At 41.0% G+C, this 144,179-nt stretch overlaps 2 protein-coding genes and 1 pseudogene across 7 annotated transcripts; 2 read left to right on the top strand and 1 right to left on the bottom strand.

Moving 5' to 3' along the window:
• Positions 1-27,898: 27,898 nt before the first annotated feature.
• On the bottom strand, positions 27,899-91,652 carry OSTF1 (osteoclast stimulating factor 1). Its single transcript, XM_049895214.1, has 10 exons — positions 91,408-91,652; positions 59,109-59,155; positions 49,616-49,666; positions 45,790-45,853; positions 43,734-43,787; positions 41,969-42,076; positions 40,991-41,040; positions 37,868-37,946; positions 34,496-34,594; positions 27,899-28,413 (listed from the first exon to the last, which is right to left on the bottom strand). The coding sequence occupies exons 1-10, from the start codon at positions 91,439-91,441 to the stop codon at positions 28,355-28,357; spliced, it is 645 nt and encodes a 214-aa protein (XP_049751171.1). The 5' UTR covers positions 91,442-91,652; the 3' UTR covers positions 27,899-28,354.
• Positions 91,653-92,046: 394 nt separating this feature from the next.
• NMRK1 (nicotinamide riboside kinase 1) lies at positions 92,047-136,595 on the top strand. 6 transcript variants are annotated; one of them, XR_007518580.1, is made up of 10 exons: positions 92,047-92,134; positions 104,825-104,887; positions 119,309-119,399; positions 119,687-119,735; positions 123,785-123,932; positions 124,013-124,084; positions 124,706-124,812; positions 131,356-131,439; positions 132,543-132,646; positions 135,969-136,595. XR_007518580.1 is itself a non-coding variant. In XM_049895216.1 (9 exons), exons 2-9 carry the CDS (start codon positions 104,859-104,861, stop codon positions 136,001-136,003), a joined length of 615 nt encoding a protein of 204 aa, XP_049751173.1. In that variant the 5' UTR covers positions 92,047-92,134; positions 104,825-104,858; the 3' UTR covers positions 136,004-136,590. The 6 variants fall into 6 exon arrangements, 4 of the variants coding, with proteins under 4 accessions (XP_049751173.1, XP_049751172.1, XP_049751174.1 ...); XR_007518581.1 differs by lacking the exon at positions 135,969-136,595 and adding an exon at positions 134,507-135,962; XM_049895216.1 differs by lacking the exon at positions 132,543-132,646 and having other exon boundaries at positions 135,969-136,590.
• Positions 121,214-123,533, top strand: LOC126082598 (40S ribosomal protein S4, X isoform-like; annotated as a pseudogene).
• Positions 136,596-144,179: the final 7,584 nt, after the last annotated feature.

Genomic DNA, 144,179 nt, shown 5'->3' with positions numbered 1-144,179 from the left:
CCTGGCCACATGGAATGCATAGAAATCAAATCTGTGGGAAAAGATAATGAAACAGCTCAATATGATCAGTCAAAACAAGATCAGGGGCCAATTTGAGAATAGACCATCAATTATTCACATGCAAGTTTGAGTTAAAACTGAAGAAAATTAGAACAAGTCCTTGAGAGCCAAAGTACAACCTTAAGTATATCCTATCTGAATTTAGAGACCATCTCAAGAATAGATTTGACACGTTGAACACTAATGACCAAACACCAGATGAGTTATGGAATGACATCAAGGACGTCATACATGAAGAAAGCAAGAGGTCATTAAAAAGACATGAAAGAAAGAAAGACCAAAATGGATGTCAGAAGAGACTCTGAAACTTGCTTTTGAACATCAAGTAGCTAAAGGGAAAGGAAGAAATGATGAAGTAAAAAATCTGAACAGAAGATTCCAAAGGGCAGCTCAAGAAAACAAAGTAAAGTATTATAACGGCATGTGCAAAGACCTGGAGTTAGAAAACCAAAAGGGAAGAACACGCTCAGCATTTCTCAAGTTGAAAGAACTGAAGAGAAAATTCAAGCCTCAAGTTGCAATAGTGAAAGATTCTATGGGCAAAATACTGAACAACACAGAAAGCCTCAAAAGAAAGTGGAGGGAATACATAGTTACTGTACCAAAGAGAATTAGTCAATGTTCAGTCATTTCATGAGGTAGCATATAATCAAGAACCGATGGCACTGAAGGAAGAAGCCCAAGCTGCACTGAAGACATTGGTGAAAAACAAGGCTCCAGGAATTGACAGAATACTCACTGAGATATTTCAATAAACAGATGCAGCATTGGAAGTACTCACTCATCTATGTCAAGAAATTTGGAAGATAGCTACCTGGCCAATGGACTGGAAGAGATCCACGTTTGTGTCCATTCCAAAGAAAGGTGATCCAACAGAATGCAGAAATTATTGAACAATATCATTAATATCACACGCAAGTAAAACTTTGGTGAAGAGCATTCAAAAGCAGTTGCAGCAGTACATCGACAGGGAACTGCCAGAAATGCAAGCTGGATTTAGAAGAGGACGCAGAATGAGGGATGTCCTCGCTGATGTCAGATGGATCTTGGCTGAGAGCAGAGAATACCAGAAAGATGTTTACCTGTGTTTTATTAACTATGCAAACATTGCAAAGAACAGGAATTCCAGAACACTTAATTGTGTTCACGAGAAAACTGTACATAGATCAAGAGGCAGTTGTTTGAACGGAACGAGGAGATACTACATGGTTTAAAATCAGAAAAGGTGTGTGTCAGTGTTATATCCTTTCACAATTCTTATTCAATCTCAATGCTGAGCAAATAATCCAAGAAGCTGAACTACATGAAGAACGGGGTATCAGGACTGAAGGAAGACTCATTAACAACCTGTGATATACAGATGACACAGCCTAGCTTGGTGAAAGTAAAGACGACTTAAAGCACTTACTAATGAAGATCAAAGACTACAGACTTCAGTATGGATTACACCTCAACAAAAGAAAACAAAAATAAATGCAACTGGACCAATAAGCAGCATCATGATAAACAGTTGTCAAAGATTTCATTTCACTTAGATCCACAATTAATTTCCATGGAAGCTGCCGGCAAAAAAACAAACGACCCATTGCACTAGGCAAATCTGCTGCAAAAGGGGTCTTTGAAGTGTTAAAAAGCAAATATACTACTTTAAAGACTAAGGTGCACCTGACCCAAGCCATGGTATTTTCAATCGCCTCATATGCATGCAAAAGCTGGGCAATGAATAAGAAAGACCAAAGAAGAATTGATGTCTTTGAATTATGACATTGGCAAAGAATATACCATGGACTGCCAAAAGAACACGTATCTGCCTCGGAAGAAATACAGCCAGAATGCTCCTTAGAAGTGAAGATGGCAAGACTTTGTCTCAGATACATTGGACATGTTATCAGGAGGGATCAGTCCCTGGAGAAGAACATCATCCTTGGTAAAGTAGAAGGTCAGTGAAAAAGAGAAAGACCCTCAGGTAGGTGGGTTGACACAGCGGCTACAACAATGGGCTCAAGCATAAAGGTTATGAGCACATTGCAGGACTGGGCAGTGTTTCATTCTGTTGTACATAGGGTCGCTATGATTCAGAACCGACTCAACGGCACCTAACAACAACATATGTGTCACAATGGAGAAAAAAATCTGAGATGATCTATTTCATGAGATTAGCTCAGGGAACTCATCTAGCCAATTCAGCTGATATATTGTTCACAATCCTCCAAGTTTAACCCAGGTTTGGCCCACACTTACTTGAATGACCACAGTCAAGAATCAAGGAAAAAAAGATCATTGCTACAGTACCCTTGGAGTCCGTAAGTGCTGCAAAAGATCAGTGTGCTTGGCTACTAACCAAAAAGTTGGAGGGTCAAGTCCACCCAGAGGCACTTCGGAAAAAAGGCCTGGTGAGCTATTTCTGAAAACTCAGACATTGAAGACCCTATGGAGCACAGTTCTACTCTGACACACACAGGGTCACCATGAGTCAGAATCCACTCTATGGCAACTGGTTTGTTTGTTTTTTTTTACAGTACTTTGAAACCTAAGCCAGCATACCTACCTGAAATAGCCCCAACATCCATGTTCCTCAAGGTATTACACCTGATTTTTAATTTTCTGTCAGGTAAGCTTAACCAAAACAAACAAAAAAACAAAACAAACCAATTGCCGTCAAGTCGATTTGGTCTCATAGCGACTCTATAGAACAGAGTAGAACTGCCCCATAGGTTCCCAAGGAGCGCCTGGTGGATTCAAACTACTGACCTTTATGGTGATCAGTTGTAGCTCTTAACCACCACGCTACCAGGGTTTCCCAGGTAATCTTACTCCTTTTTTTTTTTTTTTTTTTCTGCTACTAAAGTCTACCCAAGGAGCTGTGGTGGCTGCACAGTTGTTAAGCACTCTGCAGCTAACCAAGAGTTCAGGGGTTCAAACCCACCAGTGGTAGCGTCTGCTTCCATAAAGATTACAGCCTTGGTAACTCTGTGGGGAAGTTCTACTCTGTCCTATAGGGTCACTGAGTCAGAATCAACTCAGTGGCAATGGGTTTGGGTTTATGTTTTGTTTTATTTTGGTTTTAAAGTCTACCGGTCAAAGATCACCAAGACACATCTGTGATCAAAAACTGTTAAATTCATTAGTCTCCTGTAGCAAGGGGGAACACACACCGTGAGAATTGTAGCACATCTCAAACTAGGGCAGTTAGGGAAGGAAACTTGCAGGTTTGGGGGGACTAGAGCTTGTCATAGGGTAGTTTTAGGGCAGAAGATAATGAGCAAGGTCTGCGTAGGAATTGACCACAATTTGTAAACTAGGTGAGTTGCTGAACAATCAGAGGTCTTATCTAAAAGACGCAAGTCTATGTAGAGTTAATAGTACTTCAAATTCGTGGTCTTACCTTGAACATAGGGATTTGAAAGAGTTGGTGTTAAAAGGGTCAGAGCTTCAGTAGTTTGTCTTGCTTGTCGTGGCTTGGTACAGTTTATCTGTTTCAAGTTGTAGTACAGTTTGCAAGTTGTGGTTTCTGCTTCATTTCTCATTACTCAGAACCTCTTTTTGCATACCTCAATGATCTCAGAATGGAGACAGGTAAGTGAATGCTCTATCAGTGACAACAATTTGAGATGACAATAAAAACTGACTTCAAATTCTAGTAATTACTAGAAGTCAGTACTTTCTGGGTGATTTCAAAATTTCTTATCTGTTTACAAACCACCATGATCCTAAGACTAAAAGGAGGCATAGTGGCATCTGAAAAAAACACTCAACACAAATTTACTTTTTCATGTTGACTAATAAATCCAATCACTGGGATTACATTAACAATTTAGCTCAAGGGATAAAAGCAAGGCTCTGGAGTCAGACAGATTTGATTCAATTCCCATCTCTCTGGCTTGTTACTTGTAGGACCTTGGGCAAATTATTTAACACCTCTGAATCAATTTCTTCACGAGTAAAATGGCATAAATTATAGTACCTGCCTCACAGGGTTATTGTGAGAATTAAATAACTGAACGCATGTAGTCTGCTTATCTATTGCAAAATTTAGTGGCTTAAAACCACAATTTTCTTTCGCTTGTGACTTTGTGGATCAGGAATTTGGTCAGAGTTCATCTCTGTTTCACAAAGCATTGGCTGAGGTGATCATACCCTCAGTAGGTCCTGAAAGAGCCTAGTTTACACAAAGCTTGCTAAGAACAAAAGAGCAACCTCCTGTTAAGTTTCCAGAACAGTAACCACCAGGAGACAGCTGTCAAAATATTAACCCTTGCACCAGAGCCTTGAGCCCAAAGATCAGAAAAGGACTCATTAACATAGTAAAAATCCCTCCCCTAGGCAGAATTAACAGGGTGATGAGACATGCTGACATCATACTGAGGTTAGGACCGTATCCCACTCGAGTATTATGTTAGAAAATGCGGAAACCTGTAGTTGTATGATTTGTTAAGCACTTCCCCCTTCCTCAGAGTATAAAATATCTGACCTGTGTAACTCAAGGCAGGCAGAACCTGAGGACTGCATTTCTCTCTGCCTCAGCTTGTGCACAAGCTCAGAATAAATCCTCTCTTTATTCCTCACCCTGATGTTGTCTTTATTGGTGAAAGGCGACTGGTCTGAACCCAGAACTTGAACTGGGTAACAGTGATTCCACTGGAGCTGAAGGGTCCATTTTCAAGATGGCTCACTCTCATGATTGGCAAGTTGGTGCTGGCTGTCAGTGGAGAGATCAACCAGAGCCAACAGAGGCATCGATTCCTCTCCACATGGACCTCTCCTCAGGGCTACTTAGGCTCCCTGACAGTCCAGCAACTAGATTCTAACAGTACTCATTCCAAGGCACCTGAGTGGAAGCTGGAAGGCTTCTTTTAACATAGACTTACATTCCAAAGTGTCATCTCCATATATTCTATTGGTGAAGCATGTCACGTAAGCCAACCCAAGTTCAAGGGGAGGAGAATAAACTCTACATTTCACTGGGCAGAATGATACAGAACTGTGGCCATCATTAATCTACTACACATGTAAAGTATTTGCCATGCTCTGTGAGCTATTACTATCTTTAAGAGTTATTACTGGACAAAACATAGGACACAAGATAGCTTTAGTTTCCTAAAACCAGCATAGAAACATAAAGTAAATACATGTTTTGATTTCCAAATAGAACTTTTGTCATTCTTGTTAACTCTCAATTTTGCCTCAAGAATGTTCTCCCAGGCTTCGTTAATAGTCATAGCCATCGTAGGTACTAATGACAGCTTTTCAGAGATGCATGCATTCAGCGTTGCTGTTCATTTTGTTTAAAAAATTTTTAAATATTCATTTGCCTCCAGATTGCTCAAGAAGCACATTATTAATCATTCCCTGCACCAACTGTTTTCTGCAACTCTTTCCTGCAAATTGCCAGGCAGATTTTCCCAAATATTAAGTTAAACTCTTTCCTCCCTCTCCAGCCCCTACCCAGCATTCCCAGCTTCCATGGAATAAAGGTAGAGGACCAGTGAGCTAAGTGCCTGAAAGAGGAGGGTGGTGAATGTCCAGGCTTGAGAGAGTAGAATCAGCCTTTCTTTAGAATAGGGTTTTTTTTGTTTTTGTTTTTGTTTTCCTAGCTCTGTTTTTGAAATGGGAGGAGAAAAGAATTGGGGTGACAATAAAAACTGTCTTCAAATATTCGTCATTACTGTTGTTGTTAGAGTAGCCCTGGTGGGACAGTGGTTAAGAGCTCAGGCTGCTAACTAAAAGGTCGGCGGTTCAAATCCACCAGCTGCTCCTTGGAAACCCTATGGGGCAGTTCAACTCTGCCCTATAGGGTCGCTATGAGTCAGAATCAACTTGACAGCAACAGGTTTGGGGTTTTGTTGTTGTTGTTAGTTGCCATTGAGTCAGCTCCAACTCATGATGACACCATGTACAACAGAACAAACTGTTGCCTGGTTTTGCACCATCTTCACAATCGTTGGTGTGCTCAAGTCCACCATTATGGCTGGCCACTGTGTATTTTGAGTGCCTTTCAACCTAGGGCTCTCATCTTCCAATGTATATCAGACAATATATTCTGTTGCGATCCATAGGGTTTTCATTGGCTAATTTCCAGAATTAGATTGTCAGATCTTTCTTCCTAGTCTGTCTTAGTCTGGAAGCTCCGCTGAAACCTGTCCACCATGGGTGACCCTGCTGGTATTTGAAATACCAGTGGCACAGCTTGCAGCATTGTAGCAACACACAAGCTACCACAGTACAACAAACTGACAGGTCGGTTGAGGACAAATATCCGAAGCAATGTCATATAGGAGAAACAGACTTAACCCAATATGAGAAAAACTTGAATCAGTGCATGGAAGTCATAGGAAAATGGACCTTTATTCAATAAAAATGAACATTTTCTTTCTCTTAGAGCTGTTCAAAAATAGAACAGGCTGCATCAAGAAGCAGGACCTTTTATCCCCTGCAGGGGATGTAGCAGGCTCTGGATATAACCATTGGCAGAAGATGTTTCAGAGAGGATTCAATACCCTTGTTCAGGGATAGGTTGTTCATATGCTGTCTAAAGGTGCCACACAAAGGCAAATGAAGCCATGTAGGAACTGGACAGAGCAGGATATGACTCCAATTAGGTCGGGGTCATAGGAAAGTTGATGCACAAGGTACAGTATTTTAAAGCAGAAGAAAAGTAGATGATTCCAGTGGGAACCCTTGAGCCTGGTCGTATTTACTACCGACAAAACTCTGCCTTGGGCATGCCAGGACTAGATAAGCGCCTGTATTGGCATGTTGACAGGAGTGCTTGTGAGATTAGGTTGTGAAAGCACTTAGTCATTAAGCAAACCCATTGCCATTGAGTCAATTCCAACTCATGGAGACCCTGTAGTCAGGAGAGGCAGTCAAAAGACAGAAGATCACCATCTCCACATAGATCATTCTTACAGGGAAGGTGTTGTCCCCTTTACAGAAAGGATAATTAGAACCTTAATTATGAGGTCACCAATGATCCATATATAATCATTCAAAATTATTACACAATGACACAACCATCTAAAACTAACTGGCCTTAATGGTGCTTTTGTGCAAAAGAAAGATCATTTCTAGTCTCTTCTATCCTATTGAATAGCTTTACAAATACTCATTTACTCACCAGTGTAAGCATGTGACATCTGCATTCAATTCAGATAATTTTATTAACTTACAGGGGTCAACATTTTACATTCAATATTTAAAACAGCACAATGTGTGTTTGGGAGGTTGGGGAGAAGCAGCAGCACTATGTTTTTTGTTTGTTTTATAGCAGTTTTGCTTTATTTTGTCTTTTATTTTTAGGTTGTTTTATAATAACCTAAATATAAAGACAAGTCAACTAAAAAAAAAAATTACCTCCAAGCATATAAGAATTCTCAAAACCTTTGTTGAGAAAAAAACTTAACAGCAGGTGGTGCTCTAGCTGACTACTCCGAAAACATGAAATGTAATTTAGTTTCCTTGCCACTATCCTGAAGAAATTCAAATATAGGTTATACATGCAGTGAATGTTTTCCAAAACACAACCATCTGCATTTGAAACATTGAATAAGGGATTAGGAGATCCTCAGTACAAAGAGTCGGGGTGAACAGGAAGTGTGGGAGATAGATTACAGAAGCCTCAAAATCAAAGCTAAAATAAGCCGATTGAGATTTCAGAATCTCCATTCGAATCACAAAAGGAGTTGGAGAACAAGTAGATGGTCCTTCTTCAGCACTTCCATGAATGTCTAAATTTCCTTCTCTAAGGATCAAAGGGCCCAGGTAGGAATGAGACAGAGGAGAGTGGTTGCCTCTAAATCCTTTCCCAGAACCTAGAAAAAGTCAAGCTTTTCTCAGGCTTCCAATATCTAAGGCCCCGACCAAAAGTTGTTGTTGTTAACTGCCATCCAGTTGATTCCAACTCACAGCGATGCCATGTGTTACAGAGTAGCACTGCTTCATAGGGTTTTCAAGGCTGTGTGTGATCTTTTGGAAGCAGATTTGCCAGGCCTGTCTTACGAGGCGCCTCTGGGTAGGTTCCAACTGCTACCGTTTGGATCATCCAGGGACCCCACCAAAAGTACCTCCTCCCAAAAGAAGCATTAACTAACCTGTTGCTTTGTTTAAAAGTTTGTTGTTTGTCTTTCTTCCTCCAGATTGTAAAATTTTTTTAGGGAAGAGATCTTGTCTCTCAAATTTACCCTTGTAACTCACTGCCCAAAATATAAAGGTGGTCAATAAATATTTGTTGAGTAAGGGAACAAATGATTTCATGCTAGAGTATTCAGCACGCACAGGATACAATTCTGTTCACATCAAACATAAACTGGGTCAAATTTCATACAATGCTTTGCACTAAATGCCAAAGGGAAAACATCTGAAAAGATTGACCACAGCTCCTACGCTCCATGAATTTACAGTCTAATGGAAGAGTCAAACATGTACGCTAACAAAAGAATGTGAGCAGACGTATATTCTGGTGATATCTGCCTTTTAGTGGAGGACTATTTTTTTTCTTTTTTATTTAGGAGTTCCCGGGTAGTGCAAACAGTTGGAGCTGAGCTACTAACTGAAAAGTTAGCAGTTCGAACTCATCTAATTGAATCGTGGAAGAAAGGCCTGACTGTAAAGATCACGGCCAAGAAAACTCTATAGAGTAGTTCTACTCTGTAACACATGGCATTTCCATGAGTTGGAATTAACTTGATGGCAACTTTTTTTTTTTTTTTTTTAAATATTTCTTCGTTTGTTATTTATTTAACATTTCCTGAGGACCCTCTGTGGTCCAGACTCTGTGTTAATGCTCTTGTCAACAAACATTAAAACAAGCTCCCTGACCTCAAGGAACTCACAACCCAGTAGAAGAGGCAAACAGGCCAACTGACAACCATGATAAATCCAGGATAATGTAAACTCGGGATGCTGGGCAGCACACAAAAGAAGTACCTGATCCAGACTGGGTGAGGTAAAACTAAAAAGGGTCAAAATGTTCCAGAAGGAACGGCAGGATTTGCAAAGGCCTGTAGGTAAGAAAAAACATGAGCATCAGTGGAGGAGCTGTTAGTGGTTGAGCAACGCCAGAGAAAAGTTGGGAGTGGCAGTTATGGAGGAGTGATGAGGGATGAAGTTAAAGAGATAAGCCAAGACCAAACTAAACTCTTTAGAGAAGTCTGTGTCTTATTCTATTACTGGTTGTTCTTGGGTTGATTCCAACTCACAGTGATCCCATGTGTTACAAAGTAGAACTGCCCCATAGTGTTCTCTCAGCTGTAATTTTTACAAAAGAAGATTGCCAGATCTTTCTCCCATGGAGGAGCTGGGTGGATTTGAACCTCCAAACTTCAGGTTAGCAGCAGACTGCAAACCACTCTCACCACCCAGGGACCTTTCTTATCCTATAGAGAAGCCATTACAGGATCTTAAGAAATCATGGATGGCTCTATGAAGAAGGAGGAATTCAGGCACTTCTATGAGTTTGAAAGAAAAATCTTTGGGAGACAGAAAAACCTATCAGCATAGCCCTGAAATCACAAAATGTTTGATAAATGCTATGTTGGAGAGGATCTGGGGATACAGGCATTCTTATACATTGCTAATGTAGAACAATTACCCTATGAGGGTAACCTCACCATATTTATGGAAATCTGTGTACATACTCAGCAATTCCTATAGGAATTTATACTAGAGATATGTGTGAAATAGCATAATACAATGCTATTTATCACTGCATTGTTTATAATTGTAAAAGATTAAAATAACCTAAATGTCCATTAGTTGTAGTCTGGTCAAATAAATTAGGATAAAACCATAGACTGCAATATTATTTGATTAAAAAAAAAAAGGAATAAAGTTCTTCATGTATAGATATAGAATACTCAAGATAAATTTTTAAATAATAATAACATAAAACAAAACAAAAAGCAAATATATTATTTGTTTTAAAAAAAAGAAGATACCTTAATTTAAAGGAAAAAAAACCTACCATTAAAATACTATTTTAAGCAATAACAAAAAAATAAACAATGAAAAAAGGCAAGGGTTGATCGTGTTACTATTTGTATAAACACAAAAGGAAGAGAGATCCCAAATTTAAAAAGAAAAAAGTTATAAAGGACACTAGAGATACAATCAGGGAAATAGCATTATAAAAATGTTACATTTTCTGGGTGTCTTAATTGTATTGTAATTATGTGGAAGACTATCTTACTTTTCTAGAAACTCATTATTTGTTTTATAATTCATTCTACAATTTTGGTAGTGATTATTGTAAAGTCCACTGACCTATAGTTTCTAAAATTCAACTAAACATTCCCTGCTTTTGAAAATGAGAATGTTTGCTAATTTCAAAACAGGCCTTTCAGAGAGATAATAGGGCCCTTTGTGCAACTGACTCCCAGTGAAGTTTTGCCCAAGACCCAGTTCTAAGTTTCTACCTGAAAGTCCCTGGGTGGTGAAAATGGTAACCAAGATCTGCTTCCATAAAGATTAAAAAAAAAAAAAAAACCATAAAGGTTACTGTCAAGAAGACCCTATGGAGTAGTCTACTTTGTAACATGTGGGGTCTCCTAAATCACAAATCATCAACAAAAACAAAATCAACAATAAATTTCTAGCTGGCTATCTGTCTGACACATTGATTAGAATTCCATGCCTTTCCCATCTTCTCTGTAATTTAGGAACACACGTAAGAAATAATTTTAAAAGCGGATTCCAGATTTTTTTAAAAAAGTATATAGAGAGGAATCTGTGAGTTCAAGGTTAGATATTTGAATATCGAATTATTTCTTCGTTAAACAGTTGCCATTGAGTAGACTCTGACTCATAGCGACCCCATATATATCAGGGTAGAAATGCGCTCCACAGCATTTTCAAATGGCTGATTTTTGGGCTGTAGACCCCATTCTTTAATTAGTATCAAGTTTGGAGCCCTGGTGGCACAGTGGCTAAGGGCTCGACTGCTAACCAAAAGGTTGGCAGCTTGCATCTACCAGCTGCTTCTTGGAAACTCGACGGGGCAGCTCTACTCTGTCCTACAGGGTTGCTATGAGTCAGAATCAACTAGGTGACAACAGGTTTGTTTTTGTTGTTTTTATAATCCTTATTTTGGAACACTGGCTCATTATGCCTAAACCCCTTCCTCCCACACTAAAGTCAAACATAAAAAAATTAAAATTTTTTTCTCAATGATTAACCGTGGGTCAAACTGGAGCATAAAAGGGGATATAGGACACGATATTTTAATCTTCAGCTAGAAGTGTGTATGACTGGAAGAAAACATCTGTCCATAATTTACCCAATGCCACACACACATACACACACACACACAATCCAGAGTTGGGAAGATTTTGGAATCATCTTGTCCTAGTCCCACATTTTAAAGATAGGGATGTTGAAGCTCAGACAAAGAAGGAATCTAACATTTATTGAATGAATAGTATGTGACAAGCACTTTCCATACATGATCTTTTGAAATCTTCACAAATGTCCTACTTGACAGCTGAGTACCCTCAATTTAGATGGGGAAACTGAGGCACAGAGATGTTAAGTGATTTGCCTGAAGTAATACAGCCAGTTTTTAACTAATCCAAAGCTAGAACTTAACCCTCCCTAAAAACAAAATGAATGCTTCCCTGTGGCACACTTTGTACAACATTCTGCCCTCTGTTAATGAAAGGGGTAGTCAGAATGTCTTGTGCTATTTTGCATTTTCTCAGAATGTCTATAGTGGCAACCTAAGAAATCTATATTTAAAGTGCTTTGAGTTTCCAAATAATGGGGAATTTCTTTGTCAATGACATAAATTCATGTTTTGGACCTTTTGTAAGCATTTCATAAACAGTCAATTTTATATAAATCACAGAATTTTTATGCAGGTTCATGCATTTCCTTGATTTGTGGTGTCAAGCCTCTGGGAAGCAATTATTTGATTTCAGAAACAAAATAATATTGATCATATTTCACTCACATCCACAACCACCCAGAAGTAATCCTCTTTTTTTTGAAATCTGAAAGAACATTGTTTGTATGTCTATTTTGGGTCTACTCACTGTATATATAAAATACATTTTCTAATCTGCTCTTAAGAAAATTATGGATAACATTGCAAAGAATGGGAATTTTAGAACACTTAATCGTGCTCATGCAGAACCTGTACACAGACCAGAAGGCAGTTGTTGCAACAGAACAAGGGGATACTGCATGGTTTAAAGTCAGAAATGGTGTGTACTGGGGTTGTATACTTTCACCATACTTATTAGATCTGAATCTGGACTATATGAAGAAGAACATGGCATCAGGATCAGAGGAAGACTCATTAACAACCTGCGATATGCGGATGACACAACCTTGCTTGCCGAAAGGAAAAAGGACTTGAAGCACTTACTGATGAAGATCAAAGACTACAGCCTTCAGTACAGATTATACCTCAACATAAAGAAAACAAAAATCCTCACAACTGGACCAATAAGCAACATCATAGTAAACAGAGAAAATATTGGAATTGTCAAGGATTTCATTTTACTTGGATTCATAAGCAATGCCCACAGAAGCAGCAGTCGAGAAATTAAATGATGTATTACATTGGGTAAATCTGTTGCAAGAGACTTCTTTAATGTGTTAAAAAGCAAAGATGTCACTTTAAGGACTAAGGCGCACCTGACCCAAGCCATGGTATTTTCAGTCATCTCATATGCATGTGAAAGCTGGGCAATGAATAAGGAAAACCGATGAAGAACTGATGCATTTGAACGATGGCGTTATAAAGAATATTAAATATACCATAGACTGCCAGAAGAACCAACAAGTCAGTCTTGGAAGAAGGACAGCCAGAATGCCCTCTAGAAGAGGGGATGACGAGATCTCATCTCATATACTTTGGACATGTTATCAGGAGGGACCAGTCATGGAGAAGGCCATCATGCTTGGTAAAGTGGAGGGTCATCGAAAGAGAGGACGACCCTTAAAAAGATGGACTGACACAGTGGCTGCAATGATGCGCTCAAACATAGCCATGATTGTGAGGATGGCAGAGGATGGTGCAGTGTTTTGTTCTGTTGTACACAGGGACACTATGAGTCGAAACCGACTCAACAGCAACTGAAAACAACATATATAATATATATTATAATCTGTATGTATGCACACAAATCCCCAACCTGTATTTTCGCACAAATAACGTATGTGTTCTACATTTGTTTGCCTTTGCGAAGTATTTTTGTAAATGCACTATGTGAAAAAACATTGGCATAGTGCGCTTATGAAAACACCTCGAGTGGGGAGGGTGCAGTTGGCAATCAAACATAGAACACGTATGTTATTTATGTAAAAATACTATGCACATATGCACCACCACCCATCTGTCAATTTGTCTCTCTGTGGTGGCTTATATTTTGCTGTGATGCTGGAAGCTATGCCAGTGGTATTTCGAATACTTGCAATGTCACCCATGATGGGCATGTTTCACAAGAGCTTAAGCAGAGTGGTAGTAGTAAGTAGTAAGTAGAGAGACAGGCATGGTGATCTACTTCTGAAAATCAGCTGAAAAAACCTTATAGATCAACTGAACTTGTGTTGAATACGTCACCAGAAGGGATCAATTTCTAGAGGAGGACGTCATGTTTGGTGAAGTAGAGGGCCTACAAAAGTGAGGAAGACTCTCAGTGAGATGGATTAGCACAATAGCCACAATGATGGACACGAACATGCCCACGGCTGTGTGGATGGCACAGGACCAGGTACATTTTGTTCTGCTGTACCTAAGGTCACTGTGAGCCAGAGTCAATTCAACAGCATCTATCTATCATAACATATATATGTACATATAACATACATATATACGCACACACATACATATCTCCATTTTTCTATGTGCACAAGTTTTGCTTACTATAGTCTATAAAACCAAGTCCTTGAAATGATATTGATAGATTATTCATCTGTTCATCCAAAAACACTTGAGAAACCTGTACACAAATGCTTACAGCAGTTTTATTCACAATTGCCCCAAAATGGAAACAATCCAAATGTCTGTCAACAAACTGTGTTATGTCCACACAATGGAATATTACTCATCAATTAAAAAGAAGAAACTCTTGATACATGTAACAAACTTGGATAAATTTCAAAGGCATTGTGATGAATGAAAGAAGACAGTCTCAAAATTTTACTTTTCTGTTCATTTATATAACATTCTACCAAAATTATCTGGATAGTAAACAGATCAGTGATTGCCAGGGGATGGGGTCAAGGAAGAGGGAGATAAAGGAGTAGGACAAGGAGTTTTCTGGGGTGATAGTTATGATTATACAAATCTATACATGTGTTAAAATTCACAGAAGTGTACATACAAAGAAAAGTCATTTTTATTGTATAATTTTTTTTTAATATTTTTTAAAGAGCACTTACTGTATGCCAGGCACTGTGTTATCTTTAGACAAAAGTAATAAATGGGATCTATCCTCAAAAAACTCAATGAGATAAGACAGGAATATAAACAAAAAGTAGCTATGGCACCAATATTTGATATGATAACTGAAAAGTAAAAACAGTTATAGAAAATTAGAGAAGGAGATAATCTTTAGCTTAAGTTAATAGAAAATGCTTCAGAAAAGAGGGTGCATTTGATCTTGTTTTCAACAGCCAGAGAAGGCAGATAGATTATCATTTCATGTGGAAAATGATAATTCAGAAAGATCATCTTGTCAATATGGGACATTGGTGGGCCAGTAGTAGAATTCTCACCTTCCATGCAGGAGACCCAGGTTCAATTCCTGGCCAATACACCTCACACACAGCCACCACTCATTGTCAGTGAAGGCTTGTGTGTTGCTATGATGCCAAACAGGTTTCAGTGGAGCTTCCAGACTAAGGTGGACTAGGAAGAAAGGTCTAGCGATCTACTTCTGAAAATCAGCCAATGAAAACCCTATGACTGACAATCATCCAGTCCACAACCGATCATTGAGATGGTGCAGGACCAGGCAGCATTTCGTTCTATCGTGCATGGGGTCACCACGAGTGGGGATAGACTGATAGCAGTTAATGGAAACAAGGTCTTGCCAATGGTGTGCAGGAAGGAATGTAACAGAAAAGGCCAGGCTGGCAAGGTAGAAGGAGGAATTTAGGGACAGCCTGAACCCGGGTACTGGTAATTTAGCAAGGTATAGCCTTTTAAGGCAGCTGGACCAACTCCTGCAGGGTGCACCGGGCAACACGTAGAGAAACGGCCCGTACATATCTTCATTTTATTCCCACCAATTTATTACTCCTAGTGTCTTAGTGTCTTAGTCATCCGTTGTTGTTGTTGTTAGGTGCCCTTGAGTCAGTTTCGACTCATAGCAACCCTGTGTACCACAGAACGAAAAACTGCCTGGTCCTGTGCCATCCTTACAGTCGTTGTTACGCTTGAGCCCATTGTTGCAGCCACTGTGTCAATCCATCTTTTTGAGGGTCTTCCTCTTTTCTGCACTTAGTCATCTAGTGCTGCTGTAACACAAATGCCACAAGTGGATGGCTTTAACAAAGAGAAATTTATTTCTTCACAGTAAAGTAGGCTAAAAGTCCAAATTCAGGGCATCAGCTCCAGGGGAAGGCTTTCTCTCTCTGAGCCTTCTCATCAATCTTCCTTCCGACTAGGAGCTTCTCCGTGCAGGGACCCCGGGTCCAAAGGACTTGCTCTGCTCCTGGGACTGCTTTCTTGGTAGTTATGATATACGCCCTCTCTGTTCACTTCTCGTTCCTTTTTATCTCCTGAGAGAAAAAAGGTGATGCAGGCCACACCCCAGGGAAATTCCCTTTACATTGGATCAGGGATGTGACCTCAGAAAGGGTGTTACAATCCCACCCTAATCCTCTTTAACATAAAACTACAATCGCAAAATGGAGGACAATCACACAATATTGGGAATTGTGGCCTAACCAAGTTGACACATATTTTGGGGGGACACAATTCAATCCACGACACCTAGCAATTAAGTTTTTGCCTCATTGGCAAATGTGGGGCATATCTGCATCTTCCTTGCTACAATTTTGGCTCCTTCTAACTATAATTAGGAAACCCTGGTGGCATAGTGGTTAAGTGCTATGGCTGCTAACCAAAGGGTCTGCAGTTCAAATCCACCAGGCGCTCCTTGGAAACTCTGTGGGGCAGTTCTACTCTGTCCTATAGGGTTGCTATGAGTCGGAATCGACTCGATGGCACTGGGTTTGGTTTTTTGGTAACTATAATTATGCTGTCTCTTATCTGCAGCTTATCCTTAAATCTTCAAGAATACCCCTTCACAGCTTATTTTACTTTTCAGATGGTGCCCCAAGAACAGGGGCATAAACTCCCCTTTGGGATCTGGGCAATAGTAGTGGAGAGGGAAAGGACAGATTTGAGAGACATCATTATGGAGACAGGATTGATGTGACTGGACTGTAAACTGGATGTTAGGAAGGAAGGAACAGGAAGAAAAAGGACAGGTTTGGAGACGAAGTGCAAAGAGGATGAAACATGGCTTCTAATTATTCTTGTCCAATAATTTTATTTAAATATTATTTTGCTTTAATCAATATAAATAAAACTACTTTTTCTTTATTAAAAAAATATATACACAGAGCAATAAAACAATGTTTTAGATTAGATCAGGCCATTCCAACGTAAAAAGTCTTTTTATTTGCAGATGTTTTGATCTTGACATAAATTTTTGTATGGCAGTTGGGTTCCCAGGCTTTGTCCCAAGAAGGTCCATTTAATCTATAAAAAAAAAATATAAAGTAGCTAAAATATAGTCATCCTGAAAATGTTCCATTTGCAACTATTGATCAAGGCAAATTGAAGTCTGATTGAAATATCTAGGTAGCAATTAAACATGAGTGAGCCAGGTTTTCTCCTTTTGGAGACCTCTAGCTTTAGGCAGCAATTTCAAACACTCAGTCCTATTGATTGCTCCACACAGATATCCAGAGCCCAAAGGCCATAACTGATCCATTGATTTAGAAACAGAAGGTTAATTTGTTCCTCAAATGCAGGCTTTTGATGTAACATCTTCCTACAGTCCCCAAACAGCAGACTGGCAGACACTGTTAGTTGACCTTCCAATATCCATTCTCTCTTCTTCCTCACTAACAGGACCCTGATTATGTTCAGAGCAGCAATACGCTCAGTATAACAATTATATTTATCAAACTCCCTTGCAGCTAGAGAGAGTCATATGATACATTTTTGGCCATTGAAATATATATGGGAAGTTGCCCAGGAAGAGCTTCCAGGACAGCTGGCAGGAGCCTACTGCTTTCCCTTAATTCCTGCCTGGAATATTGGTAGGGGTTGAATTGCAATTTTTATAACTCAGTACGCAGTCAAAACCCAGTGCTGTCAAGTCGATTCCAACTCACAGCGATCCTTTACGACAGAGTAGAACTGCCCCACAGGGTTTCCAAGGAGCACCTGGTAGATTCGAACTGCCAACCTTTTGGTCAGCAGCCATAGCTTTTAGCCACTACGTCACCAGGGTTTCCTAGTATAGTAGACGTTCAATAAATGTCAAATGAATAATACATGAAAATTAATAACAACAGTAATAATTATAATAGCTAACATTTGTGCACTTGCTATGTGCCAGACACAAGAACCCCAGGAAGTAGGTTCTATTGCTACCTCCATTTTATGTAAGAAAAAAACTGAAATAAAGGGAAGTTAAGGCATTTTCTCAAGCACAGACCTAGGTACTTAGTACATATCTGTCTTAGGCTGGGTTCTCTAGAGAAGCAAAACCAGTAAAGCGTATAAATACATACAGAGAGAGATTTATATCAAGGACATGGCTCACGCAGTTGTAGAGTAGGTCTGTGGGTCAGGATTGAGGTTTCTCCTGATTCACACAGCCGCAGGGGCTGGCAAACCCAAGATTGGCAGGTCAGGCAGCAGGGCTCTTGCTCCCAGGTTTTGAAGATCAATTAATCCCAAGATCAGCAGACCAACCAGATGTAAGCTTTAGCTGAAGTCCCAAGGACCGGAGATCAGACAAACAGGAGTCAGCTGCAGGATCCAGAGGGAGCAAAAGTCCACTAGCCTTGCCAGAATATTGACTTATATTCTATGCAGGCCACACACTCAAGGAAACTCCCTTTCAGCTGATTGGCTACTCACCGCAGATCCCATCATGGAGGTGATCACATTGTATCAAAACTCATCACAGAAGTGATCACAACATCATATGACTGCCAAACTACATAACTGCCAAACCGCTGAGAATCATGGCCCAGCCAACCTTAACCATCACAATATCTATACTTCCTTAAAATAACCCTATACGGTGGATATGACATTTCTTCCCAGTTCATTGATGAAGCAACTGAACCTCTGAAGTTAAGTAACTTAAAGGAGGTCATACTGCAAGTAAATGGGAAAGTGACATTAAAACCCAGGTCTAACCAGAAATGTTGTGCAAATGCTTTCTACCCAGGTAAATCCCATGGTGAATTTCCTAGGAAATGGAGCCCCTGCTTCTACCATCTGAAGGGAGGCCTGGTCTCATTCAAACCAAGCTTTGAGAGAGCCCAACACCAAGTCTGACGCCAGGTTACACCTGCTCTGTAGTACTTAGGGAAGCTGATGCAAGCATCTCAATCCTTAACAGAGGTCCTAGGAAAAGGTTAACAGGCTCGGCTGCTAACCAAAGGTTAGAGGTTCAAGTCCACCGAGAAGCACCTCAATGAAAGGCCAGGTGATCTACTTATGAAAAGTCAACCAAAGAACATCTTATAAAGCCCAGTTTTACTCAGACACACGTGCGGTCACCATGAGTTGGAACTGACTTGATAACAACTTGGTGGTAGAAGGCCCTTACCACCAAGACTGTCCAAAAGAGAATTTTACACGATGAGAAACATAATGTAGATATGGATAAAGTAATGTCCTGAGGTTGTAGATGCAGCCTCTACACCTTCCCTAAGGAGCCTAGCATGCCACAGTCAGCAAGGTGGAAAAATCACAATGTCAGCACTATTTCCCGGTAGGTAGTGGGGAAGCCCATCTTCCACATGTTACGATTCAGGCAGGGGTTCCTGTTGGCATTTCTTCAGGAGCCAAGACCCATCAGGGAATGGGTATATAATTATTCACTCCCCATACATTCATCCACTTATTCAAGAATTATTGAGGAGCTACTCTTTCCAAGACACTGTGTTATACACTAGGAATATAGTAGTAAATAAAAAGACAGTTTCTTCATCCCAATGGGGAAGATAGAAAAAAATAAGTAAAGAAATATATAATTACCATTTTCGACACATTCACTTAAAGAAATAATTAAGGTGCTCAAAAGGAGATAACAGGGAAGGCCTCTCTGAAGAGGTGACATTCAAACTGCCACGGGAAGAATGAGAAGTCAGCCCAGGCAAGAGTAAAGAGAAGGCCATTCCAGGTATTTCAGGGAGGGAGAAGAGTATCTACAAAGGACTGAGACAGGACAGTGACTAACATGCTCATGGAACTGAGGGAAGACCAACTTGGCAAAAGCATACTAACGAAGAAAACAGCAAGCGTGGGTTTGGTCAGGTTATGCTGGGCTTTTTGGTCTGTGGTAAGGAGTCTGAGTCTGAATTTTTTTCTAAGAGCCAAGGGAAACTATAAAGTATTTTAAGCTAATATCTTAAAAGGCCACTAATAGGCAATCTCTCAAATGACAATTAAAAAGTCCTTATTAGAGTGGGGATAAGGAAAGAATTTTCATAGATTTTATAAAATAGAGAACAAGGAAAAAAAATAGACATAAATACTGATGGCTTTTCTTACAATAGAGAGATTGTTAAAAGAGAAATTACAATGACCTACATAGAGAATAAAGTTTATTATATAGCTTGGGTTAAAAGGAAATTTTGATAGTACTGGATATATATACTATTACAGTTTTAACATTAAGCCACAATTGTATGCAACAGAAGAAATTTGCAAACTAATCTGAACACAATGAGATTTTCCCCATAGGTATGAATTTACATGAAACCATTATTAACATTGCAATAAAAAATAAGTGCAAACCACTAAAATAAGAAAGGCCCATCAATGAAGACTGAGGAAATGAAACAACCATGTATTCTGATTCATTTGAAGTCATTACAAAGTTTACTGGGCTCTTGGTTCAAAGGAAAACGTAATACCCACAAGTATTTACGAAACATTACCTATTTACCATGGATCATTCTTAAGATTCTTCAGTGGGTCTGAACAACAATGCTGCTACACATGTGCTAAGTAAAACCATTTAGTAATTTAGTTTTTATTCTTCAACTTAAAAAAGAAGCATGTTAAGCATAGAAATGTCAGTGAGTATATTTGTCAATTGATGAAACAGAAATCACAGTGAACATGGACATTTTGTGACTGGACATACTCCATGGAATTAGGTAAGCTATTGCTGTAGTAAGATACCATAAAAACTGGACACTATAGTTTCAACTCCTGTCTATCTCGGTTAGGCAGCAAGGAATAGCCACAAAAGAAGAAAAAATTTCATTTTGGTTAGCATTTTGACCTCTTTCCATATTAATCTTTAACCAAGAGATGAAAGTTTTAAAGAAATTAGTTAATTTGATCATTTCTCTTCCTATTCCTTTATGTATGACTAAAATATAGTTAAAAAAAAAAGGGGGGGTGTTCAGGAGAAAGCTGAATATAAAGGTCTTGGAAAATCTCCCAAAGGAAAAATTACTTACAGTGGCAAACAATCTCTCCCACAGCAACACAATCTAGAATGAAACACCCATGGCAACAATCTCAAATCCCTTGCACCTGATGGTTCGCTAGTGATCAGCTGTCATTAACTTACTGTTTCTAAAAGCAAGTAACTTCTGGGCCTTAGGCTCAATCTATTTAAAAAGGGGGCGGGGGGGGGGCAAGGCATTGGACTAAACAAATAACCTCTAAGGACTGTTCAAAGACAAAATACAAGAACAATTCCTGTATTAGTGGTTATAATTTCCTTGCTGAAATTTCCTTTTATTTTTTGCAGCTGCCAAGTGGATTCCTGGCAGGAGGCCTGGTGGCGCAGGGGTTAACCACTTGCCCGCTGAACAAAAGGTCAGCAGTTCAAACCCACCAGCAGCTTTCAGGAGAAAGATGTGGCAGTCTGAGCGGCCATCTAAGATGCATCAATTGGTCCGAATCCACCTGGAGCAAAGGAAAATGAAGAACACCAAAGACACAAGGAAAATATCAGCCCAAGAGACAGAAAGGGCCACATAAACCAGAGACTCCATCAGCCTGAGACCAGAAGAACTAGATGGTACCTAGCTACCAACAACAACTGCCCTGACAGGGAATACAAGAGAGTCCCTGACCAATTAGGAGAAAAGTGGTATGTAGAACTCAAATTCTAGTAAAAAGACCTTACTTAATGGTCTGACTGAGACTGGAGGGACCCCAGAAGATATGGCCTTCAAACTCTTTGTTAACCCAGAACTAAAACCATTCCCAAAGCAAATTCTTCAGAGAAAGAATAGACTGGACTGTAAGACATAAAATGATACTCGTGAAGAGTGTGCTTCTTTTTCAAATAGATACACGAGACTACATGGGGAGCTCCTGACCAGAGGCCAGATGAGGAGGCAGAAAGGCACAGGAGCTGGTTAAATGGACAGAGCAATTCCGGGATGGAAAGGAGTGTGCTGTCACGTTACAGGGAGAGCAACTAGGGTCACATAACAATGTGTGTATAAACTTTTGTACGAGAAACTAATTTGAACTGTGAGCTTTCACTTAAGGCACAATTAAAAAAAAAAAAAAGTTTAAAAAAAACGTGGCATGCTGCTTCGTGTAAAAGATTCCAGCCTTAGAAATTCTGTGGGGCAGTTCTACTCTGTTCTTTAGGGTCGCTATGGGTCAGAATCAACTCAACGGCAACATGTTTTTGGTAAGTGGATTTCAACTCACAGAGACCGTATATATGCCAGAGTAGAACTGTGCTGCATAGAGTTTTCAATGGCTGATTTTTTGGGAGCAAATCGGCAGATCTTTCTTCCAAGGAGCCTCTGGGTGAACTTGAACCTCCAGTCTTTCATTTAGCAGCCAAGCATATTAACCATTTGCACCACCCAGGGACTCCTGAAATTTCCTACCCACTGCCTCGAGTCGATTCCAACTCATAGTGATGCTATAGGACAGGGTAGAAATGCCCTATAGGGTTTCCAAGAAGTGGCTGGTAGATTAGAACTCCCAACCTTGTGGTTAACAGCAGTTGCTCTTAACCGCTATACCACCAGGGTTCCCAGTGAAAAGGTACACCAGGTTCAGCCACATTAGACATCAGACAGTGCCGTGACTCAGATTCGAACTAAGGTTGCTGAACAATTCCCACACTGCTGGCTGCAGATCTAGAGATACCATAAAATCCTCTCTGCCTAAATCACACACTTATTCTGAAGTTGAAGACTCTTTCGCCCTGAGACCCATCATCTGGACTCAGTTCTGAGACTCAACGCAGGAGTTCTTCATGGGTCCTGTTGTAGAGAAGGGCTACCTCACCTGTGATGAGGGCATCACGCACTAGAAGGCTGATACAGCAACCACACTGGGTTATGCTGTAATACAAGGTTCTCAAAACTCAGGTCCTTGATGGAAGTCCTCTAAAAACTGATGCAGCAATCACACCTTGTATTCACAAAGGAGGAGCCAACATCACCTGGTCCCCAAGTAGATTGCCAATGGCCTGATAAATATCAGAGTGTAAAGAAATGATGGGGTGAGGGTTGCAGGTTAGGCCTTCCCTGGTGTCACTTGACACATCCTCTCTACCTGGGAGCTTTTTGGGTGAGGGATTTCTTGGAAGCTATTTCTAGTCTCAGTCAAGAACTAGCTCTGGCTGATTATTCAAGTCAACTGTGTTCAAACAGGACCTACGTCCATATCTTAGACTTAGTCCTGATATAAGAAGGCATTTTTGGGGGGCCTTCGGAGTTTCCCTTCTAGAATGGGGAATGATGAAGTGTTCAATTTAGTTCTTATTCTCTCACCATCATAAATAAGAACTAAACAGTGAGACTGTATAACACTTAATTTCTAAGTGTCTTAGCTTCTCTATCTGATCAACACTGTAAGTGTAAATTCTTGGAACTTCAACCTTTTATGGGAAATACATGAGGCTAAAAAGCTTCTTAATTTGATTAAATGGATTATTCAATTTTAAAGACAGGTAAGAGAGAGATGGTAATACCAAATACTCTTTCAATTTAAAATCATCACATACCAAATATTGGACCCACTGTTTTTCACACTCCTCAAATCACTCCAAAGCAACTATGTAAAACTGCAACAAAGCCTTCTCACTTGACCTCTAACTATTTTAATAACAATAATAGTCAGGCCTGTCACTTGCAAAAAAGTAAAATTATATTGAAAAACGCTACCAAATGAAAACACACTTAAATGACTGGGGAGGAAACATCATTGTCCTCCACCCATTTTTAAAGTATTTTAAGGAATCTCCCTCTTTGCAATGACAGCTGTGCCTGTGAAAAACATTTGCTGACACATTCTTCATGCACATGCATATACACCCCCCACACACATACACATATATTTGCTTATAATGAAAACGTCCTCATTTAGACTCATGATTATGTTGTTAATTGCTGTCAAGTCAAACTGTTGTGATCCATAGGGTTTTCATCAGCTAATTTTCAGTAGATTGCCAAGCCTTTCTTAACGGTCCATCATAGTCTAGGAGCTCCTCTGAAACCAGTACAGCATCATAGCAACACACAAACCTACCAATGAACTACCAATATAGATTAGCTAGCTAGATATAGATAAGATAGATAGGATAGATAGACAGACATGATTATAACCAACATTTATTGAACAATTACTGTGTCAGGCACTGCTCAAAATGATTTCCATAACCCTCCTAACTCTACCATTAATTCTCCCATTTTACAGATAAGGAATCTGAGTGCTTAGGTAACCTGCCTAAGGTCACTAAGCAATAAGCAGCAGAGCCAGACTTGATCCAGGGAGTCTGAGTCCAAAGCCCACATTCTCAGCCATTTGTTGAGGCCATTTTATTTCATACCAGAACTAGGTATAACTTAGAAAGGTCATCATTCTCCTTTGCTGTTCAGCCTCTCTCCTCCTTGTCTCTACTTCCACTTTTCTTCCTGCTTCCTCTCAGGCTATTTAAGTCACACCTTTGGATTTCCTCACTTTTCATTTCCAGCCACCCAAAACCTCGCCTTATTCCAGCATCCAGGAGGACAACAACACAGGCTTAGGAGAGAGGCTGAGCCTGTTTGGAAACCCAAGCAGGAGGTCACTGACAGAAGACACAGCAGAACTGCCTGGGAACTGTGAGGTTATCTACACGTCCACGATGAGCTACCAGATTCAGGTAAGACAACCTTGATTCCCTGATCTTTCCCAAGGACACAATTACTTTCATAATTACATGGAAGTACAGGAGGAGCTCTCAGACTGTCTGAAGAAACTGCTGAACTTAGTAATGTAAACTCAGGGTAAGATAAACCAGTGCCCAGTTGCCACTGAGTCAATTCTAACTCACAGTGACTCCACGTGTGTTAGAGTAGAACTGGGCTCCACAGGGTTTTCAATGGCTAATTTTTCAAAAAATAGACCACCAGGCCTTTCTTCCAAGTCATCTCTGGGTGGACTTGAACTTCCAACCTTTTGGTTAGCAGCTGAATGCATTCATCATTTACACCGCCCAGGGACTCCCAGGGTAAGGTGAACAGGTGCTAATTCATTTTTGCCTTCTTAAATACTTACTCATGATCTAATTGCATAAAAAGCAGGAAATTTGGGGAACTTGGGGGTAAAACCTGCTTCATTAAATCATGTCTTATCAGGATTACTGGGAACCAAAAAGTTTTGCTAAATTTTTTGAAGGGGGGGAAATTTAAAAAGATCTTTTGTTAAAAGAACTCTTAGGCTTGTTTTACTTAATACATTTAATTGATTAGCAAATATGCCAAGTTTATTAGATGCCTACATTCAGGCCTTGACTTGGAAAAGAACTGGCCTGTCTGCACACTTTTCCGATAGAATGTGGAGCATCATCTGACCGGTGTATCAGTGCTCAGTAGGTACACGGGCCTGGGAGTTCACCAGACCTGCACTTCACCTTCAAGCTGTGTGACATTGAGCGAGCTACTTAACTTCTTCAAGCCTCAGCTTCTCTGGATAAAGACAGGGGCATAAATGTTCACTCCTCAGGGTTACTGTAAAGATCAAATGACATCATGTCTGCGAAAGTGACTAGCTCAGGAACGGGCAAAGTAGCATGCAATAAATGGTAGCTGTATTTAATTTTATGTCATTTCAAAGGTGGGGCAGATGTAAAGGCTTGTTATTAAGAAATAAGAAGATGGAAACCATAAATTTGTGGCCTGCAATTTTTCCTTCACTTTGAGAAAGCTGTTTACCAGAGGCATATTTTTGGTTAAACTAAGGATAGCAGAATCTTTTATAATCATTCTCCTATCGAAACATTAACTTTTAGTAATCAAGCAATTATTTGTGCATAACGCACTACCGCTCTGCAGATTACTGCTAGGTACACTATCTGCAATATCAAAATCAAGAGAACAAACCCAAAATCAAGGTCAATAGGGAAATGCTGCTGATCGTGTTTGGCTCCACAGCCTATCAGAAAGGAAATAATCCTTTAAGGTGAGCGAGAGTGTTCAAAATAAATCAGGTAAATCAGAAATTCTACACACTAAAGAAAACTTATCAAGAAATTACATTTCCCTCTGTCTAAAAGTACCTGCGATTGTATTTCCAGTATTACATCCAACTTGTTTTTTTTTAAGATTAAAAAAACAGGATTGCCACCGCTTTGCTCAACATTTCCTTTGAGGTAATAACACAGTTCATCTAGCGACAAACATAGCCGGCGGGGATTCACCAAACAGACCCAGAAACTGGCAGCTACAAAGCATGGCCGTCCAACAAGAGCTCAGTCCCAGAAAGGAAACAAAAACGGAGGACCACCGCAGAAACGTCTTTGCGTGAGGCTATCAGGCAAGTATCTCACTGCCCAAGTAGCTGGGATGCATTTTCTATCTAGAGGATGAGAAGGCTGGAGGAAGTCCGGCCACACTAACTGTAAGAAAGCTCAGCTTACAGAAAACCTCCAAAGTCATTTCCAGAACATTTCACGGCTCTCCCCTGCCCTTTGTAAAGTTGCCACCGCAGCAGAGTCACAAGAGTGGTGAGCTTCCAGAGCCGATTTTTGTTGCTGAGTTCAGCATTAACCTCTGAGGAAGCTCAGCTCCTTTGACACCCTGAAAGGCTGAATAAACAAGAAGCAAACATAAAATTTCCCACGGAGTTCCAACCACAACCAAATGAGTCTTCACCCTAACCCCCAAAAACTACAGTCAGCCAGCTTTCTAGAATCCAAACAAGTTCAATACTGTTAAATGCAATGACAGTGAGGCCCCTATTATTTTTTTTTTCTCAAAAATTTAAATAATATATCTGTATCAGGCACATATTTTGGATAATATTATCTATATTCGCATAAACTGTACTATCTCTATTCATGTTAAAAAATTAAGACGGTTTAGTTGCCCTCTACCCTAATGACCCCAGGCCCAAAGTTTATAAACCAAAAGTCACAGGGATCTCCAGAAGCTTTTTGTTAAGGCACAAGCCCATTTTAAAGAACGAATCCTTAAAGATTCCATTGGAAGAGTTAATATCTCAACAAGGATTTCATATCTTCCATTTTATGCTCAATAAGCCGTACAAATATTTAATTCAAATTTAATATTTGTTTTGAAAATAAAATGCCCCCTTTATTAGTTTTAGAATTTGTACTCATCCTTTGCTGTGTCACTACTTGTATAGATTGTTTCTACTAAAAAGTAGTTGGAGCATTAGAAAAACCTCGAACAGGGTTCTCAGGGTATCCTTTCTCAACGCATCCCCAGAGAGAAAAACCAGTCACAGGGCAAACCCTTGGAGTGGCAGTTATGCATTTTTCAAGCTAACCCACTTTCTTCCTCAAACATTTCCTTCTCTTTACCAATGTGCTTTTTGTAAATTACCATCAAAGTCTTCTTGCAAAATATACTAGTGGGCCTAGGACCTAGATGCTAGACAAATCCCAATGGCCGTGCTATTTTTAACATCATCACTGAAGAGACACAAAATGAAAACCTCAAATTAAGTGTCCCTTTGGTATTCAAGAAAGCTCTCTACAATGCTAGTTGATGTTTCGGAAAAATAATCCTAACCGTTATGAGCTTGATCCATGCTTGGAGAATTCAAATGCTATCAGAGTGAAAAACTGAACACAAAAAATGTTCATGGCTCCTGGCTACTCCATAAGGAGAACTCTGGCATCTTCTATGATAAGGAAATCAATATTTTTAACCTTGCAACCTTAAAGGGTTAGAAGTTTCTTCACACTAAAATATAACCTTTAGAGATAAACCTGAAAGTCTTGTAATAATTATTAAAGTTATATATTTTATCAGAAATGTATCTTTCCAATGACTACTGTCTTTACTGTAATCAAAGCGGAGCCCTGGTGGTGCAGTGGTTAAGAGCTCAGCTGCTAACCAAAAGGTCGGCAGTTCAAATCCACCAGTTGCTCCTTGGAAACCCTATGGGGCAGTTCTGCTCTGTCTCTACAGGGTCACTCTGAGTTGGAATTGACTCGACAGCAATGGTTTTTGTTTTTGGTGATCAAAGCAGATGTAGGAAGCTGAATAAAATTTGGACCTTGTGATTCTTGTGTGCTAATATATTTAAATATAATTTAAATTTAAAAATCAGTCCTTACCTAAATATAAACATAATGAGCTTTATTTATTCACCAGTAATGACTGATAACACAGAAACAGACAAACAGAATAAAGTTTCTTAAAAGGTTTATTTTTGTCAGAATAGCTGACGATTTCCTCTCGGTATTTTGGTTTATTATCATAATAAGCATTTCCCCCCTTGAAAAATCCATTAAAAATATCTCAATCCTTGAGGTAAGGAACTTAAACTAAAACAAAAAACAAAAACCTGATTTTTTAAAAGAAAAAAATTCTTAGAATTCCTTTAACTTGATAAATAGAAATAATCTCTTCTTGTCTACTCTGGTGGACATAAATGTACTTTATACAGCAAAGTATCCAGTTACTTATTGGCAAACCGAAGGTGAAAACTACTCATTTACACGGTCTACTGAAACAGTGCAATACTGCCACATTCATATATACTTTTTGTTTTTTTACTGTTACCAACACTCTTCTGGCAAAGACAAGATTTTGGAATGGCAAAAGCAACAGAAGTTTTAGGTCTCCAAGTTCTGGAAGGAAATTAATCTGAGTCTTCATCGTCGAGATAGTCCTCGGCATTGCTTAATGTCCGGACTGCATCTAAAAGGAAGAGGGCGAGAAAAAAAACAGAAAGAAAAATTATAGAAATTGCTAGAATTTTTCCCCCCTTTTTTTTTTACCCCCAAAGCTCTGGACAATTCAACAAATTAATTCTTCCCTCTGGCCCAGGGATTGTACTTTCCCTGAGATCTTTTTCTACTTTCACTTTTTCAGCCTGTTCAGTTTCTGTTGCCACGTCATTGACAAATACATTTGTTCACACATTCATTAGACGTGCAGGAAAGCAAAGAAGGTGGTGCTAGGGTACCATGATTCTATTTCCAAAAGAAAGCAGCCACATGCACCATGACCAATGTGTCACACACCAGAAGCCACGCCACTGTGACCACTGTGCTTAACAACCTCCTCTCCACCAGTGACAAGTGCACTTGTGGCTTCCACAGGTCCATGGCCTGCCGCCTTACCTGAAGGCAGGGTCACTGGGTAGAAAGATGACTAATGAGGGGAAAAGAAAGAGAATGAAAACAAAGTAGCTTCAGTTTCATTTTGGAAAACAGTGTTAAATATACTCAGAAGCAAAAGACTGAAATGAAAAGAAAAAAAATTTTAATGGAAATAACTGAACTCCATTAAATGTTAAAGTCAATTTTGAACAGGACTCAAAAGGAAGACAACTTCTCCTTAACTGTTTACTTATTCAACTGTCTAGTCAAATTCCCATAGTAACAAGTTACCCTAGGGATAATTTTAGGGGTGGAAAGTAGAATGCAAATGTAGACATGTGTTTAGAGCTCAATAAATATAAGTTATAGCACCCAGATCATGGTCTCTAAGTGCTATATACCCATGGCTCACTGGAGATCTGATTCCAAGTCTGAGGTGGGAAATGCAAACTATGGGTGTGGACCCTCTTGCCAGGCCATAAAAAGCAAGGATTCCATCAAAGATTACTAGGATCATGTTAAAAGTATTCAGGATCCAACCTCAAGAGGTCCCCACTAGCCAAACACCAGCTATCAATAAGGATACTAACCACAACGAATTAAAACACATCAAATGTTTCAGCGCACACCAAAAAAGAACTTATTGGTTCCATTTGGAGACTGATAGGGAACCAGCTCATTATTCTGAAAACTTTTAAAACAAAGGGAAAAAAAATATCCTGCTCCTGCTACACAAACTATTCCTCTGAGTAACCAAACAACTGTTGGGGGGAGGTTTTCTTTATACAATGTTCCAGCTAATAGCCAAGGAAGGAGTGATAGAATTAGAGTATTACAATTTTGCAATGATTTCATGAAATAATGATCTAGACAATGGTCACAGATGGATTCTAACATCCTAAGAGTGACAACCAGATATTAAGTGCCTCTGATGGAAGAACACAATATTCTATATGACGTATTCTTCCCTCCACCCCTAAGATAAATAACAGACAGACACACAGACAGATAGACAGACAGATAAAACCTGAATCTGCTCAAGCCTCCACATCTAACACCAACTGACAGAAAATACAGAAGAAAGAGAAACATAATGAACATCATGGAAACACAGTCAGCAGACTGTGGGAGATTACAGCTTGACTGACCCAGTTTCTTTGATAAATAAATTACAAGGTTAAAAAAGGGGGAGAGGGAGAGAGAACATTGAGTCAAACAAACAAAAAAAACCTTAAAAGACATTCTCAACCAGTCACAAATTAACCTTGTTTGGACTTGATTTAAGCAAACTATAGATAAGTAAAGGAGCCCTAGCGATGCAATGGTTGAGCACTCGGCTGCTAAATGAAAGGTCGGCGGTGTGAAACCACCAGTGGCTCCATGAGAAAAAAGACCTAGCAATCTGCTCCTGTAAAGATTACAGGCTAGAAAACCCCACGGGAGAGTTTTACTCTGTCATACAGGATCACTGTGAGTCAGAACTGACTCGATGGCACACAACAATATATAAGTAAGTGAAGAACAAACACACCTTAGAAAATCAGGAAATGTAGACAATGAGGTAGAAATTAATTTGTCTTGCACAAGAAAGAGATAGAGAAATAAACTAAGAAGTGAGCGTGAAGCAGAACAGAGGTAAGCTACAGCAATTCACACCAGTTTCCAAGCTACTAGACATCTCCAGGATGACTATACAGAAATCTTTTCCATTCTTCTCAAAAAAAGCTCTAGAGAACTAGGGGAAATATGCTTTGTTCTCCCCAGCACACAACCAGGAACTTCAGGACTGGCTGTGACTTGGTGAAAAGATGGCTTTTCAATCTAAAACCAAAAATACAAATAGCAAAGCCTTTTGTCCTTCTCTGCTATCACAATCCTGTGGTTTGCCCGTCGGAAATATCCTTTCTCCTTCATTGGCTACCTCTGCTATTTATTTTAATCTTGTTGCTCTTGTTAAAAAAGAAATATGACTTGCCATAGTGCAAACTTTGAGTGAAAATCAAGAGGCAGGAATGAGCTGGGCAGATAAATTCCTTCTCCTTCCTTCTTCCCCTGGACTGCTCTGAGGAAACTTCCCATGTGGCCAGGTGCTAAGTGACCAGCTGTATCTCTTCAAAGCTCATCTTGGGGCAGTGCCAGGAGGGTAACCCATCCCTCGCAGCGTCCCTCCATACCTCACTTCCACACTTCCTCAATCCTATTGCCCTGGGTATATACCTTCCAAATAAAGCATCCACACTTAAGCAAACAACAAACAAGCCATAAGTAAACAAATGGTGGAGGGATAAATGTAGTAACATGGATGAATCTCACAGACATTATGTTAAGTGAAGGAAGTTAAACACAGAAAAGTATATACTGTGTGATCCCATGTATATGAAGTCCAAGAACAGCAAAACTAAACTATGGGAATGAAAGTTGGAATAATGGCTATCCTTGTAGAGGATACAGAGGGAGGCTTGGGGGTGCGGGAAATGTTCTCTTATCTTGAGCTGGGTTGTGGTATGTAGGTGTAGACACAGTAAAAAATTCACCAACTAAACGCTTAAGATCTGTGCACTTTGCTTAGTGCAAATTATACCCTAACTTTTCAAAAAATTGAAAAGAAAATTTAAAGGCTCACCTTTCAAATATAGCCCTGCCTCCTCCCTCCCAGTATCTCAAACTTATCCTTCTTGGTAACTGCAACATGTGAATTACTTTCTCCCTAGAATGCAAGGTATTGTTTTTTAAGGTGGACAGCAAATATCAGAATCTCTCTCTTCCAACTTAGAGTTCATGCTGGCATTATATGCTATATGGTTATATTAGCTATACAGCCAAATGTACCATCCCTCAGTCAAACTATGATCAAATTATTGACTTAAAACTTTATTAACTGGGTAACTGGGTTAATGAATCAATAAAAAAAAAAAAAAAAAACACAGAAAAAGGTAACAAGGCACCTATGAAAACATATTTCTTGGCTTTCCTGGGTGCTACAATTATCTCATTTAATGAATCGGTTTACTGATCAGTACAAGTTTAGGTGAGTGGACTAAAGACATTTGGAGTGAACAGAGGAAAGAGTACCCACATCCCAGCTCTATTCTAGAAAGGTTGCAGAAAGGTGAGGGGAAAGGGAAAAGGATTTACTACCTGCCTCATCCTCCAAGTGCTCACCTGTAAGCTTCTGGGAGTATGCGCAGCTCTCCAGGGTCTGGGCAGGTTTGGTATTTTCCTTGGCTATTACAACCAAGCTCATAGTTCATATGAGACAATGACAACCTTCAGCTCATACAAAAGCGTATTTTTCGGCCAGGACATTCTAGAGGGAGCCATATAGCTACAGGAAATTAGTGGCAGAGAGAGGAAGTTAAGCCACACTCCTACTTCCTGACCTAACGAAAGCAGCAAAGAGCAGAAGGCAGACTTCAAGCAAAAGTGTCTCTCCCACATGGCTACGAATATGGCTCCTCAGTCAAAAGGTAGCTGGGGAGCAACAGCTTAGCTGATCAACACTTTCTCAGTTAGTAGAATCTATATGAGTAATTACTCTTAAGAAAGATTTGTTCTGCCTTTCAACATTCCTGGCTTAAATAACGAAGGAATCCCAAACTGATTATTGGTTTACACTATATCTGAACTGAAGTTGAAAAAAAAAGACCCATTTGGAATAAAGGACAAAAGGGATGATAGAGTTCTGAGGAGAGCTGTGATGGGAATTTGATGATAGGTTAGGGGGATGGTTCTGGGACGCTCCATCAGAGAGGAAGATTGTTTACTATTTTTCAATGACTAAAGCAGGAAGCCAGTGCACTGATCTTGTTGCCTCTCTAGGAGTGCAATATGGACAGCATAACATTACTTATTCTGCTAAAACAACAAGACACACCTGAGGGAGAAATCAGTTTTCGAAGGGTTCAAAAATTAATGAAGAATTCCATTAAAATGACAAAAACAGAAAAGTAATCAGGATCCCATTCCACAATTTTCAGAACTCTGAAGGTGGTAATACCCTGAAATTAAAATGGAAATAAATGTACTTGGTCCCTATAATGGAAATTCGTTTTATGAAAAGTTGTTTTGGTGATTCTCCACCAACATGGGTCAGTCTAAACTTCAGACTCTAAGGCAATTTTATAAGGCTTTGGAATGATGGGTAGTAACACAAAAGACCTACAAAAAATGAGCACTTCATTATACTTCTTTCTTTCTAGAAAAAAAAAATTTTTTTTTAAGGTATCAATTGTTGGTTTATATTTCAAAGTCATATTAAGAAAGTGACAAACACAAGATAATACAGTAGAGTATGGCTGACAAAGTGAGAAAAAGGGGACTGAGTGTCCCCTACCAGCAAACCATGGACCTTTCTTTTTTCTGTCTTCTTGGGCTTGTCATGGGCCAGGAAGCTAATGATAAATGGGAAGGAGAAAAAGGAGACGTGGATGGAAGGAACAAGAAAGGAGATTTCCAGGCACATTTTCCCAGCATTTCTTTCAGGAATTACCACGTTAGAATGAATGACTCTATTGGGAATACATTCAATATGCCATAGACTGAGGTTCTAACTTAGACCCAAAGATCAAATAAACTGCCAGTCTCTGCATAGTAATCATGAATGAAGTAAGTGTGTTTAACACCTTTTCTTTCAAAACAATTGTACCAACTTCCCATTTTTTTTTAATTTATTCCTCCCTATCAGTAGATATTTCTGTCTTTAAGAATGTACCAAAAGAACGAACAAATCTGTCTTGGAAGAAGTGCAACCAGAATGCTCGTTAGAAGCAAGGATGGCGAGACTGCATCTTACATACTTTGGACATGTTGTCAGGAGGGATCAGTCCCTGGAGAGGGACATCATGCTTGGCAGAGTACAGGGTCAGTGGAAAAGAGGAAGACCCTCAACAAGGTGGACTGACACAGAGGCTGCAACAATGAGCTCAAGCATAACAACAATTGTGAGGATGGCGCAGGACCGGACAGTGTTTCAATCTGTTGTGCACAGGGTGGCTGAGTTGGAAATGACTCGACGACACCTGGCAACAAGAATGTACACCTAGGTGGCATAATTCAGAAAAAAAAACCCTGCCATCGAGTCGATAAATTCAGAAAAGGGTAGTGATAATAGTTACACAATATGATGAACGTAATCAATTTCACTGACTTACACATGTAAAAATTGTTGAACTGGCAAATGTTTTGTTACATATATTTTTACCACACACACACACACACAAAAAGACAATGTACACCTAAACTTTATTTTTAAAAATCATCACAGTACTAGGATTAAAATGTTCAGCAAAGTTTAGAATAATTTTGATGACAGTTTATTGATTCCCTCATTTTAAATAAAAAAAATATAATCATGGTGCTGTTGAATGCTTAATTTAAAAATAATTAGAGACAACCCCTTATGAAACAAATCTGAAACACAAAAATGGAGACCATGGTTCTCTGACCAGGACTGTAATTAGAACTTGATTGCAAGGAAAAAACAAATATACAAAAATGAACTAAGATACATGCCTCTCTTCAAATTACTTCTCTTTTGGAGGTTCCAGTTTAGACCAAGAATATAAAATCAAACTTCAGAATAACCTGAACAGCTGCTCAGGAACTTTCCCCCCAGTACTACACCGATAAATCTTTGTCATAAAGGCACTTGATGAAAAAGGAGGACTAAACCCAAATACCTGTTCCTTGTTTCTTTTTAAGGAGAGACGCACAGGCAGCATTAGTAGCCATGTCCAGGGCCAGCTTCTTCTCGTTGTTTCTTAAGTCTGTTCTAGCACCTTTCCAAAGACAAGAAAAGTCAATGAGGTGTTTCTGAAGACGATATAGTTAGTCAGCCAATCTTCTGCCCACCAGAAATAACTACTTTTGGCAAAACAGAACAATTCTGGCCCAGTAGTAAACTTTCTCAAAACAGTAAAAAAGGGGTCTGTAATAGTATATCTGGAAACCCTGGTGGCGTAGTGGTTAAGTGCTACAGCTGCTAACCAAGAGTGCAGCAGTTTGAATCCGCCAGGTGCTCCTTGGAAACTCTATGGGGCAGTTCTACTCTGTTCTGTAGGGTCACTATGAGTCGGAATGGACTCGATGGCAGTGGGTTTGGTTTTTGGGAATAGTATATCTGCATCTTTAATCAGGGAGCCAGCTGCCACCCATGTGATAATTATGCTCAATTACAGCATACCTTTTCACTTAGAGTCCCTATAGGATTGCATGTGAAAGCTTCAGTGAGGAGTTTACCAGTCCTCTTGGTAAATCCCACATCACTGGTTGGACCCCAATGGTTACATGTGTCTCAGCATGAATGTTTCGAGATTAAATTTCATATGATCTTTGCTTCTGCTCAATAGAGTCTTTAGAAAAGAGCATGGGAATTGAGTTGGAAGGAAGGACTTTATAAGCATACTCACTCTAGTGCAAATTAGCAGAATCGCAACATAATAAAACCCAGAGGCAATTCATTGTTCATACACCCCATCTCCTAACCACATTTTTTCCTGTCTTTATTGTGTAAAAATTTACATAAGGAATTCATGAATGCATTCTCATTGTTAAAGGCTCAAAAATACAGAAGTAGGCTGAAGAAAACACACAAATCCCATTTCATTCTCAGCCCTCCCTTCCTCCACCCCCACCTCCAGAGGGAACATTCTCAACAAGAATGTGGTTTCTTGTCTCCCTGGTGTGCACCAATGCAGCCACAGACACACGAATGTACGTATACACGGAATCAGACTACATGCACTGTTCTGTAATTCAATTTGAAAAAAAAAAAATATATATATATATATATAAAACGGTACTCATTTCTCACTACACACCTTATAACTCAATTTTTTTTAACCCTTTACAAGTATCTCATTTTGTGGATGTTCTAAAGTGTATATAATCATCCCTTTCTATTAATGGGTAGAGTCCCTGGGTGGTGCACATGTTTAAGTGCTCAACTACTAGCTGAAAGGTTGGTAGGTTCGAACCTACCCAGAGACACCCCAGGAGACAGGCCTGGCAATCTGCTTCTGAAAGATCACAGCCTTGAAAGCCCCATGGAGCATAGTTTTACCACGTCAAACGAGACTCCATGGCAACTAACAACAACAACTATTAATGGGCATTTTAGCTGTTTCCAATTTTCATGATCACAAACAAAACTGCAATGAACAACCTTGAGCAACATATCTGTTCACTTGAATTTCTGAAGGACAGTTTCCTAGAAGAGATGCTGAATGTAAGAATATGTGTATTTTTAATTCTACTAGTTATTCTCAGATTGCCTTCAGAAAAGACTTCGCCAACTTACACTTTCTGCCACAGGGCATGAGAGTGCAGTTTTCTTTGTAAACATCCCTCTGCTTAAAAAACACAAAATAAATGTCCCAAAACTCAAAGGCACAAAAATATTCTGAGTGAAGAATAAAATAGGGTATGAAATAGTATACAAAAAAGGTATAGTACACAGCAAACGAAATGTACTATGGTAACCAGTGTATGGAAATCCTGGTAGTGTAGTGGTTAAGAGCCACATCTGCTAACCAAAAGGTCAGCAGTTCAAATCCACCAGGTGCTCCTTGGAAAGTTTATGGGGCAGTTCTATTCTACCTATAGGGTCACTCTGATTCGGACCTGGCTTGACAGCAATCGGTTATGGGTTTGACCAATATATGACTAGTTATAGTGAATACACTGTAGTAAATAGTATATGAAAAAGAGTATAAAAATATAGCATTCTTATGTCAAAATCTCTCTCTCCTGAACAGATTCCAGTCTATCCCCTGCTAAGGTTATATGTAAAATTTCATTCTCTCATTGTGTTATGGGTCCAAGACACCTGAGGGTTAACCGTTCTGTGACTACTCATATCTTACATTAAATTATACTTTACATGACTTCTGTCAGGACAGGAAATGTTCAGACACGGTGATGCTAGAGATGAAAAACAGTCATTTCCTCTGTCCCTCTAACCAGCGCTGCCCAAGAGAAATACAATGTGACCCACAAATGTGAACTCTATGCATAATTTTAAACTTTCTAGTAGTCACATTTGCAAAAAGTGAATTTTAATACATTTCATTTAACTCAGTACATCCAAAATGTTATCGCTTCAATATATAATCAATACAAAAATTATCATGGTATTTTACTTTTCTACTAAATTTTTACACATCTTAATCCAGCTGAGCCTCATTTGGGGGGCTCAGTACCACATGTGGCTAGTAGCTGCCGTATTAGTGCAGTTCTAGGCCTACCCTTTTTGGGGGGGCACAGTAGTGGTCCTCACGACCTGGCGCTTACATCACTGACATACTTAAAACCACAAACATTTTCTCTCCTTTGTCCCATGACATTGCTCAGAGGACCCCTGACAGTTCAGCCATATAAGGTATGGCTTGGGGCTTAGGCTTCCTTTGTTAATAGACTTCTGGATCAGGATGTGGTACGGGGTCAGGTGCTCTCTGTGATATGCCTAGCTCTGTGAGGGTTAATTAATACTTGTGGGACAATGGATGGCCAGCCCATAATTTCACTTTTCCCTCTGACTTGGTGTAAAAACAGAATTTAGGCACTCTCATTCATTCTCTGTACATTCAGTACCTGTTCAGCTCAAAGCAGGACATTGTAGCTATAGCATTCTTTCTTATCTACCAAGACTTTCCTGTGAGAACAGGGTCCTCAGCAACTTCACCCATACAGCTTTCTCAGAGAGGGTCTTCCACACACACACACACACACACACACACACACGCACAACTTCATTCAAAAGCCCTTTAATCCTGCAGAAATGTACAGAAAGTCCTTACTAATATTACATATGCAATTTTAAAGCTTACCAAGGTTTTGATTTATACCTAAAAATTTATTCAAATCAACTCCAAGCATCTCATCTCACACGTTATAACAACCATTGTACTGACAGAATGGAGGTTAAAATCCTAGTTTAAGATAAAAAAAAAAAAAGGAGCCTGTTATTCTTCCTGCTATTTCAAATGCTATAATTTGATACAGCCTATTTTTTAAGTTAAGCAGAAGCCAGATAAGCTCAGCACAAGTTTTACCTTTCGCCAGAAGCAACTGGACAATGTCTGCATAACCCTTCCAGGCAGCAGCATGCAAAGCTGTGTCCCCCAACTTGTTCTACGGTGATAAAAAGAGAAAGTAACATTTTTAAAATAGAGAGTGGATTAAAAAAAATACATTGATTTAGGTTTAATCTAGTTAGACCTAAAATGCAAACAAATTTATAAAACCGTATGAAATTCCGAGGAGCACGGGAAAAGAGGCTCAAGTAATAACAGTCATTTTTGGACAAAAGAGAGTGAGATAGAGGAGAAGAAACTGACTCCTGCAGAAGCCTGCAGAGGGAGACACCAGGGAGAAGCAAGCATATTTGCCCCCACAGAAACCTAGCAAGAATCAGGAACTGAAGGGTCCTGGAAACATTGAAGCAGGGATGAGGCATGAGTGTGAAAACAGGGGTACTGGTTAAAAGTGTTTATAAGAAGCAATTAGAAACTCAGGTCGCCTTTCTCTCCCTTTGCTGCCAGGTGAACCAGTAAAGATAGTGGCATCAAGGCAAAGAGCTAAAAAGTTCTCAGTCTCACTGAACAGTAAGACTCCCCTCTTAGTTCCCTCTCCTTGCCCTCCGGCCCCAATGTGTGCAGTCAAACATACACCCCGAGGCAGGAGACTGGATGATGCTTCTCTGGAAAAGCTGAACAACCCCACATGGGAGGAAGAGGGCATACATATAAAACTGACTGGTATTTGGGTGTTGCATAGCAAAACAAGCAGGACCTCACCACCTCACCCTCCAGGGAAGCCCACTAGCCACCAGGCTCCACCAAGCACATGGATCTTCCAATCACACTTAAAAATGAATGGATAGGTAAAGAACTAGGTATTTGAAGAATGCTTCCAATACACAAGGAGAGACCAAAATAAATGGATCTCTGTCCTCTGGTATAGATGCCCTGTATAATTTCCTCCCTTTGAGTGAGGGCGGGGGCAGTGAAAATAATAGGATATTGTTCCCATGATTAGGCTTCTAATCAGTTAACTTGAATTCATCAAAAGGGAGCTTATTCTGGGTGGGCCTGACCTAATCAGGTGAGTCCTGTAAAACAAGGTGAAGAGAGCTGTTTTCCTGCTGGCCTTGAGGGAGAAAGCAGACAGTCATGTTGTAAGCTGCCTGTGGAGAGGGGCTGCCTCTAGAGGCTGAGGGTCTCAGTCCTACAGGCACAAGAAACTGAATTTTGTCAACAACCTGAATGAACTTAGAAGAGGACTCAGGCTCCAAATAAGAACTCGGCCCCAGTCAGCCCCTTGATTTCAGCCTGTGAGATACTGAGCATATAATCTAGCTATACCATGCCTACAATTCTGACCTACAAAAACTTTGAGGTAGATGAGTACTGTTTGAAGTCACTAAGTTTGTGGCAATTTGCTATGCAGCAACAAAACTAATACAGAGCTCTTGGGAGTTAAAAAGACAGTCAAGATAAAACATAAAGATAAAGGTTAGAAAAACTAAGAAAACTGGAGATTCAACCCAAGAGGTCCAACATCCTACTAATAGGCATTCCAGAAACAAAGAAAATGGTCAAATACAAAGTATAAAAGAAATAATACAAGATAATTTTCCAGGCTGAAAGAACTGACCAGAGTCATCAGGAAAAGACACACAGTAAGGCACATAACCATGAGATTTTGTAACACCAAGGATAAAGTGAAGATTTTAAAGTGAGGAAAAGCAGATCACACATGAAAGAATGGGGATCAAAATGGCATCAAAACTCTTAAAAGCAACCCTGACAGTTGGAACACCACAGAGCCACGCCTTCAAAATGCTGAGGGGAATGATTTCCAACCTTCAATTCTGATCAGCCAAATAATCAATCCCAAACTCCCTTCTCTTGGGAATCTGCTTGAAGGATGTGCTCTCAAAAGAAGGGAGTAAACCAAAAGGAAGACACGGGATCCGGAAAACGAGGAGAACCAACACAAGAGGTAAAGGGCCACAGAAACCAACTTGCTGAGATTAGAAAGTGAGGGTGGGAGGCTCCAGGAAGGATGATTCTAGGCAGGTGGAAAGAAAGTAATTATACATTCAGGAAAAGTACGTTAAGAGACTATAAAAGTGTAGGGAAAGGGGGAAGTTTTTGCTTAGGGGGCACTGAGTTTATGTTAACGGTGGTGGAAAGATCTGGAAAAGGATATTGTGGATGGCTGCACAACTTGAAGAATGTAATCAATGTTACTGAATTATACATGTAGAAATTGTGGAGGTGGCGTACATTTTGTTATGTATATTTTAATGACATACACAAAAAAGCTAAAAAAAGTCAATAAGTACAGAAACAAAAAAAAGTTATTTAAGGAAGGAATATAATAGATGACTTGTCTTAGCAGTGAACAATAATTAAATGGTCATAATAATATAAATATTATATAGGAATTTAACCCAAAACTGTGATATGATCACATGTGAAGACCTGTGAAAAGGCTCGGTGCTGGGATGCTGAAGATGAGAGTTGGGAGTCAGTAGGGACAGCTGATGAGCTAAAACCTTCACCTATCATACAGGAAGCAAAGTTGATGTCTCAAGCCAACAAATGACTATGAATTACAAGACAGCTCCATAAGCATATTCGTTAGTAACATGGAGGTAATTAAGCACAAGAAGAAATAACTACATTTTTTACACAAATAATGCACACCTTCTAAGTCTGTTTGCCAATGGCTCCCTTGCCCCTCAAGGTATTTTCATAAGTGTGATATGCTAATTTTTTATTTTTCACAGCAACATGTAAAAAAACCGGCATGGCACTGCTTATGAAAATACCTCGCAGGGGAAGGGTGCAATTGGCCCAACAAACATAGAAGGCATGTATTATTTGCATAAAAATACAGTAAAAACTAAAAGTGGGATATGAGAAGGGGTGAGACAGACATTCTGTGCTTTGTACAATTTGAATTTTAGTGCAGTAGTAATTTTTAAAGTATGGGCTTGTAGTTATTTTGATAAAAAAATTTATAAAAAAATAATAAATGGGAAAAAGCCAGTTCCAAACACCAAGACAGAATTTCACATGCCTGTAAGCTTTACTAGGTGGGTAAGCTGCACTGTATTAAGAGAACAAGGCAGGTGTGCTAAATGCTGGCAGGGTTGGCAGTCTCACCTGTTGGTTCAGTTCAATATTTGGCTGAGTAAATAGCACTTCCACTATATCTGAAATTCAAAGGGAAAAGATAGTTTTTTTTAAAAAGAAAAAGCCTGACAAAATTAGGCATACTAGTTTTAAAAGCAAGGTCTCTTGAGAGGAAGCTTCAACTTTAGTCATTAAGAGAAGATTCTTATAAAACTTTTAAGATCTATGTAAACATAAAAACTTAAAAGATTTAAAAAGTGGAATTATTTATGGAAAAGTTCTTTTTTCCAAAGAGTTTTAGCTACTGCATTTCCACATGACATCTATTATATAAATTAGTACTCATATAACTAAGTTGTGTTACATTCACTAAAATAAAATAGGCTTCTTTTGGGAGGTAGTCATAAATTTCCTTTGGCTATGCTTTTCAATCTTTTGGGCTCTTGGTTTTTCATTGTTAATAAGTTTATTTTGTTGTTGTTGTTGGGATAGGTATAAAATAAAAGAGTGGCAGAGTTTTGGCCAAGCTGAAATACAGCTAGAAATTCAATTTATCATTATTACTGATTATAATAAAGTATCAACCAAATCACTCACTTAAGCAAATGGAAACAGTCTTCCTCCTGAATTTAATAGCTTTCCTTAACTTAAAACATAAATCATAAAATCGTGACTCCTAAAAAGCTAAGGCAGAAGAGCCAATCCTGACCCTTTCTCCTGCAAGGTTAGCTAGCTTTGTTTTCATATCGCTGCTGTTTTCCTGTAACTTTCCTAAGAGAGAAAAAGAAGTTTCCAGTCTTTCAAGTGGGGTAGGTCCATGCAGTGAGGCTGAATGGCCACATTTATACCCAAGTTTTGTAGAGCTTCCAGGAGCAGGGCTTTCGGCTGATGTTCTAAAGAATTTGAAAGGCTGACCAAAGTCTTTTTTCATTTTTGTAAATCTCCCACCTTACGTGAGGCACATTTTCAGCAGCATAGACATTTATGATAATAAACAAAATGTAATACCTGTGTGACCCCCGTGGCAAGCCCAGTACAAGGCAGTGCTTCCAGCTTTGTCCAAGCCATTAACACCAACTCGGTTGTCCAAACACTCTCTCAACCAGCTCAAGTTGCCTGTTTGTAAAAACACAAGAAAAAGGTTTTTATTATTTTCGTCTTGCTTTAAAATCAATTTCATCCTGCACAAATCTTCTTTTGCAATGGATTAATCAGCAAGTCTTCAATTAAGACATGCCCTCTAATGCATTCGTTATGGTACATTCTGACTTGCAGTTTATTAACGGAAACCATTAACATCAATTTTTAATGGTAGGTTAATGGGAAGACTTGCCTAAATGGGCCTACTTAAAGTATTTCTGCTCTGCAAAAAACAAAAAAGAAAAATTGTTTTGTTTTCTTTGTGAAATTCTGCAACTTAGTGAAAAACACTCAAACCTAAAAATAAACAAGCACTGGGTTTTCTGGGGTTTATTGATATTCACAGAGCCCCAGTAGTTCATATTCATATTTAAAATGTACTTCAGTTCTTACAAGAAAAGAACACTAAATAACCACTCAAAGCTGCTTCTCTTAAATATTAATTTAAAATCCTCAGGCTAATGCCCTAAGTATATAGTTTATAAGAAATTTAAAAAATATCGGTTTAGTAGTTCTACTTAGGCCATAATCTAAACCAGCAGTTTCCTTTTGCATGTTCAGATTTCAGAAAGATCTACAGCAGCATTTCTCAACAGCAGCACTATTGACATTTGGAGTCAGATAACTCTTTGTTGTTGGGGGCTGCACTGCAGGATGTTTAACAGCATCCCTGGCCTCTACCCAAAAGATTCCAGTAGCATCCCCCCCACCGAGTCTACAGAAGTTGTCAAATATTCCCAGGGCTTTTTCTTTTTGGGGGGTGGGTAAGGAGCAATCACCTCCAGCTGAGAACTAATGATCTAGAGGCTGAAGCCTAAGGTACAGGCCCATCATCATTTACTTATTCAACCACCCCAGGCTCCTCCCTGTTGTCTATGACAGCTGCCACCTTCTCCTCCTCACACGCACACTTACTTACACAACACCAGCACTCTCCTAAATGCTGTTCCTCCAGGAAGCCTGCACCCTCCTCCCCTCCAGTCAATCACCCGGGCTTCTAGAGCCTGTTTAACTTCAACACACTTCACTTGTTGGGCTTACCATACCATATTGTAATGATCTATAATACACCTCTCTCCCCTGCCAGGCTTTGAGCTCAGGGAGTCACAGTCCAGGCCTTTCCACTTGCCTCTCCCCATTACAGGTAGAACTCACTACTCAAAAGTGTTTGCTGACTGACATTCTAAAATTAAAGTTACACTTACCTCTCTATGGTAACACAAGTCAGAACAGAGATTGCTTCTGAGGGAGGCAGGAATTAATTGGGAAGGGGCACGAGAGAACTTCTGGGGGTGATATAAGTGTTCTAGGTCTTTGAGTGTTGGTTTCATGGCTGTATACAATTGTCAAAAACTCATCAAACTATGGTCATGTGCTGCATAACGTCCCTTTGGGCAACGTGTGACCACATGTAAGGCCATGGTTTTTAATATAATAGGCTTTATGGGTGTTGGATCGTAACTACAGGTTGTATGTAAGTCATACGCTCATAACCCAGGGACTGCCTATATATAACGTGTTCACACAACGTCCAAATCACATAACAGCCTATTTCGCAGAACATATTGTGACATTAAGCGATGCATGACCATGTATACTTAACATCTGTGCATTTAAAAAGAATCACACCCACCTCTTTTTGCAGCTTCATGCAATGGATTGTCAATGGATTCTGCCTGCTCAGCCACTAGATTGAGAAGAAAAAGTATACAGCCAAAGTGAAGAGTGCCAACCAAAAGCTTTCACTGAAGCTACTCACTGGCCAGGGAGTGCCAGGGCCTTCAACATTGTTGTGTTGTTTCCCAGACGTTGTTTGTTTTCAAAATTGCAGAAAACCAAACTGACATTTCCCACGTTAAAAGATGCCGAATTATGTGTTACATGAAAGAGACCAAGCAATAAGGCAATAACACAGCAATTAATTGGAAGGTAAACAAACAATAACAGGTCCATGATTGCCAGTTTACTTATGTGCTTAAAGGACAAGTAAATTTGGAAAAAACACAAAAGAAAGCATTTAGCATTCATTTTTACATTCTGTAAAACACTGTTTCTAAGATGTCTGAAAACAACTGTTTCCCCGTGTGTGGGGGCGGGGGGGGCGGTGGTGGTAGAGGGAGAGGACAGTTTGCTTCCTGTATTCAGAAAGGACAACCAGCATCCTCTAAGGAAGGTATATTCACTGTTGTCCAAGTGAATGAAGGCTGCTCTTCAAATGCTACTTCTGGCCCACCCCCTCCCCACCATTAAAGAGCCATAAGGTAACAATTTCTGGAACACAGGGGAGGGCAGTGGTGGTTTGGTGGGAGAATTTTTGCAGGAGATACCCTACTCCATGCACCCCATGCACAGCCACCACCTGTCAGTGGATGCTTGCATGTTGTTTTGCTGTTGAACAGGTTTCAATGAAGCTTCCAGACTAAGAGGGACTAGGAAGAAAAGCCTGGCAATCTATTTCCAAATGTCAGCCAATGAACACCCTATGAATCACAACAGTCCAATCCTGTTGTGCACAGGGTCGCCACAAGCTGGAGCCCGACTTGATAGCAACTAACAACAACAAAACACAGGTTACCATATCCATGATCAAGGTTGGAAGTGGGGGCCTGATAAAGGTGTATTTGGGATTTCAAAGACTTAGAAGAGTGTAGAAACGTTTAAAGCCTTCCTTGTTGAAGAACAGCACTGCCCTTAGACCAGGGCTGGTGAGGCCCCTGAGCTTTGAAGTGCCTTCTTTGATGTTTTCTAAATCCCCCTCCACTGCTTGGGACTAGTGCTTGATTCCAGCCCTATTGATCTAAGGATTCATCTAATGCTACAGTTGAAAGGGACTTAGAAGTGATGTAAATCCAACCTTCTCATTATACAGACGGAGCCCTGGTGGCACAGTGGTTAAGAACTTGGCTGCTAACGAAAGGGTCGGCAGTTCAAATCCACCAGCCAGTCCTTGGTAACCCAATGGGGTAGTTCTACTCTGTCCTATAGGGTCACTATGAGTTGGAATGGACTCAATGGCAATGGGTTTGGTTTTTTGTTTTTTCATTATACGAATGAGAAAACGGAGTCTCAGAGGTAGTAGTCACATGTCTTAACCAAGGCCCCCTGAAATTAGGAAGTGGCAGAAAAAGAATTAAAACCCAGGCCCCTTGTGTACCTGTGCTCTTTTTACTTTCCTTTGCTGTATTTTTACTTTACTCTGCTAAGTATTTTCGTCTGTTCTATCTTTCAACTGGAAGCAGCTTCAGGGCAGAGGCAAAGCTCCCCCAACTGCAATGATAAGCCATTTAATAAACTTCGCTGCCCCAACATGAATTAACAAGGCTGGGTTCTTTGATCACCAAAGAAAGGGCTATTTAAAGAAACAATCTGTGAGATTTTGTTTAACAGAAAAAAAAAATTAGGTCTAAGAGATGAATGAGGTAAAATCATAAACATTTTCTTGAAAACTCTGAGTTTCTTTCAAGATTATGACATTCTTGAGACTGTGACTTCTACAAGCCAAAGAGTCAGCCAAGGAATCCGGCGGCCATGGCTATTTTATTAATAAGAGGCTCAGGAAAGGGGAAATGTTCAGGACTGGCAATGCCTCCTTTGATTTCTTAGCCATAGCAGCAAGAAGGGCCTCAGGGACCAGATAAAAGAAAGTGAATGAAATCTAGCCAAAGTGACGTGAGTACCGCAACACTTACCATAGTTGCTTGGAATGAGCCCCGTCCTGCCTTTGCACGTGCCTTTCCACCAATTGGTATCACTCTGGTGAAAAAAACAGTTAAATGAACTGGCATTAAATCCAGTTTACATCCAAATCACCTTTAAAACTATCTGGTTCAGAGAGTGTACCTGTTCTACAAAACGTGCATCGGCCCTGCCCACATTAACCAAACTTCTTCACACTTCGGTTATGGTTGGTCATTCCCCTCATCACTAAATTACAAACACACATACATTTGCCTACAAGTCAAATACACTGCATTACAAAGCCTCAACAAGCAAACAAATCAGAGAGATAACATAAAAGAGAAGAACAAAATTGCATTTAGTTTAGACCAGACATAGAATTTTTTTGTCCAGAGTCTATAATTTCTCTTACCTCCTAGATACTTCTTTTTAGGGGGTGGGGGAAGCTCCTATTTTACCTTCCTTTTTTTTTTTGGTTTGTTTGTGTCTTAGTCATCTAGTGCTGCTATAACAGAAATACAAGTGGATGGCTTTAACAAAGAAGTTTATTCTCTCACGGTGAGTAGGCCACAAGTCTAAATTCAGGGTGTCAGCTCCAGGGGAAGCCTTTCTTTCACTCTCTGGCTGCTCTGGAGGAAGGTCCTTGTGATGCGTCAGTCCTTGGGATGCATCAGTCTTCCTCTGGTCTGGGAGCATCTCAGCGCAGGAACCTCAGGTCCAAAGGATGCGCTCTGCTCCCCGCACTGCTTTTTGGTGGTATGAGATCCCTGTGTCTCTCTGCTTGCTTTTCTCTTTTATATCTCAAAAGAGATTGGCTTAAGACACTATCTAATCTTATAGACCTCATCAGTATAACTGCCACTAATCCACCTTATTACATCATAGTGATAAGATTTACAACATACAGGGAGATGACATCAGAAGATAAAATAGTAGACAATCAGACAAACATACAAGGCCGAGTTGACAGATACTTCTGGGGGACACAATTCAATCCATGACAGTTTGTTTGTTTTGGGGGGGAGTGTTGGTAATTTTTTATTTTTATTGTGATAAAATATATATTAAAAGAAAACATTTGCCATTTTAACCAATTTTACTTGTACAATTCAGTATCATAATTACATTCACTATGTTGTACAACCATCACCACTATCCATTTCCAAATGTTTTTCATCACCCTAAAATGAAACTCAGTATCCCTTAAGCAGTAATCCCCCATTTCTCTCTCCCTCCAGTTCTCCCAGTAACCACACAAACTTTTGATTCTATGTATTTGCCTATTACTGATATTTCACATAAGTGGGATCCTACAATATTTGTTCTTTTTGCATCTGTCTTATTTCACTCAGCATAAGATTTTTGAGGTGCACCAATGTTGCAGCATGTTATCTGAACTTTATCTTTACAGAACTTTATTTATCTGAGTAATATTCCATTCGGATAGACCACATTTTGTTTATCCAATTCATCTACTGATGGACACTTGGGCTGTTTACACCTTTTGGCCATTTTGATTAACACAGCAATGAACATTAGTGTACTTTGCTGGGGGGGGGGTTACTTTTTATTATAGAAAAATTCAAAGCTATACAAAAATAAAAAGAATAGTATAACGAACCTACATATTCACATTTCCCAACTGCCCAAATTATTTATGCATTAGTCGGAATTGACTCGACAGTGGGTTTTTGGTAATCTTGTTTCAGATATAGTCCCATCCACAGCTTCTCTCCTCTCCATAAATTCTAGACATAATATTTCATCTATAAATATTCAGTGTATCACAACTTTAATTTTTTTCAACAATTCTTTAATATCATCAAATATCTAGATCAAAACTCAAATTTCCCAAGTATCCCACAACTTGTGACCAAAATACACTGTGACTGATTGACTGATCTGCCTCTTAAGTCTCTTAATACATAGGTTCCCCCTCCTTTTTCTTTCTTTTTTTTTTACTCCTCACAATATATCTACTGGAGAAACCAGTTTGTTTGTCCTACAAAGTTTCCAGCAGTCTGGATGTTGCCCGTTGCATCCCTGTGCTATCACTAAAGATTGTTCCTCTAGTCCCTGTATTGTCTTGAAATCAGTCCTTAGTTCTAGAGGCTTCATTAGATTCGCATCCTTTTTTTTTTTGGTGGGGGGGGAGGACTATTTCATAGATTGTGTCAATCTTTTCCATCAGGAAACACATACTGTCTGATGGTCTCTCTTTTTGTAATGTTAGTTGACACCAACAACTGTTATCTGCATCCATCATTTCAAAAGGGTTGCAAAATGGTAACCTCCTAATTCTATTATTTCTTCTTCATTTAAACAGCTGGAATATTTCCTCAAAGTGAAACTTTCCCTCATCAACTCTCAGGTTATCCAGAGACGCAGTTCATAGAGAAAAGGAAGGATAAATGCCGACTCTTTACCTCACCAGTTTTTAAAATAAAAAGTTGGCTCCCTAGCGGTTCCTCAGGGTGAACAATGTTTTGTTGTTGTTTTCTAAGTATCAACAGGAACTCGTGGATTTAAACATATTTAATGTGTTGCAGTCCTTCACAGTTGTTCTCCTAACTGATGCTCAAACTGTCCCATTTTCAGTCAGTAGGAATCTCTTCAAGTGAGTTCCTGAGTCGTTCCAATGTGATCCTAGTAGTCTTTGGTGGCTTCCTTGCTTTCTAATAGCAAATGTTCCAGGTTTATCTTGTATCTTTGCCGCCTCAGACCTGGTATCAATCATTTCTCAAAGGAGCTTTGTTCCTTTTAGTGGGAAATGACATATTACCAGGTTAGTCATTTTTTTCTAGGCCTTTTCAAAGGACAGGAGCAGGAAATGTTTTTATTTTAGATAACAGACATTATACTTCCAATTCAAATGCAGGACTATAGGGTTTTTACTTACCTTCATCGATTTTACATGTATCTACTTTCTCCATGTGGAAAATCCCAGTTCTCAACATTACTGCCCTGTGACTCATTTGCTCTAAACCACAATACACACGCAACAATCTCAGAAGAGCAGCACCAACACTTCCCCAACAAGATCATGACTGAAAATAGTTCACAGCTTTTTCTTTTTTTTTTTTTGGCAGTTCTATTTGTCCTTCATAGATGTTGAACTAGGGGCGTTCAAATTACTGAGTTTTAACATCACTCGGAATAGTTCCTTTCTGTATGGGTATGCCAAGTGTTGGGGTACAATTAGCTTCATCTGATTCATCTTGCATTTAATTTTTAGGGACCTTTCTTACAATTTAATAACAATGTGAATGTTTACGTGATTTCAAAGTCAAATCTTCAAAACTAGGTATATTATTATTATTTTTTAAATCTATCTTCCATCTATGTATCTATTTATGCTTCCTCTATGAGCCCCTTGCCCCACATAGATAGAACCATTTTTTACATTTTATTTTATGGTTTAATCTTTTGATTTTTTTTTTTTTAATTCAGGCACATAGGTATATGTATATTCTTAGGTAAGTAAGAGCATAATATACATTTTTTTCCACCTTGCTTTTTTTTCACTCAGCAAAATACACTGAAGATTACCCTATAGTAGATTATACATAGACCTCATTTCTTTTATAGCTACCTAATGGTCCATTTGTTGATATACCAAATTTTATTTATTTTCCTACTGATGGATATATGGGCTACTTCCAATCTTATACTATTACAAATTATGCAGAAATGAAGAACTTGTGCATACGTATTTCTATATAATTGCCAGTGTACACCCACATTTAAATAATATACAACGTTACAAGTACAGGAGACAGTCTTATTTTGGACAACTTTTGTTCATATGTAGTATTACAAAATGTTATCTGGACTTACCATGTCAGTAATGTAGATAATATCACCTTCTTCAAAGTATAATTCATCTGGCTAAAAGAGTGAAAAAACAGTTTGACTTCCTGGGATTTTTCATGAATTAGAATATAATGATTATGATAATAATTATATATATTTCCAATCATAAAGTATCTTTCCAGGAAATGCATTTTTATATACTTAAATCAGCACATAAAACAAATAAAAAACATATGTATAAGAAAAAAATGGAACGGTTATCACCGCATCGACTCTGACTCATGGCCACCCCACGTGTCAGAGTTGAACTGTGCGCCATAGGATTTCCAATGGCTGATTTTTCGGAGGTCAATCACCAGGCCTTTCTTCTGATGTACTGTGGGTGGATCCAAACACCCAACCTTTCAGTTAGCAGCTGAGCGCATTAACTATTTGCACCATCCAAGGATAAAACATGAACAGAAAGTTGAATTTTTCCTTTGATGAACTTTCAAGGAATTACATACATAACAAGAACCACCACCCCTCCAACCCACACAAGCATCTTATACTCACTCTTCCACAAGAAAAGCATTTTCATGTCAAAATAAATCATCAATAAAGCTTCTTCCTACTAAAATCCAGTGCCTTCGAGTCGATTCCGACTCATAATGTCCCTATAGGACGGAGTAGAATTGCCCCATTGAGTCTCCAAGAAGTGCCTGGTGGATTCGAACTGCCGACCCTTTGGTTAGCAGCCGTAGCATTTAACCACTACGCCACCATATCTTCCTACTAGGAATTCCAAAAGGTAATACATATCTACTCTTTCGAAAAAGAATAATCATCTAGAATTAAAACCATGACAAATAGCCAGAAACTCGGCTCTCTCCCAAATCATTAGGCCTCAATCCTTAAACTTTTTAATATCAACCTCTGCTATCTGCGTATTTTGAGAAAGCCATTATCATATCACTTCATGTTCAGAGAGAAGGAAGATTTCGTAAAGTGGAGTCATTAATCCATAACTGAACCATCAGTAAGGCTAAAGAGCTGAAAGACAGAAAGCAGTAAATCCAAAAAGTCTAGCGACCATAACAGCTCCAAGGGATTAGTTAATTACACTCAGTTATGCACCCAGCCCTGGACCAGTCAAATGTCGTACAAGCTCTCTGAATAAAGTCAGGCAATTTAATTAAACATCTTTTTTTTCCAGCAGTAGGTAACACCAGCATGACTTTGTGAGGAAACAGAACAATGCTTACTGACAAAGAATTTCAGATACCGGGAAATGTTTATTTATGTTGTCATGCTGAATGAAAAATTTTCACATCGGATAAGATCGCCATTATGCATGAAACATGCATGGAAAATTTTCCAAATTTTCTATCATCAGCATATATTATTTTCATAATTTTGGTGAGGAAAATATCTTCTGATTGTAGTTATTGTTCTGTACAAGTAAAAATTACGCTAGTGAAAGAAATTCTTTCATCCGTTCATTTTTCTTTTTGTTTATCTTCTCTCAGTGGCAGAATTGGGCAACAAGTGACTCTGCAACGGTAATTTATTTAGCTTCAAAGTCGGTCTACGTTATTATTATAACTATTTCCCCTGAATATAAATGAAGACTATAGCTATATCATGTTTTAAACAATCACAATACATGAATATTTAGATGTATTTTGCATTCAAATATAAACATCAGTAAATGATTATTCATATCAAAAAATGGTTGTGTTCCTTTAAAAGGCAAGGTCCTGGAGTGCTTGTCACATTTACAGTTTGATTTACGTAGACCTACATGGGTGTCCCTCAGTGGCGCAAATAGTTAATGTGCTTGGCTGCTAACTAAAAAGCTGGAGGTTCAAGTCCACCCAGAGGTACTTTAGAAGAAAAGCCTGACAATCTTCTTCCAAAAAATCAGCCACTGAAAACCCTATGGAACATAGTCCTGCTCTGACACACGTGGGGACGCCATGAGGCGGAACTGATGCGACTGCAACTGGTAGACTTACACGTAGCACAAACTATACAAGGTAGTTAAACCCTCACAGGCCTGCTGACATGCATTTTAATGTTATCTGAAACAGGCATGCAGGGGAAAAAAATAAAGATCTCTTAGACTAAATCTCTAATCTTACTCTAAAATTTCCTGATGATCTGTGATCAATATTACTATCACTATGTGATGGATATAGAAAGTGATTAGAGAAACAAACTATTTCCTTAACTATGTCCCTGCTGCAAACTGGACCACTCCCAAAGAGAGGCCAGGAAGAGGACTCGCTCTCCACCACCACAGCATCCCAGCTGGATAGAGTGGCCAGTCCCTTAACAGGAAGGCTGGCAATTTTAACATCATTTGACTATCTCTCTTTTAGATGGCACTAAGGGATGCGCAATGGTTAAGCACTCACCTGCTAACCAAAAGGTCAGCAGTTCAAATTCACCAGTCGCTCTCCCTGAGAAAAGACCCAGCGATCTGCTCCCGTAAAGATTACAGCCTAGGAAGCCCTACAGGGCAGCTCTACTCTATCCTATAGGTTCACTATGAGTTGGCATCGACTCAATGGCACACAACAACAAGGAATGGGAGGCAGGCAGTGTTGGTTCAGTGGTAGAATTCTTGCCTTCCATGCAGGAGACCTGAGTTTGATTTCCTGGTCAGTGCACCTTATGCACAGCCACCACCAGTCCGGCGGAGGCTTGTGTGTTGCTATGATTCTAAACAGGTTTTATCGGAGCTTCCAATCTAAGACAGACTAAGAAGAAAGGCCTGGAGATCTACTGCTGAAAAATCAGCCAGTGAAAACCCTATGGAGCACTACAATCAAATTCAGTTGTGCATGGGGTTGCTCATGGCTCAGTTTCCCGGATTTTTGAAAGAATTCAATGCCTCGAAGGAGCCCTACTGGTATAGTGGTTAAGTGTCCAGCTGGTAACCAAAAGATTGGTAGTTTGAAAACCACTCCTTGGAAACCCTATGGGGCAGTTCTACTCTGTCCTGTAGGGTCGCTATTAGTCAGAACAGACTCGACAGCAACGGGTTTGGTTTTTGGTTTGGAATGCCTTGAAAAGGTCTTTCTTGTCTTAGAGCCGTCATGGGCCGCCCTTATTCTGTACTTTCCCATGAGTTAACCTCACCCACTTAGTCTTACAATGAATCTTCTTCAATCAGTGCCTTCAAAGAAGTTAAGGAATCATCTCTCTCCAAAGTTTTAGCCTCCTCCTAAAATTGCAAAAGTCAAGTTTGCCTAAATTTCTACATTAGGATCATTCGCCCTTGAAACAAAAGGGCACATAATGAAAAAGTGGCTTAAAAAGCAAAATGCATACACACACACACATACCCTCTGTGATTTCTCTTTCTCATAAAAAATAAAGCCAAGAACAGTTAAAACTCTTAATGTCTTAAGTAATTCATGTCCTTTGTTGTTTGGTAAAGTGCATTATTTGGAAAATGTCACTGGGCACGGTCATTTGGATACTTCTTAGTGCTGTGTTGGTTTTTAAATTAATGGCTGTGTGCAATAGTGGTATCCGCCACAAGCCACCATTATTAGGTCAGACCTGTTTTTCAGCTAAGATAACAACATGGCGGTCGATTTCAGTCATGTAAAAAGAGGTCATGCTATTTTTTCATCCTGAGAAATGACAGAGGAAAGCTTGTTCTGTTTTAATCAATAGCTCCCAGATGCACAAAGCCACTACCTGTAAAATAATTTCTTCCAAAAAAACTAGGGGCAGGTTTTCCTAACCTAGCTCTGGAGGCAGTCTACTAAATCCTTCAGACTATTGGTAGCAGTATGGAAGATAAGGTAATTTCATGATTATAATACACTTAGATAGATTTTACCTATAATATTCACATTTTCTATTAAGAAACCACTAGCAGGACACTTAATATAAATTTTCAGTGAGGATCTAGTTTTACATTCCTGGCATCATATTCACGGCATAGAAATGGGAAAACAGTGACACAATCAAGTAAGCACTTCGTTATTTCCAGCTTGTTATTTGGTTTTTAACCACATTCCTCCTTTCATCTCTCCTTGAAGAACCAGAAGGTTTTAGAACAAGTTGCTATCCACTGGGATGTTACAGTGGTGAGTACAAACTTGGTCACGTATATGCCCATTCTAAGGTATGAATTTTGTTGGTTTATGCAAAAATATCTTTTAAGCATGATTTTAGAAAAATTGTGATATAGTTTTGAAATTCTTCAGATTTGTCCATCTGGAGTCCACAAAAATTAATAAATAGAAAAAAACAAATAAAATTCTCTACAGAAGTTTTTAGTGAACTTTCACAGTGCTTTATTCTGTGCCAGGTACTAGTCTGGACTTTTACAAATACTAACTAATTTAACCCTCCCCAGCAATCATATGAAAAACAACCGGTTGCTGTCAAGTCAATTTCAACTCATGGTGGCCCCATGTGTGTCAGAGTAGAACTGGGCTCCATAGGGTTGATTTTTCAGAAGTAGATCACCAGTCCTTTCTTCTGAGGACTAAAACCGCCAACCCTTTGTTTAGCAGCCCAGTACTTTAACCCTTTGCGCCACCCAGGGACTCCACAACCCTATGAAGTGGGTACTATTCTCATCACCATGTTATAGATGAGGAACTTGCTCCAGGCCATACAACAAGTGCATGGTACAGTCCACACTTAAACGAAGACCACCGTCTATGCCATCTCTCATACAGAACGGTTATGAGTATAACTGGTGGTCATGGCACATGACCAAGTGGAAAGCTGGTGGCCATGGAAAATATGTCACTCCCTCGCAGAATGCAGTACAACAAGTCAACAGCAGCACCTTACACTTGCAAAGCCCACTTGGCCTACTTCGATTCTCACGACAACCCATTAGGCAGGCCTGGGTCATGGATATTATCTCCATTTCACAATCAGGCTCAGACAGGTTGAAGAACTTGTCCCAAATTACACAGTTCATGGGGGGAGGGCTGGGCTCCTGCCTGAACCTTTGGATTCCCAGTCCAGAGCTTCTCCTGTACACATGGTGTTATAAACCTAGCGACGCTCAGCAAACATTCCATGAGCAGAACAAGGGCCCACTGGCTTCCCTTTGAAGATCAATACACCTCCAGCACACAGGAAGTGTGGTGCTCTCACCATCAAAGCATCTTCAATGGTCTATCCAGTCCACCCAGATCTCTTTTGGATGGGGTGGAGGAATGCAGGGAGGATAAGAAGTAAACAGGGCTGGGCCATGCCAGGACTACCTCCCCTTCAAGCAAGACAGATGCAAAATGGGTTGGCTGGAAGAACCTGGACCTACAGCTGCCCAGTGTTCTATCTATTCAATGAACCACCAAGGTTGGGGCCATACAACTGCCCCCACCTCTACAGGGTAGAAGAGTACCTACAAACTGGGCCTAGGACTCTCAGGGGGTGCTGCTCCTGTTGGCCACAGTCCCTCTAAGTCCAGCTCAGCCCTTTGATCTTTCCTGGTGCCAAAGACCTGAAGAAGCCAGGTTAGTTTGGGATGTACTGCGCTCTATCCACCCCTCTGGAGGAGACAGCCACTGTTTGGTGGGGAGAAAGATCAAACTGGGCTCCCAGCATTGTCCACCAGAAATCCTGACTCAGAAAAGGAATTTAACACTCACCTAGTTCTGGGATGATATTCAAAATACTGAACAACTGGCACAGCATGGGCGCTAACCAGTTAGGATGTCCCATGGGTGCTAGAGGCTGCCTGCTCTGCCTGTCGCTAGCCCTTTATAGCTGGGTTGTGGGGGGATGGGAAGGAGCAGAGTGTGAGGGCAGCAGGCTTGGAGCAGCTACTATTGACCACCAGGTACACACAGGATGGACTGGTAGCACTGCTCAGTGGCCTAGGATTCTGGGGGCCAGGAGTATTAAAAAATACAATTCAAGTTTTAAATACTGAACGTTCAAAAGCCGAATGAATTAAATGTCTGTTTTCTCCTATGCATTCAATAGTAACTAAGAAAACAAAGCAATGGAAAGACTACATCCTGGAGTAGAATTAGAGGTAAATTAATCAATGTATCAATCGGTCAAAAAATATTTGCCAAATCTCTACTGTAGAGCAACCTCTTCTTCTTCTATAGTTGTCATTACTCCTTAATAGTAATGTTATTGTTGTTAGATGCTGAATTCGACTCATGGCAACCCCATGTGTGCAGAGTAGAACTGCTCCATAGGGTTTTCATAGGGTTAGGATCTTTCGGAAGCAGATCAACAGGACTGTCTTCTGAGGTGCCTCTGGGTGAGTTTGAACCACCAGCCCTTTGGCTAGTAGTCCAGCACTTAACTGTTTGCACCACTCAGGGACTCCTTAATAGCAATAACCACTTTATTCAATTAATCTCACTTAATTTTCACTAAAACTCTATGAGATTAGTATTATTCTCATTTTACAGACAAAAAAATGAGGTACAGAAAGAGGTTAGGAAATTCCCCCAAAGTCACACAGTTGCTAAGAGGCAGAGCTGGTCCTAAAATCTAGTGAAGGCTCAGAACCCCTGTGCTCTGCTGCCTTCCTGGACACCATGTTAGGGAGAAGAATGGAGACACCAACTGTAGAAGTTTAGAGATGAGAAAGGGACCCCATCATTTTCTGCTGGAGTGGGCAGAGAAATCTTTATGGAAGGGGAAGTATTTGAATGCAGAGGGGACTCAGTGCCACGAGTCCAGAAAGGGTTCTGAGATGGCTGTACTATGAGTAAAATCTAGACAGGATGGTCCAAGAAAGAAACAGAGGAAAGCAGGGCTGGACTGTGGGGCACATATCCTTAGTCAGGTGACAGGATCAAAGCAACATTTTGAGGAAATCAGTCTGGGTGAAGTCAGTATGCTGGAAGTTATTAAAGACACAAGGTAGTAAGGAACCAAAGGAGAGACAGGCGGTGAGAAAGGACAAAAGTGATGACCAATAGGACATTGTTGGAAGAGAGGAGGAAGAGTCAAGAGTAACCTCAGACCTCAAAACCGAGTACATGCAAGTCTCATTCTAGGGTCAGGGAGGCAGCAGGAAATGGTCTACTCAGTGACTGGCCTAGGAAGAGAGCTGAGGACTCTACTCCCCACCCCCAGCCTCTTCAGGGGTCATACAACCTAGGAAACAACTAAAAAAGATGACCAGATCAATGAAATGATGGCTCTCCCTGTGGATGGGGGACACAACTGCTGGGCCTCACACTTCCCTTCTGTTCCCCAGCCTCATCAACACAGGAGAGATACGCCTGGAACCTCGTGGTGAAAAGAATAAAAAACTGAGAGAACTACCCCTACTCACCCAACCCCTTCTTGTTCCAGAAACATTTTAAGTACCAAGTCTTCCGAGACCTCATCTGAACACACGTATTCCTTACTAGCTATATGACTTGCTGCCATTTACCGGAATCACCAAGGGGCAGGCTTCAAATATTTATCTCATTTCCAGCCTCACAGCAGAATAGCTAATATTATTCTCGTTTTCAAATGAGGAAATCACTGACAAAGAGGGTAAGTAAATTTACACTGCAAATAAATGGCCACCTTGGGAACTGAAGGCAGGTCCTGCCCTGATTTCAGTGAATCAATGCTCAGTGCCACTTGCTCTGGGCCATCTTCTGGGAGCCTTTGACTTTGGGGGGCCACAGGGTCCAGAGTAAGCACAGACAATGGCAGCGGCAAGCTGGCTGCCACAGACAGAAGGCATTAGTTTCTAGTGTATAAGGAGAAAAGTCATTGCGAGCATGCTTCTTGTCTTGGTTTCTTTCTCCTCTGCCCACTACCTATCTGGACACCCTCCTTCCACTCCTGGTCTCCTAGATGGTTTTCCACACCTCAGGTAAAGTGAGTCTTCTAAAACTTATTGGATCACTTCTATACTTAAAACCTTCCAAGGGTTTCCCACCTTAGCCAGATCATAATCCAAATGAGACCCGTAGGCCCTTCACGATCTGCCCTTCCTCTCCGCCCCCACCTCCCTGAACTCAACTCCTACCTCCCGTGTTCACTGCTTTACAAGCCACGCTGTCCTTCCTGCTATGTGTTCCTTGCACATCGTTTCCCCAGATACACACAAGACTCCCTCCCTCATTTCCTTCAGGTCTCTATTCAAACGTCACCTTTTCAGAAAGGCCATCCCTACACACCTATCAAAAATAACACTTAACAATTCCAGGCTGGTGTTCCCATGTCTGACTACCCCCTCTTCAGGTGGTCAGGCAGGAAAACTTGCATTGCACACTGTGTAGTGAAATACACAAACTCCTGGAACATAAAACCAGGTGGAGGAAGATCCTTGGGGTACTTCCTCCACGGTGCGAAGAGACGGGATGTGCATGGAAGTTTTCCACTCCACCCAGACCACCTGTCATGGAACTTTTCCTGTTGTATGCTGTCTTTTGTCCATGAGTAGTTAAAATGGTTTTCACTATCACCAAAACAATAATAATAGTAACATTCTTCCTTCCCTTCACTCACCTCTTTGTCCCTCACCCTTTTCATAGCACATATCAGCCCAACAGTCACCTTCTTTTCTCTGTTGACTGTCATTCTCTCCCCACTGGGATGCAGGCTCCAGGCAATCATCCTTTGTGTAGTTCCCTGCACTATCCCTAATGCCTGGACCAGTGTCTGGCACATAACAAAACCCAAGCCAAACCCTCTGCTGTAGAGTCAATTTCGACTCACAGCAACCCTATAGGACAGAGTAAAACTGCCCCACAGGGCTTCTAAGACCAGAGTCTACGGAAGCAGACTGCTACATCATCCTTCTGCAGAGCAGCTGGTGGGTTAGAACCACTGACCTTTGGTTCACAGCTGAGTGCTTAACCACTGTGCCACCATGGCTCCTTATCTGGTACACAGTAGGTGTTTACTAAAGAATGAATAAACAGGTGGATTTACAGACTGATGACAGAAACTATACCAATGGGAAGTGCATGCAACAAAGATGTACAAAGGGCTCTGGGAGGTTGGCAGAGGTGCCATTATGTCAGCTTGAGGCAGAAGGGCAAGGGGTGAATCAGGGAAGGTTAGAGTGAGATTCAGAGAGAGGCTAAGAAATGGTCATTGTGCTTTACACAAAGGTCACCTCGTGACCAAAAGAAGGTGGTGTCACCACACTGGGAGAATCAGCACAAGACAGACACGGGACTTTGAGAAAGGGAAGATAAGCAAATCACCCTGGAGCTTAGCTTTCAGACCTCTGTTCTGAGGTGGAAAATGACCTGACTGCCACTTGACTGCAACTGGCTTTTAGGAGTCCCTGGATGGTATAAATAGTTAACTCACTCAGCTGCTAACCAAAAGGTTGGAGGTTTAAGTCTACCCAGAGACACCTCAGAGGAAAGGCTTGGTAATCTACTTCCATTGAAAACCCTGTGAAGCACAGTTCTGCTCTGACACTTATGGGGTCACCATGAGTAGACATTCACTCAACGGCAACTGGTTTTATCAAAGATAAGGTTGACCATTTAGGCCAGAGGAAGTGTCTAAATGAAAAACCTTAGGTTTTTATGTCAGTTTAAAAGTTAAAAAACCGAATACTTACAGTTCGGGGTTCAAATGTATACAGAGCTCTGAAGACTCTAACTTGCCCTAAAATAGAGAAGAGAAAAACAACACACAATCAATTCTTTCATTTCTAAATTTGCTCTAAATGGCATTATCCATTATACCCATCAGAATTCCCTAATTAAAACCCCATGTGAGAAATGTATTTTAGAGTTAACTGCTTTCTGCACAGGAAGTATTTTTAAATTTTTGTTAAATGAACACAAGAATAAACACACACCTCTGAGGGCTACTTTGCTTCCTCCTTTCTAGTAGCAGGAGCTACGGAATTTATCATACTTACCTTCTTATCCCATATAGAGTCCTTCCAATCCTAAAATCTAACTTAAAAATATAAAGGTGAGCATCTTAACACAAAAAGATATCAATGTGGCAATCTGCAGTGATTTAATATTCTTAAATTAGTGGCTTAGAATTTTACTTTTACCAAAAAAAAAGAAAATACTATGGAGGAAAAAAGTACCTGTCATGGACTGAACTGTGTCCCCCCAAAATATGTGTCAACTTGGCTAGGCCATGATTCCCAGTATTGTGCAGCTGTCCTCCATTTTGTGATCTGAAGTAACTGTCCTCCATTTTGTGGTATTCTGTAATAAGGAAGGATTAGGATGGGGTATATCTTGAGCCACATCCTTACTAAAGGGTGTGACTCAAATCACAGCCCTCACAGCCTCACCCTCGCTTCAGTCATGCCTTTTATCTTACAAAAGATAAAGGAAAGAGGACAGAGTAGAGAGGAGGAGACTTCATCACCAAGAAAGAAGAGCCAGGAGCGGGGTGTGTCCTTTGGACCCGGGGGTCCCTACACTGAGAACCTCCTAGACTTAGGAGACAGAGAGCTGTAACACCGGAGACGGCACAAGATGGCAAGAAGTGGTGGCAACGAACCAGTAGCAGCAGAACCAGGAGACCAGCAGGAGTCAGCACAGTGGGTGTGCCGACCCATGGAGCAAGAGAGCTGAGCACCTTCGGGAAGGAGGCTTACTGGTGGAGTGGGGTGCCTCCAGGCACTTGTCGGTGGAGCCAGACTTGCCAACCCAAGGAGCTGGAGAGCTGGACACCTTTGGGCCGAGGCACACTGGTGGGGTGGGGTGCCTCTGGGCACTTATCAATGGAGCTAAAGAGCTCTATAACACTTGCCTCAGTAGGGCAGGGGCCGGGCCAGGCTGAGGAGCCAAGGGGCTGAGAGCCAAGAGAAATAGAAAGGCCGGCCTGTGGGTATGGCTGAGAAGCTGTCCTGACTGAAAAACTGTATCCTGAGTCATTTCTGATCCTGAATTGTAACCTGTTATACCTAGACTCACGGAGATCTCCAAGGAAAGCCAGGCCCACAGATGTTGAAAGGAGACAAAGACTTTCCCCAGAGTCAACAGAGACAGAAAGTCTTCCCTTAGAGCTGGTGTCCTGAATTTGGATTTCTAGCCACCTAAACTGTGAGAGAATAAATTTGTTTGTTAAAGCCATCCACTTGTGGTATTTCTGTCATAGCACCACTAGATAACTAAGACAGTACCCATAGGAGAAATATTGATTTCATAACTTCCCCAGAGAAGAAGGTATAATAACTAAGCAAAGATAAAGTCATGTTCATGAGTGTTGTCCGCCGTTCTGCCAACCAGTGGCTTTCTTTTTATGTCCCTCTTCTCAGTTTCCATAACACCCAGTATTATAGTCACTAAATAGCCGGCCTGTCTCATTTGAGGGCACGAACCTTGACTTGTTCAATTTCCAAGTACCTACCTGGCATATGGAAACCCTGGTGGTGTAGTGGTTAAGTGCTACGGCTGCTAACCAAAGGGTTGGCAGTTTGAATCCGCCAGGCGCTCCTTGGAAACTCTATGGGGCAGTTCTACTCTGTCCTATAGGGTCACTATAAGTCGGAATCGACTCGACGGCACTGGGTTTGGGTTTTTTTGGTTTTACCTGGCATATGGTATGAACTTTATGTTTCCTAAATAAACATATAAATAAATGAACAAACTCAAAGAGCATAGGAAAAAGTCTACAGTTAACAAGAAATGGCCTTTTATGAAACAAGTAGATTTAGGAAAGGTATTAAAATAGAAAGAAGACTACCTATTTAGAATGTGTTAAGAGTTCACAGTTTCAGCACCAGATGAAACTTTAGAGATCATCTTGTACACCACATCATTGAAAACAGTGGCCTCCAAAGTGGAATACAAGAAGAGTAATTCGGAAATTATTTATATTTTTACCTTATTCTTTTTTCACTCCTATTTTTTAATGTTTTATGATATATTAAGATCCTTGAGTGGCACAAACAGTTAAGCGCTTGACTGCTAATCAAATGCTTGGCCGTTTGAACCTACCTAGACATGCCTTGGAAAGCAGGCCTGGTGATCTGCTTCCAAAAGGTCAAAGCCTTGAAAACCCTATGGAGCAGTTCTACTCTGCACATATAGGGTGGTTGCTGTGAGTCAGAATTGGCTTGAGGGCAAGCAACAAGAACATGATATATTGGCATGACAGCATACACTTGTATGTATATGTACGTATATATATGTATAATCAAACACACACAACTTATACATATACATTTATCGGGAGTGAGTACTCAAAACCTTTGGCTAATGGAATGTAAACATTGTGAGGACAGGTATTTTTTGTTGTTTTATGAAAGATATATCCAAGCACCTAGCACATCACCTGGCACAGAGAGGCACTCAATAATTCACTGAATGAATGAGTCATGGATGAATAAAGAAATTGCATAGACTATTATGCAATCAAAGAAGTCTGAAGCCATTAGTTTAGAATAGTGCTGTCCAATATAACTTTATGCAATGATGAAAAATTTTTGTATCTGCACCAGTCACATGTAGCTCTTGAGCACCTAAAATGTGACTAGTGTGAATAAGAAACTAGGTTTTTAGTAGTATCTAGTTTTAATTAAACTGTTGCATGTACCTGGTAGCTAGCATGTTTAGTGGTACAGGTTTAGAATATCAGAAAATTGAAAATGACTTAATGTCTGTCAAGCGGGTACTATATAAATTAACTCTGATTTACATAATGATCATACAATAGACAGTCATTTTAAAAGGATGCTGCAGACAATAGAATTTCAAATTCTCATGGACCCTACACTTTCTGCAGCCATGAAGGCTGGATGAACTACCCCCGAGACTACTGCCCTGAGATAATCTTTAAACCTTAAACATCCTCTGAAGTCTTCTCAAAACTAAGCAATAAAAAAAAAAAAAAAAATCCATTGCCATCAAGTTGATTCGACTCATAGCGACCCTAGGAGTCAGTATGAACAGAACAGAGCAGAACTACCCAATAATGTTTCCAAGGAGCACCTGGTAGATTTGAACTGCCAACCTTCTGGTTAGCAATCGAACTCTTAACCACTACGCCACAAGACTTTCCAAAACTAAGAAACAGTTTAGCTTAATTAAGTAAAAAAAGTGTGCCTTGAGTATTATGCTCTTTTAAGAACTCTCTATATGGGATCAAGCTGACAAGAGTAACTCAAAGATTAGATAGAAACCTTAGGGGGCAGTGAGTTTGTGTTAACAGGGGAGGAACAACTCAGAAAAGGAGGGTGAGAATGGTTGTACAACTCGAAGAATGTAATCACTGTCACCGAACCCTACGTGTAGAAACTTGAATTGGTGTGTGTTTTACTGTGTATATTCTCAACAACAACAAAATAAATAAAATTAATTTTAAAAAAAGGAAACAAAAGGATGCTGCAGACATATCCACAAACACTGACATGGAAAAAAGCCTACAAAATATTTAGTGAATACAGCACGTTACAGAGGAGTATTTCAAGTGCCACCCCATGCATGTTAACAAAACACACTCACACACCCCTTGAATGATACCACCAATTATGGGGAACTTTCACATTCAACTTGACACGTATTGTTTAGTTTATATCCATTAAATGGAGCATGTGCTAATTTTATGATCAATGAAAACAGTAAAGATACTGGATGGGCAGGGGTGGACCATTCTTTCTTTCAAACTTCCTAATACAGAAGAGCGGTTTAGTGTAGTGTGTCTATTTTTGCGATTTGAATTCCAGGACCACATCTCTTCTGCTCTACGAGGTAGAGGCTGAGAGAGAAGCAAAAGCGAAAACTTGTTGTTGTTTGGAGTCTGCATTTACCCGCGCCCACATAGCATGGAGAAAGGAAACATCAGATGGAAGGAGGAGATACCAGGAGAAGTATCTTCTGCTGACTCAGATTTCTCTCTGAGAGAGGAGATTAGTTATCTTGATTACTTCAAAGTTTCCAAAGAGAAGTTCCACAAGGAAGCGGTCCACTCTGGAGGAAAATCAAAAATGAGAGCACTTTCTTGTTTCCTTGAAGAAAAGGCAGCCCATGTGATATGCTGTTGCTGATTTTCAAAACAAGATACAACATCAATTTTAAAAGCGTCACTACAATTCAATATAAATTAAAGAACCTGAAGACAGACACTGGAGTATGCTTAAACCACTGAGTTTTGTGACTGTACCTTTCATGGTTCGCTTACTTCAAATGCTCATAACTGAAGAGAGGGGAAATTTTCTTTGCATTCTGATTTAAAGTGAACACCTGACAATCCTCAGGCTATTGTGCAAGGAACATTCTATCTGTATAATGCATACTTTCACATATGCAATCATACTTATTAGCCTCTTGTGGATCCCTTTTAACCCACACACTACAAAAATTGTCTACCTCAACTTATTCCATTTTCAAAATTAAATCAAATGGAAATGAAAGAATGCAACACAAACAGCCAGGGGATATGAAAGAAATGCATTAAAAAAAAAAAGAAAAATAGATGACTTTCATGATCAGAGTTTAACAACTCTGGATATTCTCTCAAGAGATGAATAATGAATGACAATTCACTGATTATGTTTATTTAATGAAGGCTCATTCACAAATGATGTAAAGTGGTTGGCTGTGTCCATGGACATGCAGGGAGGCTCAATTACATGGTGTCTTCAGGTTCCCTTCATCTTAATCATCTTCTCATGAAAGTCTGGTTACATTTAATAAAGGGAGAAAGTGCCGCTGAGAAGACTGTGAATTACCCGAAATCACGCTGGGATTCACCCTGAATTAAAATTGGAAAGAGGCTCAATTTTTTGTCTGATGCTTCATGTCTCTCTAGCATGGACTAGCACGTGAATAGCATTAAAGATTTGAGTACACGGATACCCTGCTAACTCAGAAAGAACTGAAGCCACTCCTGAAGTCCACCTTTCAGCCGAAGATTAGACAGGATTATAAAACAAACAATAACAGGAGGAGGAATGTGCTTCTTAGTTCAGCCAAGTATATGAGACCAAACAGGCAACACTTGCCCAAAAGTAAAGACAAGAGGGTGTAAAGAGACAGTTAAACTGGATGAATGGACAAGGAGAACCCAGGGTGGAAAAAGAAAGGAGAAGAGTGTTGACACAATGCAGGGATTGCAACCAGTGTCACAAAACAATTTGTGTATAATTTTTTTAATGAAAAACTAATTTGCACTGTAAACTTTCAATTAAAGCACAATAAAATTTAAAAAAAAGATTTGAGTAGGGCTGGCCTCCTGTAAGCAAGATAAGCAAATTCCTACCACACCAGCAGCAGCAGCAGGCCCCTGCTGGCTTCTCACTTTGCTGAAGTTTGGCCTTGCCAGCCACACCTTTCCTTATTTTCCCTCAGCTTCACCCTGCCCCTATAAAGACAGGGTGAGTCTACTAGTCATCAGCCAAACCCTGTATTTTCTTCTGGAGCTTGGCTGATTTCACTAAACAAATTCTTGTCCATCGGGATTGAGGCAGGTGAACTAGCAGGAAGGGAATTCAGGACAGGCAAAGGGCAAGAGAATTTTCTGCTTCTGAGTATGCAAATAGAATATGTATTCGTGCACCTCTGAGGACTTAAAACAACACTGAGAAGGCCTTTTGGCTTACAAAGTTGAATACACAATTTCTAATCTATTTTCTGTTGGTTAAGGAGTGGAGGAGAAGCTTCTAGAGAGTCATGAAGTCAGCAAGATAGCATTAAAAAAGGGAAGGCTAGTGGTCATGATAGATAACAACATAAGATAAGCAACAAGAGAAGCAACTATTCAAAATATCAGACCTTAAATTAATCATCAGATAATTTCATTTATCTTCTGCTTAAGAAAGTTACGAAGCATGAGACACTTTGTATGGACTTTATTTATAACAGCTATGATAACTAATACATACCCACTACAGTGGTTAAAAGTAAAAATACTGACAGTATTAAGTGTCACCAAGGATACAGAGCAACTGATTTCTCAAGTGCTGTAGTGAGAGTGTGAACTGGTACAGCCCATGTAGAAAGTTGTTTGGCAGTAGTGGTAATCCAGTTTTCACAAATCGTAACAGGCCTTTGAAATCTTAAATTACATTTCTGGGAAGCATACATAACTAGAATACCCGCTAGAGTATATTTTTGCAGGACTAAAATACTGCATATAAAAATAGCCCCTCCCTAGCTGTTTCACTATTCCGAATACAGGGAGTCTTAACATTTTTAAACTGCAGATCATGACCAACCAATAGAACATGAGCCTAAGTGGCTTTTAAAAAAAAAATTAAATAGAACAGAAAAGATCAGAGTACACTGTACACAATAAGTACAGTTTTGTGAATTTTTTTGTTTCACTGAGGTGGACAAATGAAGGACAGATGGATGTTTACTTTAGAAATTTACCAAATCCACATTTTGGCATAATGTCAAATGGTCATACTATTAAAATCCATAACAGGCAGGAACCACGATTCCTCAGCACTGTCGACGGCATCCTGCTGGACTTTTCAACACTAGACAAATGTTCTACTTACAATGGAGACAGGGAAGATATTCTGCACTAGCTCTGCCAGCACAGCTATTCCTGTGGTGGTGTTACCACCAACTTCCTAAGCTCTCCTTCCTCCCAAGTAGAAACTGGCTGAGGGCAAGACTTATCTTCTCTTCATCTCTTCTGGGCTTGAAGATTTGCTTAACGGCAATGATGCAATTACACTGAAGGCAATCCCGCAAAGGACAGAATGACCTTCCAAAAGTTATTTGCTATTGCAACCTGTCAACGTTAATTCTCAATCTATCTCTATAATTTTTTATATGGGCATAGTAATTACTTCTGTACATAATATTTACAGCCTCGCAATCGTCATTACTAATTGCAATATCTTATTCTTCCAATAATATACATTTTTTTTTTAAAAAAAGAAGGCCTAGCCACACTACCTTATCAAAACCAAACTCCTTGCAGTCAAGTCGATTTCAACTCATAGCGACCCTATAGGACAGAGTAGAACTGCTCCACAGGATTTCCAAGGAGTGGCTGGTGGATTCAAACTGCCGACCTTTTACTTACAATAAATAAATAAATAAATATACGTTTATTCTTCCAACTGACTGAGAGCATTTCATACATAAAGCACACAAGAAGACATTGGGACTAAATTACATTTAGAATGTTTACTTGCTTTTCAATGTGAATATTAAGATACTAACAATAAATCTAAATGGCGTGCCTCATTCGGATTACTGGTGCTGCTGCAATGACTAGACATAATGGTAGCCTACACAATCTACCCTCCACGCGTCTGTCAGTTTGTTGTACCGTGGGGGCTTGTGTGTTGCAGCCATGCTGGAAGCTATGCCACTGGTATTCAAATACCAGAAGGGTCACCCATGGCAGACAGGTTTCAGCTGAGCTTCCAGACTAAGCAGATAGGACTATATAAAGAAAAATAGGGCATCAAGATTGGAGGAAGACTCATTAACAACCTGCATTATGCAGATGACACAACCTTGCTTGCTTAAAGAAGACCTGGAGCACTTACTGATGAAGATCAAAGATCATAGCCTTCAGTATGGATTATACCTCAACATGAAGAAAACAAAAATCCTCCCAACTGGATCAATAAATAACATCATGTTAAAGAGAGAAAAGACCGAAGTTGTCAAGGATTTCATTTTACTTGGCTCCATAATCAACACCCATGGAAGCAGCAGTCAAGAAATCAAGACTCAATGTGTTCCGCAAATCAGCTGCAAAAGACCTCTTTAAACTGTTGAAAAGCAAAGATGTCACGCTGAAGACTAAGGTGCACCTGACCCAAGCCATGGTGTTTTCAATTGCTTCATATGCATGTGAAAGCTGGCTGATGAAAAAGGAAGACAAGAACTGATGCCTCTGAATTGTGTTGTTGGCGAAGAATACTGAATATACTATGGACTGCCAGAAGAACAAATAAATCTGTCTTGGAAGAGGTAACAACCAGAATGCTCCTTAGAAGCAAGGATGGCGAGACTACGTCTCACATACTTTGGACATGTTATCAGGAGAGACCAGTTCCTGGAGAAGGACATCATCATGCTCGCTAAAGCAGAGGGTCCTTGAAAAAGAGGAAGGCTTTGAACAAGACAGACTGACACTGTGGCTGTAACAATGGGCTCAAGGATAACAATGATTGTGAGGATGGCGCAGGATCGGGCAGTGTTTCATTCCATTGTATATAGGGTTGCTATGAATCAGAACTGACTCGACAGCACCTAAGAACAACAAAAACCAACACGTAATCTACAATTTCTGCTCAAGCACAAGTCTCGCTGTCCCTTCCAAATCAGCCAAAGCTAAACGGAAGGTTTTTGTAGAAAATCAAAACTAATGCAAACTTCTACATACCCCTATTTATTCCTATGGCGCACTGTGTTCGTGTGTGTGTGTGCGCGCGCATGTGTATCGTTGTACATACTGGGTGTTAGAGTAAAATAAGAAGCCCTGGTAGCACAGTGGTTAAAGCACTCAGCTTCTAACCATAAGGTCAGTAGTTCAAACCCACTAGCCCACTCCGAGGGAGAAAGACAGGCAGTCTGCTTCTGTAAAGATTTACCGCCTTGGAAGCCTTACAGGATCGCTGTGAGGCAGAATTGACTCAAAGGCACTGCGTTTGGTTTTTGGTTTAGAGTAAAATATTTATCTCACTGAAGGTCAAGGTTAAAAAAAAAAGTTTGAAAGCTACTGGTTTAGACTATCTGATCAAATTAGGGCTCTGCTACAGGGCTCTGAAATGAATGAATAATATTTCCTCTACTTTGCAAATTTTAAGATTCTCCTAGTATTTTTTTTAATCCCTCTTCCATCCCAAACAGGCAATAGTTACAACCAATCTTAGCGTTTTCAAAGAGGAAGAGTAGTAGAATTAATCCAACAAGGGAAAAATCCCTGGAAAATAAGAATTTACCACAGATATACATTTCTTGTATTTGCCCCACAGAATATTAATCTTCTTAATTTATATTTCCTGGGTACAAAAAAAAAAAAGTCACTACCTCCAAATATTTTTAAGTAAAAGTGTTAATGTTACTTCTGCTAGTCATGTGTAAATTATTTTGTTAAACATGCATGATGAAACAGGGTGTTCTCCGCTCAAAAACAAAACGGGAGGCGTCTATGATGGTATCCAAGAGTCAAGGCCATCATTTCGAAGCCTGGGGTGAAAGGAAACAGCTGTGTTCTGTTTGGCCAATACAGGGCTCCCCTGGGCTTTGTGGATTCCAACGCCCACAAAATGAGGCGATTAGCACACAGAACAGCTTTCTTGGTCTACGTCTCTAGCTAGCCATGTCATTCCACAAAAGCTCATTGCTCCTGAAAATAAAAAGAGGTGGTAATCCCTGACAAGAAGATGATAATGTGGGCGTAGCAGCCTCCACAAGTTTCCGATGTAAAGAGTACGTTTCTTCCCTCACACTTCTATTCTTGAATTAACTAATTCAAATCTAATCGATTCTGTTGGCATATATACCGTTAAAGGATATTACTAATAGAAAAGATTATAAACATAAAATTTGCATTCCCTGCACACTCAAATACCACCTCTTCCCTGCTGTCTCCTCATATAATCCAAAGGAAAGAAAAAAAAAAAAAAACCTCAAGAATTTGAAATGTCTTGATCTCAGCTGCAGTAATGGCAGACTCATTAAAAACAGTAGTCAGTGTGTTTTCTGACAAGAGGGTTCTGTTTATTAACAGTGTGCCTTTCTAATCCTTTTTTTTTTTTTTGGCTTTGCTTATACTTTTCAGTGCCTTTCAGCAAACTTGGTTACATTTACATCTTGAAGGAACACGACTCCTAGTTATTTTTATTTCTTGTACATACTCTTACAGAAAAGTCCCAAAAAGCGGGGTTCAAAGTTTCAAATGACAAGCTTTTTGCCAACTATGTCCTGACTGGCTAAAAAATCAGAGAAAGAGAGCAATGGTCCCAGTTATGTATTGAATTGTGTCTCCCCAAAATATGTGTTGAAATCCTAACCCCTATCATCTACGGATATAATTCTATTTGGAAATAAGGTTTTCCTTGTTTTGTTAATGGGGCTCTAACAGTGTAGAGTGTGTCCTAAGCCTAATTACTTCTGAGTTACAGAAGCAGCAAAGAAACGGAGACAAGTGACCACAAACTGGGGAAGACAAATGCCACGTGAAGATCACCAAGAAACCGGAGCTACAGAAGCTGAAAAACAACAACAAAAAAAAGTCTATTGCCATCCAGTCGATTTCCAACTCATAGCAACCCTATAAGACAGAGCAGAACTGCCCCACAGGGTTTTCAGGGAGCAGGTGGTGGATTCGAACTGCTGACTCTCTGGTTAGCAGTCAAGCTCTTAACTGCTGCGCCACCAGTGCTCCACAGAAGCTGAAACAAGGATTTTCCCCAATTGCTGAAAGGGAGCCTTCTCCTATAGCTGGTGCCCTGAATTCAGACTCCTAACCTCCTAAAACTGTGAGAAAAATAAATTAATTTTCCTTAAAGCCACCACCTGTGGTATTTCTGTTCCAGCAGCACTAGGAAGTTAAAAAAAAAAAAACACTCTTTAAAGGCTTTTCATCCCAGGGCAAACTGCTTCCAAAGTCAGCTTGATGAGACCATGGGAAATAATGGAAGAAAATGCTTTCTTTCTGTCCTTGGAATTTAGAAAAAAGACTACAATGGTAACATCACTTTTGAAAAACACAAGAAGACCAAGTGCCAACCCGTGACATTTAGGCCTGCTTTTGTATGGCCCGTGAGCTCAGAATGGTTTTGACATTTTTAAATGGTTGGGAGGAAAAATTATAATAATAATTTTTCGTAACACATGAAAATCGTCTGAAATTCAAATTGCAGTGTCCATAAATAAAGTGAATTGGAACGAAGCCACGCTCATTTTTGCTTGTGTATGCCCACGGCTGCTTTTGCACTATAATGGCAGACTTGGGTAGCTGTAACAGAGACCATATGTGGCCCGCAAAGCCTAAAATATTTACTATTTGGTCCTTTACAGAAAATGTTTGCTGATCCCTACCCTATGATCCCCATTTCCAGTAAGCAAAAAGACAAAAAGAGCATCATGTCATAACGTGAAGAGCTGCAATTCCAAATTTACCCCTTACCGACCCCATAAGCACCCTGGGCTTGAGCTTCCTGCTATAGGAAATGATGTGCTTAGGCCAGGGCTTCAAACCGGTTCATTTCAGTTCCAAATTCCCAGGACTTTATACATAAGAATCACCTGGGGATCTTGTTAAAATGTAGATTTAGATTCAGTATATCTGGGATGGAAAAGCAAATTCTCAGCAGGGAACTTGTGAGAAATACAAACTCTCAGCAGGGGTTTGAACTCCTGAGTTGAGCAAATGACTCCATACATCCAAGACTGTTGTTTTTGTTGCTACCTGCCATCAAGTTGGTCCCCAATTCATGCTGACCCCATGTACAATGGAACAAAACATTCCGGACCTGAACCATCCCATGATGCACTGCAGATCAGATCTTTGTGACCCATGGGGTCTGACTGGATGATTTTCAGAAGTAGATCACCAGGCCTTTCTTCCTGATTCCAGCTTAGTCTGGAAGCTCTGCTGAAACCTGTTCAGCATCATAGCCACACACCAGCCTCCAATGACAGATGCCTGGTGGCGGTACATGAGGCACACTGGCCAGGAATCAAATACGGGTTTCCCACATGGAAGGCAAGAATTCTACCACTGAACCACCATCCGTGACTCCAAAACCCATTGCCACTGAGGCAATTTCAACTCATAGCGACCCTACAGGACAGAGCAGAGCTGCCCCACAGTTTCCAAGGCTGTAAATCTTGATGAAAGCGGACTGACATATCTTTCTCCCACAGAGCGGCTAGTGGGTTAGAACCATCGACCTTTCAGTTAGCGGCCAAATGTTTAACCACTGTGCCACCAGGGATCCTTTCACCCGAGATTAGGAATAGAAAGTTCCCTAACCTAAACTCCCTAAACACAAACTAAATTACTCATCTAAGATCACGTTTACAAGACCCTTACCATGTGCCAAACTCTGCAAAGCATTCACTTGCAAAAACTCATTTAATTCCCAAAATATTTGCTTGTGAAGAAAATATCTTATTCATCCTGTTTTCATCAGTTGAGAAAACTGAGGCTTAGAGAGAGTACCTACCTAGCCAGGTTACAGATAGGAAGGGGCAGGGATGGGTTTAAGTTCAGGCCATCTGGTCCCAGGGCCCAAACTCAGAACACTCTGGACTGGCATCAGAAAGAAATGAACTTGTAATGCTGGCACTATGGGATTAAATGAGACCAAACAAAGTAATGTGTTAAAGTACTAAATATGAAGGATCCCTGGTGGCGCAATGGTTAAGTGCTCAGCTACTAACCAAAAGGTTGGCAGCTGAAACTCACCAATCGCTCCATGGGAGAAAAGACCTGGCAATTTGTTCCCATAAAGAGAGGGCTCCAAACTGGTTCATTCCAGTTCAAACTCCTGCTGCTAATTTGCATTTCCAACAAGTTTCTGGCTGAGAATGGACATTTCTTACAAGTTCCCAGGAAGTGATATATGAGAATCGTCTGGGGATTTTGTTAAAATATAGATTCTGATTCAGTATATCTGGGATGCAAATGCAAATTCTCAGCAGGGAACTTGTTAGAAATGCAAATTATCTGCAGGGGTTTGAACCAGAACAAACTGGTTCAGAGCCCTGCATAAAGAGTGTATGCTAGAAAGCCCCACGGGGCAGTTCTACTCTGTCCTATAGAGTCACTATGACCCAACAGCACAAAACAACAACAAAGTACTAAATACAGTTCCTGACACATTGTATGTGCCCGTATATGTTAGCTATTATTAACTGCTATGAATTTTTACCTTTTTATGAGGTTTATTCCTGGTGTCATTGTTCTTACTGGCAAGTCAAAAACCAAAAGCTAACACTGCTGTTGACTCAATTCCATCTCATAGTAACATCTTTCTCCTGAGGAGCTGCTAGGGGGTCTTGAACTGTTGACCTTTAGGTTAGCAGCTGATGGCTTAACCAATGCACCACCAGGGTTCCTCCCAATATGCCAACAGGAGAATCTTAATGCTTTTGTTAATCAAACAAAACACAACACCTAACATTATGTCCCCTGTTGTTGTTGTGTGCCGACTCCTAGCGACTCTACATGATAAAGTAGAGCTGCCCCATAGGGTTTCCTAGGCTGTAATCTTTACAGGAGCAGATCGCCAGGTCTTTGCTCCCTTGGAGTGGTTGGTGGGTTCAAACCGCATACTTTTCACCTAGCGGCTGAGCACTTAACCACTGTGCCACCAGGGCTCTTTTATGTCCCCTAGTGGCTATGAAAGAATTAAATGTTAAGTTTAAAGTTATTGTTTTTGAAACCTATGGCTATGAATACAGAATTAATAAAAAAAAAAAATACATAAGCATGTAAATATATTATATATACCGAACTTCAGGCTACCATAATAAAGAAAAGGCTCATCGTGTCCGTTAAAAATTAGTTTTTTGTGCTAGCAAGTGGCCATCTAAGATGCATCAATTGGTCTCAACCCACCTGGAACAAGGAGGAATGAAGAACACCAAAGGCACAAAATAATTATGAGCCTAAGGGACAAAAAGGACCACATAAACCAGAGACTCCATCAGCCTGAGACCAGAAGAGCTAGGTGGTATCTGGCCACAACCGATGACTGCCCTGACAGGGAACTCAACAGAGAAACCCTGAGGGAGCTGGAGAGCAGTGGGATGCAGACCGCAAATTCTTGTAAAAAGACCAGACTTAATGGTCAGACTGGGACTGGAGGAACCCTGGAGGCCATAGACCCCAGACCTTCAGTTACCCCAGGGCAGGAACCATTCCCAAAGCCAACTCTTCAGACAGGGATTGGACTGGAACAGGGGATGGAAAATGAGACTGGTGAAGAACAAGCTTCTTGGATCAAGTTGACACACAAGACTATGTTGGCATCTCCTATCTGGAAGGGAGACGAGAGGGCAGAGGTGGCCAGAAGCTACCCGAATGTACACGACGGGAGAGAGTGGAGGGAAGTACTGTGCTAGCTCATCAGAGGGCAATTAGGAGTGTATAGCAAGGTGTGTGTAAATTTTTGTATGAGAGACAGACCTGATATGTAAACTTTCACTTAAAGCACAATAAAAATTAATTTTTAAAAAATTAGTTTTTTGGGGATACACTCATGTTTTGCTATTATATAAAAAAGGCTGGTAAAATTATACATACAATCAGTTATGTAAAGCAAAAACATGCAAGAAAAAAACTGGAAAGAAACATCAAAATGCTAACAGTTATCTATGGGTGGTAGAAATTTGAGTCATGTTTCTTTTCTTCTTTATTTTCCAATTTTTCTACAATGAATAGGAATGTCATATATAGCCAGGAAAAAAAAAAAAAAAGGTGTTCTCTTTTAATGCCCTATTGAAGGAAAATACACAAGTTATTTGTATTTTATTAGCAGAGTATTTATTAATATGATTTCTCCTTTGTTCTCTTTGGCTTCCTGACCTCACCACGGGGGGGGGGGGGGGAGAAATGGGTGAAAGGTAAGCAACTACAATGCCCACTAAGCTCACAAAACTGAGAGAAACTACAAGTGACATGTAAGCCACTGACACGTCAGGGAGGCTCCTTGCATCAGCGTAGGCTCACAGACAGCGACATCTAGTCTGATTTGGGGAAGATAATGGCAGTTGCCCAGGCAAAGTGGGGCAGGGTAGAAAATCTAAAAACAAACCCAATGCCGTCGAGTCATTTCTGATTCATAGCGACCCTACAAGACAGAGTAAAACCGCCCCATAGGGTTTCCAAGGCTGTAATCTTTACAGAAGCAGACTGCCACATCTTTCTCCCGCAGAATGGCTGGTGGGTACGAACCACCAACCTTTTTGGTTCCAAACCAAAACCAAACTCACTGCCGTCGAGTCGGTTCCGACTCACAGCAACCCTATGGTTAGCAGTTCCAAAACACAGGGCACTACAAAGACACAGAGGAGCTGGAGGACAGGGAGAGGGGTCATGGCAGGTCAAGAAGATGAACATGCCTGGAACCTGGGGTGGGAAATGGTGAGAGGCTGGGGTGGGGGACTAAACGGTGATGAACACAGGCTAGTTGAAGGGATTCTGAAACCAAATATATTTCATGTCAGGGCCCAGAAAAAACGCACACTCATAAAACAAAAAAAGTTTCGCAAAAAGCACTTACCCTTACTTTGGCTGATTCACCCTGATACTTTCTCTTCTTATTCTATTTTTTTATTCTTCTCCTTTTTTTTTTTTTTTTAAGATGCTAATCATAGCCAACTAAACTCATTTCCTGACCTACTTCTAGATCACCACGCACAGGCTGAAAAAAACAGCAGGCCAGGGCATTTGGTAAATGAATGCGTGTAACCAGTGTCTGGACACTAAACAGAAAATCTACAGATTTAGACATCTGATACTCTTGGCAATAATAAAATGCTTTCATAATAGATTAACGAGTGATCTTAGCCCTCTATAAAGACAGATCCTAGCAATACAACAAATGTCTCCTTTATTTTTCATTTATAGCAGAACCCATTTAAAAACTGGTAAAATGACAGGGGTATACACTGTATCTGTTATGGGTTTAATTATGTCTCAAAGAGATTTGTTGAAGTCCTAAGCCCAGCTACCTTGGGAATGTACCCTTATTTGGAAATAGGGTTATCGTGGGATCATAACGAAGTAGGATGGGCCCTAATCCAATATGACTGATCTCCTTATAAGAAGAGAAGAGATACCGAGGGATAGACACAGTAGGAAGACGGCCATGTGAGGACAGAGGCAGAGATTGGAGTTATGCTGGTGTAAACCACGGAACATCTGGGGCTACCAGAAGCTGGAAGAGACCAGGAAGCATCCCCTAGAGTCTTCAGAAAATGCAAGGCCTTGCCGGTAGCCTGAATCCATACTTCTAGCCTCCAGAACTGTCAGACAATAAATTTCTGTCATCATAAACCATCCAGTTTGTGGTGCTTTGGTACAGCAGCCCTGGGTAATTCATTCAGTATCTAAGAAAAACAAAAAAAGAACTACAGCTTAAGTGAGGTGCTCAATCAAAGCTTACCTGATGGACTCATCCATGGCTAAAGGGACAAAGGACTAAATCTGTAGCTGAGGGCATTTTACTGTTTCCGGTTAATACTACAAACTCTGGATGTGTGAGATAGATTATCCAACACCAGAAGAAAAAAGTAATTAGAAAGCAAAGAATAAGCAGTAACTCTGAAAACTGAGCCCCTCCCAGTTGAGAAAACAGAAGGATTCAAGTTTGAGTCTCTTGCAGAGCACGCACAAGGAATTTCACAAAAGTCCCCACCACAAAATATAAAAGAACTCAAATCAAGAAAGCAGGTTCAGAGAAGCCACCTAGAGAAAACCAACAAGACGTCTAACACGTTAATTTCCTCCAAGATCACCTCCGTTACTAAGACAACAGCCTTTAAACGGTTTCCCAAGCTGCATCGTCTCTCAGGTCAAAGCAACACTACTTCACAAGGTTTGTGTTGGGTTCTAAGGGTCATGTTCTTACAACACTTCATAAAGTGGCCACGCTTGCCTGGTCCAAGTTTCCTGGACATTATGCCTCAGGCTGGAGCTTTGCCCATCCACCATTCCAGGGTCTGACCTGGCACCCAGCTGAAGTCTTAGCACAGGGCAGCACTGATGGTAGGATGCCCCCAAGAAGTGAGCTGCAGAGCTGGGCAGACCTCAGCTCCTTCTCTCAGCTGGGCCTTGGTCCTGGAAGTCTAGACTGTTTATGGAGAGGAGGGGCCAGAGAGAAGCCATAAAGGGTCTGAGAAGCCCTGAGGACTCCAAGTGACTCCCAGAAAAGGCCAGGGGAGAATCTCAACTCAAAGAAATGTCCAGTGATTTTCCCAAACCAGATCAGGTTTCAAGAGGAGGAAGAGGGACGCAACAGAATAGAGTCCTTTAGGATTTCCCCTAGAGAATGACTGGGCCTGACATGAAAATCTGTGGTTTTCTAGGGCTGTAATAAAACAGGATGTAGAGAGGGTCAGCGAAAAAGAGGAAGACTTTCAACAAGATGGACTGACACAGTGGTTGCAACAATGGGCTCAAACATAGCAGCGACTGTAAGGATGGCACAGGAGTGGGCAATGTTTCATTCAGTTGTATATAGGGTCGCTACGAGTTGGAAGTGACTCAATGGCACCTAACAACAATAAAACAGGGTAAGTTACAGCAGTTTTCTGGTGGAAATTTCCCTTTCTCTCAAGGCCTGGGTTGTAAAAACACCTTGAGGATCAATACTTGAATTCAGTGCCTAAGCTCTCAGTTACCCCAGGGCTGCAAGGCACCCCTCCACACCCCCCCGGACATTGCATATCCTCGCTGACTTTTTTTTTTTTTTCCTCATAATGGATCCCCAGAAGATTTTTTTATCTTTTTATGAATATGGCATTAAGGGTGGAAAGGAGGGGAGGATTGAGACAGTAATTTGCCTTTGGAGTCCCTGGGTAGTGCAAATGGTTAAAACGCTTCTCTGCTGCTAACCAAAAGGTTGGAAGTTCAAGTCCACCCAGAGATGCCTAGGAAGAAAAGCCTGATGATTTACTTTCAAAAAATCAGCCACTGCAAGCCCTATGGAGCACACTTCTACTCTGACACACGTGGGATCCCCATGAGTCAGAGACAACACGACAGGAACTGGTTTTGTTAACTGGTTAATTTGCCCTTAAACTTCTAGGAATGCCCTTGTCCCCTCCTAAACCCTTGAGACTGCAGAACTATTTGCTGTTTAAGACATGGATGGGTTGACAGTGAAAACGATCTCTCTGCCCACAGGGACAGAGAAGGAAAACTCAGCGCTCTCAAGGGCAGTGGCTTTCCACCAGCATGCAATGGTTGTCTAAATTACAGGCTTTCATAATAATTACTAGGAATTTAGTCTCCTTCAATACCCACTGTCCAGCTGCCAAAGTAACCTACCATCTCTTGTCATTTGTCCTGACAAACTGTAATTCTTTATCTTTGGTTTTAAAGATATTTTAGCAGAAAATTAATACTTAAAAGCACTATAAAAAAATTTAACTACTAATGGAATTATTTTTGAGTGCCAAAGTTATAGCAGTAACAATTATTCCCATCAATACAATTCTATGTCCTTAAGTTTACCAAAACCCCTATAAATTTATAAAACCAAAAACCAAACCCGTTGCCGTCGAGTAGATTTTGACTCATAATGACCCTATAGAACACAGCAAAACTGCCCTACAGGGTTCCCAGGGAACAGCTGGTGGATTCGAACTGCCAACCTTTTGGTTAACAGCCAAGCTCTTAACCAGTGTGTCACCAGGGCTCCATAAATATATAAATGTTCTTTTATTTTTTATTTTTTTGCTTTCTTGTATGAGAGCGATGGGAGGACTGAGAAACACTCTCTTAGGGGAAGACTCATCATTCCTCTTCTACAGAGAAGCACTGAATACCCTGTCCCCTGGAATTAAACATGAGAATTTCTATAAAGCAAGGTCTGAACTTGAATCCATGGCATGAAACTGTACCTCCAAAGAGATAGGAAAAAATAAGATGGAAGGAGGATCCTGAATGAGATTCTGCACAAAGAGTCCATTTCTAAAAACTAACAGAAGACATCTCTCCTTAGATTTCAGATCTACAGAGTCGACGTCCTTGAGCTAATTCAACTTTACATATTTTCCAAACATAAAAGTTCTCAACATCTTAGTGGCCTTGAGTGAACAACTACATTTTGTAAGGATCTCATTGGAACCGGAATGTGTACAGCCCGCGAAGGAGTCGCTGGGTAGCACAGATAGTCAAGGTTAAGCGCTGGGCTACTAAGTGAAAGGTTGACAGTTCAAACCCATTCAGAGACACCTCGGAATTAGCCTTGGCAATTTGTTTCCAAAAGGTCACAGCCTTGAAAACTCTATGCAGCAGTTCTGCTCCATACGCATGGTGCCGCCACGTGTCAGAACTGACTACAGCAACTCACAACCACAAAGCCTCAGACACATTCCTGCGGGCCAGCCCCAGTGTCCTCCTCCTCTAGGCAGCTGCAGGAAATGCTGGCCTATACAGATAGAGCCTAAGTGCAATTAAAAAAAAAAAAAGTGCAATTAGATCAGGCCTAATTATTAATATATTATGCCACCATTCTACCCCTCATCCCATCCTTGCTTCTCGCTCTCTGTTTGGTTGTCATGGAAATCTGAACTTATGAAAAGCCCTTAAGGTACTTACTTCCTCTACACGTTTGTATTCCCATGCCACTGAGAATTGGGAGGAGTAGGGCAACCGGTAGGGGAACTGATCGAAACATCCCTGGAGTCTATGAGAGTAAGCACATGATGAAATTATTCGGAAATCTGAGAAATTGATTGACAGGCCAGTCTAAGGCAATGAAGAAGGTTTAGAATCAGAGTTAGAATTAGACGAAAGAACTGATGAAGATAAAGACCAGATAAGGACCAGAGTGGTCTAAGTGATTTACCAAGGTCACCTAGCAATTTAAAAAAAGAAAAGGAACCAGAACTTCATTCCCAAACTAACATTTATTTTCTGTCATTATACTCTGCCTCCCCCTTCACCAACGTATGGCTTGATCCTGTAACATACATCCTATTAGCCAGTCTCTACACCTAAAGTAAGGAACCCTGGTGGCACGATGGTCAAGTGGTCAACTGCTAACCTAAAGGTCAGTGGATCAAATACACCAGCTGCTCCATGGGAAAAAAATGTGGCAGTCTGCTTCCTTAAAGATTATAGCCTTGGAGCCCTATGGGGCAGTTCTTCTCTATCCTATAGGATTGCTATGAGTTGGAATCAATTCGATGGCAATGGGTAACGCCTAAAGTCCTATCACTAGAGTCTTTCATTTTAAAAGGGAATTCTATGTCTGCCTTGAGCATTATGTGCTTTTAAAGATATATCTAAGATATATGGGATCAAATCGACAACAGCAACTCAAAAGGTTAGATAGGAAGCTTGGGGTGCAGTGCATTTATGTCAATGGGGGAGGAACAACTCAGAAAAGGAGTGTGAGAATGGTTGCACAACTTGAAGAATGTAATCAATGTCACTGAACTGTACATGTAGAAATTGTCGAGTTGGTGTATGTTCCACTGCCTATATTTTCAGCAACTACAACAAAAATAAATTACTAAAAAAGAAAAGGGAATTCTTTTCAGGAATCTTGTTTTTAGTTTATCTTATTTTTTTTAAAGTAAACACCTTTGGGAAGGGAATTACATTAAATCAACGACTGGTTAACACTAAACGTGAATTTGTTAATCCTAACGGAATCAGTGCAAATCACCTGTGAACCTCAGGACTCTATGGAATTCAGAGAAAAAACCAAGTTCCAGTTAATCTCAGTGAGGAAAACCAGGATGGTCCTGTTGCAAGATACTCTGGGCATGTGGCCCTGAGGTGCTATAATCAGACTCAAAAAACAACTGGCAATGCCAGACCTCAAAAGTCAGCTCTAGCCATGTCTGTTAAAGGTTGGGGTCTGAAGAAGGAAGGGAGCCAAAAAGGAAATACAACCATGAGTAGACACAGACACAGAGCAGTGACAGGGTCATAGTACATCAGGAAGACACTGGTACTCTTACCCTGATGCCCAAATGTTATGGAGTATGGGTCTTAAGCAGCAATGAGCAGGCAAATGTCAAGGGATCAGGGCAGATCAAGCAGCAGGTACCCAGGTGCCAGTCATTAACAACAGAGGTTCCTGAGTGGGCATCCAGACATCAAAGAGACCCGGTATCGAGCAAGAGTCAGGAAATGTGCAGGAGCCACTGAGGGGAATAGGGCTCCCACAAAGCCACTTTTAAGTCCTAGGGAGCTTTGTTGTTGGCGTTGCCGTTGTTAGCTGCCATCGAGTCAGCCCCAGCTCATGGTTACCCCACACACAACAGGCTTGGATCACTGCGATCCTTAGAGTTTGGCAGGTTTTGGGAAATAGTTCACCAGGCCTTTCTTCCTAGTCCATCTTAGTTTGGAAGCTCCACTGAAACCTGTTCAGCATCACAGCAACACGCAAGCCTCCACTGACAGATGGGTGGTGGCTGTACTTGGGGTGCACTGGCCTGGAATCAAACCCAGCCTCCCACATGGGAGGCAAGGGCTCTACCACTAAGCCACCACTGCCCTCTCAGGGAGCCTTCAGAGCCTTATTACTTAGGTAAAGAACTGGTCCCAGAGATTGGAAGGGCATTAGGTAAGGACTAGAAACCATGTCAGATTTGACAGGTTCCCTGAAGGAAGTGGGAGTTGCCATAAACAGCAACTCCTATTTCATTTCAGATTACTGTAGGCTCAAGTTCTGACTGGCAACTCCTTAGGTGACTTCGATTTAGAAGCTGAGTACAGAGGAGTAAAACAGAATGACTTGTTCCACAATAGAAAAAATAAGGTTGAAAACAATCTCAAATTTGGCACACCATGGAGCATACTAACATTGGAGGGAATGGTTTCTGTTTTAGTGTTTCATAGCCAGTTCCCTTGCTTGAAAAATCAATGAGAATATTTTCAGTTTACATCTGTCACAGGTATCTTCAGACAATGTGGCACTGACTCATCAAAACTATAAACCCCAAATAAGAGCATATTGCCAGACAGAAGACCCTGCAAACCCATGCAGTTAATATTTTAGAGATACAGACGTAAGTGTCTGGTTTTCAAGCAAGGAAGTATGAGGAGACTCTGTGGAATCTTCCAAAGGCCTTGTAGTCTCAGATACCTCCCATCTGTGCCAAAAGGCTAGAGAGGCTTCTCTCAGCCTATCCTTCCGCACCTATGTTCAGAAAGCTATGACCCCAAAGTACAGATTTGGTCAGTAAGTTCCTAGAAGACACATAGCCACTCCAAAATACTCTCCAGACTGAAGTCGGTTCTTTGTCACAAGATCATCCTATAGGAGTGAATCACTACGAGTCTGAATTGACTTGACGGCAATGGGTTCGGTTTTGGATTATTGGAGTAAGTTGATTCAAATCTTTTCTTCTGGATAGGGAGCAGGGAATTCTGAAATGAAACCCATGAGTTTCTCAGAACCAAGCAAAAACTCTAGAGTGCAAGGATCCTTAGAGAGTATGACCCTCTCTAGGGCTACCTTCACATCTTTGGAAGAAGCCTGAAGCAGTTCCACTGAACAAAAAAAAAATCAAACCTGTTGCCACCAAGTCAAATCGACTCATAGCGACCCTACGGGACAGAGTAGAACTGCCCCATAGGGCTTCAAAGGAGCGGCTGGTGGATTCAAACTACCGACCTTTTGATTAGCAGCTGAGCTCTTAATCACTGTACCACCAGGGCTCTAGAGGCAGTCCCAATAGCATGAGTATAAACAGACTTGGTTTCTTTGGCTTTCCTTAATTTAAACTCAAATTACTTTCAGGCTCCCTGGGAATCAAGAGCACCAGAAAAAAAAAAAAAAAAAAAAGAGCCACATAAGGTAAGTGCGCTCTTCGATCCCAACAATATAAAACCAAAGTACCTTTTCAAATTCTAAGGTACACTAAAGAGTTAAAAATTCCATGATAATCAAAATTCGCAAGTATAAAACTCTCCCCAACTCCCACCCATCAGTAAGCTGAGGTATTTGCCTTATGACTTTCTATAAATTGGACCAGTAAGCAACATCACTATGAAGAGAGAAAAGACTGAAGTTTTCAAGGATTTCATTTTACTTGGCTCCACAATCAACACCCATGGAAGCGGCAGTCAAGAAATCAAACAACATGTTGCATTGGGCAAATATGCAAAAGTTTTAAAAAGCAAACATGTCACTCTGAGGGCTAAGGTGCACCTGACACAAGCCATGGTGTTTTCAATCATCTCATATGCGTGCAAAATCTGAACAATGTATAAGGAAGACCAAAGACAAGTCGATACATTTGAATCATGATGTTGGTGAAGAATTCTGAATACACCATGGACTGCCAGAAGAAATGAACAAATCTGTCTTCAAAGAAGTACAACCAGAATCCTCCTCAGAAGCAAGTATAGCGACACTATGTCTCACATACTTTGGACATGTTATCAGGAGGGACCAGTTCCTGGAGAAGGACATTATTCTTGGTAAAGCAGAAGGTCAGTGAAAAAGAGGAAGGCCCTCAAAGAGATGGATTGACACAGTGGCTGCAACAATGGGCTCAAGCATAACAACAATTATGAGGATGGTACAGGACCCAGCAGTGTTTCATTCTGTTGTACACAGGGTCGCTATGAGTCGGAACCAAGTTGACAGCACCTAACAACAACAAAACATAAAGTAGGAAACAACTGGCAAGAATTAGCAAAGAGGAAGTGGCCACAGCCATCCCATCGGTGAATTGCTGAGTTGATTTGAAGCTGCTGACCCACTTTAACCTAAGGCTGTAAACTACACACCCATAACTATTGCTAACACTCTGACAAAGAGATACTCCAGGAAGGAGGCGGCTAAAATGTATCGAACTAAAATCTCATTGTGTGGAGCAATATAGTTTCCCATAAACAGCTACATCAGGTTAAATGGCTTTCTCTTTAATTTGGAACAAATTTCTCTGGTTTGCAGTTCCCTACAGAGAAGCTCAGCAAATCCACAGTTAGGCAAACGTCAAGTTATTTCATCTCTGCACACACGAAATGACTTCTCCCCCTTTCTGCCTAGCCAACTCTGGAGCTCTGGTACTAGCCGAAAAATTGGCAGCTGAAACCCTCCTGGTGGCTCCACAGGATAAAGACCTGGCAATCTGCTTTTGTAAAGATTACAGCCAGGAAAATCCTATGGGGCAGTTCTACTCTGTCACACAGGGTCACTCGGCACCTAACAACAACAAACTCTTACTCAGCATTCAAGACTCAACTTAGATGTCCCTTCTGTGATACCTTCTCAGCTTCCTTTAGTTCCTTGCCAGCCTTTTGTCCACACCTTGACAATATATCCTATCACTGGCGATATAATGTTTCTGTTTAATTAAGTCATGCTCCCACATTTCTGGTAGGGAGGTAAATTGGTACAACCTCTCAGATGGGCAATTTGGAAACATCTATGAAAAAGACACTTGGTACCCGAAGCTAACTCTTCAAACAGGGACTGGACTGGACTATACCAGGCGCTCCTTGAGAACTCTATGGGGCAGTTGTAGTCTGTCCCAGAGGGTCACTATGAGTAGGAATTGACTTGACAGCAGTGGGTTTGGTTTGGTTTTTTTTTTTTTTTATATGACAGAAAATGATACTAGTGAGGAGTGAGCTTCCTAGTTCAAGTAGACACATGAGACTACGTGGGCAGCTCCTGTCTGGAGGTAAGATGAGAAGACAGAGGGGGACAGGAGCTGGCTGAATGGACACAGGGACTACAGGGTGGAGAGGAGGAGTGTGCTGTCTCATTAGAGGGAGAGTGGTTAGGAGTACACAGCAAGGTATGTATAAGTTTTTGCATGAGAGACTGACTTGATTTGTAAACTTTCAGTTAAGGCACAATAAAAAATAAAGACACGTGGTAAAAAAGAGGGTCACTGAAAACGAGGAAGACCGTCAGTGAGATGGACTGACACAGTGGCTGCAACAATGGGCTCAAACATAACAATGATTGTGAGTGTGGCACAGGACCGGGCAGTGTTTCGCTCTGAGGTACGTGGGGTCGCTATGAGTCGGAACCCGCTCGACGGAATCTAACAACAACAACATGAAAAAGACAATGCACATAGCCTCTGATACAGCAACCCTGCTGCCAGGACTTTATCCTGTGGATTAACATCTATAAGTAACAAGGCTGTTATTAACACTGTTCATTATTACACAAGACTGGAAACAATCTAAATGCACATTAATAAAGAATTGGTTAAATAAACACAATGGAGTCCCATGCAGCTGTTCAAAAGAACCAGGGAGCTCTCTCTCTATTGATATCCGCAATTTCTTTTTTTCCAAGCTGATCTGTTTGACCTGCTCTGGTGGAGAATCTTGACTTGACTGGTCATATCAGCTCACTTTTTTATTTTTAAATGGATTTTGTCTTTTTAAGCAAGTGAGGACAATTTTGGCAATGATTTTCATTGGGCAATAACAGACGGGATGTGTATCAGAAAAGCTCACTGCACTAGTGTATCTAAGTCAGGTCCACAAGAGGCAGAGGGCACCACTATTTTTGGAAGAAAGGGTGCAGCTGGAGCACTGCCTGCCTCCAGCCTTTGCTTCTTTGTGACAAAGCTACAAGCCATGCTTACCACAGTCTCCCCCAACTTCTTCCGGATAAAAAGACTTTATCACGTATCAAGCCTTTACATATCAGCCATGCAAAGAAAGTTTTACAGCTATGTAGTTACAATGGAATAAAAGATTGTTCTTACTCTTAAAAAAGTGTACCATCTAATAAGGAGACAGATATAAGAACAGGGAAGAGTTACAGAAAGCAAATGCAAAAAATACAATTACGCAAGTTAATAAAGGTGGCTGTCCAAAAGAAGTGGGTCTCACCTAATAGAATCCTCAGAGGTTTTTCCACTTTAAGTGCACAGACTCAAGGTAATGCCTGTGTTCCATTTCCAGCTCACACCAGTCACTTCGTAGCTCTGTGGCCTTAAGTAGTTTACTTAACCTTGCTAAGACTTACTTTCTTCATCTGTAAAATGGGAATATTACGACTCACCTCATAGGGATGTTAGAATAATGAAATGAGACCGGGCATAAAAAATGTCTGGCACAGTGTCTGACACATAAAGGTAAAATAAACATTAACTGTTACTATTACCATCAACATCATTCTGAAATTTTCAAGATGTTTCTCAGACTTTACTCTGCTGTCAGGAGTAAATGAAGCATCAAGTTTACGAAAGAAAACTATTCATGTGCAGAAGAGTTCAAAGCCAAGCCCATACCCTCACCTTTGACTCTTTACTCAGGGGAAAAAAAAATTACATAAAAGTTCAGATCTTTTTAGATGAAAAACTTTTTCCTCCCAAAAGTGTCATTTAAGTAGTATATGTGTGCCTTCTTTCAAGTTTTACGTTTTTACTGTGAATACAAAAGAATCCAAAACACTGACATTTGCTTCTTCAAAGTCTCATGTATTTATTTTCACAAGACGTGAAATATTCATGTTACTTTGCTTTCACTACCAAGATCAATAAGCCATTTGAACAAAACAGTTAAGGTCAGACATCAGACTTCCAACTACAATGGAACTTAGAATGCGAAGACTCTAAGGTCCAAATTCATTCAATATCCTTTGGTCCATCTGTACATGGAGTCTCGGAACAGCTGCCACCGAGTCAATTCCAATTTGTAGTGACCCTATGGGACAAAGTAGAACTGTCCCATAGGGTTTCCAAGGCTGTAATCTTTATGGAAGCAGACTGCCACATCTTTCTCCACTGACCTTTAGGTTAGCAGCTCACAGCTGAGCTCTTTAACCACTGCGCCACCAGGGCTCCTTGTCTCAGAACAGTCTTTAAAAAAGTCTTTGTGAAAACAAAAGTTCTGTCTTGTACTCTCCGGCAAGCCAGCAGCTTCACCCTAATTGAATGACCAGGCTGCTGAGGGTGGCTAAAAGCAGCAAAAGTGCTTGCTAGGTGCTGCTGAGTCGTTTTCTACTCATAGCGACCCCACGTGACAGAGTAGAACTGCTCTAGAGAGTTTTTTCGGCTGTAATCTTTATGGTAGCAGATTGCCAGGTCTTTCTCCCTTGGAGCAGCTCGGTGGGTTCAAACCCCCAACATTTTGGTTCACATCCAAGTACTTTAACCAGTGTGCCACCAAGGCTCCTTAAGTATTATACATGTAAAACTGAAAGGCTAGGCTGGTTCAGAAAAGAGGGAGAAAAAAAGAAACAGTTGCCGTCGAGGTGATTCCGACTCATGGCAATCCTGTCAGAGTAGAACTGTGCTCTACAGGTTTTCAATGGCTGATTTTCTAGAAGCAGATTGCCAGGCCTTTCTTTCAAAATACCCTGGGTGGACTTGAACATCCAACCTTTCAGTTAGCAGCTGATGGTATTAACCATTTACACTACCCAGGGATGCCTTCAGAAGAGGGAAAAGATCTCATAAAGAATGATGGGAAGACTAGAAAATTGCGACACAGCTAGCAGAGTACCGTGGTGGCTCACCTAACTACTGGAGGGCAGCAGATAACAGGGAGTGTTTCAGTGACTGGCCTTGAGTGGCCGTATAGAAAAACAATCACCAAGCAAGGAAAGGTCAGACTGAGACAGAACTGGTTTCTCCAGCAGAGGGTAGACAATACTGCAGAGACTGCAGGAAATATGCCAAACAACAACACACTTAAAACTGAAGCTGGGACAATGTTTTTGCAAGTAATTGTTTTCTTAAAAAATGGATGTGAAGATAAATAAAACCTGGGAAAATATTCACCAAACGTTAATAAGGTCATCAGTATATGATAGGTAGAGATGATTTTTACGTTTTTATTGCTTATCTGCACTGTATTTTTTTAAGTTTTCTATAACAAATTTACTACTTTTATTTTTAACTACAAGATTTTTGAACAAAATGGATGAGATCAGCCACCCAATTGTACATATGCAGTGTTCTAAGATAAAGTCTGTAGCTATGTCAACTTCCCCATCAGTCTCAGGATCCTCACAGATGAGACCTTCTCTTATTGTTCATTGGAACCCTAATGTATAGAAAAACAAAAACCACTACCATTGAGTCAATTCCAACTCATGGTGACCCCATGTGTTACAGAGTTCTCTTGGCTGTAACCTTTAAAGAAGCAGGTTGCCAGATCTTTCTCCCATGGAGATGCTGGGTGGGTTTGAACCACCAACCTTTAGGTTAGCAGCTGATCAAAACCGCTTGTGCTACCCAGGGACCTCCCTAGCATACAGGGCAGACCCTAAAATACAAGCTGCACGTATTAGGAGCTTGTATTTTAGGGTCTGCCCTGTATGCTAGGGAGTGTTTAACGAATGAATTTTAGATGTTGCCAAAAACCCAACAAGGTGACTCTAATATAACATCAGAAAGAAAAGGAAATGAAGTGGCAGGGCTCTTCCTTCCACCAGCGCCTGGCTGGGACTTGCCTGGGCCGCCTCATTTCTGGAATGGTCCCTTGTTAGCGATATGCCAATCACCCCAACAAACACATTAGCCCACATTACAGCATAATGGCCCTTGCTATTAAAATCTTCCAAAGTCATCGGCCCTCCCTCACCTTGCTCCCCTCCTTTTATTACTGCTTATCGAGTTGAGCTATGTTGTTTTGCCCCAATTTTGCCCTGAAGGAAGCTATAAGGAACACAACTATGATGTTCCCTTTTCTTGCAAAGATTTTCAGTCCACTCCAACACTTGAAGAAAACCAATGGGAAAAGTTCGTCTCAGATCTCAGCGCCATTAAAATAACAATCTCTCAGAGAAAGTAGTGTATTTTATTTTTATGAGCACTAGGAGTCTTATAACTCATCTTTTCTCTTTCTGCTTGAAGGTGACAGCCAAATCTTTGGCTCTCCTTCAGTAACATTGCAGGACTGTATGCCTATCTGTAAGCTAATTTTTTCTCTGGTTTCCTCTTATTATTTTCCCCTTCCTCGACATGACCCTGCTGTCTTGATCTTTTTTTTTTTTTTTTAAATCTCTCTCAGATGATTTGCATTTTTAGAAGTTCTTGTGGGGATGAGGCAAGGTATAAGCAAATCAAGACACCAAAAAAAAAAAGTATGTAAATACATCCTCACCCCTCAATCCCAAGGGTTGCCTCTATCTCACCCATGTAGCTTGCCTGCAGGATAACAAAGTAAAATTAAGCACCACTCTCCTTGCTGCTCTACCAACTAAGAAGTGACAAGAAGACTCACCAAGGACTAGAGAGGCCCTTTCCTTTCTACTTTCTCCTCACCAACTCTAAAATACATATGACCACTTACGTGAATGGTACAAAATGACATACGGCAGAACGGCACAATGGTTAAGAGCTCAGATTCTGGAGCTGGACAACCTGGGTTCTAATTCTGCTCTCCCTCTACTCCTCACCAGCTGCTGACCTTGGATAAGTTACTTAACCTTCCTGTGCCTTGCCTTCATTTCTCCATGGTGTACACTGTTAAGGTGCTTGGCTGCTAACTGAAAGGTCGGAGGTTTGAGACTACCCAGAGACACCTCAGAAGAAAGTCTGGGGATCTGCTTCCAAAAAATCAGCCACTGAAAACCCTACTGGAGCACAGTTCTACTCTGACACACATGGGGTCACTATGAGTTGGAGCTGAAGCAAGAGCAACTAGAAAAAAAAAGGCAACAAATAATGGACCAACACCACAGAGTTGTTTTGAAATGGCAGCGATAATGGTATCAACCTCGAAGGGTTGTTTTGAGGAGTAAACGAGTGAATGTAGGTTAAAGTGGTTAGACTCATTCCTGGCATACAATAAGTGTGGGCCATTACCGTAACAGGACAGTTCTGCTTTCAATTAATTATTAAGCCAGCCCACACAAAGATTCATGTCTGATTGAGAATACTAGTTCTCACTGTAAAGTAGTAAAGTGACAAACTCATTTCTACAGTGGTGACCTTACTGGCATTCGAACCTCATTTATAAATTCGCATGGAGTCAAAGTTCTCTATCAAACAAGTCTCATTCACCCAGTTGCTTTCTGATTTACAGAGTAGGAGAAAGCACTGGGGTCAGAAAACAAGGATGATTCTTGGGAGTGTGTATCCCTAGTTGGATAAGGGATGATCCCTAAACCATACCTGTGCGTGCATGTTTGTGTACACGCACATCACTGTCACTGTCTCTCCAGATGCAGCACCAAAAAAAAAAAAAAAAAGTTGCCATCGCATTGACCCCAACTCATGGCAACCCCACGTGTGTCAGAGTAAGAACTGTGCTTCATAGGATTTTCACGGCTGATTTTTTGGAAGTAGATCACGAGGACTTCCCTCTAAGGCACCTGAGTCTACCTGAACCTTCAACCTTTTCGTTAGCAGTTGAGCAGCACTTTAGTTTGCACCAGCCAGCTACTCAGATGCAGAACCTCCCCCCACCCCCAAAAAATGGCCGAGTCAATTCCAACTCACAGAGACCCTACAGGACAGAGCAGAACTGCCCCACAGGATTTCCTAGAAGTGGCTGGTGGATTTGGTTAGCAGCCAAACGCTTAACCACTGTGCCCGCAGATGCAACACAGACATCACTTAAAATGTCTGGAGATAAAAAGAACCTCATAAACAGCTATTCACGACATTCTCTAAAATACTTTGTTTAGCTATCATTTAAAAAACTCTGCTTCGTTGGATACTTGAGGTCCTGATTTACATCTGAATTTAGAAAGCTGCCACAGCATGCATTAAAAAAAAAAAGCAACAACAACAAAAAAATCATTGCCATCCAGTCGATTCTGACTCACAGCAACTTTATAGGAGTAGAACTGCCCCCATCAGAGTTTCCAAGGAGTAGCTGGTGGATTTGAACTACCATCCTTTTGGTTAGCAGCCAAACACTTAACCACTTTGCCACCAGGGCCTCACCTCATGCATATGTACTTAAAATGCAAATTCCTCATCAGTTTCCACATCTAATAGAGTCTAACTCCAGTCACACCCTCTGTTCACCCACACCCCAAGGCCTGGGCGGCTTCCTTCACACCCAACCCACCAAAACTTTCGTCTTCAATAAATGACTGTTCCACCCATGCGAACCAAAAAAAAACAAACCCATTGCCATTGAGTGTATTCCGACTCATAGTGACTCTATAGGACAGAGCAGAACTACCCCATAGGGTTTCCAAGGAGCGCCTGGTGGATTCAAACTGCCGACCTTTTTTGATTAGCAGCCGTAGTTCTTAACTACTGTGCCACCAGAGCGAGTAGGTACAAAATCTTCAATTATAAAGACTTAATACCCCCACTGCAGAGAAACAAAACTGGATAACCATAGAAAAGTTAAAAAAAAAAAAATTCTTAATCCTTGAAACTCTACCTTTGGCAATGAAAGTTACTTCAAAATTTGATGTAAGTTTCAGCCTTTTCTATAATGAAGTTACATGAGATTGGAAGAAAATCCTGGGATTACATTGGAGCCTTTTACCTTGCATTTCCTACATTTTCCGTAATTATCTACCCGAATGAATGTACATAGGACCTCATTTCTGTTACAGTATGGAATTGAAACACCTCAGACTCTTTTTAATTTCTCTTATTTCTCCAGATCACCGAAAATATTCTAGGAACAGAGTCAAAAATTACCAAGGACTATTGGCCAAGATTCATATGGTTTTTGGTTTATCGGTCTCGAAAGCTGCTCTGGGAAATTCAGCAATCTCATCCGCTGCAAATTCATCGCATGGAACTACGACGATAAACTATTCCTTCCGAATACTAACAGCCGAGATTATTCTGCCGCAGCCTAGATTCTTCCTGCCATAAGCACCAGTACAGAGCTTGCTAAAATGCTTCCTAAGATCCCGAAGTCAATTTCATACGCGGCTCCTCTCAAAAGTCCCGAAGGAGCCCCGCTCGCCCACCCCACCCTGCTAGCAGCGCACTTCCCGTTCGCTCTGGCCGGTCAAGAACTCTAACTTGACAGTGACACATATTGAAAAAAGAGGAAGTGGCTAAAAGGCCATTTCAAGAAATATTTAATTTTTTTTTATAAAATGGGATCGATGGCTCTTTCTGCCCGGAAAGCTTCAATGGGACGTAACCACCATACACGCTGTAAAGTTACAGCGAATGACAATGTTGCAAAAAAGGCGACTCCTTTTTAGAAAATAAAAATAAAACCCTCGAAATCCTTCTGCTATCAAAAATGATCTATCCCTTATAGCAAACGCAACAAAGCTAGCAATTACCACCCTGGTGGGTCCGATCCCGAAAGCGACGCTCGGGGCCGGGGACGTGCCAGGTCTGCCCTGCCAAGTGGCAGAGGAAACGCGGGCGAGGAGACAGCCAGGACTCGGCAACCACCTTCCTTACCTGGTTTGACTGGTTTGGGTGGAGGCTTCGACATCTCGCTTCCTGGACTGGCAAATCCTAAAGACCACGCACAAAAAGCCAACCAAACTTCCCGTCCGCCGACACTCCAGGGAACCCGAAGTTTCTTTTTGTCTGGTTTGCAGTCCTGCGCCTTCAAGGACCTGCGCCCACTCTTGGTAACAGGAGGCGCGGACGCAGAGCGGCTCCGCCGTGCCCTTCCCCGCCCCGCGGTCGCCAGAGCAGTCCCGAGCGCGCGGCCCGGACGACGAGGAAGTGGCCGCCGCCTCGCCGCGCGCTAATTGGCTCCCGGGCTGGCAGCCCCGCCGCGGTAGGCGCACAGGCGGCGCGCACGGCGGCGCGCGCCGCAGCGGAACCAGCGGAGTCCAACAAGGGCGCCGCAGGCACGGCTAGGATGGCCCCCGCGCGCGCGCCGCTCACGGAAGAAGGCCGGACCCGCGCGAGGTCGCGCGCGCCAGGACACGCTCGCCGAGGCCCCGCCCCGCCCCAACGGGAGGCTGGACCTTGGAGGAGCGTCCGGGCTTAGTAGGAAGGATCCACCCCGTGCCGACGTTTACCTGGGCACCTCCAACCTGGGAGTGGGCTCGGGGAGAGGGGTTGTGGGCCTCTCGGTTAGCGAGCTGTGGGTAGCGGCGGGTTAGTTAGTATCAAGCGCACATTTGGTAATCGCCTCCGCCGCTTAGCTTGGGAGGATTCGAACTGGCGCCAGGTGAGTACCTGCGTGACCCTGCCGCGTCGCGCCCCCTTGCTGTGGCTTGGAGGTATTTCCAGAATGTCCCTGCGCCGGAGTTCAGGACAACATTGGGTTTTGCAGACCCTCTTGGGACTCTTACTACCTTAAACGGCCTAATAAATATCCTGTCCAGGAGAACGTTTACTCATGACGGCGTAGCGCTTTAAGGTCACATAGTAATCTTTAAAATAGGAGTACTGCAGCCAAGATACCGCACTGGTAGTTGGGAGACGTCACTAGGGACGTGTCAGACGGGAGCAGAGTCTCATGCCTCTTAGGACTGAAGTTGACCAACTAATGCCCGCGAGCTAGGAATGGTTTTTACATTTTTCAATGGTTGAAAAGAAATTTTTAAAAAAGATTATTTTGTGACACGTGAAAATTAGATGAAATTCAAATTCTTTTGTCCCTAAAGTTGTATTGGAGCACATCCACACACTTTTGCTTATTTATCTTCTGTGGCTGCCTCCACGTTATAAAGGTAGCGTTCAGTGGCAGCCCTCAAAGCTGAAAATATTTACTATCTGGCCCTTGATAGAAAAAGTTTGCAGAGCAGTTTGAATTTCCCAGCAGATTGAATTTCCAGTGGAGGAAGGGCTGGATCGTATAAGGAAGGCAGTTTGCGTATTTCCGAAATAGCACAGTCAAATACTATAAGCCCGTTGTACATTCGGTGAAAGAAAAATTGAAAGTAACTGTTTACATCAGAGCCTACATAAAAAGAAGCTCCAATATTTCTGGTATTTAAAAAAAAAAACCCAACCCTACTGCCTGCCGTCCAGTCGATTCAGACTATAGCGATCCTATGAAAAAAAACACCGTTGCTGTCGAGTCAATTCCGACTCATAGCCATCCTATAAGACAGTAGAACTGCCCGGTAGGGTTTTCAAGGCTGTAAGTCTTTTCTAAAGCAGACTGCCACGTCTTTCCCCCAGAGCCTTAGTGCCTTTCACTTAGCACCCTAGAGCTTTAATCACTGTGCCACCGCCCCCGGGACTCCTCTGCATTTCTGGTAGTGGCTGGTAAAAGATACGGAGATTCCATGGCGGCAGCCCCGGGCAATTTCCATGTTTACTAAAAGGGAGCAAAGTTTAAAGAATAGTAGGAAAACTGCTGTCCTATCTCATGGAAGAAGATAATCAGAATATCTGTCTTAGTTATCTAGTGCTGCTGTAACAGAAATACCATAAGTGGACGGCTTTAACAAAGGGAAACATTCTCTCACAGCCTAGGCAGCTAGAAGTCCAAATTCAGGGTGCCAGCTCCAGGGGAAGGCTATCTCTCTCTCTCAGCTCTGGGGGAAGGTCCTTGTTAACAGTCTTCCCCTTGTCTAAGAACTTATTAAGCACAGGGACACCAGGTCCAAAGGACACGCTCCCCTCCTGGTTCTTTCTTGGTGGTAGGAGGTCCCCATCTTCTCTTCTAGATTGTCTCTTTTGTATCTCAAAAGAGATTGGACTCAAGATACAACCTGATTTTATAGACTGAGTCCTGCCTTATTAACATACCTGCGTCTAATCCTGCCTCAGTAACATCACAAAGGTAGGATTTGCAACACAGAAAAATCATCAGGTGACAAAATGGTGGGAAATCACACAATAGTGGGATCATGGCCTAGCCAAGTTGACACACATTTTGGGGGAAACACAATTCAATCTGTAACACTGTTGGATAAAATAAATGTATAAAGAGTCCTGAAAACATTTCACTCTTGTTTTTTTAAATGCAGACAGCTCTTTGAAGTCATTTGAAAATTACAACATTTTGCCCCCACATTGTCTTCCGTCCTTCATACTTAGGGAGCTTCTGTCATTTTTGCAGCCAGCTGATTCTGGACATGCCAATCTGACCATTCTGTACTTTAGAATCCAAAATGCACCACGTTGTTAGTGAAATGAATTAAACAGAATAAACACATACCCTTTATGAGAAAGTGGTGTTAGGTGCAGTGGTAAAATTCTTGCCATTTGTGCAGGAGACCTGAGTTGGATTCCTGGCCATTGCTCCTCACTTGGAGCCACCACTTGTCTGTCAGTGGGGACCTGTGTGTTGCTATGATGCTGAACAGGTTTCCATGGAGCTTCCAGGCTAAGATGGACTAGGGAAAAGGCCTGGCAATCTACTTCTGAAAATTCAGTGAAAACCCTGTGGATCACAATGGTTCAATCCCCAACTGAACGTGCATACCTTTCTTTCCTTTGTGCATGGAGTGACCAGGAGTTGGCGGCACATTCGATGGCAGCTTACAATCATGAAAAACAGACTCGATAGCACATTTTACTTAGGATTTTTTTTTAAAGTAATGAAACTATTCATTTTGAGTTTCTTTTTAACTGCCCCGTGCAAACATTCATCTATGAGTTGGAATCAACTCCCTGGCAATGGGTTTGGTTTTGGGTTTTGACACAAATGTTCTCTTCTGCTGAGGAAAGCTTTGCATGTATTGGAAGAATAAACTACATAAACATTCGGCAGAATTGAAGTTGGCACATACTCCTAGTGAAAGGCTACCCTGTATTGATGAGGCTGGAAAGTTCAGATGCTTTTCTCCCTGAGGATATCAGATGATTTACAGTTTGTAGTTGATATCGAGTTGATAAAATTGGTATCTGCTACTGCTATCATTTGGGGCCTCAAAACTCTTTTTACTTTTTTTTTTAACAGCTTCCACATTTACCATTTAGTGACATTGATTGCATTCTTCCAGTCGTGCAACCATTCTCACCGCCTTTTCTGACTTGTACCTCCCCAATTGACATAAATTCACTGCTCCCTAAGGTTCCTATGTAAACTTTCTGTTGTCAGTTTGATCCCATACAGATAATTCTTAAAAGAGCATAGTGTTCACAGTAGACATTTTTTACTACTTGAGCTAAACTATTGTTTGGTTTTAAGAAGACTTTAGGGGATATTTTTGGTTTAAGGTTTGAAGATTATTTGAGGGCAAGAGTTTCAGGGTTCATCGAACCTTCATGGCTCTGCAAAGTCTAGAGTCCATGGGAATTTGAAGTTCTGTTCTGCATTTTCCACCTTTTCATCAGCGTTCTGCCGTAGAATCTTTGATCAAAATGTTCAGTAATGGTAGCTGGGCACCATCCATTTCTTCAGTTATTATGGCAAAAGAAGCAGTTGTTCATGGAGGCAATTAGCCACACATTCCGTATCCTCCTGTTCCTGACTCTCCTCCTTCCTCTGTTGCTCCAGGTAAGTAGAGACCAGTTGTGTCTTGAATGGCTCCTTGCAAGCTTTTAAGACTCCAGGCACTATGCCATGAAGTAGGAGGAAGAACAGAAGCACTAAACATGTTGTTATGTCAATTAACTGGAATGTCCCATGAAACCATGACCCTAAACCTCCAAACCAAGGAACCAAATCCCCGAGGTGTTTGGTTGTACATAAGCAGCCTCAGCAGCTACTCTTTTTTTTTTGGGGGGGGGGGGGAGCGCTTCTTGTAAGTCTATCTATCACACAATTTTTGCCAATTCAACTTTTTACAGGTTGTCTTAGTCATCTAGTGCTGTTATAACATAAATATCTCAGTTGGATGGCTTTAACAAAGAGAAATTTATTCTCTCTCAGTCTGGTAGGCCAGAAGTTCGAATTCAGGGTACCAGCTCCAGAGGAAGGCTTTCTTTCTCTGTCAGCTCTGGAAGAAGGGCCTTGTCATCAATCTTCCCTAGGTCTAGGAGTTTCTCCACACAGGAAGCCCAGGCCCAAAAGACACGCTCTGCTCCCGCCGCAGCATTCTTGGTGGTATGAGGCCCCCAAGTCTCTCTGCTCACTTCCCTCTTTTGTATCTCAAAAGAGATTGACTTAAAACAAAACCTAATCATACAGATTTAGTCCTGCCTCATTAACATAACTGCCTTTAGTCCTGTTTCATTAACATCACAGAGGTAGGATTTGCAACACATAGGAAAATCACATCAGATGACAGAATGGTGGACAATCACACAATACTGGGAATCATAGCGTAGCCAAGTTGACACATTTTGGGGGACACAGTTCAATTCATAACACAGGTATACAACTTACTGACAGCAATGACAATAATCAGCTGTGCAACCCCACCCTTAATCAATGAGATATTTCCATCACTGTTAAGACCCCCTTTCCCCCTTCCTCCCACTCCTGGTAACCACTAATAAACTTGGGTCTCTATACATTTGCCTTTTCATATAAGTGAGGTCGTACAATATTTGTCCTTTCGTGATTTCTTTATTTTACTCAGCATAATGTCTTCCAGCTCCATCCATATTGTAGTGTATCAAGACTTTATTTCTCCTACTGTCTGGGTAGTATTCCATTGTATGTATGTACCACATTTTGTTGATCCATTCATCTGTTGATGGGCATATAGGTTGTTTCTACCTTTTGGCTATTGTGAAGAGTACTATAATGAACACTGGTGTATACAAGTATGTGTTTGAGTCTCTGCTTTCAAGTCTTTTGGGCGTACACCTAGGACTGGAATTGCTGGGTCAGATGGTAGTTCTATTTTTAGTTTTTTGGGGAACTGCCACACTGTCTTCCACAATGGCTGTACCATTTTGTGTTCCTACCAGCTATGAGTAAAGTTTCCATTTTCCCCACATCCTTGCCAACATTTTTTTTTTTAATCTTAACCACCCTAGTGGGAGTGAAATGGTATGTCATTGTGGTTTTGATTTGCATCTCTCTGATGGCTAATGACGCTGAGCGTCTTTTCATGTGTTTGGTGGCCATTGGGACGTCCTGTTTGGTGAAATGTCTTTTCAGGTCTTTTGCCCATTTTGTGATTGGGTTATTTGTCTTTCTGTTGTTAAATTGTCAAAGTTTTATATATATTTAAAGATATTCTCCCGGACAGTAGCTTGTGTTTTGACTTTTTTGGTAAAGTCTTCTGATGAACAAAAGCTTTTAATGTTTCTGAGATCCCTTTTATTTATTTTGTCTTTTGCTATTTGTACATTTATTATATTTAATAATCCGTTGTTAAAAGCTAGGCCTGACAGTGTTGCCACTGCTTTTTCCTCTAAGAATTTTATGGTTTTAGTTTGCACATTTAGGTCCTTCATACATGTTGAATTTGTTTTTGTGTATGGTGTGAGACATGGATTCAGTTTCATTTTTCTGTATAAGGAAATCAAATTTTCCCAGCACTTTTGTTGAAGAGACTCTTCTTTCCCCTGTTAAGTGGACTTAGCACCCTTGTCAAAAATCAGCTGACCATAAATATATGGGTATATTTCTAGACTCTCAATTCTGTTCCATTGGTCTATTTGTCTATTTGTTATACCAATACCAGTACCGGGCTGTTCTGATTACTGTGGCTGTATAGTATGTTTTAAAATCAGGAAGTGTGACTCCTCCTACTTTATTCTTCTCTTTCAACATTGTTTAGCTATTAGGGGCCTCTTACCATTCCATATAAAGTTGAGGATTGGTTTTTCTATTTCTGTAAAGAAGTCTGTTGGAATTTTGATCCAGATTGCATTGAATCTTGAGATCATTTTGGACAGTATTGACATCTTAACGGTGTTAAGTCTTCCAATCCATGAACATGGTACATCTATTCCATTTATTAAATCTTCTTTAATCACTTTCAGCAGTGTTTTATAGTTTTCATTGTCTAAGTCCTTCACATCCCTAGTTATGAAGTTTATTCCTAGGTATTTTATTCTCTTAGATGCTATCGTAAATGGAATTGTTACCCTAATTTCCCTTTTAGATTTCTCATTGCTGGTGTATAGAAACCTAACTAATTTTTTTTGGTGACCTTGTAACCCGCAACTTTGCTAAATTCCTCTATTAGCTCTAAAAGTTTTCTTGCAGACTCTTTAGGGGGGCCTAGCAAGTCTTGACTGCAAGCTTTTTAAATTTGATTTTAAAATAATCCTCAAAGAGGGCAACACGCAGTCAAATAATAGAATGTGGTTGGAAGTCGACAACGTCCGGCCTGAACGTGGAGCTCACCTGAAGCTGCCCTGTGCATCCAACACTGTTTTTGAAATAAATGGCCTCAGGGGTCCCCCCTCTCACCCTATCCCCTCAGACCTGCCACATTTCTTCTGCTTGTCCCAATTCCCCACCCTTCCCACCACACTGTCCCCTGCTCATTGTGCTGAGTTGCACCCAGCACTTTACTCAAGCATTGTCTTGGACTAGCCAATACTGCTGTAACTGAATTAAGCTAAAAGATTAGAGGGGAGGGTGTCTTTGGTGGTAAAAACTTGCATTTGATATGGGAGTTCCCTCCGAAGGCTGAGGGATTTTATAAGTAGGTTCTTGACTCCACCTCACTCCTGGCTTCTAAGTGAGGAGAGTTTCCAGATGCATAACCCCCTCCAGCCTATTTCAGCGCCCCAGCAACACCAACTTGTTATTTATGTGCTATGTAATTGATGCAGTATCTTCACATGTGTGCACAGATGTGGTAGGAAGGGCGGGACCAGTAGTCCTTTCCATTCAATGGACACAGCAAATATATGCCATCAACAAAAACAAAACAAAACCATATACATTGTGGTAAAGTTGATTTCTACTCGTAGTGACCCTATAGGACAGAGTAGAACTGCCGCATCGGGTTTCCAAGCGGTAACCTTTATGGAAGCAGACTCCCACAGCCTTCTCCCATGGAGCGCCTGGTCAGTTTGAATTGCTGACCTTTCGGTTAGCGGCCAAATGCTTTAACCACTGTGCCACCAGGGCTGTTTGCCCCATCAGTAGTAATGGCATCAGTAGTGCATGCCAGCGTGGCAATTAAGCCAGCCCATGTGCAACATCCTTTCTTTATTCTTGGTAATAAAGTGCTTTTTAGCAGCTTGGGGTATCAGAAAGAAGTTAAACTTGCTTGGTTTTAGTTTCATTTCTGGCTTTTCCACTTACTAGCTCAAAAAAAAAAAAAAAAATTTTTTTTTTTTTTTTTTTTAGCTCAGTAAACTTGGGCAAGTCACTCTAGCCTCTGGGCCAGTTTTCATATCTGCAAAATGAAGGTGTGGACTACATGATCTCTAAGGTTACACTTCTCTGTCTTGAGAGTTTTTATTCCTGAAAGCTATTCAAAAATAGGAGGGCCTGGGGTGGAGAATGACAAAGTGTTATGAATTTTTTTTTAAGTTTTGATCATTAACCTGCTACTATCTACTGATAACATATAAGAGAAAGGACATTTATCACCAGAACAATTAAGGATATCTCAGTACAAAGGGCTGCCTTTCCCTTCCCAAGAAACAACAGTTAGCAGCCTGGCACTGACCTATCAAAAATAAGAATAGAACCCTGATAGAATGTGAGAAGAATGTGGAACAGATCCTCAAATTTCTAAAAAAAACCAGACCAACTGGCCTTGTTGAGACTGGAGGACTTCCCCAGACTATTGCCCTGAGATACTCTTCAAGCCTTCAAACTGAAACTAACCCCTGAAGTTAGTTACCTTGTAGCTAAATAACAAATTGGCTGAAAAAATACGGAATATCACCCCCTAAGTACTGCGGTCCTTTAAAAAAATCACCTATATGAGCCCAAATGGCAAACAAAGATGAGAATGTAAGGGGGTAGGGAAACCAGATTAATGGAAATGCAACCAGAACGGAAATGATGAGAATGCTCACTCTGTTAAAACTAAAATCATATGAAGCCAACAGTAAAAATTGAGTAGAGTTTATTTAATATATGATTTGCAAATCAGGTAACATTTTGACTGTAGGACAAAAATGTTCTGAAGATGAGAGAACCCCCAAATCACTTTTATACCAAATCTTATCAGCAGTGCCATGGAAAAAAGGGTGAGGACAGAACTGATAAACAAATTTGTGGTCAGGAGGGATTTTCATACAGCATCGTCCTGAACAATTAAAATAATTACTGATTTGCCCTAAATATAGCTCCCAGTCTTGACGCAGTGGTTAAGAGCTCAGCTGCTAACCAAAAGGTTGGCAGTTGGAATCCACCAGCCACTGCTTTGAAACCCTGTGGAGCAGCTCTGTTCTATAGGGTTACTATGAATCGACTTGACAGCAACAGGTTTGGTTTTTGGTTTTCTGACCTTTTGAGTCTATTTCCCAAAGTGACTGAATTTTTCAAAAGAGCACAATGCCCAAAGCAAAACTATCTTACTAGTTTTTTTGACCATTGTTTGACTCAAAAGTGGCTTTTAGGAACCAGTTTTTCTGAGGCTCAAGGTTCAGAAGGACACCTAAGGACAATGGCCTAGATGGATTACCCGAGCTTTCTTTAAAGCTGAAAATCTTGATTCTGGGAGAATTAAAACAGTTTCTCAGCACTTTGTGAACAATGTAACCAATGTCACGGAATGACTTGTATAGAAATCATTGAATGAGAACTTAAACTGCTGTGTAAACCTTCACCAAAAGCACAGTAAAACATTATTTAAAAAAAATAAAAAGAAGAATAGGGTAAAATAACTGTCAAATACAGAAAAATTACTACCTAAAAATTGATTCTACAGTATTCCTAGCATGCAGTTCTTTCCTTGATACACACTGGCAATTTGGACAGAGATACACGTTCAACAGTACACCACGAAGTGGAACTTCGATTCCAACTTGTTCTGATATTTTATTTTTTTCACAGTCATTATCAAATTCTTGTCTTACATAGACTTGTTAATGAAAATGGAACCGAACCTTAAACTATTTCACTCAATTTGGAATATTCTGGATAAACTGAGAAGCAACCAAGGAATAATAGCCCTCTCACTACCAGGCTCTTCTCCTCACCACAGCCCCACCCTCTACCTCTGTGGCTACTACATATCCAAGATTGCACAGCTGGCATCCCTGGTCATCCAACCCAGAGAAATCAGGATTAAAGGCGGTAGTGTCAGTCCAGGGTACCCTTCAGGAGCCACTATTCTAAGGTTCCCATGAGCTGAGCTCACCTTTTCACTTAAAGATCTGAAAATATTCCATCAAAAATAACTACGCAACTGCTTTGGTGAGTCTTAGGGGACCATGTGTGAAACTGCCACTCACCCCCTAGAGCAGAGGTCAGCAAACAAAGGCTATCTGCCTGTTCTTCTGTGGGTTGCAAGGATAGTTTTTAAGGATGAACGGTTGGCAATCAATTGCATGATAAACCAGTGGCCATTGAGTCAATTCTAACTCGTGTGTTGGTTTGTTCCATAGGGTTTTCAGTGGCTAATTTTTGGGGAGTAGATCACCAGACCTTTCTCCCAGTGTACCTCTAGATGGACTCGAACCTCCAACCTGTTGGTTAGCAGCCAAGCTCTATAACTGTTTGCAGTCAAGATGCCTTGATAATCACTGGTGATTGAAATGCAAAAGTTGGAAACAAGTATCTATAGTTGGAAAATATGGCCTTAGTGATAGAAATGATGCTGGAGATCACCTGATAGAATTTTGCAAGACCAATGACTTATTGATTACAAATACCCTTTTTCACTAACATAAACAGTGAGTGTACACATGGACCTCACTCAGTAGAATGCGCAGGAATCAGATCAACTACATCTGTGGAAAGAGATGATGGAGACGTTCAGTATCATCAGTCAGAACAAGGCCAGGGGCCAACTATGGAACAGACCATCAATTGCTCATATGCAAGTTCAAGTTGAAGCTGAAGAAAATTAAACAAGCCCACAAGAGCAAAAATATGACCTTAAGTATATCCCAACTAAATTTAGAGACCATCTCAAGAATAGATCTGATGCATTGAACACTAATGAATGAAGACCAGATAAGTTGTGGGATGACATCAAGGACATCGTACATGAAGAAAACAAAAGGTCATTAAAGAGACAGGAAAGAATGAAAAGACAAACATAGATGTCAGAAGAGACTCTGAAACTTGCTGTTTAATGTAGAGTAGCTAAAGCAAATAGAAGAAATGATGAAGTAAAAGACCTGAACAGAAGATTTCAAAGAGCAGCTTGAGAAGACAAAGTATTAAAATGAAACATGCGAAGACCTGGAGTTAGAAAACTAAAAGAGAAGAACACACTCAGCATTTCTCAAGTTGAAAGAACTGAAGGAAAAAATTCAGGCTTCAAATTGTAATAGTAAAGGATTCCATGGGCAAAATACTGAACGACACAGGAAGCATCAAAAGAAGATGGAAGGAACACACACAGTTGCTGTACCAAAAAGAACTGGTCGATGTTCAGCCACTTCAGGAGATACCATATGATCAAGAACCAGTGGTACAGAAGGAAGAAGTCCAAGCTGCATTGGAGGTAATGGCGAAAAACAAGGCTCCAGGAATTGACGGAATACCAATTTAGACGTTTCAGCGAATGGACACAATGCTGGAAGTGCTCACTTGTCCATGTCAAGAAATTTGGAAGAGAGAGCTACCTGGCCAACCGACTGGAAGAGATATATATCTTTGGATCTGCCAAAGAGCAGTGATCCAATGGAGTGCGGAAATTACTAAATGATATCATTAATATCGCACACAAGTAAAATTTTGCTGAAGATAATTCAAAAACAATTGCAGCAGTACATCAACTGGAAAATGCCAGTATTCAAGCTGGATTCATAAGAAGATGTGGAATGAGGGATATCATTGTTGATGTCAGATGGATCCTGGCTGAAGGCAGAGAATACCAGAAAGATGTTTACCTGTATTTTATTGACTATGCAAAGGCATTTGACTGTGTGGATCATAACAAATTATGGATAATATTATGAAGAATGGGAATTCCAGAACACTTAATAGTGCTCATGGGGAACCTGTCCATAGATCAAGAGGCAGCCATTGGAACAGAACAAGGGTTTAAATTCAAGAAAGGTGTGCATCAGGGTTGTACCCTTTTGCCATACTTATTCAATCTGTATGCTGAGCAAATAATCTGAGAAGCCAGCCTATGTGAAGAATGTAGCATCAGGATCGGAGGAAGACTCATTAACTACCTGCAATATGCAGGTGACGCAGCATTTTTGCTGAAAGTGAAGAGGACTTGAAGCATTACTGGTGAAGATGAAAGACTGCAGCCTTCAGTGTGGATTACACCTCATCATAAAGAAAACAAAAATCCTCACAACTGGATGAATAAGCAACATCGTGATAGATGAAGAAAATACTGAAGTTCTCAAGGATTTCGTTTTACTTGAATCCACAGTCAACACCCATGGAAACGGCAATCAAGAAATCAAAAGACGCATTGCATTGGGCAAATCTGCCGCAAAAGACCACTTTGAAGTGTTGAAAAAGAAATATGTCGATTTGAGGACTAATGTGCACCTGACCCAAGCCATTGTATTTTTAGCCACCTCATAGCCATGTGAAAGCGGGGCAATGGGTAAGACTGAAGAAGAATTGATGCCTTTGAATTACAGTGTTGACAAAAATATTGAATATACCACGAACTGCCAGAATGAACAAATCTGTCTTGGAAGAAGTACAACCAGAATGCTCCTCAGAAGCAAGGATGGCAAGAATTTATCTCACTTTGGACACGTTATCAGGAGGGACTAGTCCCTGGAGAAAGACATCATGGTAGAGACCCAGTGAAAAAGAGGAGGACCCTCAACAAGATGAATTGACACAGTGGCTGCAACAATGGGCTCAAATTTTGAGGATGGCGCAGGACCGGGCAGTGTTTCATTCTGTCGTATATGGAGTCACTATGAGTCGGAACCAACTGGACAGTACCTAACAACAACATGTAATTGTTATTGATTTTGCCCTGATAACCTGATTTTAATAACCCTGATTTTGCCCCTTGGACAGCAAAATTTCAAATATGTACTGGCTGATCTATTTCTGAAAAGATTTGCCTACTCTGGCTGTAGTAGAGTCCTGGTGGTGCAGTGGTTAAGAGCTCAGCTGCTAACTAAAATGTCAGCAGTTCAGATCTACCAGCTACTCCTTGGAAGCCCTATGGAGCCGTTCTACTCTGTCCTGTAGGGTCACTATGAGTCAGAATTGACTCGACAGCAACAGGTTACCCTGGTCTTGTTGTTGGGTGTCAACCAGTCTATTTTCAATTCTTAGCAACCCCATGTGACAGAGTAGAACTGCCCCATAGGGTTTTCTAGGCTGTAGTTTTTACAGAAACAGATCACTAGGTCTTTCTTTTTGGGTGGGTTCAAACTGGCAACCTTTCAGTTAGTAGCTCAGCACTTAAATGTTGCCACCAGGGCTCTTGACGTGGGCCTTTGACCTAGACTTTTCAGGGAGGAAATGGTACCCTTAAAGGGAATTAAGTGTCCTTTTGCCTCTGGCAAACATTGACTTTCTTCCTCTTTCAGAAGGGGAGAAAGAGAGGTCAGCCCAGAGAGTTCACCAGTCCCAGGAGTAATGTTTCATATCAAGATGATTGAACTTTGCAGGTGAAATGTGACGGGGCTCAAGGGATATGAAACTCTCTGGACCGTGCTGTGGCCTAGCAACTCTGCCCCGCCCTTGAAAAAGACACATTCAGAGGCATATGCTTGGCCATGGGTCCCTTTAGCTCATTTGACATCGGTTTACATGCTCTAAGCACGCAGCAGCTATTGGCACTTCGCGGTAGAGTGTTGCACAGAGAAACCTGACCAGTGTGAAGACTTCCATGGCATGTTGATAATCCAGGGGTGGCATAAGTGAGGGATGACTGTCGTCATTTCCCCCGAGCTGTCCTTCCTAACTTATGACTGTTTATTTTACCACTTTAGACATCTTAATGATAAGCTTTCATTTTTTTTTTTTTTTTGTTTCAAGGAAATTTTAGGAAGACGTGACTTTCAAGCTAATTATGAAAACATTTGTCATTGGAATCAGTGGGTGAGTAAGTTTGCTGTAAGCAGTGGGTGAAGACACTCAGGATGTTCAAACGGGTGTTTTCATGTGGACATGGTTGGGGAAGGAGAAGCAATGGGAAGGATTTCTGAAGCCTGGGGAAGAGTAGGCCACAGTGGAATATCAAACAGTGGAGTTCTGGCTACATAGACACCAACAGGAGATGGAAGAGTCGAAATAGGAGGGTAACAGACTTTGTCTGCTTCACCATTTATTTTCTGGAGCTAACACCAGAGGCTAGGTCTGATCAGAGATAATTTGGTTTGGGATGATTTATCATTCACTTTCTTTTTTATCTGGGTGTTCCTCCCAGACAGTGGGAGGAGTTATGGAGGAGAACATCTACTAATTCTTTCCTGTGAGGCCCAGCTGTGGACACGTGGAATAGAGAACAACCTCAGTCCACTCCTTTCTCCCATACTTAGGGGACCATATCTCCCAGGCTACCTGAGCTAGTCTTTGTTGCCCTGGCAAATTGTTAATTTACCCCTTTCCCTCTCAGAAGTGTTCTAAATTACGTGGTCACCCTGCCTATGTACGAGATGTGGACGTGCAAATAAGATCAGCAACAACTAAGAAGGACATTATTTGTTTTGCTACCAGATTGTTTTCCTCTTTTCTGAGTGCATTCACCTTAAAACCAAAAACCAAACCTGTTGCCATCAAGTCAATTCCAACTCATGGTGATCCCGTGTGTTGCAGAGTAGAACTATGCTCCATTGGGTTTCCTTAGCTATAATTTTAAAAGAAGCAATTCACCAGGCCTTTCTTCACAGCAGTGCTGGGTGGGTTTAAACCACTAACCTTTAGGTTAATAGTCCAGGGTAACCATTTACACTCCTAGGGACCTGCATTCACATTATGCGTGGCCTGATTATTAAAATATTTGAGACTATTTAAAAGTTCGTAACTTTAGGGAGAGCACTGTATTGTATTACATTAAGGTTTGGTTTTTTACTGTAGTACATCATCAGTTAGAAGTAAATTGAATGTCAGAACTCTGCCTTGCCTTGCCTCCCATCTGATCAAAACCAAATCTGTTCAGTTTTTCTTTGTTGTACCTCTCTTGCCCATCCCTTCCTTTCCATACTCATTGCCACGATCCTAATTCAGGTACTCATTCCCAAATTCCAGTCTCCTGCTCATCTTTTCTACTCACCTGTACCATTTTAATCTTAATACAAAACATTTTTAATCATTTCTCTCACCTGCTGATCACTCTTCAGGGGTTCTTAATTTAGATTGAAATCTGAATGACCTGGTGCATAAGGGACGTCTATAAATAACAAAAGAAATTTATTAGCTTCAAGGGTAGGCAGACTTCAGGAAGAGTTTGATTCAGGATCTCAGTGATATCACCAAAAACTCAGTTCTATCTCTTCTTTCTGTCTTCCTCTATTTGGATTTGTCCTACAATTGTCTCTCCTTTTGTTCACAAGTGGCTACCTGCAGCTTCCAGGAGTTCAGAGCCTGCCACCAGGGGAATAGAAAAAAGTGCTTGTCTTCCTTAGGTCACAGGTCTCCCTTTGATTGGACCAGCTTATGTCACATACCTAGTCATTGTGGCAGAATGGATTGCATTGATTGGTTTAGGCCAGTAGGACTCTGCTCTGGAGTTGACATTGGGGTCAGTCCCAACCAGAACTCAAAGAAAAGGGTGGAACCTGGGGAGGCAACTACAAAGTCCCCTGCAGACGCAACCCAGCTTTCATTCTGCATGTGTGTGTATAAAATTTCCCTCTCTTCAATATTCTAATACAGTACTCTATATCTAGAAACATGTCTCATGCTTTCTTGCTATGTGCTATAGGTACTACCCATAACTGACGAAGTGTCCTCCCCACTGTCTCTTCATTGGTGTATTAGTTACCTAGAGCTGCTGCAACAAAAAATACCACGAGTGATAGCTTTGAAGGACAGAAATTTATTTTCTCACAGTTGGGAGGCTAGAAGTCCAAATCAGGGTATCAGCTCTAGAGAAAGATCCTTCTTTGTCTCTTTCAGCTTCTAGTATCTGCTGACAATCCTCAGTGTTCCAGGGCTTGTAGATGCATCTTCCTCTGTCATCACGTGACATTTTCTTTCCCCTGTGTGTGTGTCTGTGTAAAATGGCGTGAGGGCTCTATCTGACCTCTGACTTCACAAGGGGGAAGGAGAATCAAGATCAACAGCCCAAGGCAGATTCCTATGAGGCAGGAGGTCAGATGGGCCTGCTATCTCTGCCATCTTTACCAATCCTGACACCAACCATCCCTCCCACAGTGAAACTCCCAGGTGAAAGTTTACAGAGCAAATTAGTTTCTCGTTCAAAAATTTATACACAAATTGTCTAGTGACATTGGTTGCAGCCCCTGCAGTTTGCCAGCCTGTATGTTGGAAGAATACAATCCAATCATTGACAGTTAGCAAGTGCCTTGATAGCAGTTCCCTTGAAAACTCTGCCAGACTCAGCTGAAGTGGCCTCTCTTCCTTCTTTCCTTCCTCCCTCCAGACTCACTGTGTTGTATCTTTCTTGTGTAATTTCCACTTGCTGCCCTATGAAATCATGATTCAACTGAGACTACAAGGAATAGTAGAAATTCTAGAAGGGTTCAACACATACCCATAAACCTCCTGAAAATGTTGTGCATGTGTGAAAATGTTCATTTTTCTGGGGAAACCGTTTATAACCCTCATCAGATTCTCAGAGTTCCATGATGCAAAAAAGTCGAAGATCCACGGGCTTTGGAGTTAGATTTTGTATCCCACCTCCATCACTTACTAGGTGTTACCTTGGGCAAGTTTTATTGGTATGCAACTTTTGAATCCTTCTTTTCCTCAGCTGGAAATGGGAATATGATATCTACATGTTGCACAATGGGTTCTCCACTTGTGGGAATTATTACAGACAGCCTTTTTAACTTTTCTTTAGCCCATTATCAGATTCCAAGCACAAGAAGCCCTCCTATGACCTGACATATAAAAATAAACAGGCCCGGAGTCATAAATTTATTTGGGTATTGTGAACTAAAAAGGAAGTGGCACTGAAGTAGTCCCCATTTTCCTTCCCTACATCCTTGGATAGAACATACCCCTGTCCGGGCCTTCTTCCCCTCTAGTTGGATAGCCCACCCCAGGGTAATGAGTGTCCAGAAGGAGAAGGGTTAAGTAAGAAGGTGTCCCCTGAACAGAATGGTTGCGTTGTATGAATGGATCTTAGGCTCAGACTTGTTAAGTGTTTCTTCCCCTTTCTCCTGTCTACCCAAACTGAAGCACCTTCTACCTGGTCCATTTCCCCCAAGGCTGTTACTCCCCCCTAAAAATAGGATACTTATTTCTTATTGGCTCCAGCTAAGTCAGTGGGGAGAGATCTAATTACTGTGGGATCAATGCATGGTCTTACAAAAGAGGTAAGTCAGAAAGATGACACGTTGTCTAGCCAGGTTGCTCAGACCAAAACAAACTTACCCCTGTTTTGCTATCTATTTCTAACCAAAACTCATTACCTAAACTATGGACATTCAGTATGGATTATAGATATTTTTTTTTTAATAACTTTTATTAAGCTTCAAGTGAACGTTTACAAATCCAATCAGTCTGTCACATATAAGTTTACATACATCTCACTCCCTACTCCCACTTGCTCTCCCCCTCTTGAGTCAGCCCTTTCAGTCTCTCCTTTCTTGACAATTTTGCCGGCTTCCCTCTCTCTCTATCCTCCCATCCCCCCCCCCCGACAAGAGTTGCCAACACAATCTCAAGTGTCCACCTGATATAATTAGCTCACTCTTCATCAGCGTCTCTCTCCCACCCACTGACCAGTCCCTTTCATTTCTGATGAGTTGTCTTCGGGGATGGTTCCTGTCCTGTGTCAACTGAAGGTCTGGGGAGCATGGCCGCCGGGATTCCTCCAGTCTCAGTCAGACCATTAAGTTTGGTCTTTTTATGAGAATTTGGGGTCTGTATCCCACTGATCTCCTGCTCCCTCAGGGGTCCTCTGCTGTGCTCCCTGTCAGGGCAGTCATCGATTGTGGCCGGGCACCAACTAGTTCTTCTGGTCTCAGGATGATGTAGGTCTCTGGTTCATGTGGCCCTTTCTGTCTCTTGGGCTCTTAGTTGTCGTGTGGCCTTGGTGTTCTTCATTTTCCTTTGCTCCAGGTGGGTTGAGACCAATTGCTGCATCTTAGATGGCCGCTTGTTAGCATTTAAGACCCCAGACACCACATTTCAAAGTGGGATGCAGAATGATTTCATAATAGAATTATTTTGCCAATTGACTTAGAAGTCCCCTTAAACCGTGTTCCCCAGACCCCCGCACTTGCTCCGCTGACCTTTGAAGCATTCATTTTATCCCAGAAACTTCTTTGCTTTTGGTCCAGTCCAATTGAGCTGACCTCCCATGTATTGAGTGTTGTCTTTCCCTTCACCTAAAGCTGTTCTTATCTACTGATTAATCAATAAAAAACCCTCTCCCACCCTCCCTCCCTCCCCCCATCGTAACCACAAAAGTATGTGTTCTTCTCAGGTTTACTATTTCTCAAGATCTTATAATAGTGGTCTTATACAATATTTGTCCTTTTGCCTCTGACTCATTTCGCTCAGCATAATGCCTTCCAGGTTCCTCCATGTTATGAAATGTTTCAGAGATTCGTCACTGTTCTTTATCGATGCGTAGTATTCCATTGTGTGAATATACCACAATTTATTTACCCATTCATCCGTTGATGGACACCGTGGTTGCTTCCAGCTTTTTGCTATTGTAAACAGAGCTGCAATAAACATGGGTGTGCATGTATCTGTTTGTATGAAGGCTCTTGTATCTCTAGGGTATATTCCTAGGAGTGGGATTTCTGGGTTGTATGGTAGTTCTATTTCTAACTGTTTAAGATAACGCCAGATAGATTTCCAAAGTGGTTGTACCATTTTACATTCCCACCAGCAGTGTATGAGCGTTCCAATCTCTCCGCAGCCTCTCCAACATTTATTATTTTGTGTTTTTTGGATTAATGCCAGCCTTGCTGGTGTGAGATGGAATCTCATCGTAGTTTTAATTTGCATTTCTCTAATGGCTAATGATCGAGAGCATTTTCTCATGTATCTGTTGGCTGCCTGAATATCTTCTTTAGTGAAATGTGTGTTCATATCCTTTGCCCACTTCTTGATTGGGTTGTTTGTCTTTTTGTGGTTGAGTTTTGACAGAATCATGTAGATTTTAGAGATCAGGCGCTGGTCTGAGATGTCATAGCTGAATATTCTTTCCCAGTCTGTAGGTGGTCTTTTTACTCTTTTGGAGAAGTCTTTAGATGAGCATAGGTGTTTGATTTTTAGGAGCTCCCAGTTATCGGGTTTCTCTTCATCATTTTTGGTAATGTTTTGTATTCTGTTTATACCTTGTATTAGGGCTCCTAGGGTTGTCCCAATTTTTTCTGCCATGATCTTTATCGTTTTAGTCTTTATGTTTAGGTCTTTGATCCACTTGGAGTTAGTTTTTGTGCATGGTGTGAGGTATGGGTCCTGTTTCATTTTTTTGCAAAGGGATATCCAGTTATGCCAGCACCATTTGTTAAAAAGGCTATCTTTTCCCCAGTTAATTGACACTGGCCCTTTGTCAAATATCAGCTGCTCATACGTGGATGGATCTATGTCTGGGTTCTCAATTCTGTTCCATTGGTCTATGTGTCTGTTGTTGTACCAATACCAGGCTGTTTTGACTACTGTGGCTGTATAATAGGTTCTGAAATCAGGTAAAGTGAGGCCTCCCACTTTCTTCTTCTTTTTCAGTAGTGCTTTGCTTATCCGGGGCTTCTTTCCCTTCCATATGAAATTGGTGATTTGTTTCTCTATCCCCTTAAAATATGACATTGGAATTTGGATCGGAAGTGCGTTAAATGTATAGATGGCTTTTGGTAGAATAGACATTTTTACTATGTTAAGTCTTCCTATCCATGAGCAGGGTATGTTTTTCCACTTAAGTATGTCCTTTTGAATTTCTTGTAGTAGAGCTTTGTAGTTTTCTTTGTATAGGTCTTTTACATCCTTGGTAAGATTTATTCCTAAGTATCTTATCTTCTTGGGGGCTACTGTGAATGGTATTGATTTGGTTATTTCCTCTTCGGTGTTCTTGGATTATAGATATTTTTAAAGAGAAAAAAAAAGCTTAACAATATTTTTTCAATACGTAGGATAACACTCCCTCACTTTTCCTTGTTTTAAAGATCATCCATGCCCTACTTAGTTGCATATTGTAGGGTTAAATGAAAAATCTCATGACTCAAGCTCCTTCTGCTTTCTAGATATAAGGTATTTAGGTAAATGAATAAGTTCTTTTATAAAGTTTGGCACAAAGGTGGTTCCTATGAGGCAAGGTTAAAGATGTCCCAAGTGTCCAGCTTTTCCACACTGCTGTACCTCTCCATCATCTCTAACGTTAACTACTCCTTCTTGCCTCAATGTTCTCCCTCCCCATCTTTGGGTTCTATAATCCCCTGCAACATTTCACAGAACTCACGAACGTATAAAGGATATGGCTCACATGGTTGTGGAGGCTGGCAAGTCCCAAATCCGTGAGTCAGGTGTAGGCTTCTCCTGACCCACGTGGCTGCAGGGGCTGACAAACCCAAACCAGCAGTCCAGACCACAGGCTGCTGAGGTTCACAAGGCTTCGGAAGTTGGCAAATGAGGTCACACAATGGGCCGCCAGCCCATGAGGCTGTGGAGGCTGGTGAATCCCAGAATCAGCAGGTCAGACAGCAGGCCTCTGACTCAAATCCCAAGAACCAAAGGTCAGCTGATCACCAACCAGAGGAACCAGATGCAGAATCCAGATGCAGAGAGAGGGCCCTGCCAGGTCATCCACACACATACCTTAGATGCAGGCCACACCCCAGGGAAGGGCATAACTTAAGTAAGGGTGGGACTTGAGTCATCCCTCCTGCAAGGCTGTGACCCAGGACATACCCTATATCAATCCTGCCTCATCAACATGTAGAAGTTAGGATCCACAACACATAAAATGGAGGACTACCATACAATATTGGGAATCATGTCCTAGCCAAGTTTACACAACCCCAAACATCACAGGTGCCATATACCTTATTTGCATAGTCCCACTTAATCATTGTGTAAGTCACAAAGACAATGGCTCGAAGGGCCATACTAAGTAATTCATTACACTGCAGGCCACCCTGTGGCTCTTCTAGCCACTGACCCTGTCGTACTTAAAGAATTACCTTCCCCTTCCCAGTGATTTTACAAGCCCAAAACAGTCTTTAACAATTAGTTCTTCAGGAGGGCAAAAGAGTCTTAAGAGTGACATTACTCAGCCATTCGGTTCTGTTGCAGGTGTCCATCTGATCTCGTCAGGTTCTCCAATAATTCCTTTTGTCTTCATCCTTTCGGGCTTCTGATAAAATTTAACTGAGAGTAGATTCTTCCCTTGTTCTGAGTCTTAAGGTATCGGCATAATGTTTGGTTTCCCCCACAGCATAACCCATTTCCTCATTCCTTTACTTTCACCTATTATTTCTCCTTCCTTCCATTTGTCATTTATTTTTACCCAAATTTTTCCACTTTGGGAAGGGACATTGGGTTCAGCTGCTGTGCTAGTCCAGATTGCTGGTAGCAAGACCAGTCTAGCAAGTGCTTCCCTGTCAGTCCATGCCCATTCATGTTGACTAGGGTTACATAGGTATAGTATTAGTGGGCTGTCTCACCCACTAGGCAATATGGCGGTATTCGCTGTCAACCCCAGTTTCGCCAGATGCGGGTAAGGCACAGTCCATCCCATTAGGCCCTTGGGAATTCTGGCATACGTGTCCAGGGGTATAGTTACAGTACCTTATCACCCCTGCTTCCGCCACCCACAGCTGCGTCCCTAGCCCAGGAACTGCAGCATCCTACAGGAAAAAAGCAATTTTAGGTGATGTGGGGAAGAACTATATAGTGACACCGAAATCCTCCTCCATCTCCTCTTTCCAGATCCCCCAGAGAAGCATAGGAATCTGTCCAGTGGTGATCCTCTCTTTGTCTCCCTCATGTTGAGTGTGAGTACACACTCATGAAGGCATGAGCCAGCCCTTCATGACTTTATTCTCCCCCGCCCCTTTTGGATAGCAAATGTTTCAATTGCCCATTACAATTCTCTATCAAACCATTACTCTGAGGGTGGTGTGCAGCATGGTATGTCCATTTAATGTGATGTTTCTTGGCCCATTGCTGCACCCTGTGAGCTGTAAAGTGTGTCCCTTGGTCTGATGAAATGTAACAGTGGCCCAAATTGGTATAGTTCTTTAATGGTATTTTTGGCATTTGCATCTGTGCTGGGATATGCAAAGCCCAGTCCAGAGTAAGTAGCTCTTCCTGTGAGGACACATTTGTAGCCACCTGGTGCCACCAGCAACACTGGTCCAGTATAATCAATTTGCCAGCTATGTGCAGGGCGTTCTCCCTGGGGAACTGCCCCATAGCCATCTTCAGTTTTTTTCTTGCTGGCAGATAGAGCTGCCCATATTGGCATTTTGTGCCTGAGAGAGTACAAGGGGAATGTGTCTAGATTCAGCCCATCTATGCATTGCTGCAGCACCCCCATGTCTGCTCATTTTATGGACCCAATTGGCCACCTCTAGTGAGCGTACCAACAGATCCCCTTGCTGATTCCAATCGCCTTCTGATCCAGGAAGGGAGTTTTTCTGATGGGCGCTGGTATTCCCTACTCTGATGTACCCTCTGAGTTCTCAGAGTGCTTTCCACAGGTTCATGCCCCACACGGTGTCCCCTTAATAGTTCAATTTTCCGTTGCCCATTTGCCTGACTATATAGCCAGGCTGTTGGCCACTGCCCATGAATTGGTAAAAATCCAAACATACGGGCTCTCACCATTGTGTAGTTCTTCCATCACAGCTAGGGAGACAACATTTGGTTCAGCCCATTGAGCCGACCTGTTCTTATCTTCTTCAATCAGAGTCTTTTCATGTGCTGGTCTTACTGTAGCAGCTTTCCACATCACATGTTGTCCATGTACCCTGTGAACCAAGCAGCCTTCTGCTGGTCAGCAGAAAGTTGCTCACAGGGCACTGTCCGTGTAGCAGTGGGCTCTGGTAGCATCTCAGGTGGTTCCAGGGTAGGACCTATAGGAAAAGAGGCTACCTGCTTGCAGATACGGTGGGTGCCTCCCTGCATTCCCCTAGTAGCTTATTCTTATATGAACCATTTGCATTTTATCATGGAACTATTTTGGGTACCACCTTCCTTATTAGAGAGTATTTCACTGACATCACCCAAGACATTATGGGTATTTCAGGTCTCATGATGACTTTATGTCCAACTATTATTGAGGCAGTCTTAGTCAATGCCCAATAGCAGGCGAGTAATTGACTTTCAAATGGCGTGTATCATGCTGCAGTGTGTGGAAACGTTCTAGTCCAGAATCCCAGTGGTCGCCATAGGGCAGCATCCTCAGGTCTTTGCCATAAGCTCCAGTCTGCATAAGCCCGTGTGGCAGACACCTCCAAAATCACATCTAAATGTGGATCGTAAGGGCCTAAAGGCAGAGAGAGTGAGACCACATTGGTATTTCAGACATAACCTGCTGTTGCTCTGGCCCCCATTTAAATGCAGTTTTCTTCCAAGTGGTTTTATGGATGGGGGCCAACAATATCCCCAGATGTGGAATATGCATTCTCCAAAATCCAGATGTTGGGCCTCGTGCTTAGTCTTGGGGGTAGGTAGTGACAACTTATTTTTGGTTGCTGTGGAATATCACAGGTGGCTCCAACCCAAGTTATTCCCAAGAATTTCACCATTTGGGTAGGGCCCTGGATTCTTGCTGGATTTATTAACCAGCCTCTGTTGGTCATATAGGCCACCGCTGTATTCAAATCAGCCCTAGCCTGTTCTTCAGTGTTTAATATTAACATAATAGCATCAATGTAATGTATCATTACACCCAAAATCTGTAGTAAGTCCCAGTCTCTTCTGACCAAACTGTGATAGTAAGCTGGTGAATTCAGGTAATCCTGTGACAATGTAGTGAATGTAAGTTGAGATCCTTCCCATGTGAAAGCAAACTGTGGCTGGCTCTTTTCTGAGACTGGCATGGAGAAAAAGGCATTTGCAAGATGAGTTACTGAGTACCAGTCTCCTTTAAACTGCTTTATTTTCTACACCACTGATACCATGTTTGGAACAGCTGAAGCCACAGGTGGCTACTTTATTTAGGCCTCAATAGTCTACTTTCAGCCTCCACGAGCCATCTGCCTCTTTCACAGGCCATACGGGACTGTTATACAGAGCATTTGTTGGCACCAATACTCGAGCCTTTAGCATGTCTTTAATCAAAGCAGTAATCTGCTTTTGTCTACCAGGTATCCTATACTATTTGATATTAACAACTTGAGTGGGTTCGGGCAGTTCTAATGGTTGCCATTTAGCAGGTCTAATCAGTACTGGCTGGAGGGCAGACTTACTTGCCTTCAGTTTTATGATACCAGATAGAGGGAGTGTCCCCAATTATACATAATATCCATACCAATAATACTTTCAGGTAAGGGAGGTATAACTACTTCATACAAGATCTGTTTATATCTTCCAATTCTCATCCAAATTTTCACCTTAGTCCCACCAACCATTGCATCCCCATATCCCCCCAGTCTAACCTTAGGCCCCTTCAAGATTTTATTGACAGGTTTTGGAATTACAGTACATTGGACTTCTGTGTCTAGGAGCCCCAAGAAGGTCTCTTCCCTACCCCCGGGACATTTCTCCCACACATGTGCGTATGGCCTCAGGTGCCTTGCTGGGAGCTGGACCAGAAGACCCTAGCCCCCTGGCAATCCTTATCTTGATCAACTAACTGAGCCTTGCTTCAAATGGCTCCAGGTGGAAATTCCCACCGTTAAATACCTCCTGACTAAGGTGAATAGGATGGACTTGTTTAGGCCTCTTTAATGTTAGGGGACCAGCAGAAGTTTCCATTGGTCCACCCACCCTCCTGTAGTGCTGTTAGAACCTTTGTCTCAAGTCCATCAGTGTCCACTGTATTCATCCCATTTCTTAGTAACCATCTAAACATCTCTGTCCTGCTGAGGTAAATTCTTTCCCCATTGCCTCTTCCCATTCTCCTATGAATCACCCATATGTTTCTTGCATCTGTAAGATCCATGCAGAGAAGCCGTGCCAACAGATCTGACAAGGCTTCTCAGATTGTTGCTTTGTTTCGCAGTAGCACGGTTACATGGGTGCTCATGTAGAAGGGGCTCCCTTGATGACCATATCTGCCATAACCTGTGTAAGGGGCATACTCACTGGAAGAGTATTCTGATCACCATAAAGCCATTCCAGCATGGCTTGCATAAGCAGTATATCAGCCACTTCTTCTGGAGTGTTCCATTGGGTCTTTAGAGGGGAAAAGGAGCAATTTCCCTTCTCGGGGTAAACAAATCTCACTGCAAATTTTATCCAATCCACCAGGCTGGCTGTCCCCGCCGGGTTAGCCTGCTGTGTAACTGGCTCTTATATCATCATTCATGACTGTTCCATAGTGCGTTGTAGATCTTGCATCAACTCAAACATGCTCTTCCATTCTGCGGCATTCAAAACTAAAGACCCTGCGCCTAAATTGGTCAGCCTCACAATCCGTTATAGCACTGGTTCCTCAAGAAGCTGACAATACCAGTCTACAGACTGAAGTAACTCCTTTACACCGTACCCCCTGGTTTCTCTCGTTTCTTGGTTTTGCCGTTTCCCTCCTGGACCACTTTCTTGGTGACCAGTGGCTATAGAGGAACTTCCTGTCGTTCTGACATGATTTTTCCTTTCGGCCCTGAGACTAGCTCTGATGAGACTAGCTCTGACCGGACTGGATCCAGGCTTGGTTCAGTGCTAAAATTCTTTTTCCCTGCCATTGCAGCTATTACTGATGATAGAAACCTAGGAATTGTATGTCCGGCCCTTTCCTTATTACTCTGTATTTCCATATACATCTAACTAGCCAATTCCTCAGGAGTCAGATCCACCCTTCCTAAACCTCATGAATAGCTTTTGCCATGGAAACTGATTACAACATAACAACTGCTTCAATCCATGTGTGTTTTGTATCCCATCCAGACACCAAAGGTTTTTCATTCTCCCATTTATCCCCTTTTTTCCAAAACCACATATTCCAGTGAGTCTGGACCATTGCATCAAACTCCACAATTCTGATACCAGCTAAATAAATAATTTCTTTTATAAGGATCAGCACAAAGCTGGTTCCTATGAGGCAGAGGCTAAATAAAGATGTTCCCAAATGTCCAACTTTTCCACACTGCTGTACCTCTCCCTCATCTCTAATTTCAGCTACCCCCTCCTGCATCAGTACTCTTCCTCCCATCTTTGGCTTCTGTAATTCACTGCAGCATCTCACAAAACTCACACCATATAAAGCAAATGGCTCACAAGCTTATGGAGCCTGGCAAGTCCCAAATCAGTGGGTAAGGCATAGGTGTCTCCCAACCCATGTGGCTGCAGGGGCTGACAAACCCAAACCAGCAGTTCAGACCACAGGCTGCTGGCTCACAAGGCTGCAGAAGTTGGTGAATCAGGTCAGATGATAGACCTCCAGCCCATGGGGCTGTGGAGGCCGGCAAATCCCATAATCAGCAAGTCAGGTAGCAGGCCTCGGTCTCAAGTCCCAAGAACTGGAGGTCAATTGATCACCACCCAGACATGGGATCCAGATGCAGAGAGAGAGAGAGCCCTGCCAGGTCATCCACACAGACACCTTAGATGCAGGCCACACCCCCAGGGAAGAGCATAACTTGAGTGAGAGTGGGACTTGAGTCACGCCCTCCTGCAAGGCTGTGACCCAAGACACACCCTACACCAATCCTGCCTCATCAACATGTAGAGGCCAGGATCCACAACACATAAAATGGAGGACAACCATACACTATTGAGAATTATGGCCTAGCCAGATTGACACAACCCGAACCATCACAGGTGCCATATACCTTATTTGCATAGTCCCACTCAATTATTGTGTTAGTCACAAAGACCACAGCTAGAAGAGCCGTATTAAGTGATTCATTGCATCGTGTTAGGTGTTAGTTGAATTATCTCCAACAAGCAACTTTGATGAATAAATATGAGTTCCTTTTCTAAATTAAAAACACATTGGACAGTTAGTATGGTGAAGTCTTGACCTCTTAGAGTAATGGCTTTAAATGCACAAAATAAAATACAGGAATACAAAGGAGACCATACAAAAAATATTTTTAAATAATAAATAAATCTGTGACATTGTGATATATATACTTGTTCATGTATTAAATAACACTATCCAGTGGTGTGTCTAAAAAAAGTTCCTAAATTTGAAATAATAATGAGCATCAATGATATTTTAAAATATCTGCCACAACTACAACATGATATGCAAATATCTGTGATTTCTATTGGTGACAGTCACAGGTACCATTCATACTGTCCCTCTGTAGTTTGTTGCTTAAAATGAAAGGAGATGCTCATTTTCAGTTCAAATTTAGTGAAAATACAGCTGTAATTTATTTCCGATTGAAGTTCACAAGGACCCTGGGTTCTGTCCACAGACCCCTTGGAGGTGCATGAGCCCCAGCTTAAAAAACTCTGGAGTAAATGAGTGAATAGAGAATGCCTTCCACGTGCTATACATGATACTGGATGCTGGGGAACTAGATACACGGAGGTGTTTGTCAGGGCCCCCATTCTCCTCAGTGTTACAGTCCAGTCAAAAGAGACAAATAATTGATGTGATATGATAAGCTACAGTAGACCTCGCATCTACCACCAAAGTGGAGAGAGAAGGGGAAAGGGAGGCCTCACAGAAGAGATGTGAATTCACGGTAGGTGTCATGTAATAAACCACTTCCTTATTTTCTGTGGAAACAGTGGTGGTGTAGTGGTTAAGAGCCAAAGCTGCTGACCAAATGGTCGGCAGTTCAAACCCACCAGGCACTCCTTGGAAACTCCGGGCAGTTCTGCTGTGTCCTATAGGGTCACTATGAGTCGGAATCGACTCGATGGCAATGGGTTTTTATTTTGTGCATTGAGACAGAATCACAGGTACCATATGTAATTGTATATAGTTGCACTAAAATGTTACTGCTATTAATTGAGTTGAAGTGAACTAAGAATTAATATTTTGCCTCAGACAAATATCCTTAAGTCTCAGTCCTACCCAGTTCACTAGTCCAGGAGTTAGCTACCTCTCCCCTCCAGTCTTCCCAGCTTATTTCTTTCTATCATTTACCACATCAGATCTGCCTACAGAAAAAGCAGCAACTGCTAATGAAATATTTTTTCTTAGATATTAAATATCCTTTTTCTCTAGGATTGTTTTAAAATGTTTTATTTTTTTTTTTATTCATTTTTTTAATGCATTTTCCTTCTTGGTATTTTTTTTTCTCTTTGGTTCAGTGTGACAAATGGTGGGAAGACAACGCTGGCTAAGAATTTGCAGAAACGCCTCCCAAATTGCAGTGTCATATCTCAGGATGATTTCTTTAAGGTATCCATAAAGCATCTTACATAATTGATTTAACACAAAAACATTCTGATAGCAAAGTTCATTGAGTTGGTTCTAAAAGGCCTTGCTGAGTGATGTACCTTTTACAAAGAAAGCTCCATGCAATAATGTTACTTATCCACTAGATGGCACCACTTATTGCTGCTGATCTTTGATTTTCTCTATCGATATTTTCCAAAGCATTTATTGAAGGCTTATCGCCCCCTCACTCTATAATAGTATTATTTCTGCAAGCTGCTTTGACTGGTGCTTTGTTGTTTTTTTTCCAGCCACAGTCTGAGATAGAGACAGACAAAAATGGATTTTTGCAGTATGATGGTAAGTTGATCTTGTAAAACATTACACACTAATTTCATTGTTTTTTCCAAACCCAAAGAACTTCACTGTCTATGAAAACGGTCTTCAAATGTGTTTCAATGTATTGTTGTATTTTATACCTGCTTTTGTAGGTTTCTGATTTATGTTCGACTATTTAAATAAATAAATCCTTAGCCAATTTTATACTTAAAACTGAAAGCATAGGAATGAGAGATTTTTCTTCTGAAGCTGGGTTTGTTGTCCCTCTCCTCACCCCGTGCTTGGGTTATGTAACTAGATACATTCCCTCCCACCAGAATCTTGCCCAGAGCAAACTCTAAGCTCTCAATATCCTCTCAGCTTTCTCTCCCAGCGACCAACCAAGGTACTAGCCACTGTTTTGTTTTTTTTTTTTTTTTTCACTGCTCACACAAGTTTGGGGGTATTTTTTAGATGGATTCACCTCATTCCCTCACCCCAAACTAACACAGTTTTGAAGCCAAACAATTAAAGTCCAGCAGAAAACATTTGTTTTCCTGTAGAGAATACTGTGCTAATAGTCTGTATTATATTTAATATTCTTATTAACTATTATAATTAACAATCACCGAATATTTATGTAAACTAGTAACAGAGAGCATTCTCCCTCCTAAAGACTCTTAAACGATATTCTTCGTTTATATCTTTGCCCTGGAGGAAAAAAAAAAGAATGTTGTATAATCAGTTCTTAACAGACACATGGTAGGTTTGGGGAGGAAAAAAAAAAAAAAACCTGTTGCCATCAAGTCAATTCCAACTCACAGTGACCGTATAGGACAGCGTAGAACTGTCCTATAGGGTTTCCAAAGCTATAAATCTTTACTGAAGCAGGCTCCCACATCTTTCTACCACGTAACAGCTGGTGAGTTCAAACCGCCAACCTTTTGGTCAGCAGCCCAGCACTTAACCGCTATATCTCCTTGACTCACCGTCTGTTCTTGTGTCTTGAGCTGCAGCCAGGATATGTTTTTCCTCCTTGTCACCTCCTCCAAAGGTCAGTGAGAAAGAGTATCACAAAGTAAGAGTTGAACAAGGAAAAACTGTTTTCAACAATTGGCAAAGAATTATTATTCCTAATTTATAATACATTGTTACAAACTGACAAGGAAAACACTAATATCCTAACAGAAAACAGGTCACAGGATGTGAGTAAGCTGTTTACAGAAGGAAAGGTTATTTGATTAATAAATGAAAAATAAAGTCAATCTCACAAGTAGTCAAACAATTGCAAAATAATATATACATATATTTCCCATTTACCAGAAGTTTTTAAAGCAATGATAATTATCTAATGATGGTAAAAAATGATGGTACCCGCTCAATAAAACAAACACTCTCATACACTTTAGATAGGAGTATAAAATGGTACCTTCCTAGAAAGGAGCTTGAGTATATGTCCCAAAGATATTAAAATGTTTGTGCAAGCCTGTCTTAGTTATCTGATGCTGCTATAACAGAAATACCACAAGTGAGTGGCCCTAACAATAAGAAATTAATTTACTCACAGTTTAGGACGCTAGAAGTTCAAATTCAGGGCACTGGCTCTAGGGGAAGGCTTACCCTCTCTGTCCACTCTAGGGGAAGGTCCTTGTCTCATTTCAGCTTCTGTTCCTTGGAGATCGATCGCATGTGGAGAGGCATCTGTCTTCCTCCATTTGTGCTTTTTGTTGCTTGCTTAATTTGCTCTTTCTTGTTTCAAAAGAGACACTACTACAACACTGCTACACTATACTGTCTTATTAATATAACAAAGAAAACGCTATTCCCAAATGGGATTATAACCACAGGAATAGTAGGATTTACAACACATATTTTGGGGGGACACAATTCAGTCCACAACACAGCCTCTTCCCATGCCTGATGTAGCCATCACTTGTGGTCCCTAGAAGTGTCTAAAGAACGTAGCAGCTCCAAAGTGTTGGAGGCTGGACAAACTGACAGGCGTGTTTGCTCCTCATCCATCCACCGGTCCCCATAAGCTGAGAGAATGTCTCGCCCTCATTCTTTTCTTAAGGAACAGCCTCAAGTATGCCCTGAAGAGAAGATGAAGTGAAGATCTACATGCAGCGGTTCACTAAGATTGATGATGGCAAGGTCCAAGCTGATGCAGCGTACCCTGCAGGTTTTCTGATGTCATCGGCATCAACCAGATGGGAGAGAATTTCCACCTGACCTGTGACACCAAGGTTCGCTTTGCTGTTTATCGTATTATGCCACAGTAGATGAACTACAGCTTGTGCAAATAAGAAAGATTTTTGGGGGCACAGAAGGAATACCTCATCTGGTAAACCACATTGCTTGCGCCATCTACATCCCTGATCCTCTCATCAAGGTGAATGACACCATTCAGATTAATTTGGAGACCAGAAAGATGACCAGTTTCATCCGGTTCAACATGTGTACGGTGACTGGAGGTGTTAACCTGGAAGAATTGATGTGAGCACTAACAGAGAGAGACGTCCCAGGTCTTTTGATGTGGTTCATGTGAAAGATGCCGGTGGCAACAGCTTTGTCACCTGGCTTTCCAGCATTTTCATTATTGGCAAAGGCAACAAACCATAAATTTCTCTCCCCCTGAAGCAAAGTATCCACGTCACCACCGCTGAAAAAAGAGACAACTGTCTGGCTGCCAAACAGAGCAATGGGTGAAGTGGTTTCTAGGTAAAATGAATGAAGAGGTCTTTGTGTGTCATTGCAAATAGCACGACATGGGGAAAAAAAAATGTTTATGCCACGTATTCAAGTATCCCACCTCCAGGAATCTGTCTTAAAGAAAATCTGAACTGGTAAATGTATGAATTTAAGGTAAGAAGTAACATAATGTCCTAGATTGACTGGATTTGAAAGAAACCCAAGAAGCCCTAGTTCCTTTTAATAGAAAAGCGTACTTGAAGACCACAATTTCAGCACAAGGCGTGCTCATCACTACTTGTGAAATGATACGTTATCCTGGATTTGAAGCAAATCTAAAGAGTCCTGATTCCTTTTATTGGAAAGGGCTATTTTGAGACTATTATCTGGGCACCGGGGTTACTCATTGCTACTAGGGTGACCATCCTGGAAAATCATATGATGTCCTGGGTTTGCTTTAAAATAATCTGGGGAGAGGTGGGAGTAGAAATTATAAATAAAGCAAGATAAACCAGAAGGTTATGACTATACAGTTAATTAATTTTGCTTACATAGGATTTATAGTTTGGAATATTTATGTTGCAGTTCTGGCGTTAACTATCCCTTGCAGTGTTTCTTAAAGTTAACCTGATAATTAGAATGACCTGACTCATGTCCCCCCGCCCCCCAACTATATCCACATCCTAATTCTCAAAACCTATGAATGTTACCTTACATGGCAAAGAGGTTTTGCAGATGTGATTAAATTAAGGCTCTTGAGTTGAGGAGATTATCCTGGATTATCTGGTGGTCCCAGTTAATTATACTGGTCCTTATATGAGGGATGCAGCAAGAGTCAAATCAGAGGAGAAGCTGTTGTGATGATGGAAGCAGAGATTGGAGTGATGTCCTTTGAAGGTGGTTGAAGGATACGCAAGCCAAGGAGTACAGGCAACCACTAGAAGCTGAAAAGGGCATGGAAATGGATTCTTCCCTCAGAGCCTCCTTAAGGAACCAGCCCTCCCAGCATCTTGACTTTAGCCCAGTGAAACTCATTTTGGACTTCTTACCTCCAAAACTATAATATAATAAATTCATATTGCTTTTAAGCCACTGAAAAAGCAAAAATAAAAAACAGAAGTTTGTAATTATCTAAGCTGGTAATGGGGACATGGGACTTCAATGTATTATACTCTCTACTTCTGTATATGTTTCGAATTTTCCATAATAAAATATATTTATTGCATCTGTTTATCAATACTGGAGTTTAAATTTGGTATACAAAATATTCTTAGATTTTTTTGAAGGGCAAATAAAATGTTACTGTATAACATTTACAGGGCCCTGAATGTACTTATCACAAAAAGCTGCATCACAAAACTTTTAATGCCAAACTCATATTTTTGTGTGTCTGTTTGCAGTGCTTGAAGCGCTTAACATGGAAGAAATGATGTCAGCCATTTCCTGCTGGGTGGAAAGCCCAAGACACTCTCCGCTGTCAACAGACTGGGAAAGTGCTGAGGAAATTCCCATCTTAATCATTGAAGGTTTCCTTCTCTTTAATTATAAGTAAGCATCACCATTCTAACATTGACTCAGAAAGAAAGGGGGTCGGGGAACCTTGTGAACTAAATATGCTGTTGTTTTAGGCCCCTCGACACTATTTGGAATAGAAGCTACTTTCTGACGGTTCCCTATGAAGAATGCAAAAGAAGGAGGAGGTAAGTTTCGACACCACTTTTGTGAATTAGAATTTAAAAAGACAAAACTTAGAAAAACAGGGAAAGCGACACCGTTCAGCCATTCGTGTGTATCATTTTTCACACAAGGAAAGCCTTAACACTCTTACACGAGGAGGAAAACCTTTTTTCATACGTGGTTAATTAGGGGGAGTAAAGCAAATTACTTTTCTAAGAAAATACACTTTTACAAGCTATTTGGCTCATTTTTCCTAAATCTTCAAATAAACCAATCCCATGTTGATTATGACTTATAATCTAATTGTATTCTGTTATAGCCACACAAAACACCAATTAGCTAAAGGTTTAATCCAACATATCAGTATATTTACATTGATATTGATATCTGTCTCTTAATTCTTCTGTAAAGCAATAGAGAGGGATAAAAGATCATTATGAACTGTGTTCAGTGAATTATAAATTAATTTTTGGATTGGAGAACTAAATCCGTTTTCATACCTTTGTATTTGCATTGAATCTAAAACGTATTAATCATGTTTAGAGTTCATCTCTGAGCGATTTCCTTATTATCCTGACCATTATTATTTTACTTTATCAATTGTGTGTTTCTGTCTACATAAAGTTTCATATATGTTTTGGTAGTACAAGGGTCTATGAGCCACCAGACCCTCCAGGGTACTTCGATGGCCATGTGTGGCCCATGTATCTGAAGCACAGAAGAGAAATCGAGGACATCACATGGGAAATTGGTAAGTGCCTTTCTAACCTCCACATAAGGCCTTTTACTTGCCATTTACCTCAAAGTACAGAAAAGAAAAGAATTTAGGCCCCCAGACACCCTTTTAGCTCAGTAATGAAGTCACCCCTGAGGTTCACCCTTCAGCCAAGTACAAAATGAGACAAGAGGCACAGCAGCTCAGGGGCAAGGATGAGAAGGCAGGAGGGGACAGGAAAGCTGGTAATGGGGAACCCAAGATTGAGAAGGGGAGAGTGTTGACATTTCATGGGGTTGGTAACCAGTGTTACGAAACAATAGTGTACTGATTGTTTAATGAGAAGCTAGTTTGTTCTGTAAACCTTCACCTAAAGTACAATAAAAAAAAAAAAAACGCTCAAAAGCCTGTGAAAAAGACAGGTTAACAGGCTATAGTGTATGCCTCCAGATTTCTGTATGTATATATCATTTTAAAACATAAAAGTTGGCTCATACTTAAAAAGAAGAATTTAGGTGGCATTTTTCTTATGTTGACGATTATAAAGGGCCACTTTAGGCAAGAGCACTTATGGTCTTCATCTCTTCCCAGACTGGCTCTCCTCGTGTCTGTTCTCTCTGCATGGCTCTTGTCAGAAAAGTCGTCAACTTCTGGACAGTCATTCATTCAACAAGTAATAATTGAATGCCTTCTGTGTGGGGATACAGAGGGGAACAAGTCAGACATAGTCCCTGCAGTCATGGAGCTAACATTCTGTCAGGGAAGACAGACATTAAACAAACTAGTTGCACAAGCATGTTCTGGCTAGCTGATAAGTGCTGTGCTGAAGACGCAGAGGGAGCTGTGAGACCAAGCTCCTGGGAGACTCCCTCAGTGCCAGCAGTCAGTCAGGGAATGCTTCCTTGAGGAAGCCACATTTAAGCCAAACTCTGACAGTGTCTTAGTTTCCTAGGCCTGCTGTAACAGATTACCTCAAACTGGGTGGCTTAAAACAACAGAAATTTATTCTCACAATGGTAAGCACTTAGCTGCTAACTGAAAGGTTGGCAGTTCGAATCCACCCAGCAGCTCCAAAAAAGACCTGGTGATCCACTTGCATAAAGATTATAGCCAAGAAAACCCTGTGGAACAGTTCTACCTTGTTTCATATGGGATCACTATGAGTCGGAATGGATGTGACTGCACACAACAACATACTTTCTCTGAAGGCTCTAGGGAAAGATCCCTCCTTGCCTCTTCCAGCTTCTAGCAGCCCCATGTGCTCCTTGGCTCATGGCAGCATAACTCCAATCTCTGCCTCCAACATCACATAGCTGTCTTCCTTCTGTGTCTATGTTTCTTCTTTTTTTATAAGGACAACAGTCATATTGGATTAGAGCAAACCCTGCTCCAGCATGACCTCATAATAACTTGATTACATCTGCAAAGACCCTATTTCCAAATAAGGTCACATTCCCAGGCACTGAAGTTTAGGACTTCAACTAACCTTCAGGGGGATACAGTTTAACCCATTACAGATGGAGTTTAGCTAGACAAAGGGAGGCAGGGGTGTGAGGATACAGGTTCCCAGGCAGTGAGTATGGCCATGGGGCAGGAAGAAATGAGCAGAACCTTAAAGAAGGCTAGCATATTTGTGGTAGAGAACACCAAGAGGGAGAGTCGATGCTGGTGATACAGGCAGGTACAGACCCTACAAGGGCAACAGGTCATTATCCTAACAGAAGTGGGAAGTCCTCTACAGAAAGGTTTTAAACAGGGACATGGTTGATAACAAATTCTTCTTTTAGTAAGATCACGCTGGCTACATGGAGAATGGATTTGCTGTTGTTAAAAAAAAGTCAATTCTGACTCAGAGCTACCCTTTGTACAACAGAACAAAACACTGCCCTGTCCTGCACCGTCTTCACAGTTGTTATTACCATTGAGCCCATCATTGCAGCCACTGTGTCAGTCCATCTCATTGAAGGTCTTTCTCTTTTTTGCTGACACTGATTTACCAAGCATGATGTCCTTCTCCAGGAACTGGTTCCTCCTGATAACATGTCCAAATTAAGTAAGATGAAGTCTCTCCATCCTCACTTCTAAGGAGCATTCTGGCTGTACTTCTTCCAAGACAGATTTGTTCATTCTTCTGGCATTTCATGTTATACTCGATATTCTGCTCCAACATAATTCAAAGATATCAATTCTTCAGTCTTCCTTATTCGTTGTCCAGCTTTCGCATGCATACGAGGTGATTGAAGATACCACATCTTGAGTCAGGCGTATCTTAGTCCTCAAAGTGACGTCTTTGCATTTTAACATTTTAAAGAGGTCTTTTGCAGCAGATTTGCCCAGTGCAGTACATCTTTTGATTTCTTGACTGCTGCTTCCATGGGCGTTGGTTGTGGATCCAACTAAAAGGAAGTCCTTGACAACTTCAATATTTTCTCCATTTATCATGATGTTATTTACCGGTCCAATTATGAGGATTTTTGTTTTCTGTATGTTGATGCGTAATCCATACTTAAAGTTGTAGTTTTTCATCTTCATCAGAAGTGCTTCAAGTCCTCTTCGCTTTCAGCAAGCAAAGTTGTGTCATATGCATAACGCAAGTTTTTAAGAGTCGTCCACCAGTCCTGATTCACTGTTCTTCATATACGCCAGCTTCTCAGATTATTTGCTCGTCATATACTGATTGAGTAAGTCTGGTGAAAGGATGCAACCCTGATGCACACTTTTCCTGATTTTAAACCACACAGTATCCCCTTCTTCTGTTCGAACGATTGCCTCTTGGTCTATATACAGGTTCTGCATGAGCACGATTAAGTGTTCTGGGATTCCCATTCTTCTCAATGTTATCCATAATTTGTTATGATCCACATAGCTGAATGCCTTTGCATAGTCAATAAAACACAGATAAGCATCTTTCTGGTTTTCTCTGCTTTCAGCCATGATCCATCTGACATTAGCAATATCCCTCTTTCTACATCCTCTTCTGAATCTGGCATGAATTTCTGGCAGTTCTTAATCAGTGTACTGCTGCAACTGCCTTTGAATGCTTTTCAAATATAATTTTACTTGTATGTGATATTAATGATATTATTCAATAATTTCCACATTCTGTTGAAGCAGTTTTCTTTGGAATGCGCACAAGTACAGATCTCTTCCAGTTGGTTGGCCAGGCAGCTGTCCTCCAGATTTCTTGGGATAGACAAGTGAGCACTTCCAGCATTGCATCCATTTGTTAAAACGTCTCGGCTGATATTCTGTCAATTCCTGGAGCCTCGTTTATTGCCAGTGCCTTCAGTGTAGCTTGAACTTCTTCCTTCAGTACCATTGGTTATCGATCACATGCTACCTCCTGAAATGGTTAAACATCGACGAGTTCTTTTTGGTACACTGTATTCCTTTCATCTCCTTTTGATGCTTCTTGCATCACTTGATATTTTCCTCATAGAATCCCTCTATATTGCAACTCAAGGCTTGAATTTTTTCTTCAGTTCTTTCAACTTGAGGAACATCAAGCATATTCTACCCTTTTGGTTTTCTAACTCCAGGTCTTCGCACATTTCAATATAATACTTTACTTTGTCTTCTGGAGCCACCCTTTGAAATCTTCTGTTCAGCTCTTTTACTTCATCCTTTCTTCTGTTGGCTTTAGCTACTCTACGTTTAACAGCAAGTTTCAGAGACTCTTCTGACATCCATTTTAGTCTTTTCTTTCTTTCCTGTGTTTTAATCACCTCTTGCTTTCTTCATGTGTGATGCCCTTGATGTCATCCCACAACTCTTCTGGTCTTCGGTCATTAGAGTTTAATGTGTCAAATCTATTCCTGAGATGGTCTCTAAATTCAGGTGGGATATATTCAAGGTCATTTTTTGGCTCTCATGGACTTGCTCTAATTTTCTTCAGTTTCAGCTTGAATTTGCATATGAGTAATTTATATGTGTTCTGCCATCGGCCCCTGGCCTTGTTCTGACTGATGATATTGAGCTTTTCCATCCTCCCGTTTCACAGGTACAGTAGATTTGATTCTTGTGTATCCCATCTGGCAAGGTCCATGTGTATAGTCACAATTTATGTTGATGAAAGAGATACTTGCAGTGAAGAAACCATTGGTCTTGCAAAATTCTATCATGTAATCTCCACCGTCGTTTCTATCACCAAGGCCATATTTTCCAACTACTGATAACTTCTTTTTTGTTCCAACTTTTGCATTTCAATCACCAGTAATTACCAATGCATCTTTATTGCATATTTGATCGATTTCAGACTGCAGAGGTTGGTAAAAATTTTCAGTTTCTTCATGTGTGGCCTTAGTGGTTGGTGAGTAAATTTGAATAATAGTTGTATTAACTGGTCTTACTTGTAGGCATATGGATATTATCCTATCACTGACAGCATTGTACTTCAGGATAGGTCCTGAAATGTTCTTTTTTGACAATGAATACTACATCATTGCTGTTCAATTTGTCATTCCTGACATAGTAGACCATTTGATTATCTGATTCAAAATGGCCACTACCAGTCCATTTCAGGATACTGAAGTTTATGCATTCCATTTCATTTTTGACTGCCAGTTTTCCTGGATTCGTACTTCATACATTCTACATTCTGATTGCTAATGGACGTTTGCAGCTGTTTCTTCTCATTTGGGGTTGTGCCACATCAGCAAATGAAGGTCGCGAAAGCTTGACTCCATCCACGTCATTAAGGTTGACTCTACTTTTAGGAGGCAGCTGTTCCTCAGTCATATTTTGAGTGCCTTCCAACCTGAGGGGCTCATTTTCTGGCACTATATCAGACAGTGTTATAGTGGAGGAGATTGAATGTAGAGAGGTGCAGTATTGTATGTACGTGCTCAATAGAACTGGGTGATGGAGTAGATATGGAGGGTGGGGAAATTGAGGCGTCATGGACAACACCTGAGGAACTGGCAGGTGTTATTTTGGGAAACCAGAAACTTAAGGAGTTGCATATTTTTAAGGGAGAAATGAAGTCTGTTTTAGTCATAATGAGGTTGAGAAGCTTGAGAGACATAAAGTAGCAAATTGGTGGCAGGCAGCTGGATCTGTGGGACTGGACCAAGAACAGATCACTAGAATCAGAGTTCAAGGCTGAGAAGATAGCCTGGAGGCCAATGAGAGAGGTGGTTGGATACCCCACAAAGGGATCAGAACTTAAATATCCTTTTCAGAATAAAGGGGAGCAGGCATCCAGGATGGCTATGCCAGAGCCAAGCAGGCAGTACAGAGCGCTTCCTGTTGTCTGCTTGCTGCTATGATCTCTTCTTCAGTCCAGCTCACTCCTGTCCATTCCCAGAGCCACTGCTGAGGCTCTGGCCACACCATTTCCTGCCTAGAGTTTCCGTTGCAGGGATTTCCTCGTCTCACCGTCCCTCTCTCCTTTCTCCATCTAAAATGCAAGTCAAACCATGCCTTTTCCCTGCTGAAGTGGTATCAAAGGGTGTCTACCTCTTGTAGGATAAAAATCCAAGAAGCCAAACATCAAGGCCTCCAAAGACTAAGGCACAGCCTTGCTCTAGAATCTCATCTCTTACACTCTTCCCACCACCCCCACTTTCTAGCTGTTCCAAACTCTACCAGTTTTTCTTACCAGGCAAGACGCTGTCTTACCTCCTTGCCCCTACTGTTTTCTGACTCAAAGGTCATTTTCTCCCTTTGACCTAGGTAACTTCTACTTTTTCTCCAAAACTGTTTTTGCTGGTTTTGTTAAAAATATACATTCCTAGGCCTGGTGAATTCTGATTCGGTACACGTGGGGCAGAGCCCAGACCCCTGTGTAGGTTAAGGAGCTTCACAAGTGATCCTGCAGAAGTAGGTTGGAGAAGCACCCCCTTAAATGACTCTTGAGGAGGCGCCTCTTGGTGCACCTGAAGTGCCCACATGCACAATGCCACTGAACTATGTTCCTTTTTAGTTTTTTTAAAAATAGTTTTTCACAGCAGCCAGTTTGGATTTCTTTGTAGCAAACCAAAATTTTTGACGTGTACCTGGCTGTGATCTATTTCTCTCCTTCACTGTTTTTTTTTTTTTTAAGTTACAATCCAGGGTTCTTTGGTTAAACCTGCTGGCATTTGCAAGAGATGTCAGTTTATCACCTGCATTAGTGAGAGTTCTCCAGAGAAACAGAACCAAGAAGATGGACTTGGGTGTGTGTGTCCGTATGAGAAAGCCCGATTGATTTTAAGGAACTGACTCATGCAGTTGTGGGGGCTGGCAAGTCCAAAATCCACAGGGCAGGCGGCAGATTGGAAACTCCTCCAGCAGGATTCCTGTGTTTCCGTCTTGAGGCAGAATTCCTTCTTCACCTGGAAACCTCAGTTTCTGCTCTTAAGGCCTTCAGCTGATTGGATGAGGCCCACCTTCACCTGCTTTACTTAGAGTCAGCTGGTTGTAGATGTTAGTCATGTCAACAGAATACCTTCACGGCAGCACCTAGACTAGCATTTGATCAAACAACAAACTGGGCACCACAGCCTAGCCAATAAAAGTAAGCATCGCATCACCTTTTTTAAAAGGTGCCTATACTGATCTGCCTGGTAACATTTGAACCACCTCTTTTCCACTTCTCAGTTTACCTAGATGGAACCAAATCGGAAGAGGACCTCTTTTCACAAGTGTATGAAGATCTAATACACGAACTAGGAAAGCAAAAGGGTAAGTATTATCCTATCAAAGTGGATGGTAGAGGAGGAATTAGCATACATTACAGAATGCTAATAGAGAGGGATTTTATTCATTCATTCATTCATTTATTATTTTGAAGATGATTCAGAATCATAGGTACTATATAGGCTGAGGGACTTGATTATTTTGCTTATGAGTATGGGGCAAGAAAATTTACCCTTTGTTACATCTGTTAAGATATTTATGTTCAGTTTAAAGGTTTAGTAGATGGCTGTCATTTTAATAGGATTGAAAATTTTCTTTTGGGCAGAGTGAAGTTAAAATGCTGGTGATTTTGTTTTAATATGTGTAGAGCTACCATTCTCCTTTATTCCCCCTTAAAGATTTTCCATGAATTTCTATTTCCTAAATATCTCAAAAATAAACACAAGATTTTAGAGTTACTTATTGTTTCTTTAAGATTGTTGTATTAGACAGCACTTTTTGCAAGTGACAGAAATCCACCCAAATATTATGTAGCAAAAAAGAAGTACAGAGGTAGCAGTGACTTCAGGCTCAGCTGGATCAAGGAGCTCAAATAGGGTTCTCAGGGCCCTGCTCTTAATTCCACTTTCTCTTTGGATTTATCTTCAAGTCAGGCTCTCTTCACTGGCAGCTATGGCAACACCATCCTCCTAGGTAAAGCAACCCTAGTGGGAAAAAAATTTTTTTTTCTAGATTGGCCATGAGTTGATAAATGTTGAAACTGAGTACAACGGTGTTATTCTTACCACTTTTACGTATGTCTAAAATTATCCAATTTGAACAGTTTTTTTTTTTTTTTTTTAAAGCAGTTTTTCATTTTAGTTCAGCTGAAAAGTCTCAGGGAAGACTTTAATTGGTTCTGCTTGGGTCATATGTGTTTTGCTAAGCCAATCACTGTTGCAGGAAGATGGCAAACTCTGAATTGGCCAGGACTAAATCATGTACCCCATCTTGTAATTGAATGCCCTGCTTAAGGCCTCCTGGACTTAAAGGAAGAAATTTCCCAAAGAGAAAGCAAGGCAGGGGTGAAACTGGGAGAAGGAGGGTGAAAAAGCATGCTGGGTAGAGAAAACAATGGATCTAGCTGCTGTCTTACTTTAACTATTTAGACTGAAAGGATTTCCATGGCAACACATGGAAAATGCAATCATCACTTGGGAAAAGGAGACAGTCTGAGTCACTCCAGTAGTGAAGAATGTTCCATGCTTTTCTGGTGAGAAGCAACTACCCCCAGTAGAAATGTCATCATCTCTCAGTAAAAATTAGATTTCTTGTGTCCTCACTACATTCCTGTCTGACTTGGGGACTGAGCCCAGCCAGGCAGCCCACTCATCCTGTTGTTGTTAGCTGCCATTCAGCCTTTGTCATGGTGACCCCATGTATAACAACATCAGGCCACTGTGATCCCCAGGGTTTTTTTCATTGGCTGATTTTCAGAGTAGATTACTAGACCTTTCTTCCTTGTCTGTCTTAGTCTGAAAACTTCACTGAAACCTGTTCAGCATCATAGCAACATGTAAGCCTCTGCGGAGCTTGAGGTACATTGGCCAGGAATCAAACCCAGGTCTCCTACATGGAAGGCAAGAATTCTACCACTGAACCACCACAGTCCCTCCTCACCCCTCATTGATCCTAAACCAAAAATAAACCATTGCCATCGAGTCAATTCCGAATCATAGCTACCCTATAAGACAAACTATAACTGCTGCATAGGATTTCCAAGGCGGTAAATCCACAGAAGCAGACTGCCACATCTTTCTCCCGCCGAGTGGCTGGTAGATTCAAACCACTGACCTTTCTATTAGCAGCCGAGTGCATAACCCCTAAGTTCAGGATCAGCCCTTCATCTCGGCATGAACCCGCTTGAAGAAATTTTAGGACCATTTTAAAATTTCTTCCTGTAAGTAGGACTGGTGTTTCTTGCCAGATATGCCTGCCCAGCACTGCCATCTGTTGTTTGATGGAAGGCAGGCCTCCCATAATGAAGCTCAGGCCCTGGCACGGGTGAGTATGGAGAGAGTGTAGATGAAGGTGGGGGTTCACCTTTCATAAATGGTAGCACCCGCATCCTGAAATGATGAGAAGCAGACAGCCAGAGCCACTTCTTTCTTTCTGGTCCTAATAAGACTGCCCAAGAGTATTTCAGTTGCCGGCCACCTGTGGTTTTCCAGCTTCTCAATGATGGCCAGTGCTCGGCCCAATTCTTCTTTGGCAACTAAGTCATACACTGGGATTTGGCGTTATGATCTGCCTGCTGATGAAGATGTAAGTGGCCTTAGTCATGAAGCTCAGGCAAATTATGCCTGGCTCCATTGTAAATGTCAGCAGCTGCCATCTGTCCCAAGGCTCAAGGACAGCTGACATGTTTTGACAGGTGCTGAAAGCCACAAGAAAGTACGTTTCCATGCGTGCATGTGGTACCCTCCTCTTTCCTTGCCTATGTCCTAGTGGTAGCTAAGGAATTAATCAGCTACGCCATCTAAGCTCGTATCTGGCTTATGTTCCAGCTGTTGCATAAAGCTTAAAAAGAAAAAAATGGGAACATCAGAAGAGTCATAAATCTGAAACAGATCAGCTTTTCCTACCTCCGAGATCTGCATTATTTCTCTTTCAGTTGCATAAATCAGTGACTGTCTTCTTTATAGTATTCCCACCACCTTCCCAGTTCTTCCAAGCACAGTACCCTGGCAGAGCCAGCCTAGAGAGATCCTCAGCATAGTCCAGTTTGACCCTCAGTGCAAGGCTGTGTAGCTGGGGAGGGCTTTCAGATGTTTCTGTTGACTGTTCTTCAGGCGTGTTCTCATAACAGCTCATAAGCCCACTTAGCCCAATTTTCATTCAAAGTATATAAAATCCTAATTGAGACAAAGTAATAACAATAAAAGGGAAACAACAAAGATTGAATTTAATAAACCAGGAGAGTAAGGTTATGAAGTTATACATTTAATTCAATCCTTATTTAAATCCTAAATTTGAGGCAAAAAATAATCATTACCTATTCCGAGTATAACAAGGTAGACTAACCATTCAGACATTCAAACTTCCATTAAAAGCATTTGTTTTTATCTTGTAGTCCCGGGGTGGTGCAGACTACTAATGCATTCAGCTGCTAACTGAAGGTTGGAGGTTCCTGTCCAGACAGTGCCTCAGAAGGAAGGCCTGGTGATCCACTTCCGAAAAATCAGCCATTGAAAACCCTATGGAGCACAGTTCTACGTTGACACACATGGTGTCATCATAAGTTAGAATCAACTCATCAGCAACTGGTTTCATGTTTGGTTATTTTCATGTCATTATTAGAGTATATTAATTGTAAAAAAAGAAAAAAGTTAAAGCAAAATGGAGAAAATATAAACCACCTGTATTACCACTAGTCAGCAATGTTAGCACTTTAATGAGTCCACATTCCAGTCTTCTTGCTGTCCACGTCATAGTCTCCCTTTTATAAGACTTTGCCAGGCCGCTAGTTAAACAGCCTCACTAGTTAATCAGCTGTACTTGCTCCTGTTTTTAAATCAGCGTTTCGTATTTAAGCAGTTTCTTTAAACTTCTTTGTATAATGAAACAGTAAAACTCAGCTTCTCTTCTACTTAAAATATCCAAAACTGAATTCTGTCTTGCACATTGAAAGTAAAATATAAGTCATGACATTGACATCGTAGTGCAGAAGAAAGATATCACATTTCTAGTTTCAAATCAAAGGAATTAAGAAATCACAAAGTAAAAATTTGATAACGAAATGTTTGTATTTTCCTACATTTAATTTAAAATATAATTTCTGATTATAAGGTAATAGTCTAAATTCCTGATAGAATATTCCAAATGAACATAGGATTATTTAACCATTTGTCTATTGTTGAATATTTAGTGTTCTTACAGGTTTTTCACGTTGAGAAATAACATGCTGTAAAAAAAAAATCTACCGGTATTACTGGTTTTCTTCTTTATGATGTATATCTCTGAGATAAATTCTTAGGAGTATCACTTACTTGGCCAAAGGATATAGCCACTTTTACATTTTACATAGTTCAAGGATTAAATACTATTTTAAAAAATGTGTGTCTCTAACAGGACCTACTGTGTAATAAGAGTGTTGTAGTTTATCATTGAGTTTCTAAGCCAAAGGCACCAAGTATTGGGTTAAGTACTTCACTGGGTTAAGTAAACAAATTAAAGGTAATATTATTTCTTCCCCTTAATCAAGGATAGCACTACAAAACAAGAATTACACTATAGCCCGCTACCCTTTGTGATACTCTGTCTTTGTGGTACTATTTTATTCCCTGAATTCAAGGATTATCATAGCTGAGTTGCAAATGATATTGGATATACGATATCTTAAGATGTACTTAAATTTAATATAAGGAATAACAGGACAGGACTTGGACTTGATTTGATTCTTTCAGGAAAACCAGCATCTTTGACTCCAGAATCCCTGTAATCCTAACGTCCTTAAATTACCGCTATTGATGTGAAAATTTAATGAAACGAGAATTGGAATTCTCTATTAATTTCTATTTCTATTTATTCCCAAGTTTTGCAGGTAACACATAAAGATGGGACACACTGAATTCTTCTGGGTAAATTAGGAAACTCGAAGAAATATATTCAAGAACCTTACCTGGATATGACAGCTGTTTGTTTGCTTTTAACCATACATGGTTATTCTCCAATGTTTGGAATGGTAAATAGTGAGCTATCCATGCCAGTGGACAGGAATTTACCTTAATGAGTTCTCATTCCAGGGAGCACCTAGATATGGCACAGCTCACCATCGGTGAGTCAGTCCTCAGTTTCAGTGGTTTTCAAGCTTTTCTGACTGGGACCCAGAGTAAGGAATAAAGCTTACATCAAATCCAGTATATATATCCAATACGCTGTGTGTATATGTGTATGTCCCTGTGTATATTGCATGTGTATTTGTATGTGTATACATGGGCATATGTACATACATACATACAGATCAAGTGTCACAAAACATTTACCATATCAGTTAACAACCCATGGTTTAGAAAATGCTGCTCTATCCCCTCCCCATACCAAAGCCCACCACCTGCAGATAATGGCATGACTGAAGTAGCAATCAGATTCAATAAATCAGCACTTTATACTACAGTTTGTTTTGTTTTTGTTTTGCATGTGCCTCATACCACTGGGAAGCCCAGTGGTGCAGTAGTTAAGAACTTGGATGCTAACCAAAAGGTCGGCAGTTTGAATCCACCAGCTGTTCCTTGGAAACCCTGTGGGGTAGTTCTGATCTGTCCTGTCGTGTCGCTATGAGTCGGAATCGACTCGAATGCAATGGATTTTTTTTTTTTCGTTTTAATACCATTGGGGGAGCCCTGGTGGCACGGTGGTTAAGAGCTCAGCTGCTAACCAAAAGGTCAGCAGTTCAAATCCACGAGCGGCTCCTTTGAAACCCTATGGAGCAGTTCTACTCTGTCCTGTAGGTTCGCTATGAGTTGGAATCAACTAGACAGTAGTGGGCTTAATACCACTGAAAGGAGCCCTGGTGGCACAATGGCTAAGTGCTAGGGTGCTAACAGAAAGGTTGGTGATTCAAACATACCCACTGGCTCCGTGGGAGAAAGACCTAGAAAACTCTGTGGAATAGTTCTACTCTATAACACGTGGAGTCGACATGAGTCCAGGTAGACCCGCAGCACCTAACCCAAAAGCAACAGTACCTCTGGATCTTTGTGTTACTTATGTTGAGACTTTGTTACAGATGAAGGGGGTTTTCCTGTGTGTGTGTTTGTGTGTGCACGTGCATGTGTTTTTTTCCCCCTCTGTTTTGTGTGTGTATGTTGGTCAAATCAGAGGTCTAAAATCACAGATATAAGCAGTTACCTCAACAATATGTAGCACAGGGGATCTTTCTTTTTTTTAATTGTACTTTAGGTGAAGGTTTATAGAACAAACTAGCTTCTCATTAAACAGCCAGTACACATATTGTTTTACGACTTTGGTTAACAACCCCACGACATGTTAACACTCTCTTCTCAATCTTGGGTTTCCTGTTACCAGCTTTGCTGTCCCCTCCTGCCCCTGGGCTGGTGTGTCCCTGTAGTCTCATCTTGTTTTATGGGCCTGTCTAATCTTTGAATGAAGGGTGAACCTCAGGAGTGACTCCATTACTGAGCCAAAAGAGTGTCTAGGGGCCATAGTCTCTGGGTTTTTCCAGACTCTGTCAGGCCAGTAGGTCTGGTTTTTTTTGTGTGAGTTAGAATTTTTTTCTACGTTTTTCTCCAGCTCTGTCCAGGACCCTCTATTGTGATCCCTGTCAGAGCAGTCAGTGATGATAGCCAGGCTAACCGTCTGGTTGTGCTGGACTCAGTCTGGTGGAGGCTGTGGTAGTTGTGGTCCATTAGTCCTTTGGACTAATCTTTTCCTTGTATCTTTAGTTTTCTTCATTCTCCCTTGCTCCTGAAAGGGTGAGAACAGTGGAGCATCTTAGAATGGCCGCTCACCGGCTTTTAAGACCCCAAATACTGCTCAACCAAAGTAGAATGTAAAGTATATTCTTTATAAACTATGTTATGCCAATTGAGCTAGATGTTCCCTGAGACTGTGGTCCAGGGGACATTTCCTTGAAATGCCCGTGCAGAAGATCTGAATCATGTATTTTTTTTTTTTTTTTTTTGAGATCTTTTCAGTGCTGGAACTTTTATCCAGCTTGGATTGCTGTGATTTGCATCATTAAAACAGTAGGAGTTTGTTGGAAGATAAAAGTATATCATAGATAAGATTTTTCAAACTTTTTCCACAAATTTCAGAAATGTTTGAGATACCCTCTTTTCCCTCTGTCTCCCGCAAAGAGGCCTGCATCTCCTGATTAAGAATCATTTATACCTGACTTTTCTACCTGTTCCAGAATGTGAGAATAGGTCAGAGAAAGCCTCTTTATTTTGCTAAACAAAAACAAAACAACAGGAATTAAAAATTGAAGCATTCAAATCATTTTGGGGAGAAATTAATGTCTTTGTGCTGATTGTTATCAGTGGGAAATAAATCAGGAATTTGAAGAGAAGAATCCAGTCCTTCATCTCTGTTATGAGCTGCTTCTGATTGCAGTTATTCTTTACCAAGGCAGTTAATGGTGACATTGTATAATTAGAATGGCATGTGCTCTTTGTATATTAACGAGGAGCAAATTTGCTGAAAAGATTTCCCTTTCTGCCAAGGGCAGATTATCCAACAGGCAAAGTAAATACGGTGCTTACCTTACTTGCTAGATTATCTGTAGTGAACAATTTCACATGTTTTCACCTCATCAAAGATTCTGCATCTAGGAATTGCTGCCATCTGCCTCTCTTCCGGAAACCCTGATGGCATAGCGCTTAAGTGCTAGGCTGCTAACCAAAGGGTCTGCAGTTCGAATCCGCCAGGCGCTCCTTGGAAACTCTATGGGGCAGTTCTGCTCTGTCCTATAGGGTTGCTATGAGTCAGAGTTGACTCGACCGCCCTGGGTTTGGTTTGGTTTGGGGCTCTCTTCCAGTCCCACAGCACCTTCCTACAGAATCAACGCCCTTTTCAAATTTACAGTCCCAGTGGGGGTGGATGACCCACTAAGCAAGGTAAGCACGGGCTTACCTTCACATTGAGGTGGTGAAACCCATGTGAAATTGTTCACTACAAATGATCTGTTAAGCAAGGTGCTTACCTTGCCTATCGGATAATTCACCCCTGCTTTCTGCACACAAATAACCTCAATCCGTTTAGGATGAATTTGTTGTAGGAAGGATTCATTGGGCTTAATAACACATGGGGTATGGGGAAGTGTTAAAAGGGGACCTAGTGAACTCAAAGGGAATGTTTATAAGACATTCTAATGAGTTTATTTAAACTAAGAAATCAAGTCATAGCTTTATTCTGATTTTTTTAAGCCCCTACATGTCTGTCAGTTTGTCATACTGTGGGGGCTTGCATGTTGCTGTGATCCTGGAAGCTATACCGCCGGTATTCAAATACCAACAGGGTCACCCATGGTGGACAGGTTTCAGCTGAGCTTGCAGACTAAGACAAACTATGAAGAAGGACCTGGCAGTCTACTTCTGAAAAGAATTAGCCAGTGAAAACATTATGAATAGCAGCAGAACATTGTCTGATATAGTGCCAGAAGATGAGCCCCCCATTTTGGAAGGCACTCCAAAGCAACTGAGGAAGAGCTGCCTCCTCCAAGTAGAGTTGACCTTAATGACGTGGATGGAGTCAAGCTTTCAGGACCTTCATTTGCTGATGTGGCAAGACTCCAAAAAAGAACAGCTGCAAACATCCGTTAATAATTGGAACGTGAAATGTATGAAGTAGGAATCTAGGAAAATTGGAAATCATCAAAAATGAAATGGAACGCATAAACATTAATATCCTAGGTATTAGTGAGCTGAAATGGACTGGAACTGGCAATTTTGAATCAGACAGTCATATTGTCTACTGTGCTGGGAATGACAACTTGAAGAGGAATGGCGGTGCATTCATTGTCAAAAAGAACATTTCAAGATCTATCCTGAAGTGCAGTGCTGTCAGTGATAGGAATATCAGTTAACATGACCATTATTCAAATTTATGTACCAAAGATGAAGAAATAAAAGATTTTTACCAACTTCTGCAGTCTAAAATTGATTGAACATGCAGTCAGGATGCATTGATAATTACTGGTGATTGGAATGCAAAAGTTGGAAACAAGAAGGATCGGTAGTTGGAAAATATGGCCTTGGTGATAGAAATGATGCCGGAGATCCCATGATTGAATTTTGCAAGACCAATGACGTCTTCACTCACTGCAAATACCTTTTTTCACTAGCATAAACAGGGACTATACACGTGGACCTCACCAGATGGAATACACAGGAATATAATCCACTACATCTGTGGAAAGAGACGATAGAAAAGCTCAACATCATCAGTCAGAACAAGGCCAGAGGCTGACTGTGGAACAAACCTTCAATTGTTCATCTGCAAATTCAAGTTGTAACTGAAGAAAATTAGAACAAGTCCACGAGAGCCAAAGACCAAGATGGATGGTCAGAGGAGACTCTGAAACTTAACTCATGAACATCGAGCAGCTAAAGCAAAAGGAAGAAATGATGAAGTAAAAGAACTGAACAGACTTCAAAGGGTGGCTCAAGAAGATAAAGTCTCATAATGACATGTGCAAAGACCTGGACCTGGAACCAAAAGGGAAAACCACATACAGCATTTCTCAAACTGAAAGAATTGAAGAAAAAATTCAAACCTTGAGTTGTAGCAGTGAAGGATTCTATGGGGAAAATATTAAATGACACAGAAAGCATCAAAAGAAGATGGAAGGAATACACAGAGTCACTGTATCAAAAAGAATTGATTGATGTTCAGCCATTTCAGGAGGTAGTATATGTTCAGGAATCCATGGTACTGAAGGAAGTAGTCCAAGCTGCACTGAGGGCACTGGCGAAAAACAAGGCTGCAGGAATTGATGGAACACCATTTGAGATGTTTTAACAAATGGGTGCAGTGCTGAAAGTGCTCACTCATCTATGCCAAGAAATTTGGGAGACAGCTACCTGGACAACTGGCTGTTCCCAAGAAAGGACTGAATGTGGAAATTATCGAACAATATCATTAACATCACATGCAAGTAGAATTTTGCTGAAGACCATTCAAAAGCTGCTGCAGGAGTACACAGACAGAGAACTGTCAGAAATTCAGGCTGAATTCAGAAGAGGACATGGAACCAGGGATATCATTGCTGATGTCAGACGGATCCTGGCTAAAGGCAAAGAATAGCAGAAAGGTGTTTACCTGTGTTTTATTGACTATGCAAAGGCATTTGACTGTGTGGATCGTAACAAATTTTAGATAACATTTTGAAGAATGGGAATTCCAGGACATTTAATTGTGCTCATAAGGAACCCTTATACAGATCAAGAGGGAGTCGTTAGAACAGAAGGCAGTTGCTAGAACTGTTCTAACATGTTTGAACATGTTCTGCATGGTTTAAAGTCAAGAAAGGTGTGTTTCGGGGTTGTATCCTTTTACCATACTTACTCTGTATGCTGAGCAAATAATCCAAGAAGCTGTACTCTTTGAAGAAGAATGGGGCATGAAGATTGAAGGACAACTCGTTAACAACCTGCGTTATGCAGATGACACAACCTTGCTTGCTGAAAGTGAAGAGGACTTGAAGCACTTGCTGATGAAGATCAAAGACTACAGCCTTCAGCATGGATTACACCTTAACATAAACAAAACAAAAATCCTCACAACTGGACCAATAAGCAACATCATGATAAACAAGGGAAAGATTGAAGTTGTCAAGGATTTCATTTCACTTGGATTCACAGTCAACACCCATTGAAGCAGCGGTCAGGAAATCGAAAGATGCATTGTATTGGGCAAATATGGGGCAAAAGACCTCTTTAAAGTATTTAAAAGCAAAGATGTCACCTTGAAGACTAAGGTGCCCCTGACTCAAGCCATGGTATTTTCAGTTGCTTCAAATGCATGTGAAAGCTGGACGATGAATAAAGTAGGCTGAAAAAGAATTGATGCCTTTGAATTGTGGTGTTGGCAAAGAATATTGAATATACCATGGATTGCCAAAAGAAGGAACAAGTGTGTCTGGGAGGAAGTACAACCAGTGTGCTCCTTGGAAGCAAGGATGGCAAGACTGTGTTATCAGGAGGGATCAGTCCCTGGAGAAGGGCATCATGCTTGGTAAAGTAGAAGGTCAGTGAAAAAGGGGAAGACCCTCAACGAGATGGATTGACACAGTGGCTGCAACAATGGGTTCAAACATAACAACAATTGTGAGGATGGCGCAGGGCCGGGCAACGTTTCATCCTGTAGTACGTAGGGTCACCATGAGTCAGAACCAACTCGACGGCACCTAACAACAACAACAAAATAAGCTTTTTTTTTTTTCTTTATGCTTAAATTCCGGATTTCAATATCAAGCTTGGGAGAAAAGTAAGTTAATTTTCCAAATTTTAAAATTGCTTTCTCATATGTATTTGCTGCGCCCTGTAAGTAATTTCCATGTATATTTCTTGGGAACATTTTAAAAGGTGGAGATATTTGTGATAGTCAGAAACACAGTACCCAGCTTGAGTTAGGTATTAACAGTTTGTCAAAATATAAAGACTCACGAAAGATGTTCAGCATCATTGGTCATTAGGGCAATACAAATTAAAACCACAACGAGATACCACTGCACATCCAGTAGATGGCTATAATCAAAAAGATAGAAAATAACAAGTGTTGACATGGATTTGGAGAAACTGGAACTTTCATACTCTGCTGGTTGGAATGTAAAATGATGCAGCCACTTTGGAGAACAGTTTGGCAATTTCTTAAAAAATTGAACATAAAATTTAGCATGTGACCCAGCAGTTCCACTCCTGTGTATCTACCTGAGAGAAATGAAAACACATTCCCACATAAAGACTTGCATGTGAATATTCTTATCAGCAGTATTCGTAATAGCCAAAAAGTGGAAACAACCCAAATACTCACATCAACTGGAAAAAGGATAAAATGTGGTATATCCATGCAATGCAATACTATTAAACAATCAAAAAGGAACAAACTACTGATACATACTACAACATGGACGAACCTCAAAAGTATTGTGCTGAGTGAAAGAAGCCAGACACAAAAGGCCACATATTGTGTGAATCCATGTATAGGAACTGTCCCGTAAAAGGCAAATCTATGGAAAATAGATTAGTGGTTTCCTATGTCCAGGGAGGGAAGATTAACTGTAAATGGATACATGGGGTGTAATTGGGGTGATTGGAAATATTCTAAAACTGTATTACGGTGATGGTGCAGGACCCTGTAAATGTACTAAAAACTCATTGAATTTGACACTTAGAGCAGGTAAAATTCATGGCATATAAATTATACCTCCATAAATTTGCTTAAAATAAATCTGTAAAGACAAAGAACATTCTTCCATCTCCAGTGCAGACTGTTACCCTAAAGGTTGAGGTTCAAACCCAACACTTTACCTTTTAAGGACATGCTTGGTAGAACGTAGAACCTTAGACTGCTGGAGCAGTAACATGGTCCAGTGTTCTGTATTTCAGTATGGAAACTGAAACAGAGCTGGTAACCAGCCCAACACCATGCAGTAAATTAGTGGCAGGACTAGGACCAGGCCACAACCCCTCTACCACATAAGCATTCACATATACATTTTTAGTTTTAGAGCAAAGAACGGTAGGAAAGTAGCCTGCCAGAATACATCATCTCTCCCTCTCTTCCTAGAAGGCTGCAAATTGAGGAGTCAGGAAAGGCAAGGGCTGTGTCAGTGAAAAACGAAGCCTTCTGTTCTGAACTATTGGAGCCTAGTCAAGGAAGCAAGCCAACCCATGAGGTCACCCTTTGGGTGAGGAGCAGTGGCGAGCTAACGTGAGCTCCATGCCACGGCGTGGCTGTGCTTGGGATTGTGGCTCTAGGTCTCCTTTCAATACTCACATCAACCGTGGGGGAGTTAGAAGAAAAAAAAAAAAGCAAGGATATGGAAAAGGTAGAAGCAGCATTACTCAGTGCTTGTGGGCGCCCAGAGAAATGGAAGAAAATTGCAGTAGCAGCTTTTGGACCCTAATCAGGGTAACATGACCTACAAAAAAGAACATTCAAAGCAGAATTTCTTACCGAAGTGAGCATATTGGATACATTCATGCCCAGGAGTCCAGAAACATGCTATTAGTACAAAAGTAGAGATACAGTAATGTTCCCCACTAGCTTCCAGATCTCAGAAA

Source organism: Elephas maximus, chromosome 9 (genome assembly GCF_024166365.1).
Source record: "Elephas maximus indicus isolate mEleMax1 chromosome 9, mEleMax1 primary haplotype, whole genome shotgun sequence".
Lineage (NCBI taxonomy): Eukaryota > Metazoa > Chordata > Mammalia > Proboscidea > Elephantidae > Elephas > Elephas maximus.
Note: the sequence above shows the minus strand (reverse complement) of the source record. Positions and strands in the feature narration are given on the sequence as shown.

Bases quoted from the DNA above. Each gene is read 5' to 3' on its own strand.
- OSTF1 (XM_049895214.1), bottom strand. From the start codon at position 91,441: ATGTCGAAGCCTCCACCCAAACCAGTCAAACCAG. The intron at 42,077-43,733 runs GTGGGTGTGATT...TTTTACAAACAG, and splicing joins GCATGAAGCTGCAAAAAGAG to GCAACTTGAGCTGGTTGAGA. The intron at 28,414-34,495 runs GTATTTGGGTTT...TCTTCCTTTTAG, and splicing joins TAAAAAGAAACAAGGAACAG to ATGCAGTCCGGACATTAAGC.
- NMRK1 (XM_049895215.1), top strand. From the start codon at position 104,859: ATGAAAACATTTGTCATTGGAATCAGTGG. The intron at 119,400-119,686 runs GTATCCATAAAG...TTTTTTTTCCAG, and splicing joins CTCAGGATGATTTCTTTAAG to CCACAGTCTGAGATAGAGAC. The intron at 123,933-124,012 runs GTAAGCATCACC...CTGTTGTTTTAG, and splicing joins TTCCTTCTCTTTAATTATAA to GCCCCTCGACACTATTTGGA.